General features: G+C 47.9%; 2 protein-coding genes across 4 annotated transcripts in view; one reads left to right on the top strand and one right to left on the bottom strand.

Annotated features, from left to right (window-relative positions):
• The first annotated feature begins 35,914 nt into the window (after window positions 1–35,914).
• Window positions 35,915–105,467, top strand: LOC111149991 (proline rich 5 like). Of its 2 annotated transcripts, XM_022507291.1 has the most exons (10): window positions 35,915–35,988; window positions 47,872–47,950; window positions 55,429–55,717; window positions 57,119–57,199; window positions 70,106–70,154; window positions 83,323–83,380; window positions 88,003–88,094; window positions 91,075–91,215; window positions 95,988–96,114; window positions 104,264–105,467. In XM_022507291.1, the coding sequence occupies exons 3-10, from the start codon at window positions 55,554–55,556 to the stop codon at window positions 104,656–104,658; spliced, it is 1,107 nt and encodes a 368-aa protein (XP_022362999.1). In that variant the 5' UTR covers window positions 35,915–35,988; window positions 47,872–47,950; window positions 55,429–55,553; the 3' UTR covers window positions 104,659–105,467. The 2 variants fall into 2 exon arrangements, with proteins under 2 accessions (XP_022362999.1, XP_022362998.1); XM_022507290.1 differs by lacking the exon at window positions 47,872–47,950 and having other exon boundaries at window positions 35,935–35,988; window positions 104,264–104,658.
• A 16,212-nt stretch (window positions 105,468–121,679) lies between these two features.
• The window catches only part of LOC111150027 (TNF receptor associated factor 6), a 21,382-nt gene continuing 404 nt past the window's right edge, over window positions 121,680–142,657 (bottom strand). Inside the window, exons 2-8 of one of the 2 annotated variants that reach the window (XR_002640784.1) lie at window positions 139,189–139,506; window positions 135,159–135,309; window positions 133,642–133,800; window positions 132,187–132,258; window positions 130,187–130,264; window positions 125,990–128,197; window positions 121,680–121,978 (exon numbers count right to left, since the gene is read on the bottom strand). Coding sequence is in view for 1 of the 2 variants with exons in the window: in XM_022507343.1 (XP_022363051.1) it covers window positions 127,328–128,197; window positions 130,187–130,264; window positions 132,187–132,258; window positions 133,642–133,800; window positions 135,159–135,309; window positions 139,189–139,484 (1,626 nt within the window). In the remaining variant the exon portion in view is untranslated. Of the gene's footprint in view, window positions 121,979–125,526; window positions 128,198–130,186; window positions 130,265–132,186; window positions 132,259–133,641; window positions 133,801–135,158; window positions 135,310–139,188; window positions 139,507–142,657 lie in introns of those variants that run through there. The other variant, XM_022507343.1, reaches the window with a different exon arrangement.

Below are 142,657 nucleotides of genomic sequence, written 5' to 3'. Positions count from 1 at the left end.
TCTCTGTTTACTCAGCCCTCTTGGAATGCCTTTTTGTTTCATATCCAAGCCACACCATGAGACCTCTGCCATTCTGCTTGAATCTGAGATGGTTTCTTTTGAGGCTGAGCTCTTCCGGCAATGAGAATGTGTTTAAGTTGTTCAGATATCCACACACTTCTATCTCAGACTGTTCTTCTTTTGATGACTTGAACAGCATAAATTTTTAATTGTTAATTTTTTATACATTTAGGTCTTGTCTCCTGCCCCCATCCCTCATTCTAGATTCCTTGATGACAGCAGCCCGTTACTCAATGAACATTCATTGGCCTCCTACCCTACATTCAGCATGGTGCTCGATGTTGGGGATTTAGTAGTAAATAAGGCATTGGACCTGTCTTCCAAGTCCTAATATTTCCCATGGAGTCTTATTAAAACTTACAAACGTAGGGGCTCCCGGGTGGCTCAGTTGGTTGAGCATCTGACTCTTGATTTCAGCTCAGGTCCTGATCTCAGCTCAGGTCTTGATCTCAGGAGAGTGAGTTCAAGCCCCGTGTTAGGTGTGAAGCCTACTTAAAAAAAAACAAAACCCAAAAAACTTGCAAACGTAGGGGCGCCTGGCTAGCTCAGTCAGAAGAGTGTGTGACTCTTGATCTCTGGGTCATGAGTTCAAGCCCCACACTGGTGGATTACAAAATAATAATATTAATTAATTAAAAATTAAACTTCGGGGCGCCTGGGTGGCTCAGTGGGTTAAACCTCTGCCTTCAGCTCAGGCCATGATCTCAGGGTCCTGGGATCGAGCCCCGCATCGGGCTCTCTGCTCAGCAGGGAGCCTGCTTCCTCCTCTCTCTGTCTCTCTGCCTGCCTCTCTGCCTACTTGTGATCTCTGTCTGTCAAATAAGTAAATAAAATCTTAAAAAAAAAATTAAACTTCAAAAAATAAAAACTTGCACACCTTAAGTACTTCACAAATTTCCATTGCACTGTTGAGCGGTAAGAGCTGGCATATACATAAATGATTATTACTTATGCTCAAAATAACATTTATCAAGTAATTACTACATGCTAGGCCTTTCACATGTATCCACTTAATTTCTTTATTCAACAGCTATGAGATAGACACTGCTGATGTTTACAAATAAAAATGAAGCACAGAGAGGTTAGGTCACTTATTCGCAGTCACACAGCAGGTAAGGGGTGGAGCTAGGATTTCATCCAGGCAGCTTGGTTCCTGAGCCCAGGCTCTGATCACTACCAAGAAGGTAGCTAGAAAGTAAGGGTGATCTCATGATTTGAAGATTTAGTGGCCTTTTGAAAATACCCACCCACAACTGGGACTTTTCCTGTCGCCTTGTCCCAACCAGAAGATTTCCTCGACTGGGTTGGCCTTTCCCTGAGGCATGCCCCCCAGGCAGGGCACTGTAACCTCCCATTCACCTTCTGAGCCTCAGCGGCACCCCATGTCCCCTCTCGTCCCTTGGGATGATCAAATCCTCCTCTGGCTACAAGGAAAACAACTCACCACCTCTGTATTTTGCCGTCCCAGCATAGCTTCACTCTCTCACCTCCTCTGACTTGATGGGGTGGAAGAGAGCAGAGGCTGCAGTCTGGAAACCTCCCTCAGGATCAGCCCCCCTGACTCGCTTCATCTTGTGCAGCCTGGTGTTTAATAACTCTTTATAAATTTACTGTCGGTATCTACGAATTCGAGGATGCCATGCAAAACTCTGGATTTTTGGCTTCTTTTGACACACGGGAAGATTTCAGAAGTAGTGAGTCTGTCTGCCCAGGGGCCCAGGTCGCCAGGCTCCACGGAGGCTGTTCCTTCTGAATGGGCACGGTGTCCTCCTCCCTGGTAGCTAGACACCTAGGGCCACCCTTGTGTTTCTGACCCATCTGCGGCGAACACTGCTCAGCACACGAAGCACGCGTGTATCTACCCTCCGCGTCAGACCTTGTGCTACATGTCTTTCCATCGCTTTGGCCGGCTCTGGAAGAGGTACTGCTCCTATCCCCACTTTAGAGATGAGGAAATGAAGGCCCACACTTCTAGACGTGGATGGGCTGGCACTCACCCAGGCATTCCGGCTCGCTGCTTTGCCTTGAAGACTTCACTGCTTCCCCCGCTGTGGAGCCCTGCTGGGAAGGGAGAGCGAGGCAAGCGGGGCCCTGTCCCTGCCCCACATCAGAAACACAACCCCAGAGAGCTGACCTCAGATACCAATAACAGGCAAAGAAAGGCTCTGAACTGAGTGGAACCTGCACCAGAGGAAATCAGGGCCCTAAAGGGAAGCTGGGTGAGAGCATTTGGGGCCATCTCAGAGCCAGCCAGCTGCGGGGGATGGCTTTCCTTAAACTCCAAGTCTGTCCCTCTTGGAAAAGAGAATTCATTGATTCTTTTAAGCCTCCCTCCAACTGTCACTTGAAACAGAAGCCCATAAACAAGTGTAATCCATCTCAGCCCTGTGGGCTCCCTGAGTGCCGGTGATGCCAGCCCGGGCAAACGTCGTGGCCTTCATGCTAGCGTCCTCCGAGGTCCCCAGCCTGCCTTAGCCCACCTGGACTGGGGAGCGGGTCCACAGGGGGATGAACGGAGCCTGCGGTACAGAGAGGGATGGCTTGGGCTGGGTCACCTGCCTGGTTAGCTTTCAAGCACTCTGAGGCAGAGGCAGAGGCAGAGGCAGGGGGGATGCAGCTGCTTCGGATAGGTGACAGCTGTCCCACGAGGGACAAGCGTCTCTGAAGCTGTGGAAACAGAGCTGGCTGAGCCTCTGGCACAGTCAGGGTGGCCCTAAGATCCCAGAGCAGAGCACTCTGGAGAGTGAAGCACACAGGCTTCAGGTGGGCCGCTCTGGACTCACTGGGACTTGTGGTCAGAGCAAACAGAGCCTTTAAGACTCCTCCTGGCTCTGGACAACTTCTGTGGGCAAGTTCACCTCTGACCGATTCTTGCTGTGAACACAGGGATGATAACCGTCCTGAGTTCTCACCTCTCGAGAATGCGAGGATTATTTCAGATCATGTGGCTGGAATGTGCTAAAAGGTCCCTCGCAGGAGGAAAGGGCTGGAGGCCAAGTTGTTGGGCTTTGGGGACTGAGATGGCTTTGTAAGCTGAGATGCCCTTGGGCTTTGTAAGGTGAGCCCTAGTGCTTAATGGCTCTGGAAAATCAAGGGAATTAATAGAGGCCGAGGGAGGGGAAGAGAAAGAGGAGAAACAGAGACAACTGAAAGAGGAAAGAAATTTGGGTGTGGAGTGGGAGAAGACAGCCAATGAGAAGCTGTCTAGGTCACGGCTGTGCAGTGTGCTGTGCGATTCCAACGGGCTCACAGGTCTTCAGTGGGAGAGCCATTGCCATGAATCTTTGATGAAGCAGATCTTTTGGGAGGATGCAACAGACTTAAGGTGGGTGGGTGGTGAGAGCTGAGACCACCCGCTCCTGAAGGCTCTCTCCTTTGGAGTTCACGAATTCCAAGGGCTCAGCCTGGCGCAGACCACAGGAAAGGCGTCCTCCGTGTTACCTCCTGCCTCTTCTTACTGCAACCGTTCGTATGAAGGCCACGTTCAGTCTGTCAACACCGACCTGGAAACACAAAGCTGAAAACCTGGCAGGGGGGTGGGTTGGACAGGAGGACAGAACTGCCCCATGAGGATGAGGGAGGGGGGAGGGCAAGGGGGGCGGCTGCTGTACTCTAACACACCATTCCTCGTTTCTCGAAGAAAAGCCTAGCGTGCGGCAGAACCAACCTCACCTGCCAGCCTCGGGCAGCTCCAGGACGGCCCTGGTCCTACCTCCTAAGACCTGAGTGGCACTCCTCCCAGAGGGCTTGTTTGCAGAATGAGAAGAATGTTAATTAATCCTGTTATCTGAGCTGAATGCTTTCTGGTTTAATTTCTCTGATAAAACCACCCTGAATGGAGAGCTCTCAGAATACCAAAGGAGGCCTTTCTATGGGATTCCTGAGGTGCAGTGAGACCTGGAAGGGATGGGGGTGGGGTGGAGATCACCTTTCTGCCCTGGGAACCTTGGATTCAGCATTGACTTGTTCAGTGTTCTGACTGGGGACCCTTACCATAGAGCCTACCTCCCCATTAAACATTGGCCACACTTCAGAAAGGAATGGGAAAAAAAGAATTCATTAAAAGAAAAGAGAGAAAGAGAAAGGAAAAGAGAGGGAGGGGAGGAGGGAGAGAAGAAGAATCCCTAGTTCATAATCTATAAGAGAGTACATGTAAAATGCATGTACAATGCAATGCCAAATTCAGAAGATGGTGTTACCTAGAATTTTTGCAGCAGATTTAATAATCACTAATTGCTGTGTGTGGACCCGAGTCAGGGACTGGTGGTACTGCTTACAGGTGCTATGTCTGTAGTTCCCTGTGCATCATGTCAGCACAAAGCGTGTGATATTTGTGTGTATTATCTAAAGTGACACCTGGGGCAGCTACCCCTCCAGTCGAGTGTCCACGCTCCGGAGCGGTCCACGAGCATGATGTCAGAAAAGTCTAATCCCAGAAGGGACCATCTGAAGGGCTTCAGCTATCTACACCTCTAAGGAACACCAGGTGATTTGCCCATTAGCCAGCTAAGTGTCAGAAATGGGTTTGCCTTGGTGATACTAGCAACATGTTGATGGGAATAATGGAGGTCAGAAAGGGGGTCTCAGTTATTATCAGGCAGTGTTACTCAAGGTCTATAGATTGGCTAAAATATTTTATTACTGGTACCCCCACCTTCGTGTGAAAAGTATGTAAGAATTCATCCTTATGACCCTAAATAGCCCTCTATCTATTTTGAGAATTTCTTGGTTGCCTGAGATTGACTCTACGAGTTCCATGATCCTGCCCCTGAAATACTGAAGCCTCTTTCCCAAAATGGAGTCGCTTATGCTACCCTCTTCCCCAAACCCAGACTTGACTTAATTACAGTTTCAGCTCTCCCAGAAATGGAATCCTAAATGACTCAAACAGAAATCTCCCGGTCAGCCCTGGCGCTCTGCCTGATAGACCCTTACCATCCCCTAAGGGAAAGTAAGCTTGCAATAGCCAATCCGACTTTTTCCTCCTAATATAATATCTCCTTATTCCTGCTTCCTCCTGCTTCCTTCATATAGAAGTTTTCATTTCATAGAATTCCTTGAAACACTTATCTTTCTGCTGGATTGGGTGCTGCCTGATTTGAGTTGATTTTGCTCAAATAAACGTAACATTTTTAATATGTTTCACTTTATCTTTTAACACATGCAAGGTGGTTGGTCTGAACAGCCAAAAAAGACAAGAAGGGACTTCAACTGAGCACATAGTGTGTGTTGGGAGAACTACATGATTCCTGCTCCCTACTAAAGTTTAGCAACTGTGGGCAGTGTAGGTGAGGAAAGCATTTTCTACTATCTTATTAGGTTCTGTATCTGGGGACTGTGAATTAAACTGACAAAAGACAGGTGAACAAGAAAAAAAGGTTTATTTTGTATAGGGGGTTGCCCACAGAAAAGAATGAAAAACCCCCAAGCCTGGGAGTTTATACACCATTTTTTTAAAAGGGATATGAACTGTGGGAAAATGATGAGACGGTGGGAAGAGGGCTTGAGTTTCTTGAGGTGGCAAATTATGCAAAGGTAAATATATGGGAGGAATCAATGGAAGACAAGGATTGTGCAGGAAGGTTTGCAATGCATATTCAAGTCTTAAACTAGTTCCGTGGCGCAAGCACCATTAAGACCTCCACTTACTGCTGGGAAAACAGGTCTTGGATGTGTCTCATCCAAGGACACAGAGTCAGGATATCTATAAATCGGGGTCATTTGATTTTCAATGCACTCAACGATTCTCTCTGAACTTTCCACCATGCGAAAATAAGATGTATGATTTTTTTTTTCTTGATTTTGCAAGTATCACATGCTCACGGGAAAACAGGGAAACGTATGATGGTGTAAGACAGCCTCATTACACTACTTAGGCACACTTAGTTGAGACTGTACAGGGGTTCATGGTTTCGTGTCCTGCTTATTTAACATAAACGTTTCTTCTTATCATTGATAATTATTAACATCATTTTTAAGGCAAACAATATTCCACCAGATGCCTGTGTCATGTCACCTATTGTCAGACATTTAACTTCCTTCTGACTCTTTACACCACCAATAACAAGGTGGCCCTCTTTGGAGATAATCTCTCGTTTGTACTTCTTACTATGTCTTTGGGGCAGATTCCTAGAAAGGATATTTCTGGGTCAAAGGATAAGAGCGGTTAATGGACATTATGAGGCATTAAAATAGACCACAGGGTACTCTGATTTTGTAAATAAGGAAAATCAACATTACTTTCTAAGCATTACTTTCCAAGACTCTGTTTAAAAATCAAGATAAACCGGTGAGCATTTTGACCAAGAATGGACAGACCAGCTGGCAGGTTTATTTGGTGCTACTTTTCTAACCAGTAGGGGGCAGCACAAACAAATATCAGTGGAGAGCCCTTGGCCATTGAATTTGACATTTTTGTAGTTTTTTTTTGCCAAACTTCCTTTGTTAAAATTAGGCACAACAAAGCCACCGAATTTAGAGGCAAGAGCCAGAAAGGAAAATCTAGTTTACCTGAAAGATTTATGGCTTTCAAGAATGTTCCGGAAAACTGATCCAGATGGCAAAGGGCATGAGGGAAAAGGCTCTTTCCAACGTAGGCTCTCACGGGAGGCTAGGAAAGCAGGTCAGGGTGAGAGAAGCAGGAAGAATGGTGCTTGTCAGTGGAGTTGGTCAGTGGGCATTTTGTGCCAGGGAGGTGCCTGAGGTCTGGAAAGTGAGTTTATCTTGCCCAACAGAATAGCCAGAGGAAGAAGGAGGCACGTGACAGCCAGCCTTTGGAACAGCAGGCACAAGGTCAGTGATGCAAGGAAGGAAGAGTTAATGAATCACAGAGAAATTTGCTGTGTCAAAGTGATGACAAGGGGTGGGTAAGCCTCCTTAAGGAATGTGACTGCCGTCTACCTGGGGCAGGGGTCATTAACCTAAGGGTTGTGTGCCATGGACAGCATCTTCAGGAATTCTGTGCCATCTCTGAATTTATGCTGAATTCATACAGAAAAATACATGGGTTTTTCTGGGGTGGGGGGGTGAGATCTTTAGCCCTCAGGCATCTACAACATGATCTGTGTGTATTTTCCATTTCTAGGATCCAAGGCACTCTGTCCCCAGAGCCAAACTCCTTCTGCCCTGTTCCAAAGGCACAAATACCCTGCCTGGTGGGAGGGGTGGGTACCATCCATGGTACTGCTGTGATCTGTTTTTTACAAACGTGTGACTTTTCCACACCAAGCAATTCTCTACTGCTCTGTGGACACCAGCCAGGTGTCCTACGAGTTGATTTAATTGTGACACGAATTACCCAGAGTTAGCCCAGACCCCAGAGGGTAAAGGCCCAGTCCCAAAAGACCACCCGCTTCACTTGGGATGCCAATCAGTAGTGGGCTCTCAGGTTACTCACACTTCTGTCTGACCTGGCTACAAATTGGGGGTTCCCATGACCCCTTCCTCAGATTTGATAACTTGCTATAAGGGCTCACAGAATCCTGGGAAACACTTTCCTTGCTATTGCCAGTTTGTTGTGAACAATATTAGGAAGGATGCAAGTGAACAGCCAGATAAAGAAGTATATAGGGCAAGGTCTGGGGGGGATCCTGAACACAGGAGTTTCCATCCCTGTGGAGTTTGGGGGGTACCATTCTCCCAGCACAATGATGTGCTTACCATCTCAGATAGTCTCTGAACTCCTTCATAAAGGGTTTTTATGGAGGTTCCATGACATAAGCATGGTGGATTATATCACTGGCCATCGGTGATTCACTCAGTTTCCAGCCCCACTCCCCTCCCTGGAGGTGGAGAGGAGTATGGGAGCAGGGTTGAAAGTTCCAACCTTCCAATCACATGGTTGCATCCCTTGGCACCCAGCCCCCCATCCTGAAATTCTCCAGGGGGCCCAGCAAGCGTCACCTCATTAGCATAAACTCAGGTATGGTTGGAAAGGGCTTTCCTCGCAGCCCATTGCTCAGGAAAATCCAAGGGTTTTAGAAGCTCGTTGCCAGCAACCAGAGAGGAAATCAAAATATACATTTCTTATCCCAAGATCACAAATAGTGACGTTATAGAATAAATTGCAGTTCATCTGTATTGTGAAACATTAGATAGCTTTTAATCTTTTTTTTTAAGATTTTATTTATTTATTTGACAAAGAGATCACAAGTAGGCAGAGAGGCAGGCAGAGAAGGAGAGGGGGAAGCAGGCTCCCTGCTGAGCAGAGAGTCCGATGCGATGCGGGGCTTGATCCCAGGACCCTGGGATCATGACCTGAGCCAAAGGCAGAGGCAGAGACAGAGGCAGAGGCAGAGGCAGAGGCAGAGGCAGAGGCTTTAACCCACTGAGCCACCCAGGCGCCCCATTAGATAGCTTTTAAAAAGAATGTTAGATCTATATGCAGTGACCTGAGAGATGTTCGTGATATTGTCTAAAGTGAAAGGTTGGAGTGTAGTACGTAGGGCAGAGAGGGGCAAACATTTTCTAAAAAAGGCCGAAGGGCAAATATTTCAGATCCTGCCATTGCAGAGCAGAAGCAGCTTTAGACAATATGTAAACAAATGGGCTTGGCTATGTTTCAATAAAACTTTATTTATAAAAGCAGGCAGTGGGCCAGATTAGTCTGCAGGTCATGGTTTGCCGACACTTGGCATAGGATGTAATCTTTTTTAAAGGAACCCTTCTATTTTGTGTGTATGTTTTTTAAAGGTAGGATCCGAACTTAATATTGGTCATATTGGAGAGAAAATGGGTGATATGGGGAGCAGGAAGATCATTCGCTTTTTCTCTACTCGGTTCTCTGTTGTTTAATTTAAAATGGAACACCATGTATTGCTTTTGAAATTTCTTCTTCGAATTCCTAAAATGACATCACAAAGCATTTGAATTTTTCAGCTGTGTCAGAGTGCCTCTGCCCACAGAGTTTTGGAAAAGCTTTGACTTGATTTAAAGAGGTTTATTTGACCACGCTCTCCATTCAAATCAGCAATTTCTTAAGACCGAGAGCCGTTTGAGGCCATGAAAGTGAAACTGTAATTTTATGAAAGATTTTATGAAAGATGAGGGAGAGGGTACCAATGTTCTTTGTACCAGTCAAGTCACATGCAGGGCTCTCTTTTGAGTTGGGGGTGCTGGGTTGTAAGGGAGGCATGGGCAAACTAGACTATTGCCAGAAACAGAGACTGGGAAGGTGAAGGGTGTGGAAGTTCTGTGAAGAGGAGCATGGTTAGCCTGGAGAGAGGGCGGGCATGGAGGATGCTAGGGTCCTTACCTGGTGGAGAAGTGCAAAGGGGACACTCACCCTCACTCCAGAGTGTGCCTGAACCACTGTGACCCGCCATCTCTTGTCAGGCAGAGGACGGTAGATGTTCCTTACAGGGTCTCCTTCTTTAAAGTTTTTTTTTTTTTAAAGAATTTTATTTATTTATTTGACAGAGAGAGATCACAGTAGGCAGAGAGGCAGGCAGAGAGAGAGGGAAGCAGGCTCCCCACTGAGCAGAGAGCCCGACGCTGGGCTTGATCCCAGGACCCTGGGATCATGGTCTGAGCTGAAGGCAGAGGCTTTAACCCACTGAGCCACCCAGGCGCCCCACAGGGCCCCTTTCTAAAATGTTCCAGAACATGCTGGTCTCTGCAGGACTCAGGAAGCAGCTGCTGTGGTGCTTTGACTCCCAAGCTTCAGGGTAGACCGCCATGGATTTGCAGTTGACCTTGTCTGTTCAGAGCCAGCCACCTTGGGGAAAGTTTCTGGACCTCTCTACGCCCCCACTTTTCCTATGTGAAGGAAAGAAAGTTAATAATAATAGTAATAATACCACCTCTTTCATAGAGTTACCATAAGAACCAGATGAGTCTACACACAGCATTTTCCATGACACAGGGCATAACAAATGAGCACTTAGTAACGGTTAATAGTTTGTTGTCACAGTCCTTACTACTCAGGTTGTCACTATGACAACCGCCAGGTTACTCTCTCAGTGTCCCCCTGAAGTTGAGTGTGACCGGCCTGCCCCCTTAACCTTACAACTTTTTACCCCATGGTCTTCTTTGACAACATCAAGTTGATGCTTGGCCAGATGGCTTTCTGTGGGTCTCCGTTTTCTCATCTACAGCACAGATTTTGTTGTAGCTCTTGTGCCTCTCCAGTAAGGCAGGTGATGCATGAAAGATGTCAGGGGTGCACCCCAGGAAAGCACGGTGAGGGAGACGAGTGGAAGGTGACAGCACATCCCAAGCTTAGAGCTCCCCACCTCACCTTTGTGCACACCCGAGTCCTGCTCTTCTGATCACGTGGGGATCTCCTGCCACAGAACATTCGGGCACTTCCGTCCCTGTGCCTGTCTGGGCTGGTAATGCTCTGTCGTCCTGCTCTGTGTCATATGTGCGTCATTTCCCACGTATGTGTCACGGTCACAGCTTCGGAGAGCTGGAATCCATCCTAGGTATGCTCAAGTCATAACTATTAATGAGAGATCGTGAGAAACTGATAATCGACGCAGAGCTCGAGGAGATTGCTGGTGTCGGCTATGGTACTAGATGCCTTCACGTGGAATTAAAATTTAAGACTATCCCAACACCCCTGTAAGGCAGCTACCAGCGTTCTCACTTTATTGATGAAAAACAGGGTGCAGGAATGTCATTAAGCAGCTTCAGTAATTAAGCACCACCCACGCATCTGAAGAGGCAGACTGTTTCCTTCTCTCTAGGAGCTAGACAGGGTATTAGCACACAGTAGGTGCAGGGTAAACGGGAAGAAAAATACCTTTGGTGCTCCCTGTCTGATGAAGATTTTTAAAATTTTAAATTATTAAAAAATTTAAAAATTAAATTATTTTATTTATTTATTAAAAAATAAAAAATTTAAAAAATTAAAAAGATTTTAATTTAATATTAATATTTTAAAAATTTAGAAAATTTTAAAAATTGCCATTTCTAAAACCATCTGAGTTGCTTTCAGAACCAACACACACACACACACACACACACACACACACACGCTGTCTGAGTTTGCACTTGGCCCCATCTGCATCTGTTTTCCAAACAGGCAGAGAGCTCACCTGGAACAGACCCAGGGTGCTGAGGGAGGGGAAGCAGGAGGCCCTAGTAGGGTCCAGGTTTCCTGCGGGGAAATCCAGGGACAGAGCGTCTCTGCTTCCTTCTGGTCAATTGTTCATGGGAAGGAAGGCGAGGGGCCTTCTGTTCTTTCTCCGGAATCCCGTGATGCCCACTCTTTAAGCAAGCCGAAATAATGCACATCCCTGCCCCAGAGCACTCCACATCTTCCCCTCCTCCTTGCGGGGGGGTTGGGGGTATTGTAGGAATGGGGGTGCAGTCTCTTTCATTGCTTCCTTGATGGCAAGGACAGGAAGATTTAGCTTATCACTTTTCCTAACAACTCATCATCTTCTGAACCCTACCGTACCTAAGGCGTCTTGCAGTGGTCCAGATGTAACTGGGCTCACTCTTTCCTCCAATAACTAGAAAATAGAACAAATAACAAAACAAAACAGAACAAAAAGCAACTCTGAGACCTGTGCATCCCCATGAGGCCTCATCAAAGGAGAGAGTCCAGCACCATCACAAACTTCCTGCCATGGGCATTTCTCCATCCCCATCAGCCCCCTCCTCACTGATGCTGGAGCTGCTCAGCTCTCTGCACCACTTAGCCCCTGGGGCAAGGGGGTCTATTTAATGCTCTCTCAGTTTTAGCTCCCATATTCTTCTGGGCTAACAGAATTACATCACAGAGCAAGCACACTGACATGTAATACCAGGAAAGCAGTGAAAAGCACAAATCTTCGCATCAGGCTGCCCAGGCTGGGGTTCCAGCTGTGCCTCCTACCAGCTGGGTGGTGTTAAGCAAGTCACTTAACTTCTCTGTGTCTCAGTGTCCTCATTTGTAAAAGGGAGGTCAGACTACCAGTGGGATTGTTGTGGGGATTAAATGACCTGACACTTGTAAGGGGCTCAGAACCATGTCTGGTGACACGGTTCTGGATAACTAAGCACTAGATAATGTTACTGAATAACTGCCATAGCATCTGAGAGGTCTCTGACCTCTACCTAGTCAAGCTCTGTATTGCTGGGGCCTGTGCGGGCCCTGACCCCGAGGGGCAACTGCTTTCATTTTCTTCCCCATAGACTCCTGGGCCTCTCAGATGTGTGTACAGCCCAGGTTGCAAGGGGAAAGAGAATTCTTATTACTTAATTACAGAGAACACATTCCGCTTCCTTTGTTTCTGCTTCCTCATTCTGGTCTGAGCCAGAGAATCTTCTATACCTAAGGGCTCATCACCTTGTTCTTTTAAACAAAAGATCAGTCCACTCCTCTCCCCTCTCCCACCATGCGGACAATAGAGAATATCTCTAACTGTGCATGTAATGCAGAAACAGCTGTGGTGGGTAGTTGTCTATAATACTTTTGCCTTTGTAGGGAAGGGGAAACTTTTCCTCTACCCTCTTAGGTTCTGCGACTCAGGGCCGTGAATTAAGCTGACAAATGATGGAGTAATGGGAGAAAAGCACACACATTTTACTTGGTGTTACATAGCATGGGGAGCTTCATAGAGAAAAAATGAAAATCTCCAAGAAGTTGTTCGATTAGGGAGCTTGGATGCCATTTAACAAAGGGCGATAAATTGCGGAAAAGTAGTTGGACGAGGCAGAGGGCTTTGGGCTTCTGGGGCAGCAAAGTGTGGGAGCTTGTCTAGGAAACACATGGGGGAAACGAAGGCAAGATAAGGGCTATTTAAAGTGCAGGTTCATCTTAGTGTCAGCTTCCCATCTTAGGTAGTAGAATGTTCTTTTCTTCCTGGTACCAGGAGGGCATCTTTCGCAGGGGAAATTTATGGCCAGCTTTTAGGCAGAGAGGGGTACTAGAGTGTGAACAAAGAAGAGGCATTTCTATTGACTTTGGGGAAATTTCCATGAAGAAGGATTCTGAAGCTGCCCTCCAGGGAGGGTGGACAGTGAGAAGACGAGAGAGAACGTGCCCCAGGTCACACGGGAGGGGCTGTTGGGAATCCAGGTCAGAGGATTCACCCTGGAGAAAGGGAGGTTGATTCGAAGCATCGGCCTCTAATCCAGGCAGGGATAGTGGGGGCCTGGGGAGAGGAATCATGCATGCGTGCGATCGTGCAAGTTTGTGTGTGTGTAGGGACAGTGGGGGTGGTGAAAAGAGGCGATTGCAAGAGGATCTTAAAAGTAAACATAAAGGGTGCCTGAGTGGTTCAGTGGGTTAAAGCCTCTGCCTTCGGCCCAGGTCATGATCTCAGGGTCCTGGGATCGAGTTCCGCAGCAGGCTCTCTGCTTGGCAGGGAGCCTGCTTCTCCCTCTCCCTCTCTGCCTGCCTCTCTGCCTATTTGTGATCTCTGCCTGTCAAATAAATAAATAAAATCTTAAAAAAAAAAAAGTGAACATAAAGCTTGCCTTGAGATTGGATGTGAATGGGGGGATAAGTTTGAACAAGAAGTTCGACTTTCAGCATTTGTTAAAACTAGAGGATTTTAGAGCTAGAAGGGCTCCCGTTCCCCACCCTGCACACACACACACACACACACACACACACACACACACACGCATACGCACATTTTAGATGAAAAGTGGGATCCAACATCTCGCCTAGAGGAGCGCATCATGGTAATTCCAAGGTGTCAGGACCGTCAGTTAGTTGGATCTCTGGATGCTCGAGCTGGATTCCCAGTTTCCTTCCTGTTCCTTCCATTCAAACAAGAGGCAACGCCAACCCTGGGTTTCAGGCTGGGGCACTCAGATAAACAGGAAGGCTTTTGCATTCCTGACCTGTCTCGGCCACCAGGATACCACTGTTAGGAAGAGAAACCCTTCCATCAGGCTTCCCAACTTCAGCACGAATGACATTCTGAGACTGAAATTCTTTGTTGTGGGTGACTGTCCTGTGCTGGAGCACCCTGTCCTTAGATGCCACAATGTCCTCACCCCCTTCTCCCCACCCCCAGCCATGGGAACGAAAAATGTTTCTAGACGTTGCTGAATGTCCCGGGCAGGAGGATGGTGGTGGTCCAAACTCACTCCTGGCTGAGAACCATCGCCTTGCAAGGGTGTGCTTACAGAGAGTTCCAGCCCCGCACGGGCCCCAAACCACAAAATCTTAGAAGCCAAAGCTTTTAGATCGTTTGCTGAGGATGAAATGCTTCACATTTTGCAAGTAATCGTTAGGCGATTAGTTCATTCATTCCACAAATACGCATTGTTTATGTACTGTGTGCTGGGAGCTATGGAAGTCCTTAGGGAGACAGGGGTGCATAAGATGGCTTTAAAGAGTTTCTGGGCAAGATCAGGGATGTTGTGAAAATAAATGGAAGAGTCCCACAGCGAGGAGGAGAAGGGAGAGAAGCCAGGGCAGGCCATGGACAGTCGTGTGTGGATGGACAACAGGAAGAACATTCTGCTGCACAAAATCAGCCTAGAAACTGAACCCATGAGAGCCTGGGCTTTGAAGTCAGATGCGCCTGTGACTGAACCTCAGCTTAGTGTGACTTGGGCAAATAATTTTCTTAATCTCAGTTTCCTTATCTGTAAAATGGAGATAATAACAATACTCAGCTCACGGTTGTTTTGAAGATTCCGTAAGATAACGTATGAGAAGCTCTTCGCACAGAGCTTGGGAACTGGTAAGCACTCGGGCTAGTGCTCTAGAAGATTCTCTAATCATTGCTCTGCTTGTACTGTTTTATAATTAAGAACAAAGTCGTGCTCTAGGTAAAAGCAGATCCACCACCACCAAAGAGGAGTAAGACCTTGGGACAGTTATTTCAGCTTCTGCCACCTGATCGTCCCCTATTTATGGCTGCTGGGTTGTATGCGTGCTTGGCTTTGAGGTGTCTTATATGACTATTATTAAACCCTTCATTTTCTATATGCACAAAAGCTGTGAGGTTGTCGAATGTGCCGCTTAAGAGATATCAGCTCATTGTGGAAATGAGATCAAAGGTCATTTTTTCAAAGTTGGGCGTGAGAAAATGCAGAATTCTGCACGTGCATTTGAAAGAACGCATTGGTAAGCAGGGACGATGATACCCACGAAGTGCTTAGAAATCGCCTTTGAACTTAGTAAGCAGTCTAGAAATGCCTTCCACCACCACCACCGTCATCATCCTTATCATTATGTAGAACAAGGAAGGAATCAAATAGTTCCTGAAAGATTTTTGAGCTTCTGTATGCTACACTTACCAGCCAGGAGCAAGGAAAAGTGAAGAGCCAATTGGAAAAAAATCGCAAGTACATGGCTATGGCGGAGCGTCAGTCTTGGAAACCTCATGGAAATTTAGGAGATGCTTGGGGATTGGAGAATGCAGGGGCTTAGCTTGTGGGAAGTGGAAAAGTGCTGCTTGGTGATGTTTGTTGCAAGCTTTGGGTGTCCCGTGAATTTAAGGTTCATCTGAATTTGTTCTTCATTGAAGTGAATCTTGGACGATCAGAGTACGGATCCCATAATTCTCTGAGACACTTAGGGAGACCCTCTGGGGAGGAAGCGCCATTTGCCTCAACAGATTTCCAAATGGATCTATTTTAAGGAAATATGCCCAAGAGAGGGATGTCTGAGAGCAGCAAGGAGGAACATAACCTTCAGAGCAGAAACTAGCCCTTCTATTTGGTGCTATGGGAATGGGTCCTGCCAATGAAAACCCTCAGTCACCTCAGATTTACGAATTTTATATCAACAATGACTCACTTTTGTTGAGCATGTACTACGTGTCAGGCTGTGTTCTAAGCACATTTCGTGGACATTCCCCAAGACTCTATGAGCTAGGTAGGTACTGCTGTGTTCCCATTTTATGGATATGGAAGATGAGGCACAGCTTGCTTAAGGGATCCAGCCGGTCAATTCTGTGACCAAGAGGTGAATCATGCAGTCTGGCTCCAAAGCCCTTGCTCTTAACTACTGAACTTACAAATGGCCTTTTAACCCCTGACCTAGTTTAAGTATAAAAGTTTCCATATTATTAGGACAACTATCGCTATCAGGAAAGCATGGCTGCTGATGGCAAGGAGAAAGCTGTTTGATTTAGAAACAAGCACATCATTGACCTTGATCGGGTGGTTTCTACAAAGCCCTGGGATGGCAGCCAGACAGCAAAGGCTTCCAGGCACCCAGGGAAGTGAGAAAAGGGAGGCCTGCTCTGGGAAGGCTTGTTTTTTTCTTCTCCCCAAGGTGATGAATACACATTGTAATAAAGGAAAGCGTGCTGATGGAGGGGAAGAGGATGGAGATGCTGAAGCGGGAGGAAAGATATTTCAAATTAACCTCTGGGAAGGAATGATGCTCTCGGGGCACGAGCAGAGGGTTTGAAGTCCAGCTTGGATTCGGAAGAGATGTTTTTGGCTTTACTTGTTAATGATCCCCTGATGAATCCGTGGTTAAACGTCCAGTAACCTACACTCACCCTGTCCTGAAAGCCCACATTCACCTGGTATGGAGGGTCCGTTATCTAATAGTTCAGAGAAGTGGGGTGTGTCTCAGAGCTGTCACTAGATAGCTATGTGTTCCTGGACAAATAAGTCACTTTTTTTTTTTTAAGATTTTATTTATTTATTTGAGAGAGATAGAGAATGCACAAGCAGGGGGAGAGGTAGAGGCAGGGGGAGAAGCAGGGTCCTCCCTGAGCAGGGAGCCCAATGTGGGGTTCCATCCCAGGACCTCGGGTCATGACCTGAGCCGAAGGCAGATGCTCAACGACTGAGCCACCCAGGCGCCATGCCCCTCCCTCTCCTGTCTTGGCTCATAGTTTGGGCACCACTTCTTCTTTTTTTTTAATTTTTAAAGATTTTATGTATTTATTTGACAGAGAGAGGGAGAGAGAGTACAAGCAGAGGATGCAGCAGGGAGAGGGAGAAAGGGGGACAAGCAGGCTCTCCCTGCTGAGTAGAGAGCCCGATGTGGGGCTCCATTCCAGGACCCTGGGGTCTTGACCTGAGCTGAAGGCAGACACTTAACTGACTGAGCCATCCAGGCGCCCCAAATAAGTCACTTCTTGTCTCTGAGCCTCAATTTCCCCATCTGTCAAGGGGCAGAGTTGAACTACAGATCCTGGGTCCCTACACCTGCAGGAGGGTGAACTTCTAATATGGACAGAAAAATGTCCTGCCATTTTAGGCAAGAGATGCATTCCCCTGTCGTGTGATTTTTGTTTGAGTGGGAGAGCAGCCGCAGTCACTTCTCTCTGTGCCGGAGAGGGAGGTAATTTGACCAGAATTGTAAATGGGTCTGCCTTATATTTGTAAATGTGTATAATGTTCATTAAAATGGATTAATTGTTACCAGAAATCTGGCACCTGGATGGCTCAGTCAGGTGAGTGTCTGACTCTTGATCTCAGCACAGGTCTTGATCTCAGGGTCGTGAGATCCACTCAGTGTGGAGCCTCCTTAAACAACAACAGTGACAACGTATGTCCTTTATCAGCCATGTACACGTGTGAGCCTCAGGCCATATTGCTAGCTGGTTGCTGGAGAGCAGGGCTTTGTCGTTTGGCTGTGGTTGTCCAGACGTTGGTGGCAGGATTGCAGATTGCGCTAAGAGCCTCGTTGTCGGGAAGGAGGACCAAAGGTTGTATTTGTGTGGCCAGCCATCTGTTGGTGACAGCATTTAATAGGTAGCATCTGCCCCAGCCACGAGAACTGTAACTCTGCAGATGCACAGAGCACCTACTATGTGCCAGGCACCAAACAGGAAAAGGAGTCCTATACATATCAGTTTTGCTGATCAAAGCCCGTAACCACAATAAAAACACAAAACAGGAAACCATGGTTAGTATCTGACTCTCTCGTGTGCAGCCATGTGGAACACAAGGGGTGCGGTGCTTCAGCTAGAGGGGTGTGTGTGTGTGTGTGTGTGTGTGTGTATGTGTGTGGTCAGTATGGAATAAGAGGTTGAATAGGGTGGAAGGTTCTGTAGACGCCCAGGGAAAAACCTGCACAATGACACCTTTCTCTCGTTATGAATATGCTCTTGCTCAAGAACACTTACACCTAGTGATCCAGCAGCTTAGACATACACACACACACACTCGCACACACACACTCCTACCTCTGTAGCACCTTGGTGTACACTGTGACCCTAAGCCAGCCCTTTGAGTGGAGATGCAAGTAATAGGGCACGGTAACAGTTCTCCAAGCGTGGTCTGGGGGCCTCTGAACTTGCCTCAGAACCTGTGCGGTCACGACGGGCCCCGGCTTGGAGTAACGCTCTGCTGTGGTCGCCTTGAAATGCCCGATACCTTTTGGACGAGGGACCCCACATTTTCAGTTGCACTGAAGCGATGTCTCTGGTCTTACTTATTTGAGACCCTTAGTCATTTGAGAACACTTTCATGGGGTCCATGAGCTCAAAACTATTCTAATACTAATACATCGATGACACAGGGCTCCATTATTTGCCTTTTCTTTTCCCAGTCTCACTCAAGAGCACAGTGGAGTTTTCCAGCAACAGTAGGACATGGCTATTATAACTGAATGCAGAAGCAGATATGAGAATCCGGTTATTTTCTCTTAAGCCAGACACTAAAGAGATTGGCAGAAATGAAAAACAATGCCACTCTTCTCACTGCGTTTAGTTTGCTTTTGGAAGATATAGTCAGTCTTCATAAAAATGCCATTTATGTTAACATGCGATGGGTGAATCCCAGTCTGAGGCTGAAGGAGAAGCTGGAACACCAACGTCCAAAGGTAGGAGAAGAGGGATGTCCCATCTCAGGCAGAGAGCAGATTCACGCTACCTTTGCCTTCCATTCTACACACACCCTTCAAGGGACTGGGTGAGGCCCACCCCCATTGGTGATGATGATCTTCTCTACTAGGTGTACCAATTCAAAGGCTAATCCCTTCCAGAACACCCTCATAGACACACCCAGAAACCTCTTACCAGTCATCTAGGCACCGCTTAGCCCAGTCAGGTTGGCACACAAAATTAACCATCACACTTGGTCATTTATGTAGGTAAATCTATGTCTATCAAAAAATGAGGCAAAGACACTATTTGTTCCTTACCCATGACCTTCTGCAGAATTTCCCAAAGTGGCATCCGACGCACATTACTTGTTCTACTTGCTTTCCTCCTTCATTAAAGTTTCAGGCTGGCTGATTCCTGGTCACATCTAGCCACTGGAGTGTCCCAAAATGGAATGGCTGCTTCAAGAGGCAGTGAACATCTCTTCCATCTTTTCCCTCCGAGGGTCCAGGCAGAAGCCATTGTCGACCTTCGGAGGGGCAGCTGCCCCCTTCCTGTGGGTGCTGGAGAGGGGCCGGTATGAGGCAGAGTGTTGGGAATAGTGACCCCTGAGGTCTCTTGCCCTTCTAGAAACGGCAGATGGGAGTCCAAACTCACGGGTTGAAGTGATAACCAACGGGTCCATATCTTAAAAGGAAAAAGAGAGAGGGGACATTCTGTCAGCACCAAAACAGTGGAATAGTCCCTGGAGATTTCAACCTTGCTCATGAGACTGGGGTTCCAGCTGGAGCCCAAAGAGAACTTTCTCCCAGGAGTGTGCGCCAGGGAGAACCAGGACGGGGAAGAGGCCGGCAGAGTGGGAATGGGAATCGCATGTTCTCATTCTTATGACTCTGACTCACTGAGATTGACATTTTTTTTTAGTCACTGATATCTCCCTTCCCTTTTTTGGGGCCTCTTTCCTTCGCTTTTAGCACCAAAGTCCTGACAGGCTTTCCCCTCACTTGTCTTCTGAAAATCGATCTCATAAATGGATGTTGGGGTGCTTGGCTATACGTAGTTGAACGCATTACCCTTGGAAAAGAAACAAGGAAATCCCAGAGACAACACCGTTACGCTTGAGGAACAAATCTCCTAAGCAGGAAAGGTTAGAGGCTGGGCAAGCTGTACAGACATGTGGGGGAAAGAACATTTTCCTAGCCCTCCTCAAGCCATGCCTGTTGTTTCAAAGGGCTAATCAAGTACGCCTGTCCTCCCTTCCTCCCGGCATCTGTCTTTCCTTCTTCATGCCCACTTTTCCTCTTCTGTTAAAGCCTCTGTGATACATCAGGATTTGCTCAGGGTTTGGGATTTGGGAATAAGTAACAAGGCATTGTTGACTGCGTGACTGGTGAGTGGAGACAGGTGAGTTACACACGGAGGCAAGGCTCTGACGGAGGGCGTGCCACGTGCTGGGGCCGCCTGCCTGGGGTGCCGGGGAAGGATAAGCCCTTGACCCGGCTCATGGAAGGGGAGGTGGGTGTTTATCAGGGGGAGCAAGAGAGCCAGGTGCTTTAGACCCTGGGAGGTTAAGTAAGCCTCCCAAGGTCACGTTGGTATGTTGCTGGGCCAACCCTGAAACCTGTTTTAACCTCCACAGCCTGCACCCTTGACCGGTGTGCAGGACCGCCTTTTCCCAGACCACCAGCAGCTCCGTGGGACCCAGCACTAGGGGAGGTGGAGGAAAAGAGCGGCCAGGAATGAGGCCCGTGGTCCAGGCCTCACTTAGCATCATCCCTTTAGTCCCAGACATAAACAGAAAAGGGAGGCAGATATTTATGGACCAGAGAAAAGTAAGGCCCAACACTTTGAGGTGCTGTTAGCTTACATTCATGTCCCAAGATAGTTACCATCCATTCACTGAGGCCCTGTCCTGCCCCTGGACGGACACCACTCCCACTGTCTGGAGCTCCCGTCCCGCCTCCTCACAGCGTAGCTGGGGACCAGCTTGCAGAGCTAGGCAGGATGCCCTGTGGCTGGTTCTATCACTCCCACTGATGCTTCTCTCACTTCCTCAGAAGACCTTCTGTCTCTTCTAACAAATAACCTGACTCTGTCTTTTCTTTCCTCCTTTCCTTCTTCCTGCTTCCTCCATCCCTGCTTCCTCCCTCCAACCTCCTGCTCCCACCATCAGAAGAGCTGTGAACTGAGCCCAGGGCAGGTTTCCTGCCTTGGGGAGAACAGGGCCCAGCTTCTAGAGGAGCCAAGTAAGCAGGAGGTGACCCATCTCTGCCGCAGGGGTTTCGTCCCCTTTACCTGCCTGATGCTGGCTGAGAGCTTACTTTCCCCTGCAGTGGCAGCCCGAGGAGGATGGCCCACCCCTCCCATAGGAATGCAAGGAAACAATCAGCTATTAATTTCCAGTGGGACGAACAGGAACCCACTCAGCCAGGAAATCTAAATTGAACAGTGATTAAGTCATTCAAGCTCCCTGGCCCCATTAATTTCCAGAGCTGAGGACGATTCTGTGTTCCTGTTTGTGGCCATCCTCCCCCCTGCTAGTGGGAGGATATCTCACTTTTAAAGACCATTTATTTATTTATTTGACAGAGAGAGAGAGACAGCGGGAGCAAGAACGCAAGCCAGGGGAGTAGGGGAGGGAGAAGCAGGCTCCCCGCCAAGCACGGAGCCCAGTGTGGGGCTCGATCCCAGGACTCTGGGATCATGACCTGAACCGAAGGCAGATGCCCAACCGCCTGAGCTACCCAAGTGAGGTGCCCACGTGCTGTCAGCAGACAGCACTCCATGGTTCAGCCCAAGGACTAGGGAGCCGGACTCTCCTGGTTTGGATCCCATCTCTGTCACCTGCTGTGTGGGCAAGTCTCCCATCTACGGAGACGATGCCTCTGTTTGCTCATCTATGAAGCGGGGATAACAGTTGGACCAGCCTCATGCTGTTGTTTCCTGGCACTATGAGAGTTAAATGAGTTGACACTTGTGATGTGCTTAGAACGATGCAAACACGTTTTTGGGTCAAAGTAATGAAATAAATGTATTTAATGATCCAGCTTCAGGTGGCGCTTGCTTCTGTCTTTTCTTTCCTTCAGGACACCCGTCATCGGATATAGGGAACGGATTTAGGAAAAGAGGCTAAGAGCAGGGAGTTGAGGGTGAAACTGCTTCAGTTCAGATCCTTCTTCCACCGCTTAATTTGGGGGGGTCACCTAGTCTCCCTGCTCCTCAATTTCCTCATCTGTAAAATGGGGGTTATAATTGTACCGATTTCCCGGGAGTCATGGAAACAAGTTGGGTCAAGTTCTTAGTGTTGTGCCTGGCACATAGTAAGTGCTCAATGAATTTTAGCTGTTATTGGGGTGCCTGGGCGGCTCAGTCAGTTAAGTGTCTGCCTTCAGCTCAGGCCCTGATCCCAGGATCCTGGGATTAACGACCACATCAGGCTCCCTGCTTGGCGGGAAGCCTGCTTCTCCCTCTCCCACTCCCCCTGCTATTGTTCTCTGTGTGTGTGTGTAGGTGTCTCTCTGTGTCAAATAAATAAATAAAATCTTAAAAAAAACTTTTTTTTTAGCTGTTATTATCAGGCAACCCCCAAAAGTCCCTATAAATGCACCGATTTCTTTTTTTTTTTTTTTAAATGCACCAATTTCTGTTGCACCAACTACAGTAAGGCCAGAGCTGACACCCTGAGCAAGTGTGGCTAGAGGTTCAAGCCAGCTCCTAGGGGCTGGCTGTGTGCTGGTTAGCAAAAATGCAGCAGCTTGGCGAGGTGTGGAAGATCTCAGCCACGCTACCTCTGAGTCCTGCCTCTCCTGCTTGCAAGAGGTGTGACGTTGGGCAAGTTACCATCTACAAACCTCAATCTGTTTCCTTCCTCCCTCCCTTCCTTCCGTTAATAAATATTTATTGAGTGTCTCCTCAGCAGAGGCATGGTGCTGGGTTCTGGGTGTTTCCCCCATGGACAGGTCAGTGGTGCAACTGAGGCAGACTGGCGGGAGGAAATGAGTGCCTGTCTGCTGAGGGCCCAGCAGGGGTGGGGGGCGGCAGGGGGCCTGATACCCAGCATGTCCGCAGCCAACATGGCTGCTCACGATAATTTACCAGCAGAGGTCCTTAGTTGACATCTGTCTCTGCCCTCATCATTGTCTCTTAGGAGGAAGGTGTCTGGTTCTTCACTCTTTTCTCTAGCCCAGATGAGATGCTTAAGCAGGCCGGGGGAATGATCGTTCAAGGTTACTCGTTTTGTTTCTGCAGTGGAAAGTCAAGCAAGGATATTTTTTTTCCCTGTAAATTTGGATACTATCAGTAGATTAGTCATCCAAGAAATTAAAAATCGGAAAGCAGAGTCTACCAGGTAGACTCAATTAAGATCCTCCCTTGATCTTATTTAATCCCGGGCCCTCTTCAAAGCAAATTTGGCAGGCAGGCACTTCTGCCTAGGATAGCGTCACCCTCCTCATGTCCTGTGGAGCACCATACCCTCAAACCGTTGATAGTATTCCATGAAAAGAAATTAAATTATTGAGTTTCTTTCCTGCAGACCACCTCCAAGTTCTTGATATACTGATGCCTGTTACGCCATTGTATGGAGTACTTCCCCCAATTATTTGGCTAAGGAGCCTTTCTCCAGCAACAGTAACTATGTCTTGTGGTATCACCCTTGCTCAGAGGACAGCCTAAGAGTCACCCATTCTCAAGATCTAAGCTAGATGTCATTGATGGAAGCCATGCCGAAACACCCAAACTCTAGTAAATGAATATTGTACTTAGGAGGAGAAATAGAACAGACGGTGGTGAGTAATGGGCTGGTCTGTGCTCCTATCAAGCCAGAACTGCCCCCACTTAATGTTAGAGAATGAACAGGGAGTTCTTTGTGAAAGGTGGCCATCCACTTGCCGGCTTGGCTCACCTTGACTGCAGGGGACATTCAAGGACTGCTGGGTACTGCTGTCCTAGGGGACAGGGTATCTTTCCTCCATCGGCTTTCTGCTGCTGCAGAAATCTCCTTATTTCCCATGTCCAGCACAAAACCTCCCTGCAGTTGGTAGTGTGAATGAGAATATTTATCTTCCCCAAACAGCTATGCAACTTCCTCTCCCTCATTCGGGAGGTCAAGTTGACTAAGGGGAGGGAAGCGCTTACAATGGGAAATAAAACCTTGGGGTTATTTTTACTTCTGACAAGTGTGTGACCTTGAGAAAGGACTAAACCACCCCTGTGAGCCTGGATTTCTTCCTCTGTAAAATGGGAGTAATCATAGCATCTATGTCAGAGTGTCTGAGATGGGAGATACTACGTTCAAAACACCTGACACAGTGTCAATGCATAGTATGTTTATGTTAATTGAAATTGTTGTTGTTATTGATTCCATATTTGTGTTTTCCTGTGTGTGTGTGTGTGTGTGTGTGTGTGTGTGTGTGTGAAAGAGAGAGAGAAGAACATGAAGGAGGAGGAGGGGGAGGAGAAGGAGAAGGAAAAGAAGAGAAGGAGGAGGGGGAGGAGGGTGAAGAGGAAGAGGTAGAAGGGAAGAGAGAGGAAAGAATGTGCAATGCTTTGGGTATAATGAGGATTCCATCTTGCAAAGGAAGATTGAGATTAAAATGGAAAATGAATAAATTTCCTACCAATGCTGACTCTTTCACCTAAAGAGATCATTTACCAATGTGATTCTAAGACGAGTCCTAGAAACCAATATTACTGACAATAGATTAACTAGTATCTTAGTTTGTACATCAGGCTCTGGAGAATCTAGTTACTATGCGTCAATCCCAAAAAGCTTACTTTGCACAGAATGCTCCTTGAGGGTATATCATGGTACCCAGGACACCATACTCATAGATAGGATTGTGTGGGGGGTTCTGACTCTGAGGAACGTCCCAAGGGATTTTCCATCAGGCCTCTTGACCATAGCCTAGATGAACTGTGCTGGCCAGGACTCTTTCCCTGTCTTTCTCTCCCCGTCTCTTTCTTTCTCCTCTTCCCGTCACTTCCCTTTCCTCTGTTGCTCTCATTTCCCCCTCAGACAGGAATGAATAAGCATAAACACATTTTTGTTTATTGAATTTGCCTCTGTACATATCCAACACAGACAACTATCTTACATTGTTATAGTAATGTGATTAGACTCTTTATCTGTTTTCAACGTGGGGAGAGCCTGAATGTCATTTTTTTTTTTTTTTACTGATTTAAGATTTTATTTATTTATCTGACAGACAGAGATCACAAGTAGGCAGAGAGGCAGGCAGAGAGAGAGAGGAGAAAACAGGCTTCCTGCTGAGCAGAGAGCCCGATGCGGGGCTTGATCCCAGGATCCTGGGATCACGACCTGAGTCAAGGCAGAGGCTTTAACTCACTGAGCCTCCCAGGCGCCCCTGAATGTCATGCTTTAAGATTGCCACTTTATTTCCATGTTCTTGGTTGAAATCTCCCTTACATTCAGCTGTATTTTTTAACACGACGGTAGGTTTGTGTTGTGGTTATATAATAAACATTTGAGTATAAAGAAAGGATAAAACATACGGGAACCAAATTGGGAATTGAAGACAATCCTTGGCTTTACCATAAAGGGATCGGGATTATTTATCTAGGAAAGCAAACACTATGAACAACAAACACACAATGTTTGAACGATGTTTGAATGTGACGCTTCATTACTTTTCTCCTGCCACTCAACAGATTGTACAATAGTGTGGCAAGCACTATATACACTTTTCACAGAACTCTCATAAATCTCATATAGATCTTATAAAATCCCTGAACCAACTTGTGTCTGCAACGTGGATTCCCACAGATCAAGGAACTGCCCCCCCGAATAGTACCAAAGTCTAGGCTTCTTCCCCACTTCTTGACTGCAAAGCTTGGCTTATAATAGGATGACTGTGCTGATCAAGACGTGTCGCCAAGGACAGCCTTACCCTCACCCTGTACCCTGTACCCCACTATCTCAAATGAAAAGGCAGGGGCCTCTCAGGGAACCAAGGACAAGCTGGGTTTCATGGGAGCTGGGGCCAGGAAGAAGCTCCTCACCACCCTCCCCCACCTCCCTCTGTCCGTGTGTGTCTGTGTGTGCATACGTACATGCTGGTGCAACTCTTCTATTGGGTTGTCCTCACGAACTGAAGACTCATTCATCCATTCCTTCAACAAGTATTTATTGAGTTCCTATGCGGTGTGGAGATCATGGGCAACCTTGACAGTGGTTTCCTCAGAAAGGAGAGGATGAAAACCTGACTGGAGAGGGCCAAAGAAAGAAAAAGAGAAGGAGCAATAAGGGCAATGAATATGGAAAACTCTTTCAAGGTATTCTGCTCTGCGTAAACTAACATGGTGGGAGCAGTGAAGGGACATTCCACAACCCCCTACACCCCTGAAAAGAGGAGGCATGTGGGGGATGGGATCTGGTGCACAACGGAGGGCTTAGCCTCAGATTCAGCCCTGGCAGCTCATCTCCAACAACAGGAGGAGGCAGAGCATGGAAGCAGACTCTGACAGGTGGATAAGCACAGCAGTGGCCGCGTACGCATCCTAGCTCTGCTGTTATAACAAATACTGCAGGCTGGGAACCTAAACAACAGACCTCATTTTCTCATGGGTGTGGAGGCTAGGAGGTCCAAGATCAAGGTACTGGCAGATTTAGTTCTTGGTGAGGACCCTTTCCACAGCTTGCAGATGCCCCCTCCCATGACTTTTCCTTGGTTGAGAGAGACAGAGACAGACAGAGATTAATGATCTTGTGTCTCTTTCTCTTTTGGTAAGGGCACTAATCCCATCATGAGTGCCCTATCCTCATGACCTCATCTAACCCTAATCACCTTACAAAAAGCCCACCTCCAAATACCATCACAATGGGGAAAAAGGGTTCAATGTATGAATGTGGGGGGAGACAAAACTTGAGTCCTTAGCATTGTGGAAATTTTGTTCCTATGTTCTCAAAGAAGGAGCAAAGGTTCTCAGATGAGACTGAGGATGCGTGAGAAAGTTTGGGATTGTTGGAGACAGTGGGACAGTGACTACACTAGAGACATCTGGTGTGGGTCCTGAGTGGCATTAGAACCTAAGAGGGTGGTGAGTGCGGATTCAAAGTGAAATCAGGGAGTGTGGTTGGGTGTGTTTCTCCAGGCATGTTTAAACTGATGCAGGCACCAAAGAGAAGGAGAATCGGCCTGGAAAACCTTGACCTAGCAAAGTAGATACATGTAGTGAGAAATTGCAAGGGAGTGTAGGGAGCATGAAAGGAAGTTAATATGATAATAGAATCTACTCTGGCTGAGGAGGGAAGGGAGGGATGACAAGCCATGAAAGGTAATGAATTTCAGGGATTTCAGGATTCTGGGAGTCAGGGTACTGGAGGGGTGAACTGGAAAGTTAGGGAGTGGGAGAAGGTAGCAATAGGATATGACAAAGTCAAGGCTGACCAAGAGAGTGAGTGACTGCAGTAAACTGGAGAACAAGGTCACTGGAGCAGAGGTCAAAGAATGGAGCTGCCAGGACATTGGAAGGATTTTGTCTATGAATATTGAAATCATCAGGAATTGCAAAAGGAACAGTAGCTAAGGCAGTGACCATGAACGGGGACTTAAAGAGAGGAGAAAAACCCAAGAGCCTGCAATGACCACAACAAGGAGGGGAAGTGAGTTGACTCATCTGATGGTTCGATGGGGATTTTTAGGAAGGGACAGGGATAGAAGGAGTGTTGGAGAGAACCCACCACCATTTGAGAGGATTTGGGGGAAGGAGAGGTCCTCAGGGGAGAACACAGGCGCCATTAGAACAGTGACTCTCAAAGTATAGTTTAGGAACCTCAGGGAGTCTCTGAGACCCTGTCACAGATCCACAAGTCAAAAACTTCAAAGTAAGACTGCAATATTATTTGTCTTTTCACTTTCATTCTCTCACAAGTGCACAGTGGAATTTTCCAGAGGCTACATGATGTGTGATAACACCACAGATTGAATGCAGAAGTGGATACGAGAGTCCAGCTGTCTTCTATTAAGCCAGAAGTTAAAGAGATTTGCAGAAATGCAAAACAACTCCATTCTTCCTGTGACTTTGAAAAAAAAAACACCATTAGTTCCCATAAAATATTTGATGGCTTTATTAGTTATTTTAAAGTTAATAAGTTAATTTTCATGTTCAGTTTCAAATCCAGTATATCTAGATAGATATAACCCACCCACAAAAGTACTTTGGAGTTCTCAATGATTTCTAAGAGTGTCAACTGAACGTTCCAGAGCACATGACAGAAGGTTCTGGGGAGCAGGAAAGGGCTCGGAGACAGTTCAGAAATGGGAATGGAAATGGCCATGTGGTGATGATAGTCTGGAGGATTAAGGGTAACCTTGATCCCTGGCTTCTTGTGTTGATGGGCAGAGACAGAGATGAAGGCCATAGGGAGGCCAGTTCTGAGTACTTGAAGACAGAGGGTAGTGATGAATCTGAGTCTGAGTGCTTGAAGACAGAGGGCAGTGATGATGAATCTGAGTCTGAGTACTTGAAGGCAGAGGGTAGTGATGAGTCTGAGTCTGAGTACTTGAAGACAGAGAGTAGTGATGAGTCTGAGTCTGAGTGCTGCCAGAAAGCCAGGAGCACACCGAGCCAGCTCTTGCTGGGAGAGACATGGCGCCAGGGGACCAACCCTCTTACATAGTATTTGAATCCTTAAAGGGTAGTCTGACTGGTGCTCCTCACCTGCTCTTCTGTCAGGTGCCCCCTCCCAAGACCAGCGATCTGTCATAAGTTGTAGGATGATTCACTGTCCCGTTCTGCAAAATCTGGAAGAGAGGATATGTTGCTGGAAAAGAGGGTATGGTGTGGGCAGGCATTCTCGAATGCCTGCTACAATGGCCAAGGAAAATGAAAGAATTTTTTGAGAACACCTTTGAGTATTTATTTGGAATGTTTCCCATTCAGTTTTGCCTGAAGGTGCAGAGCTGGATTGAGCATGTGCTGATCTTACATTGTGACACCAAAAATTGGGGTACATGGTTTGCTATGAATGTCTTCCATTGCCTCTGGCTGCAAAAGGCCTTCTGAGAGATGGATCAGGAAATACAATGTCAGCATCTTTGGATGTGGCAGTGGTGAGCGGGTTGATGTATATACAGTCAGATTCCTACGTCAGTGGAGAAAGTCTGGAGATGGATCTGCACCCATGGTTGGTTGGTGGAGGAGCTGGCCCAAAGAATCTTTAGCTCAAGCCTGCCATTTGCCCAGCTGCAGAAGATACTGTTCACACTGTAATTCCAGTGACTGCTGTCCCTTGTAGTGTGTGAGGCAGAGCATGGACAAGAGAACCTTCCCTGTACTTGTCAAAATCTAACTTTGGCAGTGTTCACCCTAACATCTGATCATAGTCTCAACATGGGAATGTATTGCATGTAAAAATGTTTAAGTCTTCCAACCAGATCAACACAATTCCATAATCACAGGAAAGTAAAAGAGCTTGCAAATATAAACATTCAGTGAATAAAAAATAAAATTTTTAAAAGTGTGTTTAAATGTGCCACATTTGGAGAATGAGCTCAAACGAGCATTTACTTCTCCTACCCCATCCCACTGAACTGTGAGTAGGGACATAAATCAATTTCCCTCTTCATTGGATAATTCCCATCAGCCTTCAAAACATGTCTTACTCGTTATCGCCCATTTAAAAGTAATCAAACCATCACAACAACAGACTTTCTCTTAACTCTGGATCCCCCTGAGGTACAGCCCCATTTCTCTGCTCCTCTTCATGGCAGAACTCTTTGAAAGAGTTTAATATTGCCTGTCTCCTTCTCTCCAACTCTTTCTCCCCTCAGCCCACTCTGATGTGATTTCCTCCTACACCACTCCACTGAAAGGACCCATATCAAAGTCACCAATGTGGCTTTGTCAAAGAAAAGTTAATTCTCTGTTCTCATTTCACTTTTTGACAGCATTGGACATCCTTGACCAAGCCTTCCTTCCCGGTACATCTTCTTCTCTAGGGCTCCCTTTGACTTCGCCGTCTCATTAGCATCTCACTGTTTTCCCTTCCTCTGCTGGTTACTCTTCTTTTATTAGACTCCTCTATTCTTCCTGGCTTCTTCTCTCTGTCCATACTCATTCCGCAAAGCACCGCACGTAGTCCTTTGGTTTTCAGGATCATTTATATACACTGAGAGGTCTCAAATTTATCCATCCCTCAACACCATCTCCTATATGCAAATGTCTATATGGACATCTCTGCCTGGCTCTCACCCAGACTCCTTCAAACTCCACGAAGCTACCATAGAACTATGGATTCTCCTTCTGACTGCACTCTCCATCTGTCTTTCCTACCTTAGTGAATGACACCACTTTCCACCCTGTTGCTCAAAAAACTGAAGCCTCACCCATGATGCCTATCCTTCCTCATGTGGGCAATCCATCAGAAAGTTCCATCATCTCTAATTCCATGCTTGACAAATATAATTGCTCCACACTGAATCCAAGCATCATCTCTTCTTAGTCTACTGAGGCCACCTCCTCAAAGGGATTGCCCTCACTTTTGCTCTTCTAGTCCATCTGTCACCCATCCACCAGATCACGTTATGTCTTCTCTAAATCCCTCTGATGATGTCCCACTGTGGCCAAACTCTTACCCTGACTTACCAGGTCCTATGGGATCTGACCCCTATTTATTTCTTGGACCTCCTCTTGTTCCCCTTCCCAGCTGGTTTCTATGCTTCCACCATAATGGTTTTCTTCTCCTCTCTTTCACTTGCCAAGCTTCTTCCTGACTCAAGGTCTCTGTATTGGCCAGGTCTTCTGTTTGGAACATCCCTCTGTTGCTATGGATTCTTCTTTTCATTTAAATTTCAGTGCCAAAGCTACGTTGGCTGAGAGGCCATCCCCGATGACCCTGGATGAAGCTCTCTTCTTCCCCGTGGTCACTCCAGCACTCCATAGCCTCCTCGCAGCAAAGGCCAGTCCTTGAAATATCTCCTCTGTGTGTTCATTTGTATGTTTATTGTTTGCTTGCTGTGCCTTGATGGTAGAGACGGTCTTGTTCACTGGCATCCTTAGTACTTGGTACTAACAAGTGACCTGTCAGTACCTATCAACTAACAGACCAACTTGGAACTGTGGGAAGGAATAGTTGAAATCTGGATTACCCGGGGAAAATTCAGGTAGGATTGCTAAATTCTTTTCACTCTTAAGATGCGCTCATTCAAGTCATTCTCAAAATACGATCTCAAAATAATTACTAGCCCCTTTCAAATAGAGGCCAGATACTTCTCCATACCGAAGTAAAAAATGAGACCAACAACCACCATACCAGGAACATGTCATTTTGCCCAAGAAAAGGTTGAAGAGGACAAAAACAATTTTTTGTATCATCCAAAATTCTTCAAAGAGCAAACTTCCGATTCCTCAGTTTGTGCGCTATGGAAGTTAAAAAGAGGACAGAAGGGCAAGTTTTTTTTTTTTTCCATCTGTGTGTGACGTCTTCCTGCTCTATCAGGGGTCACTGATTTTACATCCTGGTGTTAGATCAGATTCTGAGCTTATTTCTCAAATGGTCCTGTTTTATGGACGGTGCAGAGCCGTGGATGTATACTGAGCGCTTACGCAAGTTCTGTGTCTAGATTGATATTCATTATGAGTAACTATATTAACTTATTTTATGACCGGAGCTCTGAGAACCTGAAAAACTGTGTGTTCTACTGCTGCACGCGCTTAGGAGACCCGCCTGTGCTCACAAACTCTCTGCCCGGCATTAGCAAAGGATCTTGGATTTCCAGGACCTCCATTTTTCCATCTGCAAAAAGGAGAAAATGTTTGAAAATATATGATGCTTTTCTTCATTGGAATGCCTGTAAGACATTGTATGAGATGTCAAAGTATTATGGAAGGAGGCCCAAACTTGAACGCCCAAAGTTAGCAGGTACTTGTTTTACTACAGATCCTCAAGGCATTCAGTACTAGGATATTGTAAATTCAAGTGATTTTAATTATCATTCAGAGACAGATGCAGTTAATCATACCAAGAGGGAGCATCGTGTAATACAGGAGGGCTGAACTGGTATCAGGGATCCCTGCCTTATCCTTCTTTGGACAAGTCACCTCGCCCTTTCTTTTCTTTTCTTTTCTTTTTTTTTTAAAGATTTTATTTATTTATTTGACAGAGAGAGACAGCAAGAGAGGGAACACAAGCAAGGGGAGTGGGAGAGGGAGAAGCAGGCTTTCCTTCGAGCAGGGAGCCCGATGTGGGACTTGATCCCAAGACCCTGGGATCATGACCTGAACCGAAGGCAGACGCCCAGCAACTGAACCACCCAGGCGCCCCGCCTTGCCCTTTCTGAACTTGGTCTGGCTAGACTTTGGGGGACAGGAATGAGTTATGAAGATGGGGTGGGCGGGCATTGTTATGGGAACAAAGGAAAAGGAGAACAACAGACCTCCAGGAAGAACAGAAACTGGATGGTGGTTTTGATCCCAGGGCAGCCCCTAGGGGGCCTCTGTGTCTCCCTGTCTAGCTGCCCACTTGCCTCCGTATCTCTGCCAGTTTCCTTTATTTCAGCAATGTGCACGTCATGCCACGTCAAGCAAGGTTTTGTTGAAAGGAAAGGTTCTCTTGCTGGGGAGAAAATGATCCAAACCCATGCCATTCTCTTGCATTATTTCTGCTTCCTCGTGGCTCTGGCCCATCCTACCTAGGTCCCAGCATCCCTTCTCTAGCCTCACCCAGGGAAGTGGGGTCAAGAAGTGGTTGAGACTGTAGCAAACTGAAACCTCCCGGCCCTGTCTAGAGGGAGACGGGCTCCAGCACTAGTGCTCCGTGGCTGGGCGGGCTTGAAGCGTAAACAGCGCCGGGCCTTTCAGATTTGTCAGTGCCAGCTGAAAATCCACATTTTTGCATGAAGTGTTTTGATTCTTACATAGGGGCGAGTAATTTAAAAAATGTTGATACTGTGGGGTTCAAAAAATATGCCTGTAATCTACATCTAGCTGGTCCACAGATGATGCAGCTACTAGAATTGAGAGTTTAGATAAAGTCGTGACCTCTCAGCATCTGTTCTGGATACTAGCTCTGTGTGCGTGCACCTGTGTATGTCTGCATTCCTGAAAGGGATTCTGATTGGCCCAGTATACCTTTTCCGGGCCACAGTTGGTCACAGAGGTTTGTTACAGAGTTTGGCGCATTTGGGTTTGGTACCTGCCCTTGATCTTAAAAGGGCTGCCTAAGGCCTGCCTTTTCAGCAGGGACCTTGGTTCAGCCACCTTCCATTCCAGAGGCTGCGGCCATGGCAGGCTGCATACCTGATATGTCTTTCAAAGAACTACAATTTTCATCTCCGTGAACAAATGTGTAAATAGAAAGATCTGTATTGGTTTCTCCTAATAAAATTCTGTTTTTTAGGGAAAGGCAATGTTCCATTTGCATTTAGATAGAGTTTTGGTAAAAATGTGAGTGTTGACAAGTATAAGATCCTGGTAGTAATTGTTCTTAGAGAGAAGCTCTAATTCGATTTACATCAAATGTTGGCTACTTTTAAATTTTAAGAAAACTCAGGTTACAAAACTCACAACTCCTAGGTTTAGAAGAGATATTAACCTCTTTAAACCTCCCTTCTGGTCCTTGAATACTCTTTTATGGCTTCCCCACCAAGCTGGCATCACCTACATTGTGGGTCCTTCTCTTTACTATAGAGCGCACTTCTTCCAGAGGGAGCCTCTTTTATCCTTGGAGAGGCCTAATGATTAAGTTTTTTTCTTTTCTTTTTTTTTTTAGGATTTTTATTTATTTATTAGACAGAGAGAGAGAGAAAGAAAACACAAGCAGGGGGAGCAGCAGTCAGAAGGGAGAGGGAGAAGCAGGCTCCCCGCTGAGCAGGGAGCTCCATGTGGGGCTCAATCCCAGGACCCTGGGATCATGACCTCAGCCTAAGGCAGACCCCTAACCAACTGAACCATCCAGGAACCCCTTAAGTTTTTTTTTTCTTATTGCACAGTGCCCAACCCATCTCACCAGCACAGTTTCAATTTGCTGAATGAATCCATTCCTGTCGACCACATGGGACTGAGCATGAAATCACCTTGCATTCTGGGCATGGACTGGCGGGGCGCCGGGGCGGGGGCGGGGGCGGGGGGGGGCTTGGGGAAAGATATTTACTGGGTGTAAACTATGTGCCAGGTACTGTTCTAGGATCATGAATGGTATCAGCGAACAGAACAAACCCATGTTCCCGTAGAGTGGATGTCTTGCCCTGGAAGTAGGAGGTGGTGGGAGATACATTTTTTTTTTTTTTAAAGATTTTATCCATTTATTTGACAGAGATCACAAGTAGACAGAGAGGCAGGCAGAGAGAGAGAGAGAGAGAGGGAAGCAGGCTCCCTGCTGAGCAGAGAGCCTGATGCGGGACTCGATCCCAGGACCCTGAGATCATGACCTGAGCCGAAGGCAGCGGCTTAACCCACTGAGCCACCCAGGCGCCCCGGGAGATACATTTTCTTAAAAAAAGTAAATTCTGTAATACGTGGCAAGGTGATCAATGCAATGGACAAAAGGAAAAGTAGAGTCTAGTGAGGGGGACTGGGAGGGATGAAGGAGTTACAACTTGAAACAGAATAGGGTGGGCCTTCCTGAACAAAGATTTGAAGGAGATGAGGGGGTTCGAATGTAGAATGAGCGTGCCCAGGCTTTCCTAGCTTCCCGCAGCTCTGCAGACATGGCTCCTTTTTGACTGTCCTGAACTTCGAGATAATAATAGTAATAATAATGGCTTAGTTTTGGTTGAAATCCGACAGAGATTCTAAGCGCTTTCTCCATTTGAATTCATTACATTCTCCTAGTGCCCCTGAGGTCACTCCTACTTTTATCCCCATTGTCACAGGAGTCAACGGAGGCATAGTGGAGCTAACTAACTTGGCTAATATCCGGCAGCTAGTAAAAGGAGGAGGTGGGATTCAAACTTTGGCCTTCTGGCTCTAGGCTTTGGCTCTTCAGACCTCCCCACAGCTCCCACGAGGACATCCCTCAAGTCCCTGGCCCTCATGTTTTCCTTTCCCAGGCACGTGCCTGGAGTCTGGAGCTTCTCCATGTGTGTGATTTCTGGGATGAGATTTAAAGTCTTTTCAACACCCTGGGGTTTGTACTGAGAATTGGTTAATATCATTGGACAAGCGGGGCTGGGGGAGTTTCACCAACCCCCCCTTAAGCCCCCTCCCTTGGGCACACCCTGACCAGCAACCCTTGCTTACATAGGTCTTGTAAGGTCACGGTGATCAAAATAAACATTTTCCCCCCCTCAGTTTTGACATAAAACGACACATCTTTTCTTCAGCAAATGTCACTGTGGTTTCAAAGCCTAAGTGTGATGTTTGAGCGGGCAGCATTTTAAAAGTATTTCCTGCTCAACCATAGGGTGAAATTATACAAGCCAGTGGGTCCTGAAAACAGCTGCCTCAAATTCTTACCACCTGCAGAAAGAAAATAATTTTACGTTGTTTTTAATTTTGAGATTGGGGGGTTTTCTGTTGTTTCAAACTCTGAGGGGCCCTCCAATTCACTAAACCTTCAAGCTGGAAAGAGAATTTGGGAACTTGAAAAAGGTTTTGCAAATCTGAAGGAGAGACTTCACTGGAATTGTATTTTCATTAATGCACTTGAAACAACTGTTCCTGGAAACGGCCTGGGGACTGTTCCTTGAAACAACGGCGAAAGTCCCAGGCTCTCGGGGACTCTGGTGAGCCTCAGAAACAGTCCCATGGCTTCTTGGTAGAGTTTCCCTTGGTAGGGGGACGTGGCGGAGATCCCTCGGTGGAGGTTAGAGGGGGACCTCCTCTTGTGTGAGCTCTCTCGACCTGTTGCATCCTCCCAGGCTTTTCAAGTTAAGAGTTGGATTTCCTGAAATTGTTGATCTGGATTAAAGTGCAGGCGCCCCCTCCCCCTCTCCCCTCCCCAGCCGAGCGAGAGTCGCTGCAGGGGAGGAGGAGGGGTTGAGGTGGGGTGGGGTGGGGTGGGGTGGGGGCCGCGGGAGAGAAACTAAAGCGATGAGCACCGGACAGGAAAAGTGGGAGGAGGAGGAGGAGGAGGAGAAGGAGGGGGAGGAGGCGGCCTTGAGAGGAGAGGAGGGAAACGTGTCACCAGCCCGGCTCGGGGAGCTCCGCGGCCGCGGCGTTCGTGGACCCGCGCTGGCGGTCGGGAGGCTGGACTGGACCCCGCAGAGGCCGGCGCTGCGCGGGGAGGGAGAGCTGGGCAGCGCGCTGCAGGAGAGCGATCCAGATCCCTCGTTGCTCGCCGGTGAGAAAACTTTCTCGGGAAGACCGGAAACTTTGTCCTAGGCGCGCCGTCTCGGGCGGAGGCGAGCTGCGGGTGTGCGCAACTCGAGGTGACTCAGACCCGGGACCCCAAGGGGGTGAGTGGGGAAGTCCCGGGGAGGGGCTGGAGTTGTACGCCCGGCAACCGCACGGGATTGAGCACGAAATCACCGTGCACTCCGGGCACGGACTGGCGGGGCACGAGCCGGGGAGGGGGTTAGGGGGGGGCTTGGGGAAAGCGTCACATTTGGGGGCAACCGGATGGGGACCCCAGCACGGTGCAGGATCCTCGGATCGCACGCAGCAGGAGGACGGAGGCGAGCGGACTGGCGCCCCCCGGGCTGGGGCGGGGGAGAAAGCCGTGCTGCTTAGCGCGGGATGGGGGAATGCCGCCCACCGCGGGACCCAGGTTGTGCCAGGAGACCAAAGAAGAAAGTTTGCTTGTTTGCCTCCCTCGTTCTCCCTGGGCCCGAGGCGGCAAATCTGTAAGAGCTGCCCCGGCTGGGGCGCGGACGATCGGGCGCCCCGAGACAGCCCATCTTTTCCTGCTGTCCCCCTATTTGCAGAGACAGGCGTGGGAGGGAGGGCAGGGAGGCCAGCCGCTTTGTCCCGCGCTCCGCTGGGCTCCGCCGCCTAGGGCGGGCCGGGGCGCAGCCCGCGAGACACCCGGCCGGGGCGGGCGGCTATTCGGCGCCGGCGGCACCCGGGTTCAGCGCCGGCTTTCCCGCCCGCCCTCCATTTGGCTAGGCGTTCGTCTGCGCGCCTACTGTGCGCACGCCGGGCGCCCACCGCGCGTAGGGGGCTCTCCGGATCCCCCCACCCCCCCGCCCCACCACTCTCGGGGCCGCGACCCTCCCTTCCCGGCCCTCGGCCCCTGTTCCTGAGGGCGGGCGCCCCGGGTCACATCAGGGGGTATGCTTGCAAACTGTGCCTCAGCAATCGGCCCTGGGGTGCCTCCCTGGTAGGCAACAGGGTTCTGACCCTGCCCCTGCCCTCGGTCACATGCCGCCGCCTCTTCCTCCGCGGGGCCGGGAGCCGGCGTTTTGTTTGTCAGCAGTAAGGCGGGGAGTATTTATAGACGGCGCTGCAGTCCTGCGGTGTATAAGGTTTCAATAACTGCGATGCGCCCCACAGGACGCAAGGTTCACGCGCGGCCGCTCGGAGGCAAGTCTGCTCCCGAGACCCGCACGTTAAACGCTCTGGGAGGGTCCCGGGGCATCCCTGCCGCGGCGGAGTTCTCGAACCTGTTGTCCCCAGGATCCGTGCAAAAGGGCCCACACGAAGGACCAAAGCGGTCAAGGGCCCTAACAGCCTTTACTGCTCCTCCAAAAGCTGCTCGTTGATCAAGCCTCGAACACTGCTTCTTTTGGAGTTCCCTTTGGTGACCCTGACCACCACCGTGCGTTGCTGTCCTGACATTTCATTGGTCTACGCAGTGCGGTGCACAATATCCCGGGTGCTGAACTCTGGTAAATTGCTCTCTGCTGGAAGGCGCTGTTCTTGACATCCTGAAGCAGCAAGTGGGTCAGGAGGGGAAATGGGGCTTGCAGAGGCTAATTTAGAAACGGTTTCAATGTAAGCCTCTGTTGAGGTTCCCGGTACTATCGAGAAAGGTGCGGTGGGCTGTCCTCTCTGTGGAACCTGGCCGCAGGGCTGAGCCCTTCTTAACCCACCGAGGGTGCCTTCGAGAGCCTATTCTATAGCAGATAAAGGGAACAATGCTTGAGCAGTCCACAAAATGGTCTTTGGTTTTTCCAACCCCAACCACTGTCCTTTCTGTATCTTACCGATGCTTCTAACAGCCTGAACCATCAATAGTGTAAAAAAGAAAGACATTAGAAATGAGTTGGTCCAACTGTCTTATTTCTCCAGGGTTTAGTTTAGACTACCTTGTTTCTTAAGGAGGAGACCTCATTTCTTTCAGATGCAGAGGCTCATGGATATTTATTTCTGGGGGGCGAGATTTCAATAATGATTGTTATTTGAACATTATAAAAATACGCCTTTATTTAGAAAAGAAGGAAGAGGGGGGCAAACACTCCTTGAATTCTTACGATGTCTTAAACTTTGCCCTGAGAGACATTGATAACAGAACAAAATCTGCAGGGAAACAGCAATGAGGTAGGTACCGTTATATCCCCACCACTATAATGATGAACCCATGGAGGGTTTGGACAAACCATTGAAGTGGTTTGTCCCAAGTCACACACACAGGAGTGGAGCCGAGGAAGGGGTTTGGATCTGTTACTCCAGGCCTCTAGTGGGAGCCGGTCCTGGAGATCTTTCCCTTCAGTTTTTTGTTTCTCAGCTGTTGGCTAGATCATCTTATAGTGGAGTCATTTGGTGGCTTCTTTCTTATTTTTTCTCTATGTCACATAGTAGCACAGAATGGCTCAATTATTGAAGGAAAAAAAAATCTTAATCTTGTATTTAGAAAACTGTTACTCTGGTAACCTGAAGATTTCATGCTGGTAGTCCAGACCTAAATGTCATCATCCTCAGTTTGCTTACGGACGGTGTAGGTGCAAGATTTAAACTATTTATCTGTAGAAAATGGAATTATTAGGAGTTTGTGGATTTTTTGATGATTTTTCTACCCTCATGACTCTCTGTGGTCATTCCTTTTGCAGAGCCCTTGTATAAGGTCAAGTGTACTGAAATCTTTCTTGAATTGCAGACTTTTTCCTTCTGATGGTGTTTGCAGAGCGAGGCCAATACAGAATTGACTTGAGACGTGGGGTGTGAGCTCCTCTGAGAGGTCTCTACTCTGTTTAATGTTTGTCGTTAAAAGTTTGTTCTCTAGAGCTGCCTCCTCTGTATGCAAATGTTTGAAGTAATGCTTAGAGACCGTATCATTCGTTAACAAGTCAGTGTGAATATCTCTGTTGCTGAAGGTTGAGAATACAGTATTTTGGGGATTTTGTGCTGGATTAGGGATTTGGGAACAGAGGGAGTGATATCCTGATAAGCAGAAGGCAAGGGAGCTAGGAAGGAGGTTGGGAGTGTAAATAACACCAAGCCATGATGAGACATCAGAGGTGAACTTGAGTTAATGATGATTTTTCTCAGGGACCGGGGATCCAAGGTTTACTTTGAAACTTACACAGTTAAAACAAGCCAAGGTATTTCTTGGGTAGCTATTATGAGCCAGGTGCAGCCATGGTGATGTCATTTGAGCCTCTCAGCGATCTGACCAGGTGAATATTTTTTTCCCTATTTGAAGATGTGAAAAGAGAGATTCTGAGAGGTCAATTCCTTTCCTGACGGAAGAGCCAATAACTTAAGCACCTTGTGCTTTCCAGGACGTTTTGATAATATACCCTTGAAAGCCTTCCGTGAAGAACCCAGGGTGCCACGTAATCAAGAAAGTCCTGGTGGTTCACATGGACGTTTCTGGATCAGAAGTGGGTACCTGAGCAGTGTGGGAACTCTAGAAATGGGGGTGTAGGAGGTGGGTGAGCAGTGGGGGAGCTGAAGGGACCAGCTGGGTCGTTCTCACGGTCATTACTCCATGGGCGGAGACAGGCCCTGCAGATACTTTATAGAGGATTACTAGCCTTGGTCTAGCAGGGGATGGCTCTCACCCCATAACGCAAGACCTGGCAACTGGCCTGCCCTGGGAGGTGCCCAGAGGGGGACAGCGGGGAAGGAAGGACCCCCACCTCCCTCAGAATACCTTCGGTTGTGACGATGCCTGGTTAGAATCCCCAGTTTATAGGCAATATAAATTAGGGAGCTCATGAGACCTGTTTCCATTTTAATTGGACTTGGTCTTTTGTGGTAATAGTCACCCAGTCTCTGTCTTTAAATACTCTTTTCTTATGTTTTGCCAGTGTATGGCCTTTGTAGATCAATCCTTGGATTTCATTTAGAGGAGAGAGAGGGAGGGGCAAAAAAAAAGAAAAATCTGCAAAGGTTAGTGATTACCTAAATTGGATTAGGTTCTGTCTAGCAGCGTTTAAAGAAATGTTGCTTGCTCTCTAATTACCATCAACTAGGAATTTAAATGGTCTATTAAATTTAAGCTTTTTTTTAATCCATGCTAGTTCTAGTTCTAACATATTCTGGGGTTTTGGAGGCTTTTTTTTATGTTCCTTAAATGTGTAGAGGGTGTTCTCTTCCTCCCCACCTTTTAAACATATTACATTTCTCTAGCAGGATAATAAATGATGTTATTATATACTGGCTTCATTGAAAAGCAGAAGCTCCTGGCCAGGTACATCTGGCTCTGTCAACCTCTGGAAAGCAAGCTGGTGAACTGAGCTCCTTGTCGGAAATTGAGGGACACCTATGTGAAACTCGAGTATGGAGGATGGATGGAGTATGGACAGAGTACGGACGGAGGCTGGTTGGATGGAGTGTGACTAGCTCCTTTATCTCTGTAGTGAAAGGATGGGCCAATAATGAAAATCAGCCCCCTTTACTCTGTGCTTGGGCTTTGAATCAGAAACCTGAGTGCTCTTTATCCAGCGGGGTGGTGTGTGCACTCCGGGCTGGGACTAGGGTCAAGCAATTGAGGCATCAAGGGTATAACCACGAAGGGCATGACTCTAAGAGATAGCGCCCCATCTGCCTGGTCCTCTTTGGGGCCCTGGTGTGCTCACGGATGACCTGTGCCCAGAGGGTTTCAGAGAGTGGTAGAACTCACCAGAAGATCTCCCCTTCTTTCGACCATGCCCCATGGGAAAATATGATCAACATTTACCCCTGCCACTGCCCAAAGAACCCATCATACGTGTTTGTACAGTTTATTTTGTGTATAATCGTATGTTTCCTGAAGGCATGTATTTCTGTCTCTAGGCTTTCATTCTCTTTCCTTCTCCTCAATTTTGGGGTGCAAGTATATGATTTTTCCAATGCGTTCATCAGTGTCCTGGTTTCACCTCAGCAGGTTGCCAAATGCCGGCAGCACCACCAGTTTCTCGCTCCTCTTTACCTGAGAACTTTCTCTGGCTTGGCTGGTTCTTTTTGACCTGGGCTGGGTTCTGTGTTTGGTTGAAGGCATCTGTGACAGCAGTTAGGTTTTTAGGTTTTTAGCAGATACTAGGATTAAGGGGCCACTTTGGGCTCCCTCGTTGAGGAACCAGAGTATATGTCACCTTGAACTGAGCCTGGGAGGATACCCCGAAGAAGCATTTGTTTTTGTCTTCTTCCCAAGGACCGGGGGCAGGGATCCAGCCAGGGCTGTGATGTGCGTATTGTGCTGAACTGAGCTGCCTCAGCCCCTGTTACAACCTGCTCGTGACCTCAGCTGCGTAAATCCTCCATGGAAACCCATTAACGCTTGCCGTCTAATTCCACATACTCTTTTGGAACTGGCTCACCGTCATTCCCCAGACGTCTTTGCGGTATATCAACTCGAGCCGTCAGTTCGGGGAATTCTGCTGCGGGGTACCAGCTGCCAGAGTCCCCCACCACGAAGCCGTAACATCTCTGGAGGCAAAATTGGTGGGTCAACAAAGTAATCCTTTGCTGTGTTCTGAGAAAAGTTTTAAAACATTCTTGACCTTGACCAGTAGGACAATCGATTACTTTCAAGACACGCAGAAAGGTGTCGGTATCAACTTTGCCGAGAGAAGAGTTGTTGAAAGAGCCCCCTGCGTTGGTCCTAACTGGCATCTTGGAGACAACACGGGACAAGGAGTTGAGATCTGGAATCTGATCCCGACTCTGCTGTGGGCCAGCTGTTGGACCGTGGTCAAGTTGCTCAGTTGTTCTGGGCCTCAGTTTTCCTACCTACAAAGTAATGGGACTGGGCCACTGCAGTTTAAAATATGAAAAATTAGAAGACTTGATATTTAAACTTCAGGTTTCCAGCTTTAAAGAAAAAGCAACAACAACAAAAAGGCTGGGTTCTCTGGCGAGGTGGTGTTCCCTGCCACGAGGTGGTGTTCCCTGCCACGGCCCTGATAAGAATCAAGTTTGCCGTCCTGGCTTCAAGCCTCCTTGTCTTTGTCTTTAATCACAATCGAATTCTTGTTCTCTCTTCTAGTGTCTTCGTTACTGGTAGGATTACATCTGGCTCATGTTTGTGCTCAGTGTAGTAGGTGCTCACGAAATAGTTGTCGACCTGTGATTTTTTAAAACTTCTTTTTTTTTTTTAAAGATTATTTATTTATTTATTTGACAGAGATCACAAGTAGGCAGAGAAGCAGGCAGAGAGAGAGGAGGAAGCAGGCTCCCTGTCGAGCAGAGAGCCTGATGCGGGGCTCCATCCCAGGACCCTGAGATCATGACCTGAGCCGCAGGCAGAGGCTTTAACCCACTGACCCACCCAGGCGCCCCTGACCTGTGATTTTTTTAAATTCTGTCCTTGCCTATCACAACTGAAAAAAGATACTCAAGCTTCTGAAAGGCTTATGAAAGCTTGTGTTTCCTTCCCCACATTTCCTTTCTAGGCTCCAGCGTCCATGTTCTTTAGAGTAACTGGCGAGAAATGGAGAACCCGTGTTTTTCACTTGACCTCTTAATAGCTTTGCCTTTTTTTTTTTCTTTTTCAAAGATTTTGTATTTATTTGTCAGAGAAAGAAAGAGCACAAGCATGGGGAGCTGCAGGCAGAGGAAGAACTAGGCTCCCCACCGAGCAAGGAGCCCCATCGGGGACTTGATCCAGGGGTCCTGGGATCATGATCTGAGCCGATCCGACTGAGCCGTCCACACATCCCTTCATAGCTTTGCCTTGTAACTAGAAAAGGTGATTCACCTTTCTGCCTCAATCTTGTCTCCACTGCCCATCTTCCAAGTAGAGTTGTCAGTTTGCATTCATCCTGTGACCTGGGAAGTGTTTCTGGCAAGCCCCTGAGCCCCAAGGAAGCAGGTACTTTATTCTTCCTTCCCTCTGTGCTTTCTCTTCTCAGATCCTGGCACACGCTGGACCTCCTAATGTTCGGTTGTTGAATGAACTTGAAGTGGCCCCATGACCTCTGTGAAGTGATCAGATCCCGGCAGTCTCTTTAGTTTTCTGAGTCTCTATTCAGTGCTCTCTGTATTTGGCTACGGGACACAGAAGTTTCCTTTCCTTTGATCCCGTTTTCTCATGAAAAAAACAAAAAACAAAAAACAGGTCACCCTGCTCTTTTTTTTTTTTTTTTTTTTTTTAAGATTTTATGTATTTATTTGACAGAGAGGAACAGAGCGAGAGGGAACACAAGCAAGGAGAATGGGAGAGGGAGAAGCAGGCTCCCCGCTGAGCAGGAAGCCTGATGCGGGGCTCGATTCCAGGACCCTGGGATCGTGACTTGAGCCGAAGGTAGAGGCTTAACTGACTGAGCCACCCGGGTGCCCGCATGTCACCCTGTTCTTGCAGTGGGAGGGTGAAGCTCATTTTTTAGCAAATCGCACAGCTTAACCGGGAGCACGTTTCCCCACCCTGAGAATTCTTGTTGTCGGCCAGACAGTAGCTTTGGAGCGCTGGGTCACCCACCAGGGTTTTAGATGGTACGTGTCGGAAGTGTAATTGCCCAGGTAACGGTCAGCCGCAGCGACGGCTTCTGTCTAGACGTTCCGGTGTATTGTCTGGTGGGCTCTGCAGCATCGCTCTGGAAGGCATCGACCGGCCACACCCTCACAATTTGCACTCCAAGAAACTCCATCCTTACCGCGGGCCTCACAGATGAGTAAATAAGATGTGTGGTTATTCCCCACAATTTGGCTGGACTTGTACCGAAGGAGGGGATTTTTTCTGGTGATTATACAGCGGTTTGCGGGCCAGGGTGAGGGCGATGGTCTGATGAAGTCATGACTGCTAGCCCGGCCCAAGTCGTCAGCGCTGGGAAGGCTCGGCTAGACGGAGAAAAGCGCTGGAGCTCGCATCCTGTTGCGCCAATATTTACTGTTGCCGAAACTGACCTTCTCGGGACTCTTCCGTCTGGGACTCTTCTGTCTGCGTCGGTTTCCAGCAGAGCGCACTGAGAAAGCTGTCTCATTCTTCCAGTGGGGCCTTTTCCATAGTCCCATCTTGACTCTTCACGGTTTCTTGTTGGTGGGAGCGTCTGTCCCTACGCTGCCTTTTGTCTCCTAAGAGTTATGAAGAAGAAGTTTGGTCCTTAATCAAAACAAAGGCACGGCTCTGCCCCCAGGAACCTCTCCTGGGCCCCACCTGTAGGCTCCAGGCATGGGTACACAGACCCAGGCTTCCTGGACCACGCAGCCACAGTCCATGTTCCTGCGGACAGTCATCCTTAGGCGGACCCCAGTTCGGTCATCCAGGGAGAGAATTTTTCTGGTCCCTCAGCAGCGGGAAGGCTGCTCTGCTGGGTGGCCTGGACGTCCATGTGTCATTCCATCACTCAGAGATGTTTACCTTGTATGTGCCCAGCACTGTGCTCGCAGCAGGGCACGGCAGGGGACGGGACAGGCCAGGTCTCAGGCTTTGAGGAACTTACATGCCATCGGAACTTGTCAGTGAACAAGTAAACAAACACAATGACCTCACAAGCTGGTTAGGGCCCTGAGAAAACGGTGCCTCCTTCCTGTGAGAGACAGAGTTTGCCAGGCAAGAAGCTGTTGATGGCGAGCATGAAGGGAAACCACGGGTGGTGGTCACCTCTCACCTCTGCGTGTGGCAGACGGGAGTGTTGCTTAAACCACAGCGGTTAGGAGCTCAGGCTCTGGAATCAGGTAGGATCTTACTCATCTTCTGACTTTGGACAAGTTAACCCCCGTGCATCAGTTTCTTCATCAGGGACATGGGAAGATTAAACCTGCCTTGTCAGTTTCAAGTGGAGATGACCTGAGGTGCTAGATGGAAGCAGGTGTGGCCCCGTCCTGACCGTCCTGGCTGGTCCCTGATGAAAGCTAGTCTGTTCTCTTCGGTGATGGAGTAAAATTAAGTCATGGTAGAGGATTCACAGAATGGTCTCTGCGCTCTTGAATACCCACTTCTGACTTGGTTCCTGTCCGGTGGGCTGGGGGGGGTGTGTGGGGGTCAGATCTAGTTTCCTGGGTTGGCTCGGTAGGTCCTGGTTACTGTGGGTTTCTTCTCACCATGCCCCATGTGCTCTTGGCTCACCCTGTTGGAAGAGTGTGTCTGTAATACGAAGGGGAGCTCGTGGTTTCAGGGCAGAGTCAGTGAGGGGGTAGGACTGAGATGTAGATCAGCTAGATGATGTGGTAGGTGGGGGCTGGTTTTAGGTTTGTGCCCTGTCATGGTCGGGGTCATGGTCACGCTGCCTTGTCTCTCAGAGGTGCTTGGTTCTGTAGGGCAGTCAGTCAGGGTAGGGGCTGAATGGAGAGCTGGCGATGCCAAGGGGCTGGTGGCCACCAGCTAGGTCGAGCTCTTCATCAACTGGTAAGCCAACAGACCTCAGGAAGGGAAGTGACTTGCCCAAACCCACAGTGACTGGTTTGTGGGGGCTTACGTCACACCTGATAGAGCCCCCTGGGGAAGGGTGTGAGAGGGCTGGTGGTCAGAGCTATGATGGGATAAAATAAAGGTCCCAAACCTCTACGTTAGGACCCTAAAGTGCGAGTGGGCTTGGTGAATTTGTTTGCGACACTTTCAAGCCACAGGATTTCGCATTTTTTAAAAACCTGGATTTTTGGCATCTGTTGGAAAATTCAGATCTGGCAAAATTGAGCTTGTGTCCTGAAGTGGCAAAGCCAGACTGGATTGAGGAGGGACTGCCTCTTGTAGCCCGGACAGGTCCCGCCCACTGTCTGTGATGTTCTACAAAGTGTGGCCAGTTTGGGACACGTGGGGCAAAAAAGGGAAAGAAATTGGTCTTCCTTTCATTTTCTTTTTTTCCCCTAGGGTTTGTTTTTCTGACCTGTGTGTCCCTGTACAAGACAACTCCTCTTATAAAATAAGTGAAGAAATAAATTTGTGTTGAGTGAATGAACTCTAACTGATCGCTTATTTGGGATCAGAAGCCGAGTTCAAATCCGTACTTCTTCCAAGCAGCTGAGTGACTTTGAACAAATTAATAACCTTTGTGTTTTGTCTTTTGTGAGTGGGGTGGGAAGCATCACTGTTGTTTTACTTATTTATTTGAATATATTGTACATTTTCGTGTTTCAAAATCAAAGGTGCAAACAGGTTTGCAGAGAAGAGTCTTCCCTGTGTCCCTGTCACTCAGCTCTTTTCCTTGGGGGAAACAGGTTTTCTCAATTTCTGGCTTGTCTTTCCAGAGATACTTTATGCAGTGCAATGAAATATATAAATGCTCTTTTCATCTTCTTTTACTTAGATGGTAGCATAATATACACACGATTCTGTGTTTAGCACACTTTCATTTGGACGGGAAATGAAATGAAATGAAAACTACAGCCCGTAGTTTTCCCATTCGTTCTTCAAGCTACGTGGGATTCTAGCGTGTGGGACACCCAGGTTTCCATAGCCAGGCCTCTGTTGCTGGGCATCTGCGTTATTTCCCATCTGCCACAGTTGTAAAGAAGGTGGTGGTAAAAACCCTGGTTATGTAAGTCACTTGACACACCTAGAGTAAAATTTCTGGAAGTAGAATTGCTAGGTCAGAGAGCATAGCCTTTGTCCTTATGGTAGATCTTGTCAGATTTCCATTCCTAGCAGCTGCCCCACACTGTTCTCCTTGCAGCAGTGTGTGGCAGTGCCTGTTACCCCATATCCAAGTCATAGGTCATCTCCTGGAACCCGCGAGGGTTTTGTGAACACAGTGTGTTATGAAAATTATTAACACTAGCCATGATTATAAGGGAGGGGCCTTGGATTGGCCACATGAGATCTAGGTTATTTCATGGAGATGCGCACACCACTCTTTTGAAGATGAGGAAGCTTTTTTTTTTTTTTAAGATTTTATTTATTTATTTAATAGAGAGCACAAGCAGGGGGAGCAGCAGAGGGAGAAGGAGAAGCTGGCACCCCGCTGAGCAGGGAGCCCCATGCGGGGCTCAATTCCAGGACCTCAGGATCGTGACCTGAGCTGAAGGCAGACGCTTAACTGACTGAGCCACCCAGACGCCCCTGAAGATGAGGAAACTGAGTCATTTACTCAGGTCACCCAGATAATCAATTGCAGAGGTTGGATTCAAGCCCAGATTTCTTAGATTTCAATACCAGGATATTTCATATGGTAAAGCCTTGTGTAATTTTGGGTGCTGGTATTCTCAGCTGACAGGTACGTACAGTTCCCGAGTCTCCCAGCAGTAGTGCCTCTCATGGTGGCTGGTTCATTTGCTCATTCTTCAAGTGTCTGCAGAATTCCTACACTGTACCAAGTGCCTGGGAACAGGATAGACAGAGTCCTTGCTTTTATGGACCTCACAAAAATAATAACTAATTCTGTAGTCCTTTACTGGGTGACAGGACAACAAAGGGGGTGAGGAGGGTGTTCTCTGGGGTCATGTGACCTAAGCTAGAGTGAGGGGAAAGAGAGCTCTCTGAGCAAGTAAAAGACAGGTGATAAAGGGTCTGTGGGTTTGAGCCTGGAGAAGTGGATGGGAAGTATTTCACACGGCATCGTATATGCAAAGGTCCTGAGGCAGGGAAGAACAGGTCGTGTTGGAGGAAATGAAAGAAGACCGATGAGCTGGGGTGCAGAGTGGCAGGAGGTGAGGTTATGAGGATGGGGTTTAGGGATTTATTCTGAGAGCTGTGGGATGCTTCGAAGGCATGGGAGCAACAAAGTGACATGGGTATCAAGGGCCCTGGGTCGTGAGTTTCTTGCCATAAGCTATATGATCTTAGACAAGGTAAACATTGGGCACATCCATTTCCTTCTCTGTTAGGTGGGGATGGTCACAGTACATGGAGCCTTTCAAACATTCAGCTGTTACATACAGTATAAAGTAAGCAATTCATTTAGACTCCGCGCACATGAGCGCACGTGTAATATACATGCGTCCCCAAGATGTGACGCACTCTAATACTTTCTGTCCTCATCTGTTAAAGGTTTTGGCCGAGACCCCCTAAGTTCATGTTGGAACCACTGAGAGAATATGTCAAGTGTGTGTTTCACAGCGGGCCCTTGGTAAGTGGAGCTGTCACTCTCCTCACCCGCGTTACCATCGAGATGGCTCTGGCGGCGACCAGAGCAGACTGGGCAAATCTTGACGGTGCTGAAGGACACTGGCCCTTTCGTGTCTGTGTTCAGGTCCCAGGGAAGGAGCTGCACCCGGGGTCTCCTGACTGCGGGAGCTCCTGAGGGGGAAGTGTAAATTCGGCCTTCTCAACAGTTTCCCTGGGAACTGGCCTCTCCTTGTTTTCTGGGCCTTCCCATCGACTGTGTTTTCTCAGTTTTCTTTGACTTCTTTGTTATTTACCCTCAGAATGGCTTTTTCCTGGAAGCCTCAGAGTCATTATAAGCCACTCACTTCTTTATTTTAAGTTGGGCCATGGTTCTACTTCCCCTTTCAGAGTGTAACGTTGGAGCCTGAGTGGAACTGATTTGCATTTTCTACTAAGTACATTGCCGTCCTCGGCCCTCTGGGCTGGCCTGCAGGCCTGTGCCCTGCTCCCCGGGCCGAGGCCGCTGGGAGGAGAACGTGAGACACCACTGGTTTTTTGTTTCTGTTTTTTTTTTGTTTGTTTGTTTTTGGTTTTTGTTTGTTTGTTTCCCCTCCAAGAAACCGGTCTTGGTCTTGGATCCCGTGTGTGGAGGTTTTCAAAGAAATCCCTGTGCAGTGAGCCTGGGGAGCAAGGCCAGTGAGGGGAACCGCCACAGCCCTTCATGTGTCCGGGACCCCAGCTTTCTAGATAACATAAGCACCCACCACTTCACCATTTACATCCTTTTAGAAGCACATGTCTCTAAATGTTAACTGGTCCTTCACAGGAGAACAGCCACCGAAACACTGGTTTCTTTAACTCTGACACGTTAGGCAAGGAAATTTTTGTGATGATGATGATGATGATGGTGTTGGTGGTGGTTGTGGCCAAATTGTGTGCCCCCCCCGCACCCCCCTCCGCCGCCGCTTTGTATGTTCAGAACCTAGCTCCTGGTCCCTTCAAATGTGACTGTATCTGGAAGTAGGGCTTTTAAAGAGGTGATGAGGGGCGCCTGCGTGGTTCAGTCAGTTAAGCGTCTGTCTTCAGCTCAGGTCATGATCTGAGGGTCCTGGGATTGAATCCCCGCATCAGGCTCCCCTGCTCAGTGAGGAGTCTGCTTCTCCCTCTCCCTCTGCCATTCTACCCCCCCCACCCCCCACCCCGCTGGCCTGTGCTCTCTGGCTCTACCTCTCTGTCAAATGAATAAATAAATATATAAATAAAGTCTTAAAAAAATAAAAATAAAGAGGTGATAAAGTTAAAGTGAGCCTCTTAGGTGAGCCCTAATCCAGCCCGACTGGTGTGCATATATGAAAAGGAAATTTGGACACACACACGCAGAGATGGACGTACATAGAGGGAGGGCCCTGCGAGGACACAGAGGGAAGGTGGTGATCTGTAAGCCAAGGAGGAGGGCCTTAGCAGAAGCCAACTCTGCCGACACCTGGATCTTGAGCTTCTGGCTTCCAGATCTATGAGGAAATTCATTTCTGTTGTTTATGTCATGCAGTCTGCGGTCTTTGGTTGCAACAGCCTGAGCGGGTTATCACCGTGGTGGTGGCGGGGTAACAAAAATAAAAAGAATAGGTGGCATTTATCAAGCACTTGCTGTATACTGGGACTGTTCTAAGCCTTACTTGAGTCATCTCTTTCACCCCTCGTACCAATCCTAAGTCACCTGCCAGGTCACACAGTAAGTGATGACACCTAGCCCGGCTCTGGCACCTTTGCTCAGAACCTTCACTGCACCCACTTGTCACCCCTAATAGTTCCTGGATCCCTGCCAGGTTACTTCACAGCTCCTCTTTCTCGTCGCCACAGGTCTCCAAAGTAACTCTTCCTGTTCCCCCTTTTCTGGATGTCGAGACTGCAGTCAGAGTGGTCCCAGGCCGCACCGTGAATATATTCATTTCTCGCGGCTGCAATAAGAAATTACCACAACCTTGGTGGTTTAAAACAGGATCAAGGCGTTCTGTTGTAATTCCGGAGGTCCGAAGTCCAGAAGTAAGGGGTCCCTGGGCTGTGCTTCCTCCGGGGGGCTCTGTGGGAGAATCTGCATCGTTCCTTTCCAGCTGCTGCCTGTGGCTGCTGGCGTCTTTTGCCCGCGTGTTGTAAGGATACATGTGATGGCATTTGTGGCCCACCTGGCAAATCCAGGGTGAGCTCCTTCTCTCATGATCTTTAATGGAATCACGTCATTTATCATCTAATGTAATATTCAGAGCTCCCGGGGAATGAGAAGTGAGTATATCTCTGGGGCAGCAGGCTTCCTGCCTGTCACCGTTAGTGAGCAGCAGAATGTTCCTCGATGCCAGGGCTTGCCTGATTCCAGAGCCACTCGTGGCCATCATCCTTGGAAGCTACGGCCACGAGACCTGCCAGCTCCCTTTCTGCCCCGCTGTTTCTGGCTAGAGCGGCAGTGGGTGTTAGAGGCATGGGGTCCCCGAAACTGGTGGATATGTTCATTCTTTGTAGGAACAAAAAACTGGAAGCCACCAAAATGAGGATTGGTTACGTCAAGTGTGGTATCCCCCCAAAAGGAATAAAGGAACCATTAAAAATAATGAAGTAGGTTAGTATGTGGTGATACGGGAAGATAGCCATGATGTCTTAAGAGGAAAGAACAGATTACCCATTTTTATTCAGATAGTGTGTAGACACGTGTGTATGGCGTTAAAAATTACATTAAAATAAAGTCGCTTCCTCAGCCACATTGGCCACGTCAGAAGTGATCATTGGCCACGTGGCTAGTAGCTACACCTTGGACCGCACAGATCTAGAACATGTCCGTCCTTTCGGCAAGTTCTGGGCAGGGAGCTTCTTGACACTAAGTGTCCAGAGTAAGGCCTTTTTCACTTTGTATGTTATAGATTTATGTGCATGTTTACTTTTTTTACGATAAGTAAGTAGATGTGCTGTTATCAGAAAAATAAGAACACGGGGGGCTTCCAAGGTAGCATCCTCTTTCTTAAGCAGGTGGAGGTTTATCATTGTTTACGACGCATGTATTTGCATGTGTGTATAAATTCCTTTTTACGTATATTACATAATGAAAATATTTTAACATATATACGGGAAAAAAGAAGAATGTTCTGGCAGGACAGGCTTGAGGTTGGAGGACTTGGGGTCAGATCTGGTTCCCCACCCTAACTGCCTCCCAGCTGTGGCCAAATCACGTAGCCTCAGTTTCCTGACCTGACAGGATCCCTTCTCGACCTGCCGTGCAGGGTTAGGGTAAGATTTACGAGTGTGGCGATGTGTGGAAACACACTGAAACTGAGGGACGGCCACCTGGAGGTGAAGGTTCAGTAAAGAAGTGCGTTGCCGGAGGTGTGAGGGGGCACGGCCTCGGCTCTGTGACCACGATGGCAGCTTGGAGGCCTTGCGTCCTCCTGAGCAGAGTGTTTTCCAGATGTCAGTAAGGTTACCAGAAACGGGGCAATGTTGCTGTATTTCCACTGCTGTCATTGCTTGGAAATGTAGAATAACAAGTTATCTTATTTATTTAACAAGCACTTACATAGCTGTTTGCCACGACCTATCCTCTCTAAGTGTTTTACGAACACTACTCATTTTATCCTCCTACAATGCTGAGGTAGTCACCCTTAGGGTGCTCATTTCGTGCAGAAGGATGTCAAGGCTCAGAGAGGTCAAGTGACTTACAAAGGTCACGGAGCTGGGGAGGAATGGAGTGTCTAACTAAGGCAGTCCACACTTTCTCTTTTCTTCCCTTCTCCTCACGGCTCCTCTGGCTCCTGTCAGATGTGGTCCTAGAGTTCCTTACGTCCGTTTATCTGTCTCAGGCACATGAGATTTAAACAGAAATGAAATCTCATGAGTAGGTGTTCTTGACTGACGTGGTAGTTTCTGGTTCCTGGCTGAGTGTGGTAGCATGACAAAATGGGAACAGGCTATGGAGTTAGGTCAGTCTGGACACCAGTAAGCAATCCTGTCACCTGGCTTTGTGACTTCTGGCAGATTACTCGGATCTTGAAGTGGGGTTCTGTGAGGGTGGTAAGTTCACCTGCTGAGACAGTGCTTGGCACCACGACAGTCAGGCCGTCGGTGCCTCATGTGTTCCTATCCTTCCTTCATCTGTGTCTTGGGCAGGGAGCTTAGGCTTGAGGATACGGAGACGAGGAAGGGCCGGTGCCTCTTTAAGGAGGTTATGGAACAGCCTAGATGGGACCTGGGGAACTTTCTAGATCTGTAGCTGGGGAACCTGAGTTCTAGCCAGTGCCAGCTCTCCTATCTCAGAGACACCGGACAAGTTGCTCTGGTCCTCTGGGCTTCACTTTGGCCATCTGCACACAGGGCTCTGTCTTGTCATTTTCTGATCTGTCATGGTTAGGTCAGGACCAGTCTGTGCCTGAGGGGCCAGCGCAGTGGTAGCAGGTGGATACGGTGGGTGGGGCACAGCACCCGCTTTTCCCTTCAGGCTGCTCCTGTCCATGCTTGGGGAGGCCTCCTGACTCTCTCCCGAAGCAGGAATGGTGCAAAAAAGGCAGCTTCCCACAGTCTTCAGCCAGTCGGGGTCTGCGGGTGGCAGATGTCACAGGTGACAACAGAGTTGGCGGCAGCTGCCTGTTGTGTGTCACTCTGCAGCTGGTGACAGGGTGTGGGGGCTGCGCTTATTATTCTTAGGGCTGAAAATTATTCTTATTTAAAAGGGGCCTCAGGTGGATGGGGCTACCCGCCCATGTGCCTTGGTGGATACGTACACAGCCTGGAGCGCGAGGCCTGGGGGCTGCCGACCGAGCAGTGGAGGGGAAAGGAGCCAGCCCCACAGTCCTCTGTGTCGCACAGCTTCCTGGGGATGTGGCTGTTGCAGCAGGGAGCCAGGAAATAAACACGTGGACGGCCCATTCAACTCACCTTTCTATTTCCCTGTAGCAGTGCCCTGAGTGGGAGGCTGCTCGGTCACCTCAAGTCTCAGGTCCTTGTAAAAGGAGTTAATATCCTGTAATTACACCAATGTATTGCACTTAGCAGGCCCGTTTAAAGAAGGGCAGCAAAATGGATCCTCTTTCAACAGTGGGACCTTTACTGGGCAAATGAAATCCCAAAGCCAGCCGGTAGAAGGCTTCTGAAGGGGCTTCATGGTTTTATTTCTTCTTTGCCTTGTCTGATGATTTGCAAAGATCTTTCCAAATTCCAGTGGCACTTGTGTAGTCGTTGAGACTTGGAAATGGAGCAGGCCTATTTTGATTTCTGCGGTACGTACTGATAATACTGATAGATTTTAGTCGCTGTGGGTTCATCCTGAGAAGCAGGTGGAGGGACTGATCGAGTCCCACATCGGACTCCTTGCTCCATGGGGAGCCTGCTTCTCCCTCTGCCTGCTGGGCTCTTGCTTTCTCTCCTTCAAATAAATACAACCTTAAGATTAAAAAAAAAAAAAATCTGAGACTGAAATGTTAGGAGCAGAGGTGCCGAAGAAAACGTGCTTTGGGCGTGCCATTCTGCTGGGTACATCACACAATCTCATGTCTCCTCTCCTCAGTCCTGCGCGGGTGTCACTGCTCACAGCCTTGGACTCTTGGGCTCCACGTGCTCCAGGTCATGCAGCTGGGTGGGGCCTGGTTAAGACTCAAACCCGGATTCATTCCAAAGCCATTGCCATTAATCACAAAGTCATCAAGTTCTGGGAACTGCTCAGGGGACAGTATCCTTGAACCCAGCCCTGCAGGATAATATAGATCTAGATAAGGAGAGAAGAAAAGGAAGGGAATTCTGGGCAAGGGAAGCAGTAAAAACGGTCAGAAGCTAGGGAGAGGGAAGAAGCATGGCGTGGAACCCTGCCCACTGGTGGTGAGCTCTACCGGGCAGCGACCGTGTTGTCCAGAGCCACCACTGCATCCCTAGTACCTGGGTGAGTGGCTGGTGCATGATGTGTGGTCAGTAAATATTGCTTGACGATAGAGCCACCCTATGATCCAGCAGTCACACCACTGGATATTTAAAAAAAAAAAATACGGAAACGCTAATTCAGAGGGATACGTGCGTTCCTATATTTATAGCAGCATTATCTGCAGTAGCCAAAATATGGAAGCAGCCCAAGTGTCCACGGACTGATGAATGGATGAAGAGGACGTGGTGTATAAAGACAAGGCAATATTACTCAGCCATCAGAAAGAATGAAATCTTGCCGTTTGCAACATCATGGATGGAGCTAGAGTGTACTATGTTATGCTAAGTGAAATAAGTCCGCAGAAGAACAATACCATACGATTTCACTCATATGTGGAATTTAAGAAACAAAGCAAATGAGCAAAGGCAAAATAGAAAGGGAGGCAAATCAAGAAACGGACTCTTAACTATAGAGAACAAACAGGGTGACCGGAGGGGAGGTGGTGGGGGGTGGGGGGAACAGAGGCTGTGGGTTAGGGAGGACCCTTGTCATGAAGAGCCCCAGTGATGCGTGAAGGTATTGAATCACTGTGTCGTACACCTGAAACCAACACTGTATGTCACCTTTGCTGGAATTAAAATTTATAAAAAAAAAAATCAGGAAACAATAATTATTGTGTATATGGATACACAGACATTTGTGTTCTCAGTAGACCCTGAGCCTCTTGAGGGCAGGGACTATGTCTTAGAAATCTGGATGCTCCACAGCTCCCAGTGGTTAATCGATGACGAACACTCAGTAAATATGTTCTGATGGAATGAATGAGTGAATGGCAGGTAAGGGATGATGAGATGGGCCCGAGTGAGGAGGCACTGATGCTTCGGGAAATACTGCCCATGCAGTACACACGGGCTGGCATGCTCAGGGCAGATCATGGAAGGTCTTTAGTGCCAGGAGAAGGAGCTCCTGTGTTCTTTTTTTAAGGCGTTTTTTTTGTTTGTTTGTTTGTTTTGTTTTTTTTAAAGCCATCTCTTGGGACGCCTGGGTGGCTCAGTTGGTTAAGCGGCTGCCTTCCGCTCAGGTCATGATCCCAGAGTCCTGGGATCAAGTCCCACATCGGGCTCCTTGCTCAGCAGGGAGCCTGCTTCTCCCTCTGCCCTGCCTGCCACTCTATCTGCCTGTGCTCACTCTCGCTCTCTCTCTCTCTCTCTCTCTCTGACAAATAAATAAATAAAATCTTTAAAAAAAAATAAAATAAAAGCCATCTCTTAATGCACAGTGATGCGGGGTCTACAGAAACCCAGCCAGTGCCCAGACCTTGGTGTCAAGCACCAAGACCACCGTCAAGCACAGCGTAGAAATCACTTTTCTGTAGGATTGCCTTAACCTATGCCCGTTGTCACTGGCTTCCCACCTTGTGGTAAGCACAGTGTTATAGTCGAAAGGAGACCCGTGAAAAACCTGTGAATGGGAGCTTGTAGGGGATGGATGTTATTGCCGGGTGCTGGAGTCATTTTTAAAATGGTGTGGCTGGAAAATCCCTGCCAATCTCCTCTAAAATTATCTGCTCAACCTGGGACTTTTCAATAAAAAGCATCCTTTCTTTTCAGGTGTTGGCTAAATTTGTGGTTTTAAGAAATCCTGAGAACCGGAGGGCAGTCCTGGGAGAAGCCCTTCCCGGGGGCACTCGGAACCTTCTGGTCCAGAGGAGAAGGCGTTCCCCTCACCTGGACTTATGACCCGAGGCTTCGCTCCCAGTCTGCCCACTGAATTCCACAAGATGGGCTCCTTCCGCAGGCCCAGGCCGCGTTTCATGAGCTCCCCAGTGCTCAGCGATCTGCCCCGGTTCCAAGCAGCCCGGCAGGCTCTGCAGCTCAGCTCCAACTCGGCCTGGAACAGGTAACGGGGAGGGGACGATTGTCATGAAGTGGACGGTGGCCAAGGGCCAGAGCAGGGCCTGGGGACCGGCTTAGCTTCTGCTCCTTTGGAGAGCTCTGTTCCAGAAGGTCGTGATTGTACAGCTAGACAGCTGTTGAAGAAAGCACGTTTTCCTGTGGACGACGTGTCCGCTGCCTTCCCTTGTTTGAGCCCCTGGAGGCCTCTGGGCTACCAGAGTCAGTTAACCGGCCCAGGACAGTTGGGTTGGAATTGACGGCTTCTGTTCCTGCTCCTTAGTCAACCAACCCCAGACTATTCGCATACCCAGGGGTGGGCCCGAGTAAGGAACCTCAAGTCACCTGTTACCTCTCTGAGAAGGTAAGACATAAGCCAGATGAGTGGTATCATGAGCCACAGGTGCATGGGGAAGGAGATACTGGCTTTTATGCAGTGTCTGGCCGATGTTTTATACACCAAGCAATGAGTGGAGACAGAATCAACACCACGTTTTGCATCCCTCTGGGCTGCTGCTTTCGTATCTAGCCATTACTCTTTGGATGAGTTAAATGCTTCATGATTTTAACTGACCGAGCCTCCCAGGCACCCAGCATATCATTATTTTAAAGCATTACTGAATTCTTTGTACTTTGACTCATTCTGGATTTTCTCATGAATGCACAACTCTCGCAATGGGGCTGAAGATGGGGCTCTGACATGTTTCGCTGTGAATGGATCTGTGTTCTTAAAAAAAAAAAAAAAAAAGCCCTGGGATCCTTGATAAAGAAGAGATTGCGGTCTGCTGCTTGCTGACATATTGGGCTGGTGCCGCAGAGCCTGTGGAGTCAAGACTTAGCTGTGGCCCTGCCAGGGACTAACCCACCGATACCTCCGCACCTCCCAGGAGGGGAATGGAAGGGGCAAGAGAGGCTAGCCTCAGTGAGACTCTTCCAAGGTAACCCTATCAAAAAGGCAAGGAAAAAGCAGTTCATATCAGCCCCAGGCACACAGGCTGCTCTGCGAGGACAGGGACCTCCTAAGTGAAGGAATCCCAGGCACTCTTGGCATCCGCTTGCGCCATTTTGGATTCCTCCAGGCCCAGCATCCTGAGAGCACATCCCAGCATCTATCCTTCGTGAGGGCTGCTTGCCAGAAGGGCGGCCGATGGGGCCAGTGAGGAAGACTGGCTTGCCTTTGAGAAACTTGGGGGGCAAGGTCTGCTTTTGGATCTTCTTGGTCTCACTCTTCCTGTCTCTCCAATGACCCGGGGAAGGAAATAATGGATTTCCAGGGATGGAAAATGGGGCCATGTTTGTGCCATGGGTTCCCTGGCCCTTGCACCTGCCTTTAGCCCTGAGCTGTTGATTGAGGCTGCCCTAGGCAGGCAGATCCTTTAACGAGGGCTCATTTCTGTTTCCCCCATAGCGTTCAGACTGCCGTGATCAATGTCTTCAAAGGAGGTGGCTTGCAAAGCAACGAGCTCTATGCACTGAATGAAAACATCAGGTACGTGGATGGCTAGGTCAGGGGCCATTTTCCACCTGTGGGCCTGAGGTTCCCCTCTGTGGGCCTGAGCTGGGGCAGTGGGGGCTGTCCGACTGGCAGCCTTAGCTTAAAGTTTTTATCTGCTTGGTTCTTAATGCTTCTGTCAACTTTTACTGGCTCATAGGGCTACTAAGCTCCAAGACCCTTATCTGTCTAGATAATAATGATCCATGGCGGGTTCATCCATTTATTCCTGTGTGGGGCACGGTGGGGGCAACCAGGGGGTGGAGGGTTGACATATGGCAGATGTCACATATGTCACATCTGTACATATGGATTGTGCCCTGCTTAACCATTAGGTGCCATATTGGGCAAGATGGCCTCATGGTTGAAACCAGACTGCTTGGGATTCTGTTGCCCTTGTGGCTTTTACTAACTTAAGTTTCTTACCAACTTCTTTGTTCCTCAGTTTCCTCTTACATGAAGTATGGATGGGAAATGTGCCTACTTCCATAGGATTCTTGTAAAGATTTAAATTGAGTTATTGTATAAATGACCTGTTAGGACAGGGTCGGAGCTCTTGAAGTACTGGGGGCTCTTATGACTGTGCGTGTTGTGGTGGTCATTAGGGTTAAGTTTTGGCGATACAACCCTCAATAAGATGTGGTCCTTGAGGGGTTTCTTATCTTCCAGAATCTTCTCAGTAGTGTCAGCTTTTCATAAATTTATTCACTCCTTCAACAAATATTTGAGTGCTGCTTATTGGCCAGGCACTGGAGAGACAGCACTGAGCAAAGACCGAGGTGGACCCTGCTGTCCTGTGATTTCAGTATTCAGTCAGGGGGACCATCACTGGTCAACTAATTATACCTATAAAATGTAAAAGTGCTATTGTGACAGCTGCTGTGAGGAAAGTACATCTGTATGACTCCCATCTTGCCGAGGCCAGGAGTGATGTCCTGCTTGTGCCATCTTCTGGAGGACCAGTGGGAATTCAACAGGTGAAACTGCAGGTGCAAAGGTCCTGTGGTGGCAGTGAGCCAGAAACCAAGAAAAGGCCTACGAGCAGAGACTGCCCAAGGTTTGGGGGTGGTATGGTCAGGTTTGTGTTTTGGTGAAATGAGGACAGAGAGAGGCAGGCACAGCCCAGAGCGCCAGAATCTCCTGGGGAAGGGGGTTGCGCATTAGGCCTTTTAATGTCCTAGTGTTCTTGCTTGTCTGGTGTGTTAAGTGCAAAACATCAAGGCTAAAGACCCAGCCCTGGAGTGGGCGGGACAATCAACACGGCCATTATTTGGGTCCTGTTTACATTTAGTGAAGATGTGTGTTTTAAGGGTCAGTGAGGTGTTTTAAGAGCTCTGCTTTCATTAAAACCTTTGGGGATCAGAAGTAAACTAAGGTGTGTTGAATTTCTACCCAGGAGCTTGAATTTCACATAGTAATTACACAAATAGGGAAGAGACAATAGAGCTTGTCTAGCCCAAGGCCTCCTTTTACAGAGAAGGAAACAGGCCCCAAGAAGTCAAGTGACGGGGCAAAGCAGGGTCAGCCAACCCCTGGGTTGCAGGAACTCTATTTTACTCCAAGAACTAAGATCCTGGCCTCCCCAGGAGGGTTCTTTAGCTCACAGTGGAAGTATAAATAAATAAAACAGTGACTCAGGAACGTGCTAATTGTTCCTCACTTCGGGAGACTGATCCTGAAATTGTACTTAAAATCTTTGTGGGCAGCGAGGAAAAGTACTGGCCCCGGAAGATTCCACCAGACCTTTTATCCCTGGGGAGTTGTTGCTAACTGAGAAGCCAGCAGGTGCCCAGCGCGTCTTCTGAATGTGGGAGGCTGGCTGGATGCACAGAGGTGAGAGTTGTCCCTATGTTGAAAGGGGATTGTGGATCGCCCTGGTAGGACATGGGGTGGGTGACATGTCAGCCTCTTTCTCAACCGGAAATTAAGACTTTTATGTGAAATTTCCTGGCTTTTAAGTGTTAATAAACAATCCAAATTTCCCCCAAACATTAGTACAGGTCAAACAAAACATATCTGTGGGCTGAATGGGACAGAGGCTGTGTGTTGACTCGAGGAGCCCCAGCGTGCGTGAAGGCCATGCTGATGAGGGCTGGGCTAGCACCAAGGTCACATGATGGGGGAAGGGAGCTCATCTGGAAAAGCACGGAGCACCTCTCACCTCCATCTGCCTACTCGACCCTCCTTACAGCCGTGTGAGGTAACTATTGTTCTTGTAGTTTATCCATAAACGTGTGGATAAGGAAAATAAAATAACTCTCATCCAAGGTCCCCCAGCTATGGAAAGGGCGGAGTCGGGACTTGAACCCCTGTCTCAGACACCTGTGTTCATCTGCTCAGGCTGCTGTAACCAGTGCCACAGGCGGGGTGGCTTCTACCATAGACATTTACTTCTCGCCGGTCTGGAAGCTGGGAAGTCTGAGGTCAACGTGCCCTCAGATTCGGTTCCTGCTGAGAGCCCAGGTCCTGGCAGCTCGCTCACTGTGTCCTCCCAGGGCCTCCTCCCCTTTGTGTTCAGCAAGCTTTCCCGTTTCGTCTTCTAAGGTCACTAATCCCATCTCGAGGGTCACACCCTTATGATCTCATGGAAACCAGATGACCTTTCAGAGGCCCCATCTCCAAGTACCAGCACAGGGAGAGGGGGGACTTCAACACAGGAGCTTGGCAGGGACACAGGTCAGCCCGGAGCAACACCTATGTTCTCAGTACCGCCTCCTAGAGTCGGAGGTTTCAGACTGGAAGAAAGTTTAAACGGATGGTCTTGGTCTTCTGCTTTCCTTTCACGAGGCCCCTGAGACCCTGTCTTTCATCATGTGCTGTGATTCTTAACCCCCGTCTGAGAAGCACGACCACCCCCCCCACCACCACCACTATTCCCTTCCATTGTTGGGTCTGGGGGCTGGGGGGCAGGGCTGGCTGTTCTTTCCTGCGTTTTGAGCAGTTTTCCGGCCGGTGAGAAGTGTGCGTGGCTGGGGCTTGAGGCTGATTGCCCAGATGTGACGTGAGCCCGGAAGATATCAAAGCTATCAAAAACCAGACTTTCAGCTGCCGACATTCTTGGCCTTCTCCAGGAGAGTGGTTAGGTTGGAGATGGGTTTTCACATCACAGACGCTCAGAGCCTGACTGGGAACGTGCTGGGCATGCCAGGCATTGGTGTGACCCGGTCCCCAGGGGAGTCAGGTGAGCCGGCCCGCATGCGTGCCCACATCTGCAGGTGCCTGCATGGGAATGAACACAGCTGCTCCTCATTTCAGCAATTAAAATGCCAGAACGGCCCTGCTGCTCTTCGTGGAGACATTTGGGTTTTGGTTTTCCTTTTTCTTTTCTCTTTTGGAAGTAGGTCCATAAACCCGACAGGGGGGAGGGATGCCCGGTGTGGAGGGTGTATGGGGGGGAAGGCGGGGGCACAGGACAGAAGGAACATAGGGAAGAGAATGTGGAGGGAGAGAAGACCAGTGATTCTCCAGCCCACTTTGCAGTCAGTTGTGATGGGTCTTCGTGCCAGAAGATCTGTGCCAGGTCCAGTAGAATTTTTTAACTTGTTAAGAGTCGTGCCTAGGGGCGCCTGGGTGGCTCAATGGGTTAAAACCTCTGCCTTCCACTCAGGTCATGATCCCAGGGTCCTGGGATCGAGTCCCTCGTCGGGCTCTCTGCTTAGCAGGGAGCCTGCTTCCCTTCCTTTTGCTGCCTCTCTGCCTACTTGTGATCTGTCAAATAAATAAACAAAATCTTTAAAAGAGAGTCATGCCCAGATTCAGAGAGACTGGGCATCAAGAGGAGACCAGCTGTGTGACCTTGGGCAAGTTACTTTGTTTTTCTCTGTCTCTGTTTTTCCTTCCATGAAACAGGGATAGTAATAACATCAGCCTCACGGTGGTTGGGAGGACAAGATGGTGCTAAACGCGTCATGAGGGCACGGTCTAGTGCATAAATACGTTAACCATTATGGCGCCTCTCCTTGTGAAATGGTAGTGATAGTAAAGTGATAAATGATGGACGAGTACCACGTGTGGGAGCATGGGGCAGTGTGGTGACTCGCCGCACGGCAGGTTTTGTGTAAAGACCCCTCCAGCAGTTCGGATGCGGTGAGCTCACTTTGAACAAGAGAGGTCCAGGACGCGCTCCTCCAAGAATGTGCTGGACTTGGAGTCTGGGTGAGGCTGGGCGTTTACAAGGAGCCAGCTGTTTGTCCTTTCCGCAGAGAAAAGAACGAGAGGAAATGACTCTCTCCGTTCTCCGTTCTACTCAAGCCAAACGGTAATAAACTTTGATGGACCGTCCAAGTCCTGAATCAAAGCCGAAATCAGCGTCCCCACGTCCCCGCGGCCAGCCCTGGCCTTCTTTCCAGCGGTAGGGTTAGTACATGATCGTGAGTACCTGGAGGTCCTCTTGGTATAAACTATCTTTGGGGCATCGATGTGGTTTTTAATCCTGTCCCCGGGCTCAATGCTGATGGCACTGCCATTTGGCAGTGGGGGCACACCTGGGTCTGAGGTTTGGGTTTGGTGAGCTCTCCGAAGACCGTGTCTGCAGTGGGGGGCGAGCACAAGGCAGAGTGCCGGGGGAGTACAAAGGGGGGCACGGAATTATTGGGGGGAAGGTGATAATTGGAGGATGTTGAAATCTGGAGGATGAGCAGGTGAGGGTCAGTCGGGTTATAACCTCCTTGCCACGGCCGTCTCCAGGCCTTCGCACCCCTCCTTCTCCCCAGGAAGCATTTTTTTTCCTCGGCCTTAATGAATGCTCCGAGGCGAGGTTTCCAGAAGCCAGAGATGGGTTATCTGCAGCTGGCCTGAGGCAGGAAACTCACATTTTCCTTCTCTCTCCAACCACTTCTGTTCTTGTTGGGAGGGAGGCGGCGTGGAGGAAACCCCAGAGATTTTCAAGGAAAGAGGTTCCAAGAACTGCGCTTGGTCTTTGACGGGTCTGAGTTGAAACGCCCTTCTCCTGAGTCATTTGGCTGCCTGAGCCCCTCCATGCCCCGAAGGGAAACGCACCTCAGGTTTTCCCACCTCAGGTTTTCCCGTCTCTGTGAGGGAGTCTGTTGGTTGGGTCGTGGGACCCGCAGCCGCTGGGGGGAAGCTCTGGGACGAGCTGGGGAGGAGCGGAGTCTGGATGCAGCCCACAGCCTGGCAGAGTCTGAGGCGAGGCTCCTGGAGGTGATGACGATAGCAGACATTTGTGTCGGGTTTAGTGTGAATGCTTTCAATATGGCCGTTCTTCTAGAACTCCCCACAGCTCTCTGAGGCAGGTCCTGTATCCCTGTCTTACGGATGAGGACACAGAGGCGCAGGAAACGGGGACAACATGCCCAAAGTCACAGAGCTGGTCAGCAGCCACATTGGGATTTGAACCCGAGTCTCCCGTGTTCTTAAACACCGAGTAAGCAGGCGACGAGAGGAATGCAGAGCCTGCATCGTCTAGATCTAGGCCTGACGCCCCTGGGTATAGGACATAGATTCGTCACCAGATCCTGAGGTAGGCGAGGCATTGTTTTCTGAGGACCCTGCTTTGGGAGGGCTTAAGATGGAGTCTCTTTTCAGCCCGGATGGTTCTGCCTGAGTATATGTGTTGTCCCTGTGTCTGTTCTGGCTGATACACCCCCTCGACTTTGGGGGCGGGAAGAGTAGTGAGAGGGAAGTGACAAATCGGAAACCTCTGGGGCTGGCCCCTGTGGTGGCGGTTGGCCCGTACGGTGTTTTGAGTCTCCCCTGAAAATCCAGGCCTCTCAGGAAAGTTCACGTCGGGTAACACTGGAAGTGTAGTCTGGCCTGGAACTGGTCAGCGGGAGCCAAGGCCTGGCTGCTGGCTTTCAGGGGGTGCACTGCAGCCCCCCCGTTCATGCCCACCCGTGTCCTCCACCCGTCTTACCCACCTGCCCCTGTGAGCAAGTGGGGTACCACGGGCTGACTTTGAGGTCGGCCTCATTTTGGGTGAGGATCTACGTCTATGGCCCCGGGCAAGGCTCTGAGCATCAGCCTCCTCTCATCTGCGAGATGAGGATAAATTTCTACCATAGGGACATTGGAGAATTAGCAGTACTGCCTGCCAGCTTCCTAGCATTGTGCCTGTGACGTGGTTAGAAGGTCAGGGGCACTGGGCTGGCTTAGTCGGTAGAGCGTGTGACTCTTGATCTCGGGGTTGTAAGTTTAAGCCCCACAATGGGTGTAGAGATTACATTAAAAAAAAAAAAAAAAAAAAAAGGAAGGCCCATGGAAGCTCTCTGTTGGTTGTCTCCATCTTTTTTTACTGTCCCCACTCCCCACTTAGGGTGTAGGAAAGCAAGAGGTATGGGAGTCCCCGCATTTATTTTACATGAGTTGTGGACACCGCCTCCAGTGGGCCCCAGTAAAATGGACCCAAGGAGGAAAGCGGCATCTGCATGTAAGTGCTTAAAGATGCTGCCTCCTTAAAATAATGTTCTGTTGTGGAAATGAGGGAGGTGATCTTCAGGGGAGTCAGCAATCAGGTTGGGGTTCAGGTTGGAGGGGTACTGACCAGCTACCATATTGGGAACAAGGCCTGGATCACAAGGAGGTCGGGTTGGATCCTGCCAAGGCGCTGGGTTGGGGGGCCTGAGTATTGGGGCAGCCCCTAGTTAGTTGCCAGACGACACGGAAATATCGAACAGTTCCTCCGGCCATCCTGTTGGATGCTGGGAACCATGAGCCCCATAATGCCTGTCTCTGAACCACTGCCTCCTCCCCTGGGATTTGGCTGCTCTGGGTCTTTCCCCATGTGCCAGGGAGATGGTGGCTCATACCCACGGTGGTTTCTTTCTGTCCTCTGGACCGCTCCTGTGCCTCCTGCCCCCTCGGGGTCCCCGTGCCCCACCACCAGCCAGGATCCGGCTCTGGCCCGGTCTTGTTTACTCTTCAAGCCCTCAGAAGTGGGAAGTTGAGTTGACAAGACAGTGAGGGGCGAGATGGCGGGTCTGTGTAATAACAGGAAATCTTGTCATCTGGGGTGATGTCTCGCCCAGTCAGCCTGGGAGGGGAGAAAGGGTGAGATAATACAGACCAGTGCGTGGTTCCCCATTTTTTCCCTATTGTGGCCTTTCTGGCTTCTGACTGAACGTCGTGCCCTGTTCCCTTTTGGGTTGGGTCCGCATGAGCGTCCTTTGCCATTACTCCCGGGTCCCCACTTCCTCCTTCCAGCTCAGGCTGCTGCTGCTGCTGGTTAGCGGCAGGACTCTGTTTGCACACAAGGCCTGGCCTGGAAGCCCCATACGTGACACGGGCGCAGCTGGAGCCCTATGACCTGGGACGTCCTCTCCATCTTCGTCAAGCCACCTTTTCCCCCAAGTTCGCACCCACCTTCCCCCCTTTGTTACCCTTCGTTCATTCAGTAAGGTCCGGCCTCCGCGGCCGGCCCCCTTCATGAGTTTCACCGGGACCCTTCATGCCAGGCTTGGGAATGGGCTGGTCCAGCTGTGCTCCGAAGGAGATGCAGAGAAGCCGTTGGGTCAGGTTCTTGGGAGTGTGGGCGTCCAGGTCTGCAGCCCTGGGTGGCGCGCACCTGCCCGGCTTCATGTGCCTCAGGCCTGTTCTGGAAACTACCCAGTTCAGGATGAACTCCTTTAACCCCTGCGGTAGTCCACAGAGAGGTATCCTCATTATCCCTGAACTCCGGCTGGGGACCGGGCACAAGGGACTGACCGGTGATGCTGACTTGCAGGGGTGATCGCTAACAGCGGGCTTCAGTCCCAGTCCTCACGCTCCACGAGGCCCCTCTCCTCTCTGTCCATACTGACCTCTGAGGTTGGTTTCCTTGTGGATAAGAAGTGAAGCTACTACCACGACCGGTGGCTTTGTTTGGCTTACAGGAGGATGCACCTGCTGTGTTTGTTGTGGACCGCGCGCCTGGCCCCTGGGCTTAGAAACCTTCAGTTTGGGGGAAAATCATCCTGCTCCATCCTGGGGAGCATTTACTGCTGATTCCTTATTCTTATCTATTTGTTCCAGTAAGGAATTACATTCCTCTTTTCAGGGAAAATTCCCTGGGAGAGAGTGGAAAAAGGGGGAGGGAGGCTGCCAGAGTCACAGCCCCCCATGCCTTAGCCAGAACACGCAGCCTAGGGCTTGGAGGCAATGAGAGTTTTCACCTCTTTCGGATCTAGGGAACCACAAACCACAGGCTCGTTAATTCTGTTGTCATTCCTCCTGCTTTGCTCTCCTTTCTGGTGCTTTCCAAACTCTACTGGCGAAGTTAGTGAGGAAGGTTAGAGGGTGAGTTGACTCTGTGTGAATTTAGGTCTGCGCACCTCTAACGCCTTGGTGCTCGTAGTGTCTGTTTTTGGAGAAGATAGGGCTCCTGTGCCTCATGAGACAGTGGCACCGGGGGGGCAGAAATCTCTGTCCAGGCCCTGTTCATCCCTTCCAGCAGCCCGCACGGTGTCTGACACACAGCAGGTGTTCTGGAAACGGCTGTGATTCGGTGAATGAATTCGTGGATCTCTAGTCTCTCTCCGTGGCTCTGGAGGAGAGCTACTGCCGAGTCCTCCAGTGAAGACGGTGTATCAAGACAGAGGTGTGGAAAATCCCTTTTTCTCTCAGTTCAGCTAAGATCATGTTTTTCAGAAGTACTCTTTCCTTGTAAATCAAGTGCTAGCAGAATAAACACCGAGAATAGAAACAGGTTGGAGCTTGTGCGGTGACTCAGCAACAGTCTGCTCTCCCATGGCTGGGCCAGCTCTGGCCGCCTCCCCACTTTTCTCTCTGAGTTGAATTCTCAGGCTGCCAGGCTGAGGTGGGTTCCCTGGGACCACCCGCTTCCTGACATTGCAACCTTGATGAAAACTCCCTCCCAGAATTCCTTCTCGCCTGCAGGCCATTTGGTGGTAACACTGGTGGTGGTTCTTATTAATTAAATTTATGGCTTTTTCATAGGATTCATGGGGTACAGAAATTTTAAATAAATAAGGAGTTATAAAGAATCTTGGAGCCCTTGGGTGGCTCAATGGGTTGGGCCACTGCCTTCGGCTTGGGTCGTGATCTCAGGGTCCTGGGATTGAGCCCTGTGTTGGGCTCTCTGCTCAGCAGGGAGCCTGTTTCCCCCTCTCTCTCTGCCTGCCTCTCTGCCTACTTGTGATCTCTCTGTCAAATAAATAAATAAAATCTTAAAAAAAAAAAAGAATCTCCCATACCCCAGAAACCCAGTTCTCATTCAACACCCCTCCCAAAGATAATTACTAGAACAGAAGCTTATTGGACATTCTTCCAGAACTTCTTTATGCATAGGTAAGGAACATATATATGGACAAGCAACCGGGGGCACTCAGCAGTTGATAGATCCACAGACTGGGATCTCTACCTCCTCCTAGCTTCAGGGAATAAAGTTTGCTGACGTGATTTGTTGCCCTACTTAATTTCCAATAACGGCTGCAACTTTCTCCAGCTCCTTACTTGGGGAGATGGAGAGGAGGGGACAAAACCCAGTGCATTTATATGTAATTTTTAAAATGCATACATGCTTGGTGTGTTCTCAAAATCAAGGTGCTGTCTATTTCAGTTCAAAGGGCCTGTTGGAAACCAAATCACATCGCTGTTCCAGAGCAATAAGTTCAAAGAACAGATGTGACACCTGAGTTAATTCATATTCTGTAAATAAAAATACATATTCTTATTTTTCTCTTATCTTTCCACAAGGAAGCATATTATATACACCTTTCAGCATCTTGCATTTTTTAAGACTTAATATAACCTAGATCTTTATGTATCACTAGAGTTCTTTTTTTTTTAACCATTGCATAAAATTCCATTGTATGAATGAACAATGATTTTTTGTGATTACTTTATTGGTGCCCATTGACGTTGATTCCTATATTTTGCTGCAGCAAAAACTCTGGACATAGATGCAGTGACCTTGTCTAACACATAACGTGCTCGGAAGTAGGACAGGTTTTGTAAGGGACAGAACTGCCTAGTGATTGGCTCCTCCCCTCCCCAGGACAACAGAACATTGACTTAAATGATCCAATGGGGTCTACTCTGTTCGGCGTCATCTATATCACAAGACCTAGTGGACAGGGGTTTGAACTCGGGACTGAGGAAAGGACACACGTCTGGTTCTCTTACCATACCCGAGCAGAAGTAGTCCATTAATTAGGTTGAAAGTATAGAAGGTGGATTGTCGTGCAGATTCCTCTGTCTGGTTCCTCCTCAGTAAAGGGCCGAGGGCCCACATTCTCTGCGCGGTGGAAGCATCTCCGTGCTCCGCCACTCAATCTTCTCCATCGCCATCGCACTGCTCCTGGTATGGCTGCTTCTAGCTTCAGTCTTAGAAGCTTCAGTCTTTTTGAAGCTTCTAAGTTTGTCCTTGTCTTGGTTGTGTCCTTTGCCTCTGCTCCTTTATCAGCCAGTACCTGCCCCCCCCCCACAAGCTTTGTCTCTCTACAACGCTCTGCAGCATCTGCCCGTGGCCATGGCTGGCAGCAGCCCTGGCAGGACCAGAAGATGCTGTACCTTCCCCTCGCTGTGGGTGCAGCCTTTCTGCCTCCCCTGACCGGTCGGGGACCATGCTTCTCAGATTCCTCAGTTGGGTAGCGTGGTGATGCTCCCGAGCACCGCCGTGAAGCGTCCCTGGGCAGTAATCACCTGCTGACCATATCCAGCCTAATGAACGATGCTCACATTGACATGGGTCCCTCCTCCACGGTGCTCCAGGCGGGTTTCCCATAGCAGCTGACCTCGAAGGACTACCCTTCCCCCGGACCTCTTTCTCCTTCCACTTTACCCAGAGCACCTTCACGAGCCGTGTCCCAGCACAATTGCTCGCGAACACCAATTCCATAGCCTGTTACTTGATCTCAAAGCCATGTCCGTCCCTCAGCGTCACGGGGACCCAAGAAGTGCTTGGGAAGCTCTGTTCGGGGTAGCCCGTTATTATTAGGGCTTCTTTGTCCCCTCCTTGAGGAAGCTTGGCTTCCTCCTCTGTGGTTTCAAGGCTTCCCGGTGGCCATGAAGACCTTTCTGGGAGGTGCCTCTCCCTCCAGCAGTCAGAAGTGGCCTCCCTGACTCTTCCTTTTCGAAAGCCTGCACCTGGGGCTCCCCACTGGTTTTTCTTTTCTGCCTAGGAGATGCCTTTAGCTTCCAGGAGCCTTGATGACCGACCAGCCCTTGGCCTGCTGACTGATGCATGTTCCCCTGCCTCTTGTCAGAGAGACCCACAACCAGGCGAGCTGCTGGGCTGTGTTTGTGGGGTAGCCTTCCAAGAGCCCCCCATGATATTAGGTCTCAGAATGCAGTATCCGTCACATGCACATTTTTGGTCGTGGGCCAAGGAAGGTATTTTCCTAGCTCAGCATGTGTTTGCAGCTTTGCAGGGGTCTCTCTGGTATGAGAATGTGGACCATGGAGCTCGCTCTCTCTATTTCTTTTGCAATCCTGTTGTGTCTGTGGTCTGCCCCTAATGTTACCTCGCTGTGACTTCCTGTTTCTCCTCCAGCGACATGTGGGAACACATTGTTGGGGTGGGGGGGTGATAGCCAGCAGGTGTTGTCAGAAGCCTGAGCATTTGCCCCTTCATGACCATGACTGGTGGGATGGGTCAGTGACATCATTTGAAGCAGTGAAAAGCGTACCCTCCTAGGGAACGCCCCGGGTCTGGGGAATGAGTTATTCTTGTTTCTAGCTTTCTCACGTTGTTTGGATCCAATGAAAAAAAGAGCAGTGGGGCCAGTCCCATGATTGTCATGGGGAGAAGAGGGGCTGGTGCCAAGACCTCTATTTTAAAAAGTCATTTTAGGGGCGCCTGGGTGGCTCAGTGGGTTAAAGCCTCTGCCTTCGGCTCAGGTCATGATCCCAGGGTCCTGGGATCGAGCCCCGCATTGGGCTCTCTGCTTAGCGGGGAGCCTGCTTCCCCTTCTCTCTCTGCCTGCCTCTCTGCCTGATTGTGATCTCTGTCTGTCAAATAAATAAATAAAATCTTTAAAAAAAATAAAAATAAAAGGTCATTTTAGCTCTTGAGATTCTGAAGTCATCTCGTGAGTGTGTTTGTGAGCCTCGAGACCTCCTGTGCTCACTTCTGGGTAGCTGGTACAACCACAGTGTCTGGCATGTGAAGGACAGCTCAATAAATGTTTGTGGCTGGGTGAGTAGAATCCCTTTTCCCTGTCGTAGTCGCCTTTGAAGGACTTCCTCAGTCCCTCGGGGATGGGCAGCAAGACCAGCCCAGCCACGGCACGGAGCTGAATGAGCTGATGGATTTGGAGGAGAGACCGGGTGGGATTATGGGGAAAGATGTTGAATTTGCAGGAGGCCTGGGTTTGAATCTTGACTCTGTCACTGGCTTATTCTGAGCCTCCGTTTCTCTATCTGCATAAGAGGGATAATAATTACCTTCCTCTTGCACGTATTTTACAACCGTGGGTTGAAGAATGTATGACAGATGTGGTTTAAACCATAATGTCTACAAATATGGAGGATTCTAAAATTATGGTCTTTCTTCTCTTTGCTTTTTTTTTTTTTTACCCCCTCCACATGAAGCCAGGTGCCCTGGGCTTGCCTCTACCAACCCTATTAGAATGTCCAGTGGCTGGGTCGTGATCTCAGAGTCGTGAGATTGAGCCCCGTGTTGGGCTCTGCACTGGGTGTGGAGCCTGCTGATGATTCACTCTCTCCCTCTCTGTCTGTCCCTCCCTCTGCTCACTCTTTCTCTTTCTCTAAAAAAAAAAAAAAAAAAAAAAAAAGAATCCTCTGTGGCTGCCTGGATCCCCTGTAGGATTTCCATTGCCTGAATTCCCTAAGAACTCTTGGGTTACTAGAGCCTAACACACTCCCATCTTAGACCTGGCCTTGGTCCCTGTGCCATTGGCGAGCACTCTATTATCGTCATGCATCTGTGAACAAGGCCCCGGGAGCTGTACCATCCAGGACTGCTTGACAGTGTTTCTCTCTCCCCAGGAGGCTGCTGAAGAGTGAACTTGGATCATTCATTACGGACTATTTCCAGGTAAGCTGCGTGGGTCTGAATATCCGTCATTCCAGTGTATGTGGATGCATGTACCGTTCCTTCAGCATCCAGAATTACGGTCACCGAGTCCCCGATACGTGCAGGGTCAGTGTGGCCCCTCCCCTCCTATAATGGACATGATGGCCTTGGGCAGCAGCCCTCAGGCTTTTTAGTCTCACAACTCCTTTACGCTCTTACAAATGACCACTTTCTTGGGTTATCTCTGTCTTCACCCTATTGGAAATGAAACCTGAAAAACTTTAAAATATTTAATTCATTTAATATTTAATTTTTATTTATTATTTATTATTATTTATTTATTATTTTTATTTTATTTTATTTTTTATTTCTATATTTATAAATAAATATATATTTATATATACTTATATTATGTATTATATATTTATATATTATATATAATACATATTATATATTTATATATCTATATATTTTTATTTTATTATTATTATTTTATTTATTTATTATTTAATTTAATATTTAATTCATTTAAAGAATAGACCTATTACCCATTAGCCTAAACAGCATTTTTGTGAAAGACAGCTTTTCCAGAATAAACTAACCGAAGAGCGGCATTGTTTTAGGCTTGTGAATCTGTGCCTTCTGGTCTCAGAGGGGAGAGCTGGATCCTGGTATCTGTCTCCTGTTCAGTTGTTGCGATACTGCCTGTCTTGTCTCTGGAAAATTGCCCGGTACACTCATGGAGGGTGCAAGGAAGGGGGCAAGTTGTAGCTTAGGGTAACTGAGGAAATCGTTTTGACCATGTAGAAAAGGTCTGAGGATCTCCCGTGGGACCCCAGACCACCTTTTGAGAATTGCTGCTCTAGCGACCTTCCCTCGCACCCCCATGGATGGCATCTAAGTCACCATAACTATAAGTACCCTTCAGCCAACTTATTTCTGGTCGCTAAGCCTCCTGGTCTGTTCTGTTAATTGGATCAGGGGATCTGACATCCCAAACCCTGTTGTTACGGGGCTATTGAATTCAAGGTTCCAGGCTCAGTTAGAGGACGAATACAAGTTGTTTTCCTGATTCTAACCACAGGCTCATGGGGGCAGGGGAGGGCCTGGAGACGGACACCATTGTTTGACTGAGTAACTGACTAGGTGACACTTTGGTGAAGTCCGAGCTCCCGCTTTTCACTTATTAGCTGAGTGGTCTCGGACAAGATGCTTTGTTTTCCCCATCTGTAAAATGGGAATAAAAACATTAAAGGTCATTTTATGGTTTACATGAAATAACACCTGTAAAGCATTCAGCACAGAGTGTGTGGGGAGAGAGGTGGGGGGACAGAGTGGGGAGGGAGTGGTCAAGATCATGCCCCCTAAATCCAGATTACCTAACTTCAGTGCCTGGCATAGCCACGTACTAGCTGTGTGACTTTGATCAAGTTGCTTTACCTCTCTGTGTTTTAGTTTTCTGTTCTATAAAAACAGGGGTAATAGGACCAAACCTTATGAGGTTATTGTGAGGACTACCTAGATTATTGTTTGTCAAGTGTTCAGGACAGGGACGAGCACAGAGGAAGACAGAGTAACGTGGTTGTTAAATTTATACGTATGCATGTTTGTTATTCTAAGGTGTCATCCATCCCTTTTAATGGGAAAGTAACATAAAAACAGAAAACATTTTGGTTTCAGGTTGGTGATGTTATTCCATATCCTAGGAGAAAATACTTTTAAGACAGTTTAAAGAGGTTTTAGGTCTTAAAAACACAGGCGTTCTCTTTTTTAATTTTTTTAACCAAGATTCTACTTTTACAAGCTTTTACTTTTATGTGCACTTTTTTAAAAAAGATTTTATTTATTTATTTGACAGACAGAAATCACAAGTAGGCAGAGAGGCAGACAGAGAGGGGGAGGAAGCAGGCTCCCCGCTAAGCAGAGAGCCCAATGCAGGGCTCGATTCCAGGACCCTGAGACCACGACCTGAGCCGAAGGCAGAGGCTTAACCCACTGAGCCACCCAGGAGCCCCCACTTTTTTTTTTTTTTTAAGATTTTTTATTTATTTGACAGAGAGAGAGAGAGCACAAGCAGGGAAAGCAGAAGGGGAAGGGAGTAGGAGAGGGAGAAGCAAACTCCCCACTGAGCAGGGAGCCCAACGTGGGACGCGATCCCAAGACCCTGGGACCATGACCTGAGCCAAAGGCAGATGCTTAACCAACTGAGCCACCCAGGAGCCCTTTATGTGCACTTCTAAAGAATGACAGATGTCAGTCCTTTTGAGACACACACATGCATGAGCACGCACATACACACACAGAGCAGAAAATGGCCACTGTAAATCTGGACAAAGTGAGATGTTGCGGAAGCCTGGAATTCACTTGGCTCAGATGTCTCAGCTGCTGGAAAGAAAGTCCCTGTCCAGGGAGAGACAAACATAAAGATTAAGAAAGAGGTAATTAGTTACAAATGTGCATCATCTCGGTTGCCCTTGACTCAAAGGTCAGTCTTGTCCTCAGCCTCTCCTCTTGCCATCTGTGGTGATTGATTTTTAAATGCAGCTCCAGGAAAGTGGTTTTTCAATCAGTCCTGGAGGAACCTGCCAGCCTGGCCGCCTTCCTCATTGACATTTAAAATAGACAGCATTTGGTGTGGTTTCAATCGGGTTTTAAATGTCAGTTGTCTTCTGGCATGGGGGGCTTACCCCTAGGATGGGTGGGGAAGGGCGTGGGGTGGGGACTTGTTTATCTGGGAAGCCTTGAGGTTTTTGGGGGTGGTTAATGCTGCTTACAAAGTATGCCAAACAACTAATAACCACACGTCTTTTTTTTTCTATCGAGAGCTTAATCAGACAAACTGCTTGGCAGATAGTGAGTCTCTGGGGGTGTGGGGTAGGAACTGGTTTTCACAGTTTTGAGTCTGGGTTTTTCCTTAGTGTAACGTGCTAGACTGGAGGGAAAGCTAGCCTGGGTGCTGTCTAGCTGTTTCTTTAAAGTGTAGGTTTGAAGTCTCCTAGAGGAGCAGAGCCCTTTATAAAAAAAGGTGTCTGGTTCCCCAGCCCCTGGAAAGTACCTGGCGTAGAGTAGATGCTCAATAAAGTTTCTTGGGAGAGAGGGAGGGGTTGTCTACTGCAGGTAGATGATTTTAGATGGTGGAGACAGGGGTGTTAAATAACACTTGCCTTCGTGTCTGGGAAGTGTTACCCTTCCTTTTCCTCCCGATTGTGCCAGAGAGGGTCTTGGTTTGTGCCGGGGTCTTTTACACATCTGTGGAACTTGGCGATGGTGTTTCAGAAAGACAGAGCAGGCCTCAAATGTAGTACCTTCAGTTAGGGACACTAATTAGGATTTCACAACTTTTGTGTGTGTGTGTGTGTGTGTGTGTGTGTGTGTGTGTATGTGTGTTGAGTTGATGGTTGAGTTACATTCCATTTATGGCAAATGATGTTCTGTAATTTCATTTTTAAATGTGTGTGTTTTAAAAAGTGGATGGATTTAAGAAAAGTAGTCTGCAAAGAGTTAACCGGTTAAGCTGCCCTGGCTATGGCCAAAGGCTGAAGGTGGTTGGAGAGAGATTCGGGGTTTGGAGAGCCCCCTGCTAGGCATCTCTCAAAAATGGGCTGGTCCCAAAGCCAGCCGTGCCAAGTAGAACTCTCCAGGAGGGAGGCTGGAGAGGGAGGGGCATCCAGGAGGGAGGGTTCTAGAGGCCAGCCTTCGCATTCAAGAGGCAGATGTAGTTTCAAGAAGGAAAGTCTGAATGGGCTCCAGGAAGAACATTCCTCCAGCAAGGAGGAGGGGTAAGGTCTGGGGACACATAAGGAACAGAACCCAGGGGTGGACAGGTAAGACACCAACGCTGTGGATGTGGCTGCCCGGGAAGATGATGGATGGGTTCTTAGCGCACTGGGCTCCTCTATGTGGACAGATGACCCCTTCCTGGCCGTCTGCGCTTATCCATGGATGCCCATCGCCTGGGACCCAGACCCCCAACGCGGACATCTCCACTTGCAGAGTCTTCTCTGTGACTCTGCGTCTGAAAGTAAACATTCTCATGTTGTAGTTTTAAAGAAAGAGTCACGAAAGGGTATCTTCAGTGAAGAATGATGGCCATGACCTGAGGTGGAGGCAGAGGGGAAGCAGGTGGAAACATGGTGCTTATCTTGTGTCCGCACATGCAGAAGACAGGCCTTTTGAGCCACAGAAGCACAGGTAGATTTCCAGAAGACATGGGCCCCCCCAAAATTGGACTTTACCAGTATTGAATTTTTCTTTCGCCCTCTGTTTTGAATTGCTCCTGGAAGGAGACTTGGGGTTTCCTAGGGGAACTCCGTGTCATGGAGACAGCTCTGTGGGATAATTGGTTCCTTATAACTTTGGGAACTGATGATAGTAAATGCTCTAGGAAATAGGAAATTAGTGGTTAACCACCTGAATGGTGCGGGGCATGGGGATGGGAGAAGCTGCAGAGAGCATTTTCTGGGCTCCTGTATCTGCTGGCCATGCTGTAAGCTTCCCTCTAAGCCCAGAAAGTGAAATTCCTTTTGGTGAAACCTGATAAAGAAACTCCATCTATCCTCAGTGGCTCTGAATGAGCTAGTACCTAGGAAAGGGGGATGTTTAGTCACCCTAAAGCCAAAAGGTCGTGCATAGATGGCTTGGTAGCATTTGCTATAAATACCTCCCCCTGTTACCCATATCTGTAAGTGTCCCAGGGGGCCCGTTTCCTCCTTAGCGCCTCGTTATCAGGGAAGGTTCGTTGAGGGCTTATGGCACCTGGCAGAGCCGAGGGGGGAGACCCCTGGAAGCTTCGTGGACCCTGTGGAGTTGAAGACCGCAGACACAATAGGGATGTAGGTGAAGCCACATGGGTCCTACACCATGTAGCGTTAACTGAAAACCTGCATGGATGGTAAAGGCTTCCAAAGAGGCCCGGAATCAGTAGATTTTGTAGGGGGCAAAGATGGGACCGGTAGGAATACACAGCTAGTTGGGTGGAGTGATGATAAAAGAGTGGGGAAAATCACTTGCGTGTGATTTTTTTTCCCCCCCAAACCCAACTGGAATAGAGAAGAAAGGTTTCAGCTCCTCTTTGTGGAGCCTGGGAAGTCTTCTCCAACCAGTGGGATTCCCCAAATGGAAAAAAGGGATCAGGGGATAGAGGCTAGCAAGGGATGGGGCGTTGAACAAGTGGGCTGTGCTCCAGCGAAAAGACAAGGAAGAGGGGAGGGGACGATGCCCTTAGGTGAGGACATCGTTGCGGGTTGCCTTTTGGAGTTGGCCAGTACGTGGAAGAAAGGCACTGTGGAGTTTGTAAGTGTTGCGGGGTGGGGGGCGGAGCAGAAGGTTTCCTTGGCTGCTGTGAGGGGAGAGAAGGGAGTGGTACCCGGCTGGCGGCTGTGAGAGGGACCCCTGGGTGCTTCAGGCTACTCTCAGTGGGGGGCCACCTGCCAGCACACTGGGTTACCTGCCAGGAGCTCTGCCGTACTTCATCCCCTCAGCAATCACCTGAAACCCCTGCAATTATTTGAATACTTTTAGTGTACTTGTCTCAGATTTTATGAAGATAAATGGAAAAGATGGGTCCTGTGAAATTGATAACCGTAAGTCTTCATATAATTGCGATCAAGAGGAAACTCAGCAGGCACGTGGATGTGGCGGGTGTGTAGCCCCATTGGCCTTGGCGTACTGCACGTTCAGTTGCGAAACAAGGAACACGTAGGTGCGAAACGCTGGAAGTCTGTCACCTGCAGATGAGGTGTAATTAGGGATTTTATAATCCTTCTTAGCTCTACGGGAACAGAACTCTGCCTTATATCATGCAAGTGTCTCGTTCTGCGTGAGTGTTCAGGAAACCATTATGTATGAAATTGGGTGATTTCCCATAGAGCAGGCAGCAGCCAGGCTCAGGGCCCCGATGGAGGCGGGACGGCAGGCAGGAGGTGGAGGGGGGCTGCTGGAAATGCACACGGTTTTTGGATGTGGGGACACTGCAGCCGTTTTGTGGCCACGAGGAGTAAAGGCTGAGTTGGAAGGGCTGAGAAATATTTGTTAGGAATGGAAAGCACCAGGGCAGCTTTCTCTGAGGCTTGTGAAGAGCTCTAAGGAGGACGAAAGCAATAATAGTTTCAACGGATAACATTTTCACACGTTCACGGTCCAGGCATTGTTTGTTTTAAGCCCCTGGTTCTCAGACTGTGGTCTCCAGACCAGCATCTTTAGTGCCACCTGCGAGTGTGTTGGAAAAGCAAATTTTCAGGCCCCGCCTCAGACTCACAGAAGCAGAAAGTGTGGGCCCAGGCCCAGCAGTCTGCTTGTGATGCCTGTGCACTTTCTGAGAGACGCTCTAAACCTTTTCCCTGGGCCATGTCCCTTATTCCTTCTGATGGCTGATGAGGAAGATTTTGTTCTTATCGTTTTACAGATACTGCAACCAAAGCCTGGAGAAGGGAGGGCGTCCAAGGTCGCACAGCTAGGAAAAGGCAGAGCACGTATCCAACCCAGGCCATCTGGCCACAGAAGAAAAATCTTCTGGATTGTACTTTAAATGTTCAAGGATGCCCCAGGGAAGAGAAATTTCAGTGTTTTAAAATTTTATTTGTTTTGTGTCCAGTGAAACAGACATGGACTGTTCCAAGTTTCCTTGTGAAACAACTTTTTTAAAAGCCCAAATACACCCTCTTAGTGACCCCTAAAGCAGTGCTAAATGAAGCATTGGCATTTGTACCGAGTTTTAAATCTTCTTCTCACTCCAGCTGGGGATTTCTGTCTGGTCTTATCATGCCCCCTGACACACACACACACACACAGACACAACACATACATGCAAAACACACACCAGGACTCCAGCTGGGGATTTCTGTCTGGTCTTATCACGCCCCCGACATACACACACACACACACACACACACACACACACACACACACATGCACACACACACACAACACACACATGCAAAACACACACCAGGACTGGCTTATTAGGAACCCTCTGGGCTTGGGGGTGAGTCATGTTTATGAGCCTTCTCGTTGCTTATCTAGGAAGGTATTGAGGTTCACAGGAAATGCAGACGTCCTTAGAGACGATGACTGTACTTTCAGAGTTGCGAGGGGAAAAAAGAAGGTGGCCCACCGTTTCCATCACAGACTGGGTGCCAGCGCCGTGGACCTTCGTAGACCTTGGTATCACTGGAAACATGCGTGGAGTAGAATTGCTGGGTAACACAAGTTCTCCGGAGGCAGAGGGGTGTGCTTCTAGATGCCTCTGGGGTCGGAAGGAATGTCTCATTTGGAATGGAGTCTGTTTGGGAGCTGGGTGTTAGCCTTGCTAGACAGTGAGTGGATCGCAGAGAGGGAGGCCCTGAAAAAGTACTTTTGGAGAGGCAGAATTTGGGACGCTGCTAGCAGGGTCAGGCAGCAGGAATGAGCCGGCTGGATGGAGGCTTTGTGGTGAAACTGAGTACCTCACCTGAGATGGCTAAGCCAGCTGCTTCCGGCGTGTGTGAGCCGGAAGAGGATCTCCTCTGCTTTCCCCTGTGGGCAAGGATGTAAGCAGGCTCTCCAGGTGCCAGGGCAGGAGAGCAGGACGGCTGAAAGCACCAGCCCTTCTGCCCAGGCACATCTGGATCCTGGTCCTTGCTGGAACCCTTACTGGCTGGGTGACTTCAGGCATGTCACTCAACCTCTCTGAGCCTAGTTTTCTGAGCGGTAAGCGAGTTACTCATGGTACTGACTTCAGAAGGTTGTTGTGGTTCCTAGAGGAGTTGTTATATAAGCAAAGCGCTTGGTACAGGGGGAACAGTCAGCATATGGTGATTTGTATCTTTGTATTTTTTATTATTATTGCTAAAATAAACCAGGGGCATAGAATGGGAGAAAGACCTGGGTTTGGATTCAGACCAACCTGGGTGCCAGTTCTGGTCTCACATTTGCTGGCTACTTCTCCGAGCCTCCATTTCTTCAACTGTAAAACAGGCATCGTTTCTGGCAAAGGTATAATGAGCTAGTGCGTGCAGAGGGTTTAATACAGTGCCTGACAAGAGTGAAAATCAGGAAGTAACTCATCATCATCATCACCATCCTCATCACTGCTGAAGCAGTAGAAGTGGAGGGTGGCTGGCGGCCTTAGCATCTACAGAATTCCTGCTACGTGGAAAGTTCTTTCCTCTGGGAAGATGGGGTCCATGTCCTTCTCCCCACCCCCCAAGCCTAACGGGTTCCCTGTTTTCCTGAGTCCCTCCGGTGGGGGTGGACTGGAGGTGTGCACTGGTGACAAGCCCACCTTCTCCTCTGCCCTCCACTGCTTCCTCCTGCCTGTCCTCCATGATCCCCTTGGCAGGATGGGGCAAATCTGTCCTGCCCACTCAAGATTGGGTGATTTTAGTGCATTTCCCCAGACATCCTTGTTTTTTTGCATTTTTCCTAGCTGAACCTCACTTTTCTGTGGGCAGCCTATTTTTTGATGCCTTAGAAAACATAGACAAGTCAGCCGTTTCTCACACCCAGCTGCGTCTGCCACTTCAACAAAGTGTCCTGTATTCCACCGCTAAGTTCATTTTCGGGGTGGGAGTGAGGCAGTAGGTAACCAGGAGCCTCGTGCCAAGTCCCAGGTCATTTCCTAGGTGGATGCTGTTTAACGTGTTTTATTAGCTTGAAGCCTTAGGCCTGGGGAGGTGGTCCTGCTGCCATGCGGCGGAGAGTGGGACCAGAGAAAAGTTAGGTTCTTTCCAGCTCTGGCCCCACACTGCCCGCAGCGAGCAGATACTCGGTACCTTCCGGTGTTGGGCTCTCGTCGAGGGCTGGGAGTGCAGTGAGGTGAGTTCCAGGGAGAACGGGTGCCTAGAAAGACAGGCGGTGCACAATGGATGCCCAGTTCAATGCTGGTTCCCCCCTCCCCCACTTTTTTAGGTCTCAGTAGCCTTAAGCCCCACAGATGTCAGCTGGCATATCCTTAGGTAAAGTGACCGACAGACAAGGCGGGCTTCATCATTTACAGGGCCCAGTGCAAAATAAAAATTTGGGTCATGGCCAGGGTGGGTAAATCAGTCTTCCTGTGGGCTTGCTGTTATAACCCATGGTGGCCAAGTGACCTCTGAAGAGATTGTAACCTTTGCACCCTCTGGACACAGATCAAAGGTGGCCCCCCCACCCCACCCCGCGCTGAGCCAGCAGCACTTGAGGCACAACTCTGTGAGCCCTGGGAGGGGAGGGCTGCCACCAGGGCCCTCCCTGAGATGCTGCAAGGCGGGCACCCAACTCTCCCTTCCCTGCACCTGTGCCTGGTGCCCACCGGCCAGACCCTTTCCACCATCGGGAATGGGAGGATAGTAGGAGGTGGACAGGGCAAAGAAGACCCTGCAGCGGGGTCAGCCACCAGTGCTCGGGGAGCAGATGTTGAAAACCCCTCCTGGGGAGGTGCTAGGAGGCAGGACCACAAAGGAGCTGGGGCCCCAGGCCATAGCCCTATTCAATTTCACTTACAATACACAAGTTCAAAGATAAAAATATTAAGAATTGAAATGGTAACTGCAGGGCACTAAACCCAAGTGGGAGGCCCTTCAGACCATGAGGCCTGCAGTCACACAGGACTCTAACCTCCCCAGGGTCCTGCCTGACTGCAGATTCCCAGGAGATACAATTGGCTCAGTCTGAGGCCCGGGTCGGGGGTGGGGTTGGAATTAGGCCAGCTGGCTAAGCGGATGCTACAGGCTGGGGTCAAGGGATATGAACTTGCACAGTGGGGCACAGGTCCATTAAGTGGATGACAGGTGCTTCTCTGAAGGGGGTGGGGGCTGTGGGCTAGGCTGGCCCCAAAGATCCTTCCTCCGTGCACACGTGCTGAAGGAAATCTGGAGACTCCTTTCCTGGAAAAGGTCCACACATATACCATCAGAACTGTGTGTGACCAGTGGATTTTGACCACAGAGCTGGGGAGATGGCAGAATGACTAGATGCTCCCTTCAATCCCTTCCTGAGCCCATTTTTGGTGCTCTATTTGGTCTAAGTTAAGGATTGCCATGCTGTGTATCATGAGAATTTTTCTAAAGATTTTTAAAATTTATTTGACAGACAGAGATCATAAGTAGGCAAAGAGGCAGGCAGAGAGAGAGGGGGAAGCAGGCTCCCTGCTGAGCAGAGAGCCCAATGCCGGGCTTGATCCCAGGAACCTGAGATCATGACCTGAGCCGAAGGCAGAGGCTTAACCCACTGAGCCACCCAGGCGCCCCTATCATGAGAATTTTAAAATGAAAATTTTCTTTTTCATTTCTCTATGATCCACAAGTAATTTATTTTCCTTGAAAAAGAAAAAAAAAAGTGTTTTGTTTTGTTTTGTTTTTTCCCCAAGTGTCTCCTTGAAGGGGGAAGATGTAAGAGAGAGAAGGAAGGAGAGCCTGGGCCGTTTTTTAAAGAAGTTTATCCTTTAAGATCCAGACAATGTCAGTGATTTTTAGCAAATGAAGAAATGTCACCAAATTTAGGGAGACTGTTTTCCCCTTTCTCCCCTCTTATACACATTCTGTCTCTTATCTTGATTTCTTAAAAGTTCAACATGATCTTACCCCCCAAACAGGCAACATGGACACTCGGCTAATGTCTATTAGCATCTGCTATGTTTGGGACACTTCTCAGAGCCACGGGCACTAAACTAAGAAATATTCCTCACTCCTAAGGACCTAGCACAGAGGATATAGGGTTTGAATTCATTTCTTTAACTAACTCAGGATAGGACCTAGACGAGGTTTCTCTCTGTCCACCTCCCAGTACTTCCGGTTCTCCCCCACCCATGCCGTCGAACGTGTGCATGACCGCGGTGATGGAACACACTCATGAAAGCTGCCTTCAGAGGGGTGCTGGATCTCATCTGTGGGTGCATCGCAGAGACGTGAGCTTTCCGAGGCTTGTAGGGCCGTTTTGGAAAAAGCCTGGGACATCCGTGCTGCATTAGAGGTGGTGACAGGCAGTCATGGCATCAGGAGCCCTTGCACAGAGCTCCCAGAGATGTTCTGAGAACCTCATCCGGATGGGTGAAAGGGACCCACGCAGGGACTTGAGGCCCCAGTTGCCCAGAAACATGCCGATGGAGTGATTGCCACCAGGAAGCTCCTCTGGAACCCTTTCCTGTCCAGCTCAGCTGTTACAGAGCCTTGCTTCTGAGAGCTTAAATTGGGTGCCATGGTGGTTTCTTGCTTTCTGACCCAGAAGCTGCTGGGATTCATTTGTTGGGCTGGAAGGGAGAGGACGCAGTTGGGGTTTCACCTTAATTACCTGTTTGTTCCCGTTCTTTGTAAAGGAATTGATTTTTTCGTCCTTTAGCAGAGTTGGTGCTCTCCCACAAGATGTCGCTCTAACTTGAATTTGGGGTTCCATCTTGAAACCAAACACTGCCCAGCTACTTTTTGAAGTTAGGTCCTATCTTTTTTGTTTTTTGTTTTTTAAAGACTTTATTTGTTTGAGAGAGAGCATGAGCAGGAGAAAAGAGTAGAGGGAGCTGAGCAGAGAGCCCGATGCGGAACTCGGTCCCAGGACCCTGGAATCATGACCTGAGCCGAAGGCAGACGCTTAACCCACTGAGCCACCCAGGCACCCATATCTTGTGAGTTTTATTTAATAGGATCTGTGACATTTGGTTTATATGTATGAGTCACAGAAATGTGGTTGCTCCTTTTTAAAAATATTTTAATATACTTGATGTAGGCTCATTTGTTACAGACTTTCTCTACCTCCCACTCCTTTTGTGAAGACAGATGGGCTCAGAGAGCAGCTGTGCTCATCACTGCCCATTGCCACTGAGTACTAAGGACAAAAAAGACCACGTGTGTGTGTGTGTGTGTATTTACAGTGACTAATTCTTACATGAACTCTATGATATTGCTGGTTGGGTACCATTTTACAGATAAGGAACTCAAGAATCAGGGAAAGTAAGGCCGAGATCACACAACTAGAATGTGGCCGAGCTGGGACTTGAACCCATCTGACATCTAAGTTTTTTCCCCTCTGCTGTGCGTGCTCTTGTCATCATGGCAATGTAGGGTTTTATAAAGGAGTATACTAAGAAATGCATTGGTTTTTTTGTGTAGGATTCATATCCCCACAGGCCCCCTACGCCATAAACATAGGCCTTTGAGAATCTGATAATATGGGGTGAGGTGGTGAGGCACCAGCACATCCTCGCTCTCGGAGCTTCTGTGACCTGTGGAGAGGCTGTTCTACTTCTTGTGGGACCCGCTGTAGCCCTTCAAGGGAAGGAAGAGGTCTGAGTGGGAAGACTTGCCGGAAGGCAGCAAAGCAGAGTGGAGAGAACATGGCTTCTGGCTCCAGGAAGCTCTGCTCTGTCCCCTGTAGGCAGTGTCTTTCCTGACCATCAACCAAGTAAGGGTGATGGCACCAACAAGAGGAGACTTTCGGGATGGTTGGAATTAGGTGAAATGAAGGCTGTAAACCCTTTGACATACACAACACTCAACAGTTGTTAGGTACGATTAAAAAAGGACTTAACCTGGGCACCTGGGTGGCTCAGTCATTGGGCGTCTGCCCTCAGCTCAGGTCATGGTCCCAGGGTCCTGGGATCGAGCCTCATGTGGGGCTCTCTGCTCAGCAGGGGGCCTGCTTCTCCCTCTCCCACTCCCCCTGCTTGTGTTCCCTCTCTCACTGTGTTTCTCTCTGTCAAATAAATAAAATCTTAAAAAAAAAAAAGAAAAGAAAAGAAAAGAAAAAGGACTTAACCTTATTCTCCCTTTCCACAGCTTAACACACACACGCTCACTGACGGACACATACTCACAGTTGGTTGAAGTTTTGCACACAGTCTCTTTCATGCTAGCGTGAGAAACCCTAAATTTATCTTTTAAAAAAAATATTATTTCTGCCTAATTTCCCATTACCTCAGCACTCCCTCTTCTGAGTTTAGATTAAGGTCTCGAAGGATATTGGGTGCCACAGGGCCAGCCAAGCGTGAGGCCTACCTCCTTCCTGCTTGGAGGGATGGGATGGCAGTTGGGTTTGGCTCTTGTCTCTCTCTTTTGCTGCAGGATATCTTGCTGACTTCTCCCGAAGCCTGATCCTCCAAGAGGACAAAAGTCTCCTCAGACTTGGAAGCTTGACGAGCCTGCCAGTGCCTAGAACCTGGCGCCCTCAGCCACTGGAAGTGGAAGAAGGTTTTGTCACTCTGTGCAGCAGCCCAACCCTTGTGTTCTTTGTTCTCTCTTGACAGAACCAGCTTCTTGCAAAAGGCCTGTTGTTCGTGGAGGAGAAGATTAAGCTGTGTGAAGGCAAGTACAAGGCAGCCCACGTATAGCGGGCTCTGTGACTCAGCCTTTGGTGTTTGGACAGCTGAAATGCTTCTGTCCAAAAGTGGCAGGCTCCAAGGGAGTGATTCACGCTGACCGTGTCTCCTCCAGCCAGGCGGCCGCACTCGCCCACAGTCGGTCGCTCGTGGCAGTGCGAGTCCGATCCATATTTTGAGAAGTCCTGTGGAATCCGGGTGGTCTTCTCAGAGACCTTGTTGAGGGTTCTCACCGGGTACATGCTGGCGGTCTCCTGGGAACGGATTAATTACACTACAGATCCTGCCACGCCGCTCCTTCTGGTCTGATTCAGGCTGTTCTCAATTGGCCTTTTTCATGTTTCTTGAGGTCTTCTATGACAGGAGGCCCCTACCCATTTGGGGGACTGTATACCAGGCAGGTACCTGCTGAATGAGGTCTGATTTGATGGGCAAAGGAAGGTTCCTGGACTTAAAATGTTTTAGAGCCCATGGGACAGGATGGAGAGGCACCGAATGGAGGTGGGAGGTGGGACCAAGGCAAGAATTGGCCAACCCCATGACTCCGGATCCTGAGAAGCTGGATCCTGATCTTAGCTCACCACCTGTTGCTTGGGGGACTTTTGGCAAGTTTCTAGTTTCTTTGTATGTTTTTTTTTTTTAATCATTTTTAAAATGATACAATTTTGAAAGGGAGTGTAGGGAATATAATAGGTGTAACCCCATTATCTGGCATGTAGTAGGTCCACAGATGGGTTTGTTTTTTTTTTTCCACTACTCTAGCCTAGAAACTTCTACTAGAGGTCAAATCTACTACTGCAGATTTACTACTGGACACAGACATAGCGGGCAGGAGGGTGTGCCTTTTTTTGCCCCCTCATGCAAGCAGGGAGGAGGTAGGAGAGGGAGAGAGGGAATCCTAAGAGGCTCCACACCTGGTGCTGAGCCTGATTCAGGGATCGATGTCACAACCCGAGATCATAACCTGAGCTGAATTCAAGAGTCAGATGTTCAACCCACGGAGCCACTTGGGTGCCCCCCGCCCCCCCTGGCCAAGGCCTTATTTTTAAGTGACTGGCCTTGACGAGAAGAAGTCTGTGCCCCTTTTGCATGTTGGGGTCAGGCTGGTACACCAGCGTGGTAGGTGGCTGCCTCAGAAAGGGAGGGAAGAGAAGCACATGGTCTGTGGCCATGGTATTTGCTTGGAAGTCATCTGGAGAGTTATCACAAGCTCCTAGAAACGTGGAAAACCAGCTTCGTGAAAAGGATATCGAGCGAAACTGGAGCTGTATGGTGCTTTTAAAGGGAAGTTCAGGGCCTCTCATTTGAGTGATGCTCGCCATAAATACATATAGAATGAAGGCTCAGGAATGCCGGTCATCTGAGGTTCTGTGCCTCTGCCCCCACAAGCGCCCTACGGGGCAGTGGGCCGGGCGTTCTCCCCGGGTCTGCTCTCATCCAGGCATCTGAGCGGCTCTATTGCACAGCCAAGGGGCCTGTGGAAAACCTGTAAGGGCCTAGCCTGTCTTCCGAACATCCCCACTTTTTATGTTATGTACTGCACCTCCAAGAAATATTTTATTCAGCTAAAAGGATCCTCTGGCTCTATTTTTTAAGATTTTATTTGTTTATTTGACAGAGATCACAAGTAGGCAGAGAGGCAGGCAGAGAGAGAGAGAGAGGAGAAAGCAGGCTCCCTGCCAAGCAGAGAGTCCGATGTGGGATTTGATCCCAGGATCCTGAGATCATGACCCGAGCCGAAGGCAGAGGCTTAACCCACTGAGCCACCCAGGTGCTCCGGATCCTCTGGCTATAAAACGTAGCTCAGAAACCACGGATAGTATCCATCCTTTCACGGAACAGACCTCCCTGTTTATGCACCTGCAGCATAACGGCCGCAGAACCAACACACACAGCTCCTCTCTGGGCAGGCTCTGTCATGATAATTCCAGTGACATTTGCCCAAGCTTTAGCAACCTTGACCGTGAGGAGTTTCTCATTCCCCTTCTGTAGACGTGCGGCGGTCAAAACTCCCGTGGCCCATTAAGAGGAGAGTGTCTGTAGGGTGTCTATCTAGAACCTTCCATCCAGTCGCCCTTCATCTTTGCAGGAAGCTGAGTCCTCTGGGCTGTTTTCTGAAGGTGAAGTCACCTCCTTGTAACTCTCTTCCTCGGGGCTACCCTGTTTTGTTAGCCTGTGTTTGTCTGATGTTCTCCTCTGAATGCTTTCCAAAACGTCCATTACTCTGTGAAGTTTGAAAGCAGCAGTTAGACCCAGGTTCCCAGGAGAGGTGCCTTCCTGCTGCTGGGTGGAGGGATTGCCACGTGTGCCGACCAGCGTTCTGTCTTGGTGGTAGAGGGGAGTCCGTAGGCACCAGCACTGACCTGCAGGGGTCCCCTTCCCTTCCTCCATTTCCAGAATGCCTCTGTTTGTCTGCCTCGTAGAAGGCTTAGGATACAGGCCATCAGTAAAGGACCTGGAGGAGCCCTTTCTCCTGGGAAGGACGTTATCCAGGTGTTGGGTTCACCTTGTTCTTGGGTACCAGGATGAGAGCTAACATCTCAGATGTTCCTTTTGACCTCCTCAACTCCTCCCTGCTGTGAACTAGCATAGCCTGTGTTTGAAAAGATCTGTGCATTCAGACATTGATTTTTGGTCAACTACGTACCAGGCACTTTGCTAGGTGCTGGGAACACTGTGCTGAACAAAGCCATTGTAGGATTCCAGGCCCTTGTGGAGCTCACAACCAGTGGTGGAGAGAGATACTTATCAAATCATCATCAAATATAAAACTGTAATTGCAACAGGTACCAAGACTATAGTCCATAGGGGGAAGGTTTGACCAGTGGGCGGGACTTTGCTATAGAGGCTGTATTGGAGCTAAAACTAGAGGGACAGACAGATGTAAGTCAGGCAAAGAGTGGAGTGGGGGCTGGAGAACAGGCTAGGCAAAGGGACTAGCACATGCAAAAGCCCTGTGGTTTGAAGGATCATGGTGAGCATTAAGGGCTGAGGTAAAATCCATATAGTAGGGCCCAAAGGTCAAAGGGAAAGGTCAAGGGTAAGGTTGCAGAAGAAGGAAACAGACTCCTGCCCCTGCCCACCAGAATGCCCATTTTGTAGAGGTTTTCTTGATCTAAGAGCAAAGGAAAATGTCGGAGCAAATTATTTAGTCCTGTTCTGCCCTGTCCCATATTTGGATTAAATGGTAACCTCCTTTCAGTCACCGGCCTTAGCATCTGGGAAAACTTAAACACTTGATCCTTGCCATTCATTTACTGAAAGATTTCTAAAAATGGATTTATTGATCTGTCTGGCATTGTGCTAAGCACTAGAAATAATAATGGTGAGCAGGACGGACAGGGCTCATGCGCTCATTCCCGTTCTAGTGGAGGGGACAGAGAAGTCAATAAGCAATTCCAACTGACTGTAATTAGCAGTCCAGGAGGGAAATGAAAGGGTGCTATGGATTTGCATTTTCCCCCCTAGTGTGTTTCTCTCTGACCTTTCAAACTCTGCACATCTTCGGCCCTGCTCACTGCTAGTTACGCCCTTGCCCTGCTCTCTCTCCCAGCCACTGCTTTTATATCCATTAAATTAATAGGCGGAAGATGCTAAATGAATCTTTCAAGATCTGCTCAGTGGAACTGGCAGTGTTTTGCCAAACGCATCTCTCGGTGTCTAATCTTGGCTGACCCAGTTTCTCTGCTTCAGATGAGCAAAGACAGTGCTCAATCAGCTCTGTCATCTAGGTCATTAAAAAACAGCCACTGTGCGGGCCCCTCTCTCTGCCCGTGCCCGCCTTCCTGCAGTTGCAAAGTTTCTGGCACTGCCTTCCGGTGGCATTGGGGTGACCCGTGTACAGGCAGCCCGGGACTGGTGCCTGTGGTGCCTGACCGTGGTCAGCCTTCTGGGTCCCAGGGGCGAGAGTAGGCGCAGCATCAGGTGGGTCCTGTGTCTTGCAGGTGACCACTGCAGAGTGTGCTGTCTACGTCCCACCCTCCACCTGGCCTCTGGTTATTGCAAACCAGTGGGTGGAAGTGGTACTTTCTAGGTCCTTCTTTCTTCTCCCTGTACTGATAGCTCGAATCCAGAATTTAAAAAACAAAAAAACCAAAAACAGTGTTGTCATGATTAGAAAATGAAAACGGTAAATAACTGTGCCCATGATCCTCCCAGATTAACTCTGTCAAGAGCATGGGTTCTGGCATCCCAGCTCTGCCTTCTAGCTGTGTGACGTTGACCTAGACCCTTGGCCTCTCTGAGCCTATAAAATGAAGTTACAGAGTTCACTCATGAAATGGCCTATAGATAAGTTGTTTAGCACAGTGCCCGAGAATGTTGTAACCATTCCCATGATGGCACCAGTTGTCATGTGATTTCCAAACTTCAGCTCCCTTTTCTGGCATGGGGGATAGAAGACATATTTGTCTTTCTTCCGTGAAGTCTTCCCATCTAATCCCACATTTACTTGTAGTAATGCCTCCCAGGGCAAATGTAGATAATGAGCTTCTTCTATATCCCTGTCCCCGTGCTGCATTTGACCACGGGACTGTCTCTGCCTGTCCTGCAAGTAATGATAAATTCTTTTCTTTCTTTCTCCCCTCCCATCTTCTCGCCCTCGTGTAGGTGAAAATCGCATTGAGGCTCTGGCTGAAATGTGGGACCACTTCTTCACTGAGACTCTCCCCACCCTGCAGGCAATATTTTATCCAGTTCAGGTCAGTCTCACTGAGGAACGACCTCCTGCCGGCCTCGGCACTCTGTCTCCTTCCTTGGCCTTTGGCCAGCTGGGGCCTCCTGGTGAACGGGGCAGAGGCAGGACGTTGGGCGCCTGAGTTGGCTAAGGACCTCGGCGCTCTCTGGAGGGCTCTCTGGTCTATGTTTAGCATCTAACCTCAAGCAAAGGGAGAGTGCCCGCTTAACCAGCAATTTGTAGGCTCTCGTCATGCTCTTGGTTTTGAGTCTGCCTGTATATTCTTGGAGCGGTTTGTTTTAGAAGTAGAGAAGATGGGGCAGGGAGACTTTTCTCTTTTCTCTTTTCTTTCCCCTCCCTTTCTTTGAAGCCCACGGATGCTGCTGTCCCGGATTGTGGGAAGGGAATCATGTTGCTTGCCTTCCATAAAGCATGGATGCCTGAAGGCGAGTAGCCACAGGAGGGAGCAGAAAGGACACTGGTAGCTGGGCTTGGGCAAACTCGTTTCATTTCTCTGCTCAGAGCTCTGTTTCATCTGCAAAATATGGGACTTCCAGCGAAAAATGAGCAGCATCTCCTTGGTATTCTTATTCTGTGACCAGAGCTTATTCTAACACTTGAGTTGACTTCCTCCACCTTCTTGCAGAGGCTGATAACAGGACTGGTCACTGCCCGGTCAGAATGGACACCCCTGCAGTCAGGTTGACTGATAGATTGTTCTCCCCAAGATTCACATCTCTATCCTCCATTTATCCTGCACCCGGTCTGCCCACTGGGGTGAAGGTGCAGATCTCATGGGGGCTTTGTTGAAGGGTGGGTGTAGGGCCCCGCAGCAGCACAGCCCTTGGCAATGACGTGAGCTGGACATAAGGGCCCACATGCTTTTCTTGCTCTGGATGGTGTTGTATGGGAACTTGGAATTCCATTAAATATATATCAATATCTAAAAATTGGGAGGTTATGCCTACAGAGTCCGTATCCCATTTCTGGCCTGCCCTGAGTAGTTCCAGGAAGAGCTCTGACCGTTAGCTCACTGGTCTCTTCATCCCCTCCTCAGCTCCGTCCTGTGCCCCTCTGAGAGGGTTTGGAGCGTGTATGGGGTCATTTCAGCTCCGATCCCTACAGATGTCCCCCTCCCGGTAATGGTCACTCCTAGGCCCGTGTTGGGTCCTAAGAAGACCAGCCTGGGTGGTAGCGTGGCCAGAGTTAGCAAATAATATTATAAGATGCCGAGTTAAATTTGAATTTCAGATAAACAATGAATAATGCAAAATCTAGCACATACTTCTACTAAAAAATTATTCACATTCAACTGGACATTCTCCGTTTTATTTGGCAACCCTATTGGAGGGGGTGTGTACACCTGAGTGTCTGTCTTAGGACCCCATGAGCACGGAATTCCAAGGTGTGGGTATCCGGATGGGTTAGAATGGGAGTGTGGCATCTGAGTGGGTGTGGCCTTGGTACAGTCACCAGATGGCCAAGAAGGGCCCTCACTGACATATATCCAGGCGGGATCCCAGTTGTGTGGGTCTGGGATGTTACCAGCTGCTTCTCTTGGAAAATTACAAGCTCCAGTGATAGTTGACTTGCCCCTGTCCACCCTCTGTCCCCCACACAGTTTCCCAAGTGCTGCTGCTGACCCAGACACCCCACCTCGAGAGGCCCGGAGTTAGGGGTCCTCATTGCTGATAGTAACACACCCAGATGTCTGTCAGGTCAGCTCGATCCTCCTTAGAGCCCCTGTCTGTGTAGGTGTCTGTGTCAGACCTAGTTCCTCTGTGGACAGACGGGGTTTTGAAGACCTACTGTGTTCAAGGATGTGGAAGCTTGCCTTCATTTTCCTTCCTTGGAAAGCAAAAGGAACTTGGGAGATGAAGCGAGGGTACAGATAGTTACGAGGTCAGAGGTCAGTGTGGACTGTATTGCCTTGGAAAAGGCAAAGTTGGGGGGAGCACCGCTGCCATTGGAGACATGCAGGGAAGGCAGTCAAAGAAGGGGTGTTTGACCCAAGCCTGGAAAGTGCCAGGGGCGGTTGTGTCTATCTCTGGGGACAAAAGCGGGCAAAGAGGAGGGGATGAGGGGAAAACAAAAGCACTCTGTGTTTCTGGGAAACCCTGAGGAGTTCTAGTAAATGTAGATCTTCCTTAAGCCTTGGCGGACCTAAGGGATGAAAAGTGACATCCTGTTTCGCAGGTCCCTTCTGTTCTCCTTGGCTCCGCCAAGAGCAGCCCATTTTGGGTGTGTGCTGTGTGTATACGTGCAGAGGGTAGTCTAGGGGAGAGACCTTCTTTTCTCTTTCTGTTTGAGAAACTTCGGGAGCCCTAAAATCAAAGAGTTAAGGTTTGAGATCTGGCTCTACCCTGGGGCTAGAACCATAACTCTGGGCTCAAGGGGTTTCGTGTGTGAAGTAGGTTTTATACCAGTACGTATCACGAAGGGTGGGGATTAATCGTGTTAGTTCCATCTAAAATATTCAAAGTCCTGCCTAGCACCTGGAGCTTAGTAAATTGTCAGCTCTTAGGATTATTAGTTATTTCCACCCCCCACCCACACCCTGCGTGGTCAGACTCGTCCCTGCCTTTTCCTTCTTGGCCTGGTGCAGGCTAAGTGCTCACATACTGAACAGAGTTGAGGAAGCAGCCTGGAAGGGGGGGGGGGTTGGTCTTTTCTCTCGTTTCCCCCCATCTTCCTCTCTCTTCCTCCTTCCTGACTGCCCCCCCCACCAAACTCATGACAGCACGGTCCCCATTTATGTGTCTTGTGTCATCTTGGGTCACTTAGGCAGGTCGAGTCACACCTTACTGTAAACGAAGCTTTCCTTGGGGAGGACCAGGGCCAAGTCTTTGACTCTTTGGCAGCGTTCCCCCTGCTCCCCAAGTTCTGCACATACCTCGTCTTGTCCCATCTTGGTGTTCTGTTCATACTGGGTGTCCTGGACCCTGTGTTGGTGGCCTGTCCAGCTAGCTCTCACCTCTCAGTGCTGCCCCCTCTCTCCTCTCCAGGGCCAGGAGCTGACCATCCGTCAAATCTCCCTGCTGGGCTTCCGTGACCTGGTGCTGCTGAAGGTGAAGCTGGGGGATGTGCTGCTGCTGGCCCGGTCCCCACCACCCCCGTCCATCGTCCAGATGCTGCTCATCCTACAGGTGGGTGAGGCCCCCTGGTGACATGGCCACCAGGCTGGGTTAGGAAGAGACCCTATGGGACAGGGATGGGACTGGGTGACCTGGGCACCTTAGCTCAGCTCTTATGCTAGAGTGTCATTATTCCTGTTCCTTAGTGCGTGTGTTCATTTGTTGCACCTGTAAGGCTGTGCTCCGTGCTGGGATCCCAGTTGTGGGGGGACATGGCTTGGGAGGGGGGGCACGAGAGAACCAAGGTCCTGTCATTCAGGGAGCAGACATGCTCCCTCCTGACCCGTGAGCCACAAGGAGCACGTGACAGCAAGCGCCCCCTGCAGGTGAGTGGAGCCAGACTATAGTCACTAGAAGGTTCCGAGGGACAGGTGGGCGTCGCAAGTCTACAGGGGGAAGCGAGACCACGTTAGACCCCAAAGCTACCAGCCTCTCACCACCTGCTGGTCTTTCCCTGTTTCTCCGACCCCGGGAAGACCCTGCCTGGTGTCTCTTGGACCGAGTGTCTCTGTCTCTCCCCCTCCCTCTGCAGACTTGCATGCATTTCCTCGGTTTGCATGTGGCCAAATGTGGCATCACACACACAGCTCATGTGTTTCCAACGAGAAATGACCCCCATGGTTGCCTCTTCCTCCCCATTCTGTATCAACAGTAGGAAGATGAGCTAGGTACCGGGTGCAGGCCCGAGACTTTGTGTGGTGTGCTCTGAATCACATCATCCAGAGGATTGCTCTGTAGGTAGTCGGTGTTGCTATTCCCATTTCCCAGGTGAAGAAACAGGAACCCAGGACATGTGTGCTGGTCCAAGGTTCCTCAGCCAGAAGTCGTAGGATTCAGAGCTGTGTCCACTCAGGGGAAGGCACTGGATTAGTCTAGCCCTGGCTGCCCAACTCTCCTTTGCCAGTCAGCTGTGACCTTCAGTCAAGTATATAAATATGGCCTCAGGGAACCCAATCCTATGGGTGGGGGTGCACGATTCCCACAAAACAGAGATGTGGTCAGGGACCTCCCCCCCTCCCCCGCCGCAAAAGATGGCTCCGGTGCCTCCATCTCTGTAACAAGTTCAAACGTCACAACGTTGGGTCTGAGCTGCTCCCTGGGGCAGCCGGTGTCACCCTTGCTCAGGCTGGCGGTGACCCCATTGCCCTGCAGCAGACATGGGGTCAGGTCTCCCTCTTCTCCAACTGCTGTTCTCTTCTGGGTCCCTGAGCTGGGCCACCCTTCTGGGCCTTCTCCTCCTTTCCTGAAGTCCCAGAGGAGCACGAGTTACCTAATAAGATGAGGATACTTGTCATTGGCTGGAGAACCAGGTCGGGTGTTTTCCAGGCAGGAAGGAGAAGGAGGAAGGTCTGGAAAATATGGGGGAGGGTTCATGTCTGAGAAGCGTAAAGTGGAGCTTGCATCCCGAGTGAGGAGTCTAGAAAATGACCCCTTTGGGGTTCAGATGGGAAGATTGGGAAAGAGAAGTTGAGCATTCCCCTTCTTATTTCCGTTTATGCTGTTTTAAGGACGAGAGGTGATTTTTTGTTGTGGGTGCTGTTTTGTTCTTGGAGGGAGACTGGGGGTGAGGGCCCCCACCTGCTGATAGCAGCCCAGGAAGGCCTCTGTCTGTGCTCGTGAAAAACATCCAGCATGTTCCCACATGGGACAACCCAACAGCCATATTGGAAGGCTGCCCTCATCCCCTTGCAGCCCCACAGGGGTTGGCCTGCTTGCCTAGGAGACGCTTCCTTCACCCACCCTCGCCTCTAGCCCGCGTTGCTCTCCATGGGGTTCCCGGTGATCTTAGGAGAATGGCCTGATCTGTGTCCTCCCACCTCCCTGGCCTCACCTAGAGCCTCTGGTCACACTGGTCCCTTTGCCTCCCCCTGCAGCAGCAGAGTCTTCGCACTTGGGTTCCCTCTGCTGAGAACACTGTCTCCCGGGGCCCACAGCCATCTTCCAGTCAAGGCAGGTCCGTCCATGTTCTCTTCCCTCTTATGCTTTCAGCACCCAGCATGTGGTAGGCACGTGGTAGGCACGTGGTAAGTGTTAATGAAACATGTCCGATGAGGGATAGCACAGCTAGCGAGAGCCTGAGCAGGACTGACCCCAGGCCTCTGGCCTCCCTCCAGTCCCCTGATGGTGACCATCGTGCAGGGATTTCTCTCCTGGCCAAGGGAAGGAAGTACAGAGAAGCTCTGTGGTTGGGACAGGTGTCTGGGAAGTTGAGCAAGGGGACAGTCCTTGTATTCCTATTTTCGCAGATGAGGTGAAGGTTCAGAGTTGGTCAAGCATCTTAAGGTCACATAGTAATTTATAAGAGAGTGAATCTGTCACCCATCCCTCAGCCCTTGGTCTTTCTATCTACCCATCCGGCCTTGTTCAGGTACCACGGCCTCCCTCCTATGGTGCCCTAGGCCCTGGGAGAGACCGCAGAAGCTTCTAAGATGGTCCACTGTCATTCTGGTCATTTGGCGCTGTTTCCCGGAAGGTCTCTTGGGACGAGTCCTGACTCTTGTTCTTCCTTACTCTGGAAACTGTAAAGCCCAGAGCTGGGAATGTGACAGGGACGAATAGGGATCCTTGCCCCGTCCGGGTCTATCTTCCTGAGCAGCAGGACGGCAGCTGCTGGGTCTGAATGCCCTGGGACCATGCCCACTGCAGGAAATTGGGGCCCCAGTCATTAGAATTGCCCCCTTCTCTCCCCAGGCCCCACTTGCCTCAGTGCCACGAGATCTGGAGCTGATTTCTCCTCGCCTGGCCCTCACACAGCAAAAAGAACCATTCCCCAGGCCTTCAGGTGTCCCTTTTCCGCTGCTCTTCCAGATGTCCCGGAACAAGCCCCTCCCTCCCCAACACGTGCAAGGGCTGCCAAGTTCCCTGCTCTCTGGGTGGCACGCTTCTGTCCCCAGGCTGCCCCAGGGAGAGGCTGGGCCTGGGATCTGGTTCCTCCTGGCCGGTGCCGCCAGGCCCTGAGATCATCCTGGGACAGTGCCTTCCGAGGGGCTCCCGTGCAGTCACCCGGGGTCCCCTGCCAAGCAGGGTCCCATGCTCGGTTTACTCTCTCCCATCGCCGTCTTGAAATGCCTAGTAATTCTTGCACAAGGGACCCCACCCACATTTTCATTTGGCGCTGGGCCTGCCTGGCAGCTGGGCCGAGGGCTGTGTGCAAGTCAGGTTGTCCGCGGCTGCCCTGGGAGAAAACTGCCCGGCTCCAGACCATGCGCGTGTTACCATTTTCGCCCCACCTCTTGTCTCTTCCCCTTTCTCCATTGTCCCTCTCTTGTTGAGTCGAGAGAAGGCTTGGGGCGATAAGGCAGAGGAGAAATATCAAGGAGGAAAAAAATTGAAGGAAAAAAAAAAGTCTCCTCAGCTCTGAACACCAGTCAAGGTGGTTTTGGGGCTGAAACGGCCTCAGTTTGAGTCCTGAGTGGTTTCCAGGGAGCCTGAGGAAGGTTCCCTTCTCCCTTCTGCGGCCTGGAGGAGTCCTTTCCTGGCTGAAGTGCTTTCCCTCTTCATTTCCACTGCTGGATTTTACAGGGCTTCAGCCCAGGCCGAGGGCCAGGTGTCAGAGCCCAGGGCCTGCCTCCTGCCTCCTCCTCCTGCCTCCCCCCTCCTACCCCCATGCAGTGCTGGGCAACCTTCACTGCGGCCTGTTTTTTCTGCATGTCCTCCCTTCTGACCCCCTCCCGTCCCGGAGTCTTCTGCCCCATAACCCCCTTCCCTAGCCTGTTTGTGTTTTCTTAAGCCAACCCCCCTCCCTTCCACCGCCCCCAGCCCTCCCTGTCTCTGGGGGGAAGGAGCTGACATGGGCCAAGTCAGCTGGCATCCAAGGGAGCCTCCGCCTCACCCACCCATCCCGAGCCTGTGGGACGGGTTCTTCTGGCTTCATCCTCCCACCACCATCTTTTCCTCCCATTCCCCCAAACTCCAGCATGGTGGGGAGTTCTTACTTTTTAAGTGAAGGTGATGTGTCCTCCCTTCCGATGTGAGCCTTCGGTGGGACATCCTATTGGGCTGAGCACAGCTCTGCTCCCCTCCAACTCCTCGATACCCAGCAAGGCTTCGAGTCCTTTCCAGAGAGAAACTGGATTCCCTAAGAGTCTGCTGGTCTTCTGGAGAACCTTGGTCACTTTTGGTCTCCCTTTTTTGTTTTTGACCATGGTCATTGGTGTTAGTTGGCGTTTGCCCAGGCTTAGCCCTGAGGACGCCTGTCATGTTGGGCTTTTGAACTGACTCTTCATCTTGATGCTAAATTCTATTCCCCGTTCTTTTCTAGCCTCCTTAACAAGTAGCGGTAAGATGGGCTCAGAGCCAAAGCAGCCTGCATTCCAGTCCTGGGTTACACGAGCCCCCTGGGTCTTAACTTTCTTGTCTGCAGAAGGGGGATGATGGGGGCATCTGGCTTCTTGCATTGTTGAGAGACCTCTGTGCTTTGGTCCATGTAAAGTGCTTGTGCAGAGTGCCTGCCGAGCGTGAAGCAGCCGCTGTGAGAGTGGGGTGGGACGACTGCGGTCGGGACCAGTCAGACCTCAGCCCTGAGCTGGCGTGTCCCGTCTGCCCTGCGTGGCTGGGGCCCGGTGGGAGGAGATGCCGTGGGGGCACAGTTCTGATTACTGTGACCTGTGGCAAGTGACTCAGGCTTCGGGCCTCAGATTCCTTCATTCCAGCCAGGAGGATGCTGCCTGCTGGTGTCCCCGCTTCGAATGTAGCAGGAGGGCAATCGGGATTTGCTGGCTGGGTGCCAGCTGGCCCTGGCCGCTTTTGACTGACCTTTGTCTCTCTTGGCTGTTTATTTCCAGAGTGTCCATGAGCCCACGGGCCCCAGTGAGGGTTATTTGCAGCTGGAGGAACTGGTGAAGCAAGTGGTGTCTCCCTTCCTGGGCATCAGTGAGGACCGCGGTGTCTCGGGTCCCACGTACATGGCGGGTAAGGGGCAAGGCTCTTGGGTTGCGGGGATCCCCCGTTGAGAGCTGCCAGCGATGTCTTCCTGAGCCTGGACGGTGCCACAAGCTCTTTGCTGCTGCTGTGGGTCCAGGCCGATCTGCGCGTGTTAATAATCACTTGTGTTTCCCGCTGGCCTGTGTCGCGGTAACCTCCCCGCCTCACGATCCCTCCTGGGGGACTGATGCTGCGCCTCTGTGGTCTTGCTTGTCTGATCTGCATCTTTGATCGGTGGCTTTGATCTTTTTTGTGTGCCTGCGGTGTTCGTTTTTCCGTACATGATAACCAGAAACTGCCTGGTTGCAAGCATCCCCCTACACACTTGAGTAGAAAAACCGCCAGTAGTGGATTTTCCCTTGAAAGCAGTTTGAGATGGGAAAACAGCTCGTTTTGTGTTCGGCCTGATGAAATGGAACTGCTGTTCCCCCCTCCTTGTCTGTAGGTACCGCCAAAGCCTATATGCCAAGGAAAGGTGCTCCTCCATGGGGGGCAAGTCCTGTTGGTGGCTCTAAAGCCAGCATTAGTGTCAGCCTCTGCACTCTGCACCCTGGAGAATCTAGAGGTGGATGGGATCTGTTCCTTCTCTCTGTGAAACTGCAGTCCAGATGCAGAAATAGTCTTATAATAGGCTTATCACAAGACACATTCTTCAGTTACCTTTTGAAATGAGAGCCCCCCAAATGCAGGAATTTTCCTATCTGCAGCAACTTTAATGCTGGTTCGCATATAGTAGGCACTCAAAAACTTATCTATTTAGGTGGGTGACAGGCAGTTGTACCCCGGGCAGGGGAGACCAGCACCTACACAGAGGGGCAGAGGCGACAAGGGATTCCCTGAAATTGGAATCTTTTGCCCCGCTCCCCTGGATTCTGTGGAACTGTAGCTGAGCTTCAAAGGAAAGGGCGGAGGAACTGTGTCCAGCGAGGTTCCGCCCCTCCCTGGGCCTCACCACTGCAGGAAAATCAGGGCTGGCTGTCTGGTTTCCTGGCCCCTTCATGTGTCTCTGGAGATACCAGCCACCACATATCTGGGGTGCTGGCCCCAGCCTCCTGCTGGGTTCTTCTCCCACCCCCACTTCCTCTTGATCACTGGCTCATTCCACCCAGGAGCGGGTGCAAGCCAGAGTGACAATGCCAGCTGAAGGAAAACTGTCCCCCCGCCTCCCCAGCCATGAGCAGGCTGCCGCGTTTCTCTGCCCTCCCTGGAGCCCACCTTCTGGCTTTGGCTCAGCCCTAACCCTAACCTGTCTATGGCGGGAGGAATCAGGCAGATATCAGGATACAAGCCGGTGAACTGGGCCGTGGCAGGGACCTGGCCATTAGCTGGGCCTAGAGCCAGGATTAAGGATAGATTTGGAAGTTTGTTCAGGAGTACTTACTCTAAGAAGGGATGCTTTTGGCTTTCCAGTTAAACTCAGAATAATACATACTTTTGGCAAATGATAAAGGCCTGAGGTTTTCTTATACCAAGGACAGTCCTCACGTCTGGGCTATTGTCTCAGGAGGTGCGGAGGGGAAAGAAAAGGACCCTTTTTGATTGTTTTATTATTATTGTAGCAAATGTGTCCTGAGGCCCTCCCCCAGGTGCCGTGTGAGGTGTGGTGCTGCGGGTATACCCATGACTCAGACTGACCCGTCACTGCCCTGTGGCGTGCACAGTCCAGGGGGGAAGTCACAAACAATAGATCACAAACAATGATTCATTTGTGTACAGGGACTCTTGGGGGTGGGGGGAAGCTCATCAGCCAAGGGGCCCTTCACCTGGACTGGGAGATCAGGGGAGGCCCCCCCAAAGGAAGTGATACCTGAGATGTGTCCTGTAGGTTGAATTTGAGTTAATCTGCCGTCCCCGTTTACTCAGTTGTCCCAGGCAAAGGGAAGGATCTTTGGGAGAGCTCTGGGGTAGGGCCAGTGGGGAACCAGGAGGTTGGAGCCTTTGAGGAACTGAAAGACCTTCAGAGTTACAAAGTGGCCTGTGTTCGGGGAAGGCTCGGCCACAGACTACCTCTTGGGCAGGCCCTCTGCCGGGTGGGCTAGATACCCTACCACAGGAGTGGGCCCCACTGTACCCATTTTGCAGGTGAGGCAAATGAGGATTAAGGTCGTGTGGCTGTTGGAGCTGGGATTTCAAAGCCCCACGTTGGTCGCACTTGAGCAGCTCTCCTACGTGCTCCAACCTCACCCCTGCCTACCCCTGTCAGTTTCTAGAAGCTGATGGTGATTTTTACCGAGGGACAGCTGAGGGGGTTCCCCAGCCCAGAAGAGTTCCGGGGCCAGACCTTTCACCCTGAACCTCTGCATACTGAACAGCTAAAATGGTCACAGTGGAGCCCTTCCCTGTTGAGGACACCCCTTTGCCAGATAAAGTGAGGACTCCCTGAGCCTCAGTCTTCCCCTTAGTAGAATGGAGACCATAACCTCTGTCTTGCCTGAAGGAGAGGAGCGCAGAGACCACCAACCGGAGTGTAAAGCCCCAGGAAGGGTTTGCCGTGGTCTACTCAGGGCCCATCCGGGGCTGGGCATGGTCCGGGACGGCTGGAGGGCTCATCTCAGAAGCCACCACTTACCAGATGCCTGTCGTGCCGCAGGTGCCGCCCAGGTGCTTGTCTTCATTGTACAGCCTGCTGAGGGGTGGCTGCTGTGTTGACCTCAGGCTCCGACTTGGGAAGAAAGCTCCTGAGGAGTGGTTCCCGGGAGGTTTGGGGGCAACTGCCCAAGCCTGTTTGACTCCATGGGGATGCTTGGAAAGGCCCTCTTGCTGTGAGACAGGCCAATGGGTTTGTGAAGGGAGCCTCACTCACTGAACATGCAAGGCTTGGGGTGGCAGAGGTGGGGCGGGTGGCAGGGCTAGAGAGAGAGAGAGAGAGAGAGGAGTCGGAGGCTCATGTTGAAGTCATGCTGGAGCGACTGTATGATATATGGTTCTCCTCCAAAGCAGTCACCTTCCCAGGGCAGTGGGGATGTGGTGAGGAGGAAGGGTGAAAACTTTAAAAAATAAGTAAATAAAAATTTGTCAGAGGCCAGGACCACATCCTACTTTCCCAGTTCCCAGAGTTTCCAGGCGGCTGGCCTGGCTGCTTCCGGGGCCCTCGGAGCAAACACTCAAGAACACTCAGTGTGCTGTGTTTCTCCCCCGCAGAAGCCCGGCCTCCCACAGATCTTCCTCCGTTATGTCTCCACGGGGAGGGCCCTTTTCCTCAAGATACTGTAACTTCTCCTCAGGACAAGTAGGCTTTCGTGGGCTTCCAGGTGCCCGGGGCCCGGAGAGATGCTCACAGTAGGCTTGGTGTGCGGAAGTCACAACACCCACATTATGGCGGCCGCTCCTGCACGCCTGGGAGATCAAAGGCCTGGGAACCGAGGGCCCCTCAGAGGCACTGAGGACCGCCTCATCCAGGCTCTGCTTCTCCGGGGGTTTGAAAGGAGCTGCCGTTGCCTGCTCCGGTTCGGGGGGATGAATGCCCGGAGCTCCGCGGGGCGCCTGGGGAGTGAGGAAGGAATAAAGGCTCCCCCAGGCCCCACCCCGTGTGAAAAGCAGGAGGCGGAGGGCTGGAGGTGGGTGCCAGCTGAGTTGGCAGGGCCCAGCTCCTCTCCCAGCTCGAAGGGCACCCCTGCAAGGAAAGGACACGTTTCAGCCCCCAGGGGGTGTCCACAGCTTAATTGGTCTCTCTTTAAGGGACATTTCCTTCTCTGAGTGGTATGGCCTGGCTCTCCCCAGTACAGACAAGAAGGCTGGGAAGGTGGGGGGCGGCCCCAGTGTGGGTAGCGGTCTCAGCTCCCAGCCCAGTGTGTGGCCTGACCCCACTGGGGACGCAGCTGACTTGCTTGTCTGAGGTTGACTCTGGAGTCTCGTGGGAGCTTATCGAGGAAACACTGTCTTCCCAGGGGACTCAGCACAGCCCAGCGGCCCCTGCGGTCTCTGTTCTGCCCACACCCAGTCCTGGGAATCAAAACATTCCCCCCAGAAGGCAGAAGAGTCCTAGGCCACTCCTGTGAGTCATGAGCAGGGAACAGCCTTACGGAGAGAGGCGGGGCCGGCCACAGAAGGAACTTGGCCTTGAAACCACAAGGGCTGGGCTTCTGCTGTGTGGCCTGGCATGAGTTACTTGAGTCTCTGAGCAGCAGAGGGATGAGCACAGAGAAGGAAGAAGGTGCCCTATCTCTAGGGCCCAGGCAGAGCTGATACCGGCTGGCTTATGGGCACTGGCTCGAGGGTGGCCTGGCCTCCTTGGAATCACTCCAGATGAGAGATGGTGCCTCTCCCTACATGGAGCCCAGACCACATCCTGGCCCTTGCCATGCTGTGTGGTCCTGCCTGATGACCTGTCAAGTCTCCCCCCACAGACCGTCAGCTCGCTGGGAGCGAGGAGCATGTGTAACCCCTCGGACCCCAGGCCCTAGCACGGCTCTCGGCTCTGAGGGAGCGAGTGAGTGAATGTCTGGGTTCTGTCCGTCTGCCAGTCTGGAACCCACCCCTCCGAAACGACTCCTCTTCAGGACTTCTCCTGACTTCCCAGTGAGCTCCTGCCTTTACCTCTGCCCTGCCATTGGTTGACCGTGTCTGCTTTTAATTCCCTTATAGGTCCCATACAGTATTGTATTAATACCATACTGTATTACAGTACAGGTATACAGTAGAGTGATTTGGTAATTCCGTACTCATTAACCTTGTACCCATTGACCTTGTCCAAACAGTTACTCGTGTATGGGCTTCCCAGCGGGCACAAGCGGGGGCTCCGCCATGAGCCCTCAGCTTGAACCCTGCTTCTATCACTAACAGGCTGCAAAGTCATTCAGCATCTTGACTTCAGGTTCCTTTTCTGCAAAATGGTCAGAAGACGAGCATGTCGATAAAGCACCTCCTTTTGTGATACAGTACCCCGCCCACAGTAGATGCTCGGCTCGTGACGGCTGCCAGGACCCAACCCCCCACCGCACATGGGCACACACATTCACGCACACGCACTGGGCTCAGGCCCCTGTGGCAGGCCCCGGGGCATGTTCACATTTCTCCCTCTCAGCAGTGACCGCAGGGTTTTGCACATCACAGTTCAGAGTTTCTGTCGAAGAAGGGGGCAGGTGTCCCAGGGGAGCTGCCCCTCACTGTGGCTCTAGCTCTCTCAGCAGCAGTTGAAGTGGCCTCTTGTCTTTGCTCCCTGTTAAACCTGCAAGGACTTTGGGCTTCTGGGATAACAGCAGGAGAGAGAGAGAGAGACGGGTAATGTCCAGGCAACCATCTGAAACACCTTTCCTGGCTCATTCTGCTGGGCTGGGGCCCCCAGAAATCATCAAACAAATGGTCATTTCCTCCAGAGATGCTGTGTGTGTCCACCGTCTGTCCCCCAGGCCCTCAGTTTACCCTGTGTCCCCATCCCAGCCTTAGCTCCTGCTCTCTCGTCTTCCTGCATCTGCATGTGAGCAGTGCTCACAGAATGGTCTAGCCCAGTCTCCAGCCCAGCTGGTTGAGGGTTTGGGCCACAATAGATTTTGCAACTGCCAGTCCTAGGTGCTTGCTTCTAACAGCTGGCAGGACACAAACGAATTGTTTTCAAGCGCATTTTTTTAAAGGATGGTTCGTTAATGGGATCCTGGCTTCTTTCTACTCTTCTGGTGCCTCTGTCTTATAGTTATTGATTTTTGTGATCATGAAAGAAATACATGGTTATTGTAACACTGTGGGAACATTATAGAAATGTTGAGGGTATGAGCACCCGTGCTCCCAAGAGAACCTCGGCCAATGCTTGACATGGATTCTTCTTCTTGGTTGCTCCTTGCCATTTTGTCTCCTATTTGTTCTTCCCCAAAGAGAAGAGCCACTGACCCAGCCTCTCCCGGCCAATACCAGCCTCTTGTTTGGCACCTCCTAGGGGATAGTGTCTGCTGTTCGTGGTGTCAGAGAGGAGTGCCTCTTCTGAGGGCAGCAGCAGAGCCCTGAGACACAGTAGCATGCTGTGGGGAAGGTCTGGGCACTGCTGTTCAGAGCCTACGAGAGTTGGGCTGAGCCTCAGTCTTCCTCATCTGAACAATGGGAAGAGTGAGAGTAGCCCAGTTGTTTCAAAGGGAGATTGGAACCCAGCAGTGAGAAAATGGATGGGAACACTCTGCATATCATTCTTTGGTTTTGAGAAGTAATTATTTATTACCTGTCCGCTCCCTTGGGGCTCAGAGCCAGCAGACTTGGTGACTCAGTCCTAAGGCTTAGGATTTCAACCTGTCTTCACTGAATGTGCATCGAGGTGTACGTGTGGACCTATAAAACTGTCCAGTGACAGGAGCCACCGAGAGCCTTGCAGACGGACACGCCCATCTAGGGAGCGTGAGCTCTGGAAGGGACAACAGAGCATGTCTGGGCCCTGCGGATCCATGGCAAGAGCCAAGAGTGAACTAAAGCAGAGTGGGCTGCATGTCCCCAAGGACAGTCTCTGAGCCGCATGGTTTCCTCTCCCTCTAGAATCCAGGTCTTCCCCTGGGATCCTGACCATGTGCAGAACACCACCCTGTCACACTTCTCCCCTGCTGCCCGCGGCCTCCCCTTGCTGAGAAAGGGATAGGTTTCTTTGGGGGTCTTCAGGGTCTCAGGGACATGGAATCCATGGAAAGCCAGGGCAGATGAGATGGGGTAGGCGGCTGGATGGCTGGGGAGGTGTGCACTGGTAGAAGGAGGAAGGTTGAACGGAACCCACTTGGTCCTCGGGCCTCCATTCTCAGTCCTCTGTCTCCCTGGGGTCCTCCAGCCGGCCCCTGACAGAGGCAGTGCCAATGGGGGGGAAGAGGAGGGGTGCCTCTTAAGGAGCATAGGAGGTAACCGCCCCAAGACCAAGGGGATGTAGGCTTGTCGTTGCCCCGGCTTTCCTCACTTCTGGCCTCTCAGGCTCCAACCCGGCGTAGCTCCTGCCATGTGCATCTTTCTGGAGCACAGCCTCCAACCTACCCCGTCCCCCACAGCTTCTCTGATCACAGAAGCTTCCATCTGGCTTTCAAGGGCTCTCCTGCTTGCTTGTGCATATCTTCCATGTTCCAGCCGGATGGCGCCCCTGGCTCAGACCTGGCTCAGGCTGCTTCTGGGGCTTAAAGTGGCTGTCCCTCCCCCTTCTGGGGGTTTCGCATATGGAAGGCCCAGCTCCAGGGTACGTCCTCCCCGACACATGGATCCGCTTTGTCCTGCCCCGGAACCCCATCCACTTGGCTCGCCCTTCCCTGGAGATCCTCAGCCCTTTCTAGTTACGTGTGCTTCGTGGGGGTCTCTGGGAAGAGTGAGACCTCACCTCACTCCCAGCCATTCTGCAGCCTCGCTGTGTGCACGTAGGTCAATTATCACCCCTCTGCTACTCCGTTTTCTCATCTGTAAAGTGGGGCTAATAGCATATCATGACTTGAGCTCCATTTTTAGGAGGAGTCAAAAGGCTCAGTCAAAAGAGGAGTGCATAGCAAGGCAGCTTCTGGAATGTGGGGGGCACGCAGGCAGGGCGGTTTTACATTAATTCGTGGCCAGGCCTCCCCTTTGGGGTCTGCCTCCACAAGGCCATCTGTGGAGCCTCGCCGGTTCCTTGGTGTTGACAAATGCTGCTGGAATTGCGGATGACTGGAACAGAACACTGGTGTCGGCCCCTTGACCTGGTGGGAGGAGCGTGTGGTCCCAGTCAGGATGTCCCATGGCCCTCGCTTTGATAGCCGAGGTCCTCTTAGCTGGACTTGGGCTTCAGGGGCTAAGTCATCGCTGTCACCCCAGAATCCCCTACTTCCTGCTGAACAGAGCCAGAGGGTGTCTTCTAGAAGCTGGTCTGGCCAGTGCCCAGGCCTTTAGAGGAGACTGGTTGAAAGGAAACAGGGCAAATGCAGTGAAGCTCGGGAGGCAGCTGGGAAAGAGGGGAGACACCCTAGAATGGGAGGCACCCTGGAAAGCCCTCTGGGCCCCCTGCGCTGGCAGGAGTGGGAGTTGGGGGCGCGTCCAGCAGGCGCAGGCATTGCTGCAAGAATAGCGTGTCAGGGTCCTCCCTGGCCTTTCAGCAGGTCTGTACCTGAAGCTGTTCCTGGATGTGGAGCCACCACCTCCCTCTTCCCCCAAATGGACGCGCCGGTTTTCCATCCCCGTCACCTGTCCCCAGTGATAGCCTTTGCCGGTTTGTCTCTTGCAGCCAGACGCCACTCCAGGGTCCGGCCCAAGGTCGCGGTCCTGAGCTACGCCTGCCCGACGACTGCCCTCAGCCGGCCCCTGAATGAGACAGCCCTGACCCCGCTGACGGAGCAGGAGGGGGAGGCCTATCTGGAGAAGTGCGGCAGTGTGCGGCGGCACACGGTGGCCAACGCCCACTCGGACATCCAGCTGCTGGCAATGGCCACCATGATGCACTCGGGCCTGGGTGAAGAGCCTGGCGGGGAGGACCAGTGCCTGCTCCTGCCGGCCAGCTTCTCGCCCCCGCACCGACAGTGCTCCAGCGAGCCCAACATCACCGACAGCCCCGATGGCCTGGAGCAGGGGACCGCGGGCAGCCAGGAGGACTCCGAGCTGAACTGTGCTTCCCTCGGTTGAACGCCCAGCCCCAGGACTTCCCAGCTCCGGCCTGCCACTGGCATGAGAACGGCTCCATCCCTGGGGTCAGTGGGGAGGGGGCTCACCAAGGGGCTCCTCCTGGAGGCTGAGTCCAAGTGCCCCGGTCGTGAACCTCTCCATGTTCATGACTGTGACCCCCTCTCTGCAGCCACACAGACCCAACTGCCTGATGCTTTCTTTCTGCTTGCTTGACTCCGGATACTCCTCTCTGGGCTCTTCCACCAGATTAGTGCTGTCGGCTGCTCCCGACCATATCGCCCAGGGCCCCTGGCATCATGACAGCAGGAGGTCGGATGAGCCGCCCACGAAGCTGGCAAGGGTGCACTGGCCTCCGGAGCTCCCGTGTAGGGGCTTGTGATGCGGGGCTCCTAGAGCGGTACCTCTCCTCCCCTGTTCTGCACGGAGCGAGAGCAGGCAACAGCTCCTGCCAAACAGGACGCTGGGAACGCGCCTTCCTTATTACGCTTTTGGAATTCCTGGGAAGAGTTGACCCCGGTGGGTGAGGGTCCTTCTCACTTGTATCCAGATGCTACATGCCGCCTTTGGCTTTTGGTCCCAGGGGGCCACACGGCTGGAGAAACCCCCTCTTTGACAAAGCCTCAGCGCTCCCCTCTCCAGCCTCCTCCCAAGCACAAAGAACTAACCTCCCTGGTGGAGTAGCTGGTGCCTTTGTTCCTCTCTCATTTCAGAAACTGACCATTTTCCTGCTGTGGGGTGTGGGGCCAGTGGATGCCAACCAAGTAGTCTGTTCCTGGATTTGACTTGAAATTTTTAAATGTGCATTGTTTTAAAAAAAAAAAAATAGTTTGCAAATATTTGCACGTAGGATCTTGCACTGCTCATTTCCAAGGGGGTTTGTCTTCAAACTAGAAAATAAACAACTCCCCCCTTAGGAAAGGAGCCTGGAAGTGGCTCAGGGTGCAGGGTGGGTGGTGGTTGGGGCTGGTCAGCTGCGGAGCGCTGGAAGCAGCCGGACTTGAATCCAGAGTGGCCTGTGTTAGTGAGCGTCACGGTCTACAGCACCGAGGTGGGGAGCCTCAATTTGCCTCAAGCAGAGGGTCGTGGTGAATGGAATGTCTCAGTGCTGTACAGCAGGGGAAGATGAGGGAGATGTGGGCAGGACCTTTTAGAGAGATGTTCATTCCCTGTGATTGAAGAAGTGCCTGGAATTTCTAACATCTGAGCTCTTAACGTGCTGTTTGGGGCACCAGGCTTTGGTACTGTGCTGAATCCTTGACACTCCTCCCTCCAGGTCTGGGCTCTTTGTCCATCTGGAACCACTGTTCTCTGTATTTGCCTGTTGGCCCCACTGGTAACAGCTCCAGAAAAAAAGAGAAGGCTCTCCTGAATCCTTCTGGTACCTTCTAAGTGTCCTGTTAGTCTTTGGAAACTGTTAATGAGGCACGAGCCAGCTTGGCTTCCAGTATGGCAGGAGGTGGCTGGGAGGGGACGAGGACAGTGTGAGCTGCCGGCAGGGAACGAGGTCTTCTAAGCATATCTGAGCCTTGATGGCACATCCCTTCTGGGCGAAGATCTGGACTATGACCAGAGTCATGCTTTGGATGGCTTGTACTATGGAAAGTTTGTTTTAAAAAGTTGTCTCATTTTTATTCTTCTAAGAGAATGTGGAAGAGAAATGTCCCAGGGAGATCTTCGGAGAATTTCAAACAAAAAGAAATCATCTCTGTGTCTGCGTTGGGTGAGGTCCACAAATTGACTAACGTGCATTAGCAATCTAGAACATCTGTAAGTAACAGCGTGATGGTTTCTTTGACTGGTGGTGTCTGTCCTTACTGGTACACTTAGCACTTGGGACTAGTATTTATTGATCCAGGCAAAGTCATTAATCATGCCTGGGTTTGCTTTTTTAGTTTACAACATTCATGATATATATGCTTTTAAATGCCTTGTGTGTCTCCTTTAGGAGAACAGCGTCATGGGTTAAACGTGAGCTGTTAAGTGGAGAACCGGAGGGTCGGGATAGCCCCCGTACACTCAACGGCTGATGACTGTCAGCCAGTTGGCGATTTCACCTTTGATGTCCTGCCCAATACTGCGCAGCGCCTATTTCAGACTCTACGGAAAAAACGTTGATGTTTATGGGCATTTTAGCCATCAGAGCTGTGGCGAGGGTGACAGCTGTAGTGTTTGTAAGCTCTTTTTCTCCCTTTGTGAGATGAGGCTAGGATCTCCTGGGGGCTGCGTTTTAATGACAGGAAGCCATCATGACTCCAAGCTCTGGGTGAGCTCACAACCCAAAAACGTTTCATGTTGTCCGTTTCCAAAATAGATTCAATAAACATCGTTTTGTACACGTCACTCTGTCCCCGTGCTGTGTGGCTTGACAGGATCTGCAAGCGCCGCGGTCCCCTGGCTCCTGGTGTGTCCTGTCCTCATGCCCTTGGCCAGCTTTTCCTGCCTCCATGTCCCTCTTCCTGTCGCCTCCGCTCCAGGATTCAGCAGCAGACTTACCTCAGCCAGCGTCCCCTGGTTTTGTTTGCCATCCTCAGCTGGATTGGCAAGTCATTTCCTGGACCAGCAGGCTGTCTGGGGAGCTTGGAAAACACTGAACAAAGTCTGGGATGACCAGTCATCTAAAGCCAGCTCCGGGCTCTCCCTGAGCGTTTGACCCGGAGGGGACGCTTACCGCGACGCATGGACTCTCTCCGTTCACTCCCCTCCGATTTTGTTTGGCAGGAGGAGACTTCAATCTACACTCCGTTACTCTCTGCATATATTTTCCCAGGATGGCCGGAGCTGAGTTGACCTGAGATTGAAGGATTATTAGTAAGAGCATTTAATGGGGTGTGACCCAAGCTGACCGAGAATCCTGGAGATGCAAAGCAGGACGTAGCCATTTGTGTTGAATATTCAGAGGCTGTAAGGTGGGAAAGAACTGTGCCGCGGTGGATTCCCCGTCACCGGCGCACTGTCATGTTGGCTTCTGCATCTGCTCAACTACCCACCGAATGTGGGCGCGGGGAGCTCCCACTGTGTTGAATGCCCTTCTTTTGGAGCAGGGGATGCAGCAATGGACAGTCGGCAAGGGGCCTGCCCGCTCTCCTGGGGACAATCCAGTGGGGGCAGGCTGGCGATCAGGTCAACACAGGCATTTCACATAATGACCAACAGCCCAGGGGAGTCAAATGACAATGCGGTGGCTCAGGGAGAGGAGGGGAGAGGGCGACCCTGGGTCCGGTGGCTAGAGAAGTTCTCTCTGCAGTTGACTCGAGCTGGCCTTACCGTCAGCTTCTGTTGCCTGACGTGCCATCACAAGTGACCACAGATGGTAATGGCATTGAGTGGCTTAAAACAACACACATTCATTATCACAGTTCTGTAGGCTGAAGTCTGACGCGGGTCTCATGGGCCTACGATCAAGGTGTCAGCAGGGCTGGGCCCCTGCTAGAGGCTCGGGGAGAATGCGTTCCCTCCCCCTTGCCAGCTTCTGGAGGCCACCTGTATGCTGGGCTCCTGGGCCACCTCCTCCAGCGTCAAAGCCAGTTACGGTGGGGGGAACCCCTCTCACATGTGCATCGCAGTGGCCTATATTCTATCTCCTCTCACGTTTAAGGCCCCATGATTCTGTCCGTCCCACCTCGACAACACAGCATGATCTTCATCTCGAGATTTCATGGGCACTGCCTCTGCTGACCTCACTGCCAGCGTCTCTCCCGAGAGGAGAAAAGCCACCATAGGGAGTGCTGGGGGCCCCACAGAGTTGAGCTCCAGAGGGCAGGCTGGTGCTGGTCTCAGTGTCCAGGGGCCTTCAAGTCTGTCCTCCACCCACCCAGGCCCGGACTCCCACACCACTAAGATTCTGGAGTCTCTTGCTCAGACTTTTCTCTGATTTCTAATCTCACGTGCTTGTCAGGCCCTCATCCTCCCGTCTGGACTTGTGCCACTGGGTACTCCCTGTATTTGGCTCCAGATGCCATCTCTCCCCATGGACAGCCGAGCGGATCTTTCTAAAACATAAACTTCTCCCAGGCTTCCAATAACATCCACACACTTGAACATGACTTCAAGGTCCTTTCCAAGCTGGCCCCCAGCTGCTTTTGCTGCTCTGTGACTCCCTGTGAACAGGTGTCCGTCTCATTGGATGGTTCTGCCTTCTACCCCCAAACCCTCCCACCTCGTTCCTGCTGCCCCCCACTCCCGCGGGCCCTGCCCACTACTTCTCCAGGTAGGAGACACTTATGCCTCTGCACGTGTCAGGTGCTGTCCCAGGAAGGCAACGATATGTGGGATTTGTGTTTGCCTGCCTAGGGCTTAGCAAACAGAGAAAGTTCTCTTAAGTCAAGTGTATTGGACGAATTAATGGGACAGTCGTAATTCTGATGGCCACTCTTTCCCTCTCACCTATTTGTACAATAGACCTTCACCCACTTTTCTTTCTCCACAGGCAGAGACTTTCCCCATGCTGCTGCCTAGTCATGTTCCCTCTGAGGCTATGTGGCCCAGCAACCTGGGAACACGGATGGGGGCCAGGACTCGGCTCTTTTCTGCAGCCCCTCCCCTTCCTGCTCCAGCCCGAGGCCACCAGTCCCTGTACAGGGCTAATCCTGTGCAAAGGACTGCTGCTTTGCTCCCAAGCCAGCTGCTTCCTTCTGGGTGTGTCCCCTCTCTGTCTGCGGTGAGAGAGTCCTTCAGGGCCCGGAGCATGTGCCCGTTGTTGGCACACGGCCTTCTCTTTGAAGAAGTTCTCCTGCCTAGAAGTAAGTGGGAGTCTTCCTGGCCAGTGTGCTTAGGCGAGAACCTCCTGGCCCTAACCCAGGATAGCTCCAGCAAAAGGGAGCTTCAGAGTCTGCCCTGGTGTGCAAGTACTATCCGGACCCCCCCCAACAACTGTGCAAGGCAGGTAGCGCCCCCATTTTGTAGATGGGGAAACAGAGGCTTGGGTTCTTTTACCCCATGTCCAGTGATCATCCTTCCTCTATCCCATGAAGTGTCCTGGCTTGGTAGAGGTTGAGGAAGCAGAACAACGAAGTCAGGGCCATAGCCCCCTCAGCTAGCTACACGGCGAGATGGTTTCAGGGTCTCCAGAGAGTGAAGAAGCAAAGCTGCCTCTCTTGCTCTTCTCCAGCTGCTTCTAAAAACACCTCATGAGGGGAGGGCATGGGGGTGGGGAAATCCCGCTTGTCCTGAACAGTCAATTTCCTACGCAGAAAAGATTTCAGTGGGCCTTTTCCTTAAAAAACTAATAAGCTTAAATTTGGATTTAAAAATAGTATTTTAATAAGTTTAATAATTAGTATTCATTTAATAATTCAGTTAATGTTTTTGGAATCAATATTCAGTTTATTTAAAAAAAATTTAAAAGCCTTTTTTAGGCTTTTAAGTTCAACTTAGAAATTTTATTATTCCATATGTCGAGCAGATTTTAGCATTAATTTTGGAGAGCCTTTAAATAATGCTTGGTCCTATTTACAAGCTTAGCTCAGCACTTCAAACACTTCTAAATACATTTATAAATTTAATATTTCTTTTTAAGTACTTCAGTTTTTCTAACAACATATAAAATCTTCCCCAATCCTAACTTCTTCTAGAAACTAATCAATTAAGCTTATAAATAAGGGAAACTTTAAATGTTTTTACGCTCTACTTAAGCTTAGATGACACCATAAAAGAGATCACAAGTCTTAATTAATTACTCTATTACACATTTTTAAATGGAATTATAAAGCTGTCACCGAACAGGGCCTTATTCTCTTACCACATGTGTCTAAAATACCGACTATGCGTAGATTCCTTCCTCACATAAAAGTCTTGGCGCTCTCGTTTGTTTCTTTTAAATCTTCCCACACTTGAGTCTAAATCTTTCTGGCCTGTTGGTTGTGAAGCTGTAGCCTCTCAGCGTTGAGCCTTTTCCGTATTTGGGGAGGCTGGTGCTGGAAGTCTAAAACCCCGTCACGCTTTGTGGGGCTCCGCCTGTAGGAGGCGCTGGAGGGCAGCTGGGATGTCTGGGGGGCGGTGGGGAGTGAGGAGAGACCAGAGACCGGCTCATGCCTGTTTCCTGCCTTTGTCAACATCCGGGGCGGGACAGGTGGGCCCAGCGGCAGCAGCTGGGATCAGTTCGCAGCTTTCCCTCAGTACGCAGGCGGCCTCAGGACATCAACCCCTCAGAGCCAGCAGCCCCAGCCGGCCTGGGCCCTCCTCTAGCCACCCCCAACTCAGGCTTTTGTTTCCCTCCTCTGAAGGGTGGTACCTGCTTCCTGCATTTTCCACTTCTGTGATTTCCTCCTTGTCTCCTCTTCGCCCGCTGACTTGCCCAATACCTGACTCGCAATTCTGTATGTTAGATTCTCTGTTGCATTGGTAGATGCGGCTTTTGTCCCCTGATTAGACCCTGGCTGATACACCACCCACTCAAGAAGACACGGATCTTCTCCGTTCACCCAGGTTACTCCCGACCAGAAATTTCTTTTGGGAATGCGACCCACAGCCTCAGACGTGCACAGCGATTCCTCTCACCCTGACCTACGCACCCCAAAACATCTTTTCAAGTAATTTTGATGACCAGTAAACTCACATCCTTGAGTTTACTGGTGAAGTATAATTTGACTCTTGTCAGAATCCCCAGAGACACTGGATGCTGTTTATGATTCCTTTTTCAGTAACTTCATAACCTAAGAGAAGTGACCTTGTAGCCAATGGTCTAATCCAATCGCCTAGTTCTTCAGTCTCCCTTCAGAAGTACGCTCCTCTCACCAAGTCACACATTAATTTGGTTCTTACTTTCCACTGTCTTTGAGCCTACGTCTGGGCCTCTGAGAAGAATCCAAAGTTGTAAATAGAGACTTCTAAATTCTTGCAGGTTCTCAGGGCTACATAACTTTTAACAAATGCCTAAACTTCAGTCCGATTTCAATTAAATATCTCAGCTTTGTCTGGGAGCCAACTTTTTTTTAAGATTTATTTTTTAGAGAGAAAAAGAGCACGAGCGGAGGTGGGGGAGGAGCAGAGGGAGAGGGACAAATGAGACTCCACACCAAGTGCAAATCCTGACACGGGGCTCGATCCCACGACCATGAGCTGAAACCAAGAGTTGCACTGACTGACTTAGCCACCCAGGCACCCCTGAGGTCCAATTTATAAGGTCATCCTCTCCCTGTTGACTGAACTAGGATCAAGTCAGTCGCCTGCCAACAGAAACTTCTGTTGCCCACTCTAAGGCAGTTTTGAGAAGGGCTCAATAAATGGAAGCAGTGCAACACTTCTGCTTCTGGCCAGAAAGGACTGGCTTGTATCAGATTAATCTTCCTGCCAAGATAATGATAAAAACTGGACACAATATATAGAGCAACTGTTTGAAGGAGCTGGAGAGCACCCAGCACAAGTTTGAATGGCTGTGATCCCTGAGAAGGGTGAAGTGGACAGTCATCCTGCTTTTTCCCAAAGGAATTTTCCCAAATCATGGGTGGGGTGGGGGTGGGAGGAGCGGGTGGGTGAGAGCAGAAAGCTGCCATCTTACTGGGCTGAGATCAGAGGTGAAGGCTGCCAGAGTAGCTGGAACTCGAAGGGAGGATGATGGAGAGGAGCGAGTGAGAAATCTGCATACATGTTTCCCTCAAGTTGTTGGCTGACTCCTAAACTGAGCACAGCAGAGAACAGCGGCTGGGGAGCTGGGGAGTATAAGAGCTGCACAGATTTCAGCGGCTGCATAGTGCCGAGGAGCCAGAGGTTTGAGTCCCACAGAGTGGGGGAGACGATCCGGCAAACCTCCTGGGCTTTTGGTTGAGATCCCAGAAAAGCCAATCCAGTAGCAACATGGTAGACAAGCACAAACAATAGCAGTCATTATGTTAAATGTAAATGGGCTAAACACTCCAACGAAAAGACCAAGATGGTTTAAGTCGAAGACGGAGAAATAACAATAGGCTATTTATTAGGATGCAACTTAAAATGTTGGGACACAGATTGAAAATTAAAAAGGTGGAAAAACATTTACCATGTAAACACTAGCAAAAGAAATTTGGTGTTACGTATTTAGAGTCATGCGTATCTCATGACGATAAAGGGTCGATTCAAAAGGAAGAGAGAAATCGTAATACTTAAAAGATCACTTATTGGTCATCAACTGTATGTCAAGCACCACCCCGAGTATTTCACTGTGTTGTGTAATCATCTGAGGGCCTTTTTGAAGTCCATTGTATCATCCCCCTTAGAGGAGGAAATTGAAGCTCAGAGAGGCTGAACAATTTGCCTAACGTCACACAACTAAGAAAATGATAGAGAAGATTCAAACCTAGTTCCGTCTGACCTCTTGCCAATGAGCTTTAATCACAGCTTTGCTTCCTGTGGTGTGTTTGCCTGAACCAGTTGGAGAGGGCCCCTGAGGGCACAAGAGTATGTTTTAGCTCAAACGGAAGACATTCTATGGGGCTGCTGCGACTCTGGACTGGAAACCCTTCAAGAGCAAACTCTCTAAGATTGTGTCTCACACACTCACACTTCTGTGTAAATGCTTGCTCTTCTATACACCTGATCCCCAAGAAGTACAGAGACCTTCCCATTAATGGACTACCGTAGCCCGATTCTTTGAATTTTTCTGTCTAAATTCTCAAGAATATGGTCATGTTCAGGAATCACGACACCACTCCTGGTTCAGTCAGCCAGCTGCTGCTGAAGTGCGCCATCTTACCTGGTTTCAGATTTAGCTCTGCTAAATCCTTCCTTTGGAATTGAAGGGGAGGGCTCAGCAGTTCTCAGGAGGAGAGACTCACCAACTCCAGACTGAATCCATGCCTATGTGGGTGGGTGGGAACCAGAGCAGAAAACCCCCAGAGAATCCTTTTCAAGCCACCGCCAGCTCTGGTCTTTATGTCAAACACAAGATGTCTGAGGCGGGGGCGCCTGGGTGGCTCAGTGGGTTAGGCCGCTGCCTTCGGCTCAGGTCATGATCTCAGGGTCCTGGGATCGAGCCCCGCATCGGGCTCTCTGCTGTCTAGGGGAGCCTGCTTCCTCCTCTCTCTCTGCCTGCCTCTCTGCCTGCTTGTGATCTCTCTGTCAGGTGGATGAATAAAATCTTTGGAAAAAAAAAAAAAAAAGATGTCTGAGGCGGAGGACAGGCAGCAGACTCCTGCAGAAGAGGCTGGGGAAGCCCCGGGAGAGAGTGGGGGACAGATGGGCTCCTTGTCAGGGTAGGAGGGGAAGCTGGAGGAAACCACGAAATGAAGTGTTCTCCAAAGTGGACAGCCTGGGCAGGAGCCCTCTCTGCCTATGAGCTATCAGAGGGATACTTTCTCTCAGGGACAATTGTCATCAACTGCCACCCCTCTTACTACCTGGGCAGGCACCACTGGAAAAGCCTACAGAGAAAACAGACTGAAGTTTGGGGCATAATGTGCTGTGCTGATGGACAGCCAGAAGGACGCAGGGGCCCTATGCGTCTTCTAAGCTTCTGGAACTCCAGGGGTAATTCTGTAGCAAGTAACTACACTAACCACATTTAATACTTATTCAGGGCCTGCTATGGCCAGGTGCCAGTGTAGTCTTTGCTCCTTCTCTATTATCTCATTTAAACCTTATAACAACCCAGTAAGGCAGACACCATTATTATTCACATCTTACGCATAAAGAATCTGGAGCACAGAGAGGATGAATAACTTGCCCCAGGCCGCAGAGCTAAGAGGATGCCAGAACGTGAACTCAAGTAGTCCAACTCCAGAGGCCTCGCTTTTAACCACTGTGGTAAACTCCTCCTCTGCTCTTGGAAAATGTCATCTAAATTACCAAGCAGAATTACAGCCACTGGGAAAAGCAGGAGCTAGCTGGGGGGCCCCTTGGAGCTCCTGGTTTCCCGAAATGAAGTAGTTCCACTCAAGGGAAATGCCCTCTGTGAGGCTCCCCGCCAGTGTGTCTGAGCCTCTGTGAGGCTAGGTCCCCAAAACCTGCCACTTGAGAGCCACACAGAGGCCACTAGTGATAGTTTAAACTTCTCCTCTGTCACCCCTCTCACTGCAGGCAGTCAGACCTTTGTCCATGCCCAGCAAAAGTAGCTGGGTGACCTTTCCCAAGTTGCTTAACCTCTCTTTTCTTCTGTGAAATGTGGCTGATATAGCCTGTCTTGCTGGATTGGAGAGGAAAAAAAAAAAACAACAACCCATATGCACACACAAATACACACACCCATATACATGCACATACTTACACACACATATGTAGGCATACATATGGCATAGGAAAGGTTAAGCTGTCTCTGGGTTAGGTAAAGTCATGACTGTTCTTGATAGCATTATACATAAAACCAAAAACCAAAAACAACCTCAGCATCTATCTATTGATGAATGGGTCGACAAAACGAGGTATATTCACACAGTGAAGTTCTATCTGGCAATAAAACAGGAACAAATTACAGACACATGTTCCATCATGGACAAACTCCAGAAATGTTATGGTAAATGAAAGAAGCCAGACATAGAACAGCACATTTTGTGTGATTCCATATACACAAAGGAAAAGTCCAGAAAATTTATAGAGCAAATTTATAGAGAGAGAAGGCAGATTCGCGGTTGCTTCAGGGGTGGGGTAGGAATGGGGATGGACTGTGGTGGGCATCAGGGATCTTACTGCAGGGATGAGAATTACAGAAAACTGATTGATGGTGACGTTCCATCACTTGGTAAAGTTACTAAAAGGAACTTGAACTGTACATCTGAAATTGCAGGGTTTTTTTTAATTGTGGCAAAATATATATAACATAAAATTTGCCATTCTAATCATTTTTAGGTGTAGAGTTCAGTGGTTTTAAGTACATTCCCACTGTTGTGCAACCATCACCACCATCCATCCCCGAACCATTTTCATCTTTCCACACTGAACTCTGTCCCCCCCGGCAAGCAGAGACTCTCCACCCCCCACCCTCCCACCCCACCAGCCCCTGCAGCGGCCATTTTACATTCCCCCTCTTTGAATAGTCCCTCAGGTAAGTGGAATCATACAATATTCATCCTTTTGTGACTGAATCATTTTGCCTAGAATGATGTCTTCAGGGTTCATCTATGTTGTAGCATGTGTCAAAATTTCCTTCCTTTTTACGGCTGAATCATATTCCTCTGTAAATATAGACCACAATTTGTTTGGATCAGTCATCCAGAGAAGAACCTTTGTGTTCTTTCCACCTTTTGTCTTGTGTGAATAATACTGCTATATCAGTGTTTAAATACCTTGAAATGGGTGGATGTTATGATATGTAGAACATATCTCAGGAAAGGTATTTTATTTTATTTTTTGGAAGATTTTATTTATTTATTTGATAAAGACAGAGATCACAAGTAGGCAGAGAGGCAGACGGGGAGGGGAGGGGTGCGGAGCAGAGAGCCTGATGCTGGGCTCCATCCCAGGACTCTGAGATCATGACCTGAGCTGAAGGCAGAGGCTTACCCCACTGAGCCACCCAGGTGCCCCTTGGTAAAGGTATTTTAAAATAAAACTTCAATTATGTTTTCAAAACTTAGAGAGCCAATACATGGTAGGTGCTATTATTATCAATAACTCAAAGAATGATAAATTTGATCAGTAAAGGGAGTTTTAAGAAAATAAAAAAGGAAAAATACAAAAAAAGTACAAAGAAGAAAAGAGAGATCTGTAATCTCACTTTCAGAAAACCACTGAAGGATTACTTTAAAAAAATGACTGAATTAAAAAAAAAAATGACTGAATTTTAATTTTACCTGAAATCAGTAGAAGGAACTGAAATGAAGACACCTGCTGAACTTCCCAACACTGATACACTCACTCCTAAGCTATCCCTCTAAAGGCAAAAGAAGTTAGGAAAAAATATGGAGGTTGAGTTGGGACACACAGTATTTCTATTTCAGTTCACGTTTCATGAAGCTCAAAGTTTACTCCCGGAGGTGGACAATTGTTTCATAAAAATTAGAGGATATTTCTGATGTTTAAACAAATAAAGTGCCTGAATTTTTAAACACAAAAGAACAAAGCTAAAAAAACCTTAGTAGGCTATTGAGTTAAACTTCTAAGAGAGATTATCAGGGAATGACGAGTTTGTAAGTCAGATAACTAGAAAGAGGACAAAACACTTACTTACAAAGCAAGAGGAAGTGATTATGGCTAGTGTCTGAAATAAATCCGAGGTTATACGTGACTTCTGACAGTTTTCACCTCCCTCTGGATCAGGTGGCTCTCGGGTTTGAATATATCTGCTCTAGCCTGAATTTTCTCACTCGGAGAAACAGAGTCCACACACTTGATATTCTGCTGTCTTTACTCCCTGTAGAACAGAATTGTTTAAAACTTGGAAATAAGGCAAAAAGTTGGCTGAGTGTCCTTTCAAAGTCATACCGGGGAATTATTTAACGAAGTCTCCCAGGACTGTTTAATTTTCTAGCAGAATGTATCTGAGTTTGGCTTTGCTATTTATTGTTTCTTGATAGCTAGATGCTGCAAAGTTACATGTTAATTTGTATTTTTTTTAACCTGGTAGGAAAGATAACCCCACAGGTTATGATTGTATTATCCTGGAGGATATTAACTAGCTTCTTATTAACCCAGCAATCTTATTCTAAGATCTTTTCTTTTGTTTTGTTTTGAAATGCTTTTCCTGTTGGCTTATATATTTTTCCCCAAATGCTCTTGGAATCAGCTTTACCGTCTAATGGTTCTGTCATAAATTCATGAGCTGAACAAAACCTTTGACACATGTCCATTCTATATTTGAATGAGAGCCACGATTTTACCATTTTAACAGTTATACTTTGATATACCTAATAGACCTCAGCTCATAGTCTCTCCTATCTCCTGGGGTTACCTACTCTTGTATTTTGTTTGCTTAAGAGTTACCTGGGAGCCTACTTAGAATGCTGGGCCCGGCCCAGGGCCCAGCCATCGAATTCTGGGGGTTTAGCAAGGGGCCTAATGAGATACATTTTCACAAGCAGCCCAGGAAACTCTGAAGCCAGTGGTCCTCAGAGCAGACTCCCTGGATAGCCCCTAGTGAACTGGGTTGGGTGATGGTCTTAATGCCATCTCGGTTTTCACTGTTCAGAGTGGTCAGAATAGGTTGGGGTTACACATCTAGGCCTTGGGGTGGATTGGAATCCAACAGTCCATTTTCCTAAATTTCAACCTGAAGGTGGCAGTTGATCTCAGATTTTCATCTACCCACTGGCTGTATCAGAGTGGGGGCGACCAGGAATCTGTATATGTAAGTTGAACCTCAGCAAATTGCCAATATTCGTCTTTTTAGTGACCTTACAAAAATGACAGTTTTGTATGGTTCAACCTAATAACTCCTCAGGTGTTTCTAATTTAAAGCTAATTTGGCGACCAAGTTGTGAATATGACAATGAGGACATAGAATTTCCAATACGTGGGGAAAGTGCTTTGTAGCTTCATTAGACATAAGCCAAAAAAAAAAAAAAAAAAAAGAAAGAAACAAAAAAAGACTCTCCTCCCAGAAAAATGTACAAAGTAAAACTTTTTTTGCATATAATCCCAGGGATTCAGTCCATGGACCCCAGGTCAATCCAATTTCACAAATTTCTTTTTTGTGAAGTCCTCTTTCTTTCGGAGTGGAGCTTTGCTGCCCCCTACTGCCAAATGGTTCTTGAGCGGGGTTTGCACTACTCCGGACTTGGTTCCAGTTTGGAGCTTTGTAGGAGCTGTCACCTCACACCAGCTGTCAGAATAGTCCACTTCTAGGGGGGAATGGATATTTTGTGCTTTGATGGAACATTACATTATCTTGTCTGGAGCACAGCCTTCGGGGTTATCAGATGCTGACCCAAGAAAGCTATTTTTCAGCTCTGTCCTGTAGATAACGTTGAGAAATGCAAAATAATTGTTTTTAGAAATGCAAATTATATCCTGTGGGGAGAGATTCACCTGACATCCCTTCCCTAGGAAGAAAGAAGCTAGTTTTGCCTCTATTTGGACATTCATTTAAATATTCCCTGCCCATAAGTGTCTGTTCTTTAGATTTGCCTTTGAATGGGTTATAACATCCACCTGGTTCCCTCATTAAGAATTAAATAAAATCTTTAACTTGTATTCATTTGATATTCATATGAGAGTCATAGTTTGACTCTCTTTTGAGAAGGCCAAGATCATATTAGATATCTCAGATTCCCAACCGAGATATAGAAAGGTTGGTCCTTTCCTTGAAAGCTCATGGTCTGATGAAGGAGACACTCAATGTTGCCAGTAACTCTGAGATATCAGGAAGAAATCTGCCTCTCCACTTTCCACCCTTCCTCCCTCCTGCCCCCCTGCATTCAAATAGTACCCTATGTGTGAGAGAGAGAGAGAGAGAGAGGCACCAGCCTTCTGGGCTATTTTAAATCCTCAGATCTTGACTCAAGAGACAAGCAGTATTCTGATAAACTCATATGGGTTCTGGGGCTTCATTTAAAAAAGAACAGAATGGGTGCCTGGGTGGTTCAGTGGGTTAAGCCTCTGCATTAGGCTCAGGTCAAGCTCTCAGGGTCCTGGGATTGAGCCCCCATCTGGGTTCTCTGCTCAGCGGGGAGCCTGCTTCCCCTCCACCCTCCACCTCTTTGCTTACTTGTGATCTCTCTGTCATATAAATAAATAAAATCTTTTTTAAAAAGTAAAAAAAAAAAAAAAAAATAAAGAACAGAAAATACCGGAATGCATCAAGATGTAGTAAAAGCAAGTGTTTCAAACACCTTTTTCTTCAGCTAAGTCAGTGTACATACTATTTATTCATTTATCCCTATCATCTTTCTATATTTACCTGTTTATCTATATAATTTACTGTGGATCACAAACAAAAACAACAAAAAAGATCACCACAATAAACAAAACAGAAAAAAAAAATATTGCAAAACACTGACCCTACAGGTATCACGTCAAATTCAGGTTTATTAGCCTAGTTGTTTTCAGGAAACCTGCTTGCTTTCTTCTTTCACAATGGCTCCGGGAGAAAAGCAGATTAGGTTTGAAATAAATTTCACTTTCAGGCTCCTAACCACTCTAAAGGAAATGACACGTTACCTTTAGCTTTCTCAAGCACTTCTGGTGGGGCTTTGCCTGCTTTATGTAGACACTTAAAGGACTGGCCAATCAGAAAGGATGAATCACCCACCATTTGCTTTGACATGGATGGAACTGGAGGGGATTATGCTAAGTGAAGTAAGTCAAGCAGAGAAAGACAATTATCAATTGGTTTCCCTTTTATGTAGAACATAAGGAAAAGCGTGGTAGACCATGGGGAAGGGAGGGAAAACTGAGCAGAAGAAATCAGAGAGGGAGACAAATCATGAGAGACTCTGGACTCTGGGAACCTAATTGAGGGTTACAGAAGGGAAGGGGGTGGGGGTTGGCGTAACCAGACGATGGGTATCAAGGAGGGCACACAATGTGATGAGCACTGGATGTTACACGCAACTAATGAATCATTGTACACTACATCAAAAACTAATGATGTACTGTATGTTGGTTAACTGAACATAGTAAAAAAATAACAATACATTTATATAAAAAAAAAAAAAAAAGGCTGGCCAGAGGGAAGCAGCTGGGATTAAGAAACTAGACCTTCTCGAACAGGGTTTGTTTTTTTTTTGTTGTTGTTTTTAAATCAACCTCTGACAATCAGGGCAGAGCAGCCAGTGAGAAGGTCTGGGGTAATGATGAGGATTATTTTCCAGGATTTCGGAATCTGAATCTCAGTGTGCTTTTATTAGTTTTCAAAGTGTAAATTCTGTGAAGTTCAGACTTGCTGATTCACTTTTATATTAAAATGTGCAAATCCCTACCCAGACCAAGCAAAAATTATTGTGATTATGCATCATTTCCTGACAAGATTAAAACCGTCACTTCAGGGGCGCCTGGGTGGCTCAGTGGGTTAAGCCGCTGCCTTCGGCTCGGGTCGTGGTCTCAGGGTCCTGGGATCGAGCCCCGCATCGGGCTCTCTGCTCGGCGGGGAGCCTGCTTCCTCCTCTCTCTCTGCCTGCCTCTCTGACTGCTTGCGATCTCTCTCTGTCAAATAAAAAAAAAAAAAAAAAAAAAAAAAAAATCTTTAAAAAAAAAAAAAAAAACCGTCACTTCATGAACAAACCGTGCCCCTGCTGGTCCCCATAAAGAAGGTAATTTTAAAAATGTGACAAGTGGGGGCGCCTGGGTGGCTCAGTGGGTTAAAGCCTCTGCCTTCGGCTCAGGTCATGATCTCAGGGTCCTGGGGTCGAGCCCCACCTCGGGCTCTCTGCTCAGCGGGGAGCCTGCTTCCCTTCCTCTCTCTCTGCTTGCCTCTCTGCCTACTTGTAATCTCTGTCACATAAATAAATAAAATCTTAAAAAAAAAAATGTGACAAGTGTAACAAGGCATCCACAAGAATAGACTAGAAGTAAGGTAAATGTCAAGAAACCCGAAGTAAGGTAAGTGTCAAGAAACCCAAATTAGAGGTGGAGTTTAAAAAAAAAAATTATGGTTTATTCTGGGATTAATAACAGTATTTTACTTTTGGAACTTTCCAAGAGTTAAGATGGCATTTTGTAGAACACTTGCATGCTTGACAAACCTGTACGTCCCACTTAGGGAAACTGAGTCTACTTTAGAAGAGACGGGATTGACCCACAGAAAGCTTCCTAAAAATGTTTTTTTTTTTTTTTTTTGCCGCACGATAGAGGCAGCCATCACTTAAAAACCTGTCTGGGGGATTTTGCCAAGGAAGGAGCGGTGGGATGGCCTTGGCCCTTGGAGTTGCAGTTTTTCATTTATCAGTTAGGACTAAGTTCATGCCATTTCTGGCTTCTACTGGGCCTAAAATGGTTGTGGAAATGTTTCTCTTTGAGCCCAACTTTACTTTGCAAAATGCAGTTTTAAAAGACCAAGGAAGAAACCACAGATTAAACCAAGGGCTGGAATGAATCCTCATTTACCATTTCCTGGAGAAGCAAAATATTAATTGTATTTCATATGTGAACGAGTACCTGGGATCATTCTTCCCTCCCAATGTAGTGAGTTGGTCTCCAAAATAAAACAAAGATAAAGCAAAAATCAAAGCAGTGTGGTTATTTTATTAAAACAAACACTTGGAATACCAGTTATATTCTAATATATATAGTTCATTTTAAGTAGGAATACTTCTTTGGTAAAGCTATCAGTGCTATATGCAGGCTGAGAAGAGAATATCCACAACAGATGGGAGTGGGTAGACCTGTCATCTGGCCTTTGTCTTCGTCGACACTAACATTCAGTAAGGTGCCATTCAAGAAACACGGTTTTGGTCATATTCTTGTAACCGCCACTAAGACATGATGTAATGTAGAATCTCCAAGTGCCTTTATGACGGAATTGTGAATCTATATGCATAACCTAGGGTTGGAAAGAACAGGTCACACTTATCTACTCAATGGAGAGGAGACCCTGCTGATCCCTCCACCAACCCTGCAATCCAGTTGTATTGACCTGATGGGAGACCGCGGTGGGGGTGGGGAGGGAGGGAGGGAGGCTTGTTCTCTGTGTTGGGCATGGGGATGTAGGGATGGTTGGAGGGGGCAGTGAATGGTGTGTGGCAGTGAATCTGGATAATGACTTTAAGCCCTCCCTTCCACGCATCCTGCTCTTCATTATTTTGAGTCCAGACAGATTAAGAAAACTGCTCACAACTCCTGTAGCAAAAGTAAATTCTGAGCCACAGCAGGCTTTTTGATGACATTGACCATTGCACATGCTTCCATTTTTCATGTCAGTTTTCACCCCATAGCTTGGCATACAGTTACAGAATTATAGTAGCCTCCCTGGATTCATAAACCCTCTTTCTTAATAGATCCAAGCATTAATAAATGTTGCCCGTTACTTAATTGTATCTAAATTTCAGATGCTATCCCACTCTTTACAGGTAAATAGACAGACACAAAGACAAAGAGAAATAATTTGCCCATGGTCAGTCAGGAGTAAAACTTAAGTCTCTTAGCTTCTAATTTAATGGTATATATGCTAAATTACACTGCTTCTCCAGCCCTCTGGGAACATAATCCTGGAACCCTGTGTAAGCAAAATGGGCCAAAAATTACATTCTCACCAGAGAAATTAATTGGATAATTTATCAAGTGTGAAAATAACATTAGAATATTCTGCACAACTGATCAAGAACTTTCAAATAAATCCATTATGAAAAGCATCCCTTCAGGCAAAATAAATAAGATTAAAATTCAGCATAACAGATTTACAAGCTGAAAACTAGCTGAAAGTGAAGACCACAATTCTAGCTACAACTCAAATACCACAAGTTTCCCCAAAGAGTTTAAGACTTGACTGAAGCTAATTATCTTAGCAAAGTTTTTAAAGAGAAACCAAACTTGAAGAAGTGTCATTAAAATTCACATGTATGAAGCAATAAAGCTAATGTCACAAAATGTTACTTGTAGGTTCTAGGTGGTGGCTGTTCGCTACAAAATTCATCCAACCTCTTTGCATGTTTGAAAAATTTCATAAAGAAAGCGCTGGGGAGAAAAGCAACAAAACAGAACAAAACAACCAAACCCATCTACACCGATCCATCCGAAACTTACATGACAAATAAACTACCAATTCAATTAAAACCAATTTAAATTCAATTAAAACCAATTTAACCAGTTTTTTCATTAACAGTTCATTACTAAACATGTGTGTATCTTGGACCCGGCACCGTGTTAAAACCATGAACAGAACACTGGCCCTGCCCCCCAATTTTCATTCTCCTTCGGACGGGAGTGAAACTGTCATTCTGTGCCTCTAAGACTGGCAGCACTTCTTTCTCGAAATACCGGAATCCATGTGCTCTTCTTCCCATTGGCCCTTTAGCTCTTACCCTGAAATCTACATGCAAGGACTCGGATAAACGCCATCAGCTGGCAGAGGCAAGGCAGCTCTAACAGGAGAAGGCTCTTCCTTTCAGAAACCAAAGCTGGGAAGGGGGAATTGCCATGGTTCTCTGGTGCCTTTCCAGCGGGGGCATTCAGAGCTGCAAGCCTTGAGGGAGCAGAAGAGTCAGCCTCTCCTTCCCTCTTGTCCTAACACGGGGCTAGCGTCCAGCCGAGAGCACTCTGAGGAGGAAAGAAAAGAGCACATCTCCTCACTCTACAACATGCCTGCCCCATCTTGAATGATTTTTCAGTATTTCATAACTTTATAACAACAATTTTGGGGGAGGAAAAAGCTTTAAAACATTAAAGGTTTAGGTGACATTTAGAGAAACAAATAGGCCTCTCTTTGCCAAGCGTGTGACTGAAAGTGAAGGCTGTAATTGAACATCACAATCTGTAGAGAGCTATCTAATTAACGATTTCATCAAATCAACTTCTGGAGACTGGGAATTTGGAAGTGTCAACTCCGTTCTATAGAACGCAATGGCAGCAACTGTGAAACTTACTGTAGCTTATCATGTGAATCTGGAAAATTTAGGGAAAAAATCTATTTCAAAAGAAAAGTACAAGTGACTATTGCCTATTTTTCATTTCTTTAAGGCACTGCAGTCCTTAGGTTCTGTTGGAACTAGGCACCACAAAAGAGACCTAATGGTATTTTATATAAATGATGAGCGAAATTCCTAATTAAATTGAGGCAAGCCAAGAAGAGAGCTGGAGTAACTGAAGTACAGTGCTTTCAAGGCTTAAGTTAGAAAAACCTCTCTCCTAATTGAAAATGTTTTCCGGTCACCAGAGATCAGAGGGTTCCCTGGATAAAGGAATGACAAGCAACTGCTCCTCTTACAGGAGAATATATTCTAATTTCATGCATAATTCCTAATTCCTAATTCATGCTTAGTTTATCTAAGACTTTACAGTTTATCTTAGTTTATCTAAGACTTCTGTACTTTTCTGTACAGAAACAGTAATAGAGACCTTAATTTTACACCTGTCACAAAACCGTCAGATATCATCCAACATCTCTGTATTAGCCCATCATTAGAGGTAAAAACTCGCCTTTTATTCCATTTCCCTTGACTGGCCCCCACAGTAAAAGCTGAATCATCCGTACGATAGCTGGAAGCTTCACCGCTGTCCTGGCCAAAGGACAGTAAAAACTCCCGAACTACTAATCAACATCCTGACTTGTTTTCCCACAGCCAAATACATGACTTGCGGCCAGTTCCCTCCAACACTGGGTTAGACCTCTCTGGGAAAAGAGGAAACGATTTCGCTATGTCCGGGAATGATGTCAGAAGATCAACATGTTCAAAGGTTAATGAAATAAAAACGCACGGTGCGAACACTTGAAAGCTGGTTGAGGGAAGCCGGCATGTTTGAGGCGGGCAGACTGAAAAAATCTAAGAGACCGGCTTTTCCATCTCAGGCTTGATTCTGAGGTGGTCTTAACAAAAATTTCTATTTGGAATGACAGTTTGAACATTACTTCCATTTTATATTCCCAGTGAATGACCAGTATATAAAGTGCCTGGTTTCTTACAAAACGCCACATGTTTGGGGGTGAAAAAAACCTGCTGATTTGAATGGAGACCCAGCTGATGGGATACTACATTTGAAGTAAAGTATTATGTCAGCAAAAAATAAGGTAGAGCAATTTCCTACTGGCAAAATCCTTTAATAAGTATTGTCAACGCTCTGCTGGTTAGGACTTAATTTCTTAAAACAGAATTTTATGGCTGGAGCGGACCTTAGAAACATATCTACAGCAACTTATTCTACAAGATGAGAAACTTGAAGCTAGAAGTTGAAATTAGGCAAAAAACTGTTTTTGTTTGGATTAAAGATAGTAGGAGAAAAAAAAAAAAAAAACAACTAACCAAAGCAGGAAATGACTGGCTTCAGTACCTAATGCACAGCCCTGCTTTTAATAGAAATTTGACCAGGAAGTTTTTAAATAGTATTTCCTTTTTTGGTGGGGTTGAATGATTTGTGGCAACATTTTTTTTTCCCTCTGATAAAAATATAGGTTTATTGTAGAAAATATAAAACATACTAAGAAAGCACAAAGATTATAAGTTATCAAAAACAGTTCAGCGTATCTCCTTCAGACTTCTTCTATGCAACAAAAAAAGCTTATCGTTTACTTCTTAAATGGAACTCAACAATTATTCACTGACAAACAAGCTCAAGAACAGTAGCAGTGCGGGACTCCCAACCCAGAGGGGGCGCTGCGACAGTTCTCAGGAGCTAGTTGCAAGGCACAACGGCTAAGGGACACCAGCTGCCAGCAAGTAAACTGGGAACCAGTGATGAGCAGGTGGTAAGGTTGGTAACTCTGGGGAACAGGATTTCTGCATGACCTTTATTTTTACTGTGTAACATGAACGCATCAGAGCAGAAGCCTAAATGTGGGGTAGAGAGGAAGGGCAGAAACACAAGTACAAGGAAAGGTCAAAGTGACACTTGCTCGGTTTACCTGGAACTGAAACCATTCTTCTCCACAGACAAGGTCCCGTTGGCTTCCTCTTGAAATTAAGGCTCATCTTCAATGCTGGTCAGGGAGCTCTGATGTGGCCCCTTGAAAGATATAATTCCATCTCTCATGACCAGACAGCATTAAACAATCTTGTGTAAACAGCATAGAGTATGGGTCCTCTCAGATTCTTCTAAGAGACTATACTAGCTGTGGGACTCCCTGAGAACAAAATTTCACCGTAATATTTAGTATCTATAGGCCTTAACAAATCAACGGCACAAAAAATCATCTCTCCCTATTAGAAACTTTCAGCCACTTCAATACATTCCACACAACCCTCCTCAACTAAGTATTGTTGGACCAAAGCAACCTACTCAGGCTAAGTCCTGAAGGAACCACTGTGACTTCCCACCTTGATCTGATGACCTCTCAGGTTATCTCCAGTGATCTTCCAAGTATTAAGAAATTCTGTGTTTAGGATATCAGTTTCATCCCATTTAACAACTACCAAAAGGTGTTCAGTACCTTCTGTGGAATTCACTCTGCACTGAACGGACAGAGAGGGATTTACAGCATAACACTGGGCAGTCAGTACCCACATGGTTGTCAGTATTCTGAACTCTGGAGAAGATGCTACCTGTAGCCCTAAGGAAATATGTAAGCCACACAGAATGGAATATTTAAACAAGAAGACAAGGTGTTTACACCAAATAAGTAAAGTTATATTTAGGGTTTAAACTAGTTTCTGTATACCCTTAGTAACACCCTAGGAGTAGGGGGGCTAGAGTGAATGAGAACTTGAGCTTCCCAAGATTAAGGTTCAAATCCTCTGAAATCCGTACAAGGTCAAATAAAATGAGAACTCAGCTCCAGAGTAAAAATTCTCGCTGGCACCAGCACGAGGCAGTAGTGATTCTCAAGTTTAATATATTACATATAATATAAAAATAAGCTGAAGTTTTAAGGAATGTCCATTATTATTAAAAGGTCTGAGCTTTTCTAGTCCAACCCTGGGCTTTCTGACAATCAAACACACTGAGCAAAAGCCCACGGAGGTACAACAGAGAGGTATACTAAATGACAAAAGAGCTGCTGCGATATGCCACAGGCACTTCAGTTTTTGAGAAAGCGCAGAACGTGTAGATTCCCAAGGTGGGGGAAAAACTGCTTCAGAGATTTGTAACAGGAAGAAGTGGTAAGTGACCCATCGAACAACATTCCCTGGTGAGCATTACATCCCTCCCACTACTTTTTCGGTTTGCGTCTTACTGAGAACCAGGCAAGGAAAGACACTGCTTTCTCCAGATGGCTTTTGGTTTTGGAACAAATGCAGGGAAGCTACGTCCCTGAATCAGTACTTCGTGGCTGAAAACCCTCCCTCCGGAGACTGCCCATGTCGAAGCGGGTGGAGACCTCACAGCGTACTAATAAAGTATCATCCTTGATGAAGGTTCTCTGTCTTAGGGCTTCCAGATGCATAAAAGTCACGTAGCCAAAGCCTTTTGGGTTCCGTGGGATCGTGGGTCTCTGGAAGGCGAGAAGCTCGGGTTTGGCGTCCATGATCTCTTCATGGTTTTGCCTTACCGGCGCTTCAGACTGATCAAGGATCGCAAGGCGTATTGTACCCTGGAAGGGCCAAGGGAGATGGCTGTCATACTCCCCTTGCATTGTGTGCACGAAGAGGGATATGTAGTTAGCGCAGCGCTGAGCAGTGGGTAGCTGGAGGTGCAGGCGCATGCACAGTTTGTACCCGGGTTTGCCCGTGTAGAAGCCAGGGCTGTGAATGACAACGGGTTTCTCCTCTTCCTGAGACTTCAGGTGCATCCCGAAGTTGCCGATCTTCCAGATGTAGATCCCGTTGCACTGCTGTGCTTCTATCTCAGCAACTTTGTCTTCAAGCGTTCGAATCGTTCGTTTGAGCTCACTTACGTGCATGCTCTGAGTTTCCATCTTAGCAGTTAGCTCTCGGATTTGATGGTCTTGTCTTACGAGGCGACCCTCTAACTGCTGAATGGTTTCTTGGAAATTATGGACCTCTGGGTGGCACGATGCAGAGACCCGGGACACGGAGGAGGAATCGTACGGCGGCATGTCGCGTGGAGGTACAGGAGCTAGAGCAAGGCTCAAACTCTGGACAGCCTGAGCCAGCATTCTCATGTGCGACTGCGTGTTCTCTTGCAGGTGGCGAGCCAAGTGATTCCTCTGCATCTAAAAACCAAGCACAAGCCTTAGGCTGGGACTAGATACTGTGAGGACTAGGAAAGGGACCTAGCCAAGCCACATTAAAGGTTCTGAAGTAATGTCATCACTTCCCTCAATTCCCTACAACCTTCTGCCTTCGTCAGATTCTTGATCCAATGAGATGATCTTGTGTCTTCATTCACTGAAAAAGTGAGGCTACATGCTGAATACTTTCACCTTTCACTCGAATAAATCTCCCTCCCACCTACTACAGTAGCAGGATCTATACCCATCCTTCCCCTCTAACTCAGCCACTTCTGCCTGTCCAACATTAATGCTTCACCTGGGCTCTCACTGGCACCCACCTTTTCAAGACCTAGGAGGTTTTGGTCAGTTATACCCTTTCTCCTTTATCTTCATTCCCTCCCCTTTACCCTTTCCCTCAGAATATAGTACAGCTTTCCTACTGAAAAAAAGGGTACATCTCTCTGTTGAGCTCATGTCTCTCTTTAGCTAATACCATTTTCTCCCTCTTCCTTTTACAGCTGAAAGGAGTCCATCTGTGCTGTCCCCAATTTGTTTCCCAAATGCTACAAAGTATAATCTTTCTTGTCTCCACACTCTTCTCATATCAAGAACATCATTATATGAAAAAATATTTGATATAACTTTTATTATAAAAGTAATTCACATATATTATCAAAAAACAGAAAATACAGATGACAAAAAAAAAATGAATTACCTATGATCTCACCTAACTACCACTAACATTTTTTTAAAGATTTTATTTATCTGAGAGAGAGAGAGACAAAGACAGTGAGAAAGAACATGAGTGGGGAGGAGAGGGAAAAGCAGACTCCCTGCTGAACAGGGAGCCTGACTCAGGGCTCAATCCCAGGACACCAGGATCATGACCTGAGCTGAGCTGAAGATAGACTCTTAACCAACTGAGCCACCCAGGCGCCTCCCCCATTAACATTTTGATAGATCTCCTCCAAGTCTTTTTCTCTCTACATACAATACAGAATCTTCCCACAAAATGTAATCATAGTGTATACCATTTCTTCACTTTATTCTTAAAATTACTAATATACCATTTCTTCACTTTATTCTTAAAATTACTAAATGCATGCTTATTATTTAAAAAAAAAAAAGGTTAAAAAGCATAATGGAAAAGTAAAAGTATAGCTGGACTCTCCAGAAAGAATGACTTATCATTAATAACCCATTGCTCTCTGGGGCACCTGGACAGCACAGTCAGCAAAGTGGCCGACTCTTGGTTTCAGTTCAGGTCATGTTCTCAGGGCTGTGAGATCAAGACCCTCAGCTGGGGCGGGCTCTGTGCAGAGCGGGGAGTCAGCTTAAGATGCTTTCTCTCTTTGCCCCTTCCCCTGGGCACACGCGCTCTTTCGCTCTCTAAATAAATCAATCTTTAAAAAAATAGCCATCAGTGGGGCACCTGGATGACTCAGTTGTTAAGCATCTGCCTTCGGTTCAGGTCATGATCCCCCCAGGTCCTGGGACTGAGCCCCACATTGGGCTCCCTGCTCGGCGGGAAGCCTGCTTCTCCCTCTCACTCACCCTGCTTGTGTTCCCTCTCTCGCTGTGTCTCTCTCTGTCAGGTAAATAAATAAAATCTTAAAAAAAAAAAATACAAAATAACCATCAATCTCAAATATTTGACACAACCGATCACTAGTATCGAAACTAATTCTGGAGAACATAACAATATCACCTTTTCCTTGCCTGAGTCACCAATTTCTAATACAGTCTGTTCATAACTCCTTTGATGGTCTGCTTCTCCTTCCTGTACTCACTCTATATGATCTTGATTGACCTTCCATTATCATCATGAACCACTTCCCCAAATCAATATTCTGAGTTCCAATTTCTCTTTGGAGTTCAAAACTTATACACTGCATGTCAACCATATCCCCTTCCACTGGTATTCTCAACTCCCCTACAGAACAGAATTCTTTGACATTCAAGAATAAAAAAGAAAGAAAAAAACCCTACCTTTACATGACAACCGAAAGTACTGAAAGTGCATGGAACTGGGGCTGTCGGACAGTCTAGATCATAGTGATTAGGCATCTGAAAACCAAAACAAAGGTTGAAAAATGGTTCTCCATGCATATCATGTTCTGGTTTAATGATCAAATTTGAAATAAAGATTTACATTTTATCTAAACAAAATCATGTATTGTCTATGGGTGCTTTTGCACAATGCAGAGTTGAGTAGTAGCAACAGGAATCATGTAGCCCACAAAGATCAAAATAATATTTACTTCCAAAAGTCACAGAGAACGGAAAGAGCAACATCTTATACCATCGCCCCAAACCTCTCAAATTTCCAGAAAATGCCTTTGTTTTTATTGCTAGGAGCTAACCCCCTCTAGCGGCACTTCAGAGAAAAAGCACCTTCTGACTGCAAATAGGGACCAGTTAACTGCATACCCTGAAACCACTGGCTTCGGCCATTATTTCCCTAGTGACTGGCTCTCATAAATCTTCTTACTTTCTTTTAACCAGGGCAGGTTTTGGTTACCGTGGGCAGATGCAGATGTTAGAAGGTATTTTAAGCACATTAAGAGAAGTTCTAAAGAAGTCTCAACCTTTGATTTGGGGATTCTAAAACACATTCTTCAAGGTGAGATCCATTATGCAGAATCATATATTTTGAAAGTGGTGCCAAATTCCCTTTAGAAATTTAGTTAGGCTATATTCATCATAGCTACTTCAAGCAGAAATGATTGTAGAAACTACTTAGTCCAATTCTTCATTTTGCATAATTTAGAACAGCGGTCTGCAGAATTTTTGGTAAAGGGACAGATAGTAGGTATTTTCAGCTTTGTGGGCTTATGGCTTCTGTCCCAAGTATTCAACTCTTACTGTTGTGGTACAGTACCCATGTACAACACACAGACATGTGGGCATGGCTATGTTCCATTAAATGTATTTACAAAAACAAGCAGTGGGCCAGATTGGCCAGTGGGCTGGTCTGCTGATTCCTGATGTAGAATGTCACCTTTCTTGTCACAGATCAGTGCGCAAATTAGTGGTACAGCCAAGATCAAAACCTAGGTTTTCTCTTAACCTAAGGTTTTTCTTCCTACATTATTTTATTTTTGTTGGGTTTAATATGTGATACACAGTTTCCTCCAAATGAAGAGCAAAAAAGAAAACCAACGAGGTGAGACTTCATAAGCAAAAAGAAGTTTAACACCTTCAAATTAAGGCTTTATTGGGAAAAGAACCCTAAAAGACTCTGTTAAAAGACAAATGGAAAAGTTTAGTCAAGTGACAGGATTTGCTTGCTGCTACTTAGGTAATCAATTATGATCTCGGGTTTGCAGATTTCATGGGTGTATAAATATTTAGTGACTAATATTCATATTTTGTGGGTAAACTCCCCAAATGTCAATAGATAACAATCAGATGGAATTTTCCTTTCTCCATTAATACAAATGTACAGTTTTCTATTCTAACTACTACTTTTGATGATGCCCATTAGCAGTCTATGGCAAGAATGAATACAGGCGCTACCGATCTTGGAAATCGCAAAATGTCCCACTACGTCTCGGGGCTACAGCTACAAATAATGCTCGGCTACTGAAAAGACTCGCTTTCATCGGTTTCATTGTTCTCTCACTGCCACCTAAGATCCCTGATCCACAGTGTGCAAATATGTATTTCTCTAAGTTTTTTCTTTCTTTAAACGGGTATTTTAAAAATTATTTTTATCTTAAAATGACCCAGGTTTGGTAGGACTTTTTATGAATATATACAAACATGGGTATTATGTTAATGACTTAGGAATTTTAAGTACTTAGAGAGGGCTGAATATTTTGTTCTTTTGAAAGTACTGTATTAATTTACATGAAAACTTTTCAGTTTTAATACTTCTTCAACCTGTATTCATTTTGCCTTATTGATTCAAATTTCCCATTAAAAACCTAACTCATTTCTTTAATCTATTAATGGAAATATTCACTTACAAAAGGGAATCACTATACCTGTTCTCTGATGAGCATGGTATTGCAGTATTCACAGATGACATTTGCCAAAGGACAATTCTGGTCATGGATCTAAATTTTATTAGAGAAATATAAAAAAAGCATGAGAAAATCTGAAAAAGTAATCTATTTTTATAAAAAGTAATTCACTATAAAAAAAATTAAGGACCTCAATTGGCGCCCAACACAAATGTAAGAATAATGTACAAAGGTTATTTTCTCTCCAAAGGGAGCCATGTGTAGTAATGACAGGTTCATCTCACCTTCCAGCTCTTTAAAAGAATATGAGTAGTACACACAAGAATCTTTTAAATCATTTCTTTTGAACTTCTTCTGTGACTAGTTTGGATAAAATTTACCAATAATATAATTGTCCAACAGCAGCATGACGACTTAACTAAAACTCTTACCAGGAAGGTTAAAAGAATAGAAGTATTATTAGGGCAAGAAGCTTTGGTGCCCAGGTTCTCATATGCCCCAGGTGAGCTCTGTCCATCCAGAATACAATGAACTTAGTTTAGTTGATATACTGAGAAGTAACGAAGCTTCCTGGTTAAGTCCACTTAACCTACTTAAGTTTAGGAAGACATCAACTTGCTCTAATTTTGCCTCAGATTTCTCTGCATGTTTAACAAGTTAGCGGACTTTTTAATATTTCATCCACTTAATGACTATGCTTGACCTTCTAAGAAAGTAGGAAAAAAATTACCAAGATAAATTTATAATAAATAAAGTTTAAAGCAGAATCTTCATAGCTATAAAAAACATAAATTATAGGTAGGTTATTTTAGTAAAGAGGACATAGGATGGGGATCCTGGACTAGACCTCAGTGCTAGCTTTGCCAATGACTATATTAACATAAAATTAATTAACCTCTTTACATCTCAGTTTCTGAATGGAAAACTGCTCTAACAGGATGAAGATGTCAAGCACCGTGACATTTCTTTTTAAAGATAAACATTTAATTGAAGTATAACATATGTACAGAAAAGTGGCTTCACTACATGGGTGTAGCTTAATAAATTATCACCAAAGGAACACATTTTGTGGTTTTTAATTTATTCTCCATAGAAGTTTTAACCACCCATTCTCTTTTTCAAAAAGAAAAGTGTAAGTCTGATAAAGTACTTGTTTGTCCCTAAACCAAAATTAGTGCATTTAAAATATCACATAGAAAAGGAGATCGGCATTGGTCTTTCCTAGAAGCTTGTGTTACTTGCAGATCTACTCCAGTGGTTCAGTAGTATAAACAATGTTTTCTAAGAAAGATATAGAAGTATAAACTCTACACTTACTAAAATGGTTTACTGGCCCCTCTTTCTAAAAAGCCAATCTTCCCACCACTGATAATATAGATTCAGATTTGGAGTAACATCCTCTTCTACATCCTCAAATGTGCATTAAAACTTTTTTGAAAGGAGTAGTGAAATTAACAAATCCAAGTTAGTACATGCCTCTTTATCTTCAAATGCCATCAACATAGCACAGTTCATGCAAGAAACCTGTCTCCTCGGGCACTCTTTAAGAATGTGAATATTAAGCTGGCATTTTTGGAAGGGACGTTGACACTGGGGACAATTCATGAGAGTAAACTCACAATGTGCTTGGTGATCCTGTAACAAGGAAAATGTAATTGATTAGTATTTGCAATCCTTATGAAATTTCCTAAAAAATAATCTAAGATTGTACTGTTCCCTTTTATAGAACTGGCTACTGAACCCGCTTTGTCTAGCACACACCATATGAAAGTCTTATCAAAATTATTTTTTATTTAAAGATTTATTTTAGAGATAATGAGTGAGTGAGCAGGAGGAGGAGCAGAGGGAGAGGGACAAGCATACTTTGCACTGAGCACAGAGCCAAACACAGGGCTCAATCCCATGACTCTGGGATCATGTCCTGAGCCACAATCAAGAGTCAGACACTTAATGGAGTTAGCTACCCACGTACCCCTGGCCTTACTGAATTTAAATAATGATTGTGAATTACAGGTTTATACATAGAATGTGAATTGTCAAGTTCATGTATGCAATTAGGGAAAGAAGTCAGATTTTCTGATTAATGATTTATTACCATGTCAAAAGGACCATTCCTTCAAAAGGAGCTACGTAAAGGTGGCCACGCTGCAAATACATTTTATTATTCTTCTTTTTTAAAAGATTTAATTGGCTTCTCACTGTTAAACCAGAGTTTTGTTTTGTTTTAAGATTTTATTTATTTGAGAGAGAGAGCGAGAGAGAGAGAAAAGCACAAGCAGGGGAAGCAGCAGAGGGAGAAGCAGAAGCAGGCTCCCCACTGAGCAGGGAGTCCAACATGGGGGTCAATCCTAGCACCCTGGGATCATGACCTGAGCCAAAGGGAGACACTTAATTGACTGAGCCACCCAGGTGCCCTACAAAAACATTTTAAACACTTAATTTCAAATACAACATAAACAATGTTTAATTCCTGTAAAACAACCAAGAATTGTTTTATTTAATTTAAAAGCTAATGCTTTTAGCTAACTGTGTCAACTAATCTCAAGCTGTAGGAGGACTCCATTTAGCTCATAATAAAATGTACAACTTAGAAAAACCGAGAAAAAAAGTATGGTTAGGATTCTCAGATGATGGGCAACCATATGGAGTTTGCTGTTTATTTTAAAACAAGAGAAACAAAATTAAGAGATTAACATGTGACACTTATATTTGAAATACTCCTCGGTTTTATTGCAGATAATGTCCACCTAAAAAATTTGTAGTAGAATACTGATTTCTTTCTTCTTATCACTGGGGCAAAGCCAGAGTATATGGAATAAGAAATATATGGTTTCCACTCATATTTATACTCAATTATGAAAGAATTGGTATTAATTCAACAAGAATTTATTAACCAATTATTATATGCTAGGCACAGATGGGATACAGCAAAGTGCGTATCCTCTAGGAACAGCTTTGAATATATGCTAACAGCTAGAAAATAATTTTAATACCTCAAGATGCCTCAGTTCCATCTTCTGCAAACAACCTTCATTTGGACACTTCACCATCAGAGAAAGAATCTCTCGTTTTGCAAAATTATCAGGAAATAGTTGATTTTCCAGCAATATTTCATTGTCAACTGGACATTTGTGACCAGCATCCCTAAAAGAAACAAGATACATACACTTATAGTAGATTTAAACAAATACTAACATTGGAAGACACAAAACGTTAAGTCACCGCATATAAGTTCTCCATTGATTATTTCCTATGGAAAGTAATTTAACACATCATACTGCATATCACCAAAATATACTGTTCTTTCATGGACAATTTAACAAGTGTTCTTTACTGAAATAAATACAACTAGTACCATTTGGTTACCTATCAAAAACTATGTGGCATTTTAGATTTGGGGACAGATTAAAAGCAAAAAAATGAGAAAAATTACTTGAATAAAATTGTATTTTGATTGGCATGAAGTGAAATGAAAGTTAAGCGTGGAAACTCTGGCAGTCTGGCAGGCCTCTGTTCTATGAGCAGCCATACAATGTGTCTGTAGTGTGCTGCTCGGTCATAATGAAAAATTAAACCAATGAGCAATACCCATACGAGGTCACATTTTTGGGTTTACTCTGAATAGTCATTACAATACTCTGGCTCACAGGCAACAGAAGGTTTCCTTTATGTTTATTTAAGGTACAGTGTAGTAGGGAGTTAGAGCACCTCTGTGTACTGATTCCCAGTGGTTTATTCCATCTTATGATAGAAAAAGCATCCTCAGGAAGCTTGGGTGTCTGGCACTCCCCTTTAACTTATTGGGATGTCTCAATCTTCAAAAAATATGGCAGGTCAAGTAGGCTACTCAATCATTCAAATATTTGTCGAGCACCTCTTACGTGTAAACCAACAGTACTAACTGCTGCAGTAGGTAAAAAGTTGCTGGAAAATGGGTCTGCTGTCAAAGGTCTCAGAACTAATAAAGGTGAGAGCCATGATCTTTATGAAGCCTCTCTCAGAATGCATGTTATTACTACACTGTCAAATACTTTCTGGGAAGCAAAGAAATAGATGCCCAGAACCTACGTGACAGAAAATAAAAGAACAACCTTACAGAGTACATTGGAAACCACTGTCCAAGGTATTAGCAATCACTCCAAAAGAAAATGGAATTGAACTGAGATAGATTTTGATTCCTTGAATGACTGTAAGGGATGAAAAATTCCAGCACGGTTCCTTTAAGAACTTCAGAGTTAAAGTTAAATGGTCATTTGTGACTTAGAGGGAGACAGGAAAAAAAAAATGGCTCAGACTTCCTTTTGTGGGTTTTACTTCCTTTTCAGACCAAGTCCCACTACTTGCATGAACTCTATTAAAAAACTGCTAAAGGGGCGTCTGGATGGCTCAGTGTGTTAAAGCTTCTGCCTTCAGCTCAGGTCATGGTCCCAGGGTCCTGGGATGGAGCCCTGCATCAGGCTCTCTGCTCAGTGGGGAGCCTGCTTCCCCCTGTCTCTCTGCCTGCCTCTTTGCCTACTTGTGATCTCTGTCTATCAAATAAATAAATAAAATCTTTAAAAAAAAACTGCTAAAGATTAGCTACCTTCCGGGACGTGGGACATTTGGTAAAATACTATACATTTGTACCCACAGGAAAACCAACAATACACTTTTATTGCCTACATAATGATGTAAACAAAAATCATGATAAACAAACAAAAACTGAGCCTTCAACACCATTCTCATGCCCATTCTAAACCAGTGGTCTCAACGCGGGCAATTCTGCCCCCCATGGGACATTTGGCAATGTCTGGAGACCGCTCTGGGTGAGCTGGAGAGAGGGGGGTACTACAGTTTCAATGAGCAGAGGCCAGGGATACTGCTAAATCATTCTACAATAATTTCCCACAACAAAAAATTATCTGGCCCAGGGGCGCCTGGGTGGCTCAGTGGGTTGAGCCTCTGCCTTCGGCTCAGGTCATGATCTCAGGGTCCTGGGATCGAGCCCCGCATCGGGCTCTCTGCTCAGTGGAGAGCCTGCTTCCTCCTCTCTCTCTCTCTCTGCCTGCCTCTCTGCCTACATGTGATCTCTGTCTATCAAATAAATAAATAAAATCTTTAAAAAAAAAAAATTATCTGGCCCAAAATGCCATGGAGGAGGGTGAGAAAACCTACTCTCAATAGATCTTACCAACTCAACAGTGGGTAACAGTTTTTTTCAAGAATTGACATAAGTCCCATGCTCCCTTATAACTTAAATCAAGCCAAGTCCCAAGTATGGATGTAGTTATCCTAAATTCATGTTTTATGCTAAAGTAAATTTAAAAACTGAAAGAGAAAAACTTATAAGACTAGTGAATAGCCAGCTTAACCTACTTAAGAATGATTTTACCAATATAATTAGGTATTGACTGAAAAACATAACCCCCCACCTTCTTCTATTATTTTTGTTCTGTATAGAATCCTTTAGTCATCTGAAAATATTCCCATCTACTTCTGAATTATAGTAAAATATATCTATTTCTTAGGAGATGAATTTGAATCACTTATGGAAATCCCATCTACCTTCATGTTGGTTAAAGCAACTATGATTTACTGAGCACCAACTGTGTGTCAGGCACTGTTCTTGGCAATTAGGACATATCAAGAAATAAGAGATCTCAACCCCTGCTCTCAAGGAGCTTATCTTCATAAAACAAGCAGACAACAGACAAATGACCCAGCATTTCAGAAGATGAAAAGTGCGAAGGAAGAAAGAAAAGTAAATTAAGGGAGACTGAGAGAGTGGGGGAGGTAGTCATGCTGTGGTATAGACAGGGTGGCCCAATTACCTATGAGAAGGTGAGACGTGAGCCACACTGGGGGAAGGAAAGAGTATTAGCTAAGCAATTAGCTGAAGTAACAGTGCTCCAAGCAGAGAGAGCAGTTAAAGCCAACTCCCCAGAGCAAAGCACGCTTGGTATGTTCAAGAAACAGCAGAATGAACTGGAAGGAAGGGGAGTGTAGTAGAGAGGCGGTCAGAAAACGGACTATCATACAGGACCTTGGCTTGTATTCTCAGACGACTTGCTGCAATGCTCTGAGAAGTGATGATATCATCTTATTTTACCAGGTTGTACCGAAAACAGTCTGGAAGAAGGCAAGGACAGAAGCAGGAGGCCTGTGAGTGAGTCAGGTGGCAGTAGCAAGAGGAGGCAATGAGACGGGATTTGATTTTGGATATATTATGAAGGTAGAGCCATCAATTAATACTTCCTTTAAAAATATCCGTTATTTTACAGTTGTCCATAGACACCAGGTAACAGAATTTAACACAGCTAAAATAAGAATAATCACTTAAGTAAACTTAAGTAAATCACTTAAGTAAACATTCTTTATATGGCTGGGATTACCAGAGTCTAACAGCATCATCGTTTAAAGTACATTTTTTTCTAAATTTTATTTTTAAGTACTCTCTGTACCCAACATGGGGCTCAAACCCAAACCCTGAGATCAAGAGTTGCATGTTCCTCCAACTAAACAAACCAGGTGCCCCTAAGACACATTTATTCTATATTATTTTCTTAAAGCATAGAGACTCACCCCTTAGTCTGCAACAGAACTGCTTTAAAAACAAATAGCTAATTTGCCTATTTATTTATCTGAGGGTCAGGAGGGGACAGAGTAGCAGTTACCTTTCATACCACAGCAGAAATGAGGAACAATCTAAATTTCTCAATTTTCTGTCCAGTGTGCTTTTCCCTAAGTAACTTTTTATGTATAAGACTACTCTTGGGAGGTCTTGTGTTCTATATAATAATGTTCTCTGTATTTGGTCCTGTTACTGGATACAGTTCTTATGCTCATGTACCTTTTTTTTTTCCAAGAGTTATTTATTTGAGAGAGAGAGAGAGAGAACACATGCACACAGTGGGGAGAGGCAGAGAGAGTCTTAAGCAGACTGAGCTGAGAGCAGACCTTCATGACTCTCAGATCACCATCTGAGTTGAAACCAAGAGTCGGATGCTCAACCGAATGTGCCACCAAGGCACCCCACTCACGTACCTTATTGACTTGATGATGCAAGCTTTGCAGAACCTGTGGCCACAGGGTGTTTGCACTGCTTCCCGTAATGCCATCAAGCAGATGGGGCACTCATACTTGCTTTCCAGGGGTGGGTCAAACTCCACATCATACCCCTGGACCTCTTCCATAAAAGAACTGGAGAGGTTCCCTGTGCTGGCGGTTCCACTCACACTGTCATCTTTCGCAGCAGCGCTACAGGAGCTGGTCATGGCAGCACAGCAGTCACTTTCAGAATGGCTGGATCCACAGCTGTTTTCACAGTTTAGCAGACTCATAGTAACGTCACTATCAATTGCTCTGTAGAAAGAGTGAGGAAAAAATGCCTTAACACACATATACATACACACATATACATGTCACAGCTTACCTACGCAAATCACTTTTTAGTTGAAGTACGTTAGCTATGCTAATATTATTTACAGAAAACTTTTAAAGTTCTTTGAACTTTGCTTTATGGCTATGATTTTTTGAGCTGTGGAGTTGATGATCTAGGAGAGAGAATGTAAGATTAAGAGAAGAAAAGCACCTGAACAGTAACACTTAGTTTTATCATAATTATCTGCTTTATGTCTGTTTCCTGTGACTGAAGTCAAGAATTTTTATATCTTCAGTACTTAGCACAGATCTTTCATTTAACAGTTGCTCATTAAGCATCTGCTGAAGACCTGAATTATGCTACTGAAGTTCCTTCAAGTATCATAAGGTGAAGAGCGCAGTGTGACCAGCAAGCAGTGCAAGGAAGAGCAATGCGCAAGGAATCAGGTGATCATGTGCAAATAGCAGTTGTGGGATTTGGGGCAACCTAACAATTTGGCTCTTGGTTTCTTCTTCTAGATTTAAAATTCTACAAGTACTTCAAAATGTTCAATGTGGGGACTTCTATTATGAGAAAGAATGGAATTGAAAATATATATGTGTATGTCCTTTTGCCTTCAGTCAGGTCAAGTGACTATGTCTCATTATTAATGACTGGAAAAACACGTGAGATTTCATTGGCCTACGGAAAACTATTGCTTTCATGGGTAGGTGGGACGCCTTCAAATTCTGAACCATTACACTATTTATGAATTAGAAGCCAATGTCTAAAAGCGATACACAGCCTATGTAACCAAGTCTCTGTTGCAGATAATTACACCTGATAATAAGGCATTATCTGGCACAGATAATAATGTGCCAGATATAGTTCTATAAACAGAATGTAAGCCTCTAGTCAATATGGTAGACGTTTATCCCCCTCCCTGTCTCAGTTTCATATGAAAATCCTGGTTGCCACTAGGCCAAACAGTGGGTTAGGATGGTAATCCTGTATCTTTTACTTCCATACCTTCTTTTTCCAGACACCTTCTTCCCAAAAAGATCTACAAAGGAAGAGGCACTGTTCTGGCTGGAGAGGCAGTGGATGAAGCTTAGATGCTGGAATTTGAGGACAGGGGTTTAGTTCTTTTCTCCACTATTTGGTGTAGGACCTGGATGAATCAGGTAACCTTCTATGCTTCAGTTCCCTCATGTATAAATAGAGATAATGATGAAGCCCACCGCAGAATTACTGAGGATTAAATGTGTTAGTATGCGCAAAGCACTTAGAACTGCATCTGGAAGAAAGAATTACTATGATGTGCAGTTCCATACAGCAATTTTATTTAACAATTTTACTGCCTCCATTTTACCAAAGTGGAAACTATGGAGCATAAAAGGGTTAAGTAACTTGCTGGAAATCATAGGCAAAACCTGAAGTGTTCCCCAAGGTTGGTACAAAGTAACCACTGACCAATTCCCTACCATTTAAAGAAGTTCTAATATTAAACTGAATCACTGTGAAGAATGAACAGTCACAGCCTTCTCACTTGTAAGGTGCTTTATAACAATATCCCGAGCCTCAGCCCACGTTTTGGGTCAACTGTTCCTGGTTTGCAAAGAGTTTTTTGGTGTGTACAATAAAGTTTTACAATGAGATTCGCTGGCTTGGACTTCTATTATTTTTGAACTTTGACAAAGCACAGCCTTAATTAAATATTGTGGGATATAACCACTGATGACTTATTTAGACTCCAAAATGAATAACTATTGTCATAAATCATGGCTTGTCATACATCATGGCTTAAATCCACATACTAGTATCTGGGTATATATTACAATCCAAAGAGTACAACATTAAGTATCTTAGGGAAGGGAGTAGTATGGTGATGCATAAAAATGTGCTCCTCTACGATCAACAGATACTAATGAAGTAAGCGTCTCAACTAAAGAAATCAACAAGGTATGTCTCGAATTGGTCAATTTTAAGCCAATGGAAAATTCATTCATGGCAAAACACAGAAATCCTATAAAGTAAAACGATATAAAACAAAATACTGAGAAAGTACCTTTATTCTTCTACTAGCTTTAGAGACAACTATTCACAAACTCTTTAAAATCTATTCCTGAAATGCAAAGACTTGCAAAATGCGCGGCACTGGCCAAAAAGTGCTGCAAAACAGTCAGCTGTGAGATCTGAATTTTGAATAAAAATTCAAGAGGCATTCTCCTTCCTAGGCACTATTTGTTTTCCTTCTAGAAGCAAGGATCTGAACAACTTCTTAAAATCCATGGAGCCAACAGTGTATCAGCATCACATACCCCAACTTATCACAGAAAAGGTCTGGCCTTTACAATTCTGAAATACTGAGAAGTATATAGAACATGCAGGTTGAAACTCTGCTCATCACATGGGCAACAAGTGCCTGAATGAAACACATTCCTTCCTTGAGTCACTAAAAGGCCACACTGTCCTTAAACCACCCCAACCTCAAAATCAGAAAAACCCCTTCTATCTTCCCCAGCAATCACAGAGGAGTGGATGTTAGGGCAGTGGGTTGGGTTCACAAGCCAACACTCAGACATTCTTTACAAGTTTTTCTCGTTTCTACCCCTGTGTAGCAAGACCTTAGTAACCTGTTCTCCCGAGAAACAGAGAAACACGCAAATACTATATATTCCAAGCTGCTAATACTTTAGGTGCTTTCTGTTCACATTCAAGACAGTCCTAACTCTCAACTGGAGTTCCCCTAAAGCCAAATACTAGCAACAGCTTTATCAGCCCTGCGTCTGGAACAATCTCTACAACTACCGAATGCAGGAGCGGAGAAGGAAACATTCATATCATCTGAACTTTTTTTTTTTTTTTTTTTTTTTAAACTTGCTGCCTGGGACCTCTATCGAGTTCAACAGGGAAGCCAAAAATAGCTTTCCCCCATGACAGTGACAGAGAGCGATGGGAACTTAAAGGGTTTGAGGTTTTTTTTTTCCTTTAAAAAAAAAAAAAAAAAAAAAAAGCTGGTAACAGCTCCAAGGGACGGGAAAATCCAGGAGGCAATTTCCTTTTCTGGAAAGGGGAATATGCGGGGCGAAGGGAGGCCAGGGCTAAGGAAGGGGGCGCGGGATTCCCGCCGGCGGATGGAGGGAGGGGAGG

The sequence above is a fragment of the Enhydra lutris genome, unplaced genomic scaffold, assembly GCF_002288905.1.
Source record: "Enhydra lutris kenyoni isolate GAN:26980312 unplaced genomic scaffold, ASM228890v2 scaffoldscaffold22, whole genome shotgun sequence".
NCBI classification, from domain to species: Eukaryota; Metazoa; Chordata; class Mammalia; order Carnivora; family Mustelidae; genus Enhydra; species Enhydra lutris.
This window is presented reverse-complemented; position numbering and strand designations above follow the sequence as displayed.

Bases quoted from the DNA above. Each gene is read 5' to 3' on its own strand.
- LOC111149991 (XM_022507291.1), top strand. From the start codon at position 55,554: ATGACCCGAGGCTTCGCTCCCAGTCTGCCCACTGAATTCCACAAGATG. The intron at 55,718-57,118 runs GTAACGGGGAGG...TTTCCCCCATAG, and splicing joins TCCAACTCGGCCTGGAACAG to CGTTCAGACTGCCGTGATCA. The intron at 83,381-88,002 runs GCAAGTACAAGG...GCCCTCGTGTAG, and splicing joins GAAGATTAAGCTGTGTGAAG to GTGAAAATCGCATTGAGGCT.